Source organism: Adiantum capillus-veneris, chromosome 22 (assembly GCF_014529385.1).
Source record: "Adiantum capillus-veneris isolate H3 chromosome 22, ASM1452938v2, whole genome shotgun sequence".
Lineage (NCBI taxonomy): Eukaryota > Viridiplantae > Streptophyta > Polypodiopsida > Polypodiales > Pteridaceae > Adiantum > Adiantum capillus-veneris.
The window spans coordinates 129,245,933-129,372,039 of record NC_140952.1 but is presented as its reverse complement, the minus strand read 5'-3'; the positions used below and the strand labels follow the sequence as shown (position 1 = coordinate 129,372,039).

Here is a 126,107-nt window from a genome sequence, read left to right as displayed (position 1 = left end):
AGTAAAAAATGATGAAAAAGACATCCTACGCGTAGGATGTCTAAATGACTTTTTTGGCCCCCAGATAGTATTTTTCAACTCCAGATCTCTTTATTACCCCTTCATGAGCTCATATATCAAGTTTCAAGCCATTCCCATCACATTTGGCCCCCAACACCTCCAAGATGCATTTTTTTGAGCCCAAAAACACTACACATGCTCTTACCAACACCAATTTTTGTCCAAATCAAAATCCAAGAGCAGGGCCATGTTCCACATGCCAAGAGCTACCTACAGGACCAAATCCAAGCTATTTTGATGAAAAAGACATCCTACGCGTAGAATGTCTCCAGCATGATTTTGAACTTCTATGCAAAAAATAACTTCATGGGAGCCATTACCATGGTGCAAGAAACTCATATATCAAATTTCAACCCATTTGCACATCATTTGCCACCTGTTGTGGACATCCTACCCAATTTGTGAGTGTAAAGCTTGAATCTGCCCAAAAATGCACCTTTTGATGCCCAAACCCAATTCCAATCACATAGCCATGTTCAACAGATCAAGGACCACTAGCATACCAAGTTTCACCAAAAACTGATGAAATAGACATCCTACGCGTAGGATGTCTAAATGATAAATTTTGGCCAGAATGATATTGTGAGCACATGCAGGGTTTCCCAAGTTCCTTCTAAGTTTTATTTTCAATTTTCAAGTCATTTGGATAGTTAAAACTCATTTCTCAGCTGATATGAAAAAACACTAACTTCGGACTACTGAGTGCAACAGGATCCATGGCAGCAGCAAAATCACCGGCAAAGAAGAAGAGTATGACAATAAAAGATTACTTGGAAGAAGTAGAGCCGTTTTTCATCCCAGAAGGAACTCTGAAACCAACCAGCACGTGGATTCAGGAGGATTTGCTAGAGTCCAATGATTTGAAGATCTACCAAGGCGTGCTCAAAGATACTGAAGGAAATGCAATAGAGCTACCCATGCTACCTCTGGAGCTCAATGAGTTTGTCATACGCAAGATGGGAGAATACCTAGAGAAGATAGATCTCCATAACTACTTTGAAGCTCTCCCAGCGGGAATCGACATCAAAAGAGTGTGGGAGTTTGTAACTACTATCAAAGAAGATGGAGTGGTCAGAGTCACTGATCTGCAGGGCAAGCCAGACACTATGATTGTAATCACAGAGAGTGGTGGCAGCAGCACTAGACCTCTCCAACAAAGGGGATAGTGTAACCAAAAGAAGAGATGATGTCAAAGTGTACTCAGAAAAGAAAAACAACTACACCTTTGAAGACATTGCAAACCCTAAAGTGGCTGTCATGAGCCAGTTGTACAACCAATACTTCCACATGTGTACAAAGCGGGCACAGAATTACAGAATGCCGCCAGGAGCCATTGCTACCACCTTCGCCTAGGCAATGCAGAAAAGCAAGCCAAAGGTGATAAATTATGCTGCTTATATCCATGACAACCTGGTGAAGATGGGCAACAAGAATCCCACCTACATTGTGCCAGGTGAACTGATAACGAAAGTGGTTTATGGAGCACTGCATGCCAAAGGAAACTGGCCAGACCCTCCATCACAGAATGATTGGCTAAGGCTGAAAGAAGATAAAGAGGAAGAACAGCCCAAAGCACCCAGAGTTGCCACAAGGTTGAAGCGCCGGCTAGAGACCGTGCTAGAAGAGCCGCCGGAGCTGAAGAAAGGAAAGAAGGAAAGTGTACAAGTGCCAGTCAAAGAAACCAAATCACAAAAAGCGGCACAGCTCGAAAGATTGATGAAAAGCTTCAGAGCCGAGAGAGCACTGAAAGGAGATTTGAGCGAGTTGTGGAATCCCTCACTAGAAGCCATGTTCGGATCATCCCGAAGGGTGCACAGAGATATATTTGAAGACTACATCAAAAACTTCGAGATCCTGGATGCTACAACAGAAAATATTCCAAATGTCCCTTTCACAGAAGAAGAAGTGGATGAAGTACGATGGCAACTGCTAGAAGAGCAGGAAGGCCAAGAGAGAGAGACAGAAAGACAAAGGCGGACAGGGACTTCAAAAGAAAGCCAGCAACTCCACCGTCAAGCCCGGAGTCCAGCCCACCACCATCACCACCTCCTCTTAGCCCTCCACAAACCCAACAAAAGGAGGAGCTAGACAAATCTGATGATCAAGAAGATTCAGAGCAAGAGAAGAGCCAAGAGCAAGCGAAAAGAAGAGGCTAAGCCCAAAGATGAGCAGCCAAATCCAGAGGAAAGAAAGTTTAGCACATTTCTTGATCTACTAGCTGCGGGTTACTCAAGAGAAGAGGCCTCTACAATAGCCTTTGAGTTGGCAAGCACAAGGCCCAAAGAAGAGATGCAAAGCCTGCGGTTAGTGGAACTGAAAGAGATGGCCAATGATACAGTGGACCTACAGCCACCTACCAATGCCTGGATGTGGTGATGAACAAGCTAACTAGGCTCAGGGCTAAATCATTGGCCACGGAAAGTGAGATTGACAATCTCAAAGCCAATGAAGTTCTTATCAAATCTGAAGTCGACACACTACAAAAACGAAGCCAAGAGCATATAGAGAAAGAAGTAGAGCTGCAAGCCAATCTGGCCACGGCATTACAAAGATGCCAGGAGATGGAACGAGAAAATCAGACAGCAGATCAAAAACTTCAAAAAGCTGAAGAAGAGTACAGAAAAATCAGCAAGTCATTGACAGATGCAGAGAGGGAAAGGGACAACCTAACCCTGCAACTTGCTGAAGAATCCAAAGAAGTGGAAACACTCAGAAATTCCAAGGAAAAGACAGAGATAGAGCATGAGGCGAGCCAGGATGAGGTAATAGAGCTTAAAGATCAGATTAAAGTCAAAGATCAAACCATCCAACGGCTACGAGCATCTCCTGCCAGAGTCAAAGCTACTAGCTCGACTCACACCTCTTCAGAGACTGATTTATATGAAGACCAAATGAAAGAGCTTCAAAAGGAGTTAACATTGGAGAAGCGGCAAAGGCTGATGCTGGCTGAGGGCTCTATGGTAATGCAAAACCGACTGGAAGAAGAGCACAAGGCCATGCAAAATGAGCTAGAAGCTATCAAGAGAAAGCTCGAGGAGGCGGAAAAGATAAATGCCGATCTGAACGACCTCCTTGTGAATATGGGAGAGCAAGCAAAAGAGGAGAAGAAAACCTTTCAGAAGCAGATAGAAGAGCTGAGAGGCCAGTAAATAGAAGAGCAGCAGTTTAGCATTGGGCCAGCAACCATGGAGGGAATAGATATAGAGAATGTGGCAGATCCAGTGGACACCACCATGCAAGAGGAAATCCTTGTGGTACCCTGACAAGAGCCACAAGATCTGACACAAGAAGAAGAAGAGAAGCTGCAAAAGGCCATAGAAGTGGCAGTCAGAGACACAGCCAAAGAAGCCTTGGAATGGGAGCAGAGGGTCTTCAAATCTATGACTATTTAGAAGATAGATGCTAGCAACCTTCGACGTGAATGGCTACAGCCCTCTCTCCCATATCCTCTGTTGAAATATGAAGCTGCCACGATCAACAAGCGAATTAGAGAGGAGCCAACAGTGTGAATGTACAAAGCAGACATCTCCAAACCTGAAGGGGTCAAGCTGATAGTAGACTCTCAGCCCAGGTGGAGAAAGGCATGGCTGACAAAGTATCCACAGTATCTAATCCATCTGGTAGAGGCACCCAAAGTGATCAGAGATAACCTCATTTTTTTCCCTCTACCAAGGATGAGAACGTGGAAAGCCCATGAGCTGTTGCAGAGAAGCCAACCTACTTGGCTAAATTACCCGAAGCTGCCAAGCTCAAAGGCAGGCAAGAGAATAAGTGAGCAATGCATGGTGAAAACCCTAACGGGCGCCATCAAATTGTTCATTGGCTCGCCTGACCTATCTTGCATCATGATGAGAAAGATATGTAAAACACTTTTGGCAGTCTTCGAGACATTCAAACCAGGCCAGGCGAGAAACAGTATCTTCTTCTTTCAAGATACATACAGATGTGCATACGATCTGTCTGGTCAGCCTTCGCACGAGGTGATACATGCATTGTATCAAAGGATTATGTTTTTGCCATCTTATCACCTCCAGGCCTTTGAAGAAGCCTTCTACACCGGCTTCTTCACAATCAGCACAGATATATTCGGCCCAACGCTACTAGCTCAACATGCAAGATATGAGTCACTTCTCAAGATGAGAGAAAGCCTACGATGAAGAAGCAGCTCAACATCCATGTCGGGGACAACATGAACAGGGAAGGGGGGAGTGTTAGAAGCTGGACACACCCTACGAAAAATGACTGCTTGGCGGATTATCATCTTTTGTAATTATTCATTTATTGAGAAAACCCGACATTTCACCTTTGTAAATATTGGGGCTTACAGAAGTTTCCAGATTGTATCCCAGTTTTGACATTTAGATTGAGTAGATGGTTAAAATTGGAACATTAGGGTTTTGAGATTGTAAGATATTTTTACCACTTTTTGACATTAATGAAAAAACTTTGTCATTTTAAAAAGTTGAAGTCAGTGAGTGAGCGCACCATGTACGAGAGAGAGAGTGAGAGCTTCATCTTGACGCTACGTGCGCACTGGTGGTCGGAATCGAGCACGGAGAAGTGCAGCGTGTTGCCCTCGACGAGAGCTACGCACCAATACCTACATTGCGCGCGTACCGTCCGGTTTTGCAAGCTCGACCTACGAGCTTCATCTGGTGATTCGGTGAGCATACGTTATCCGTTTTTGCATTTCAGCATATCCACGCGTTCGCATTGAGTAGAGCTACACATTACGCACTTTAGTTTTTGGAAACGGTGACCTGCAAATTTCGGCCAAACATCCTACGTGATTTTGCACCAGGTGTTTCGGGTTGGGATTTTGGTTCATAGACCTTAGGGAGAGCGACCTATTGGTGTTAGTAGGGTCTCCTTCAAGTTCTGTGGCGTTTCGAGACTGTTTGATGGGTATTAGGCTCTTGCAAGCGTTGTAGGAAACCTCCTCTTATGCACTCCTAAAGGCTGTAGCTCAGACATTGGGTAGAGACCTCTGTAGGAATTAGTCGAGAGTCGGTCAAGTGTAGATTGACACCCTATGCTTGCTTCCACGCGCCTGCGGGTCGAGCTTCGGCCTTAGCTGACAAATCTTGTTAGGTGAGTTCTTGCTGTGCTGACGTCCATCGCGGCGTATCCGCCAACACAAAGTATTCCCACCTTTTGGCCTTTTAGCAAAAAAGATAGAATCAGAGTATATTCCATTAAGTATCACGTTTCAATAACAACCTTAAAGTTGAAACTTGAGAGCAAAGTCCAATAATACTAGAATAAGTTTGACCCTAAGGCAATAACCAAAATCAGAGTTTAAGTCACCACCACCCAAGCTAGTCGAACATGATTGCAACCAATACACCACAACTGGTAATTTAACATTTGATTGCTAAAATCCACTCCAAAAGTCCAATATGTTATGTCATTTTGTTGAAAAATAAATGATAATAGAAAGTAAAATCAAGAAAGTGCAACAAATCTGCCTGCAAAGAAGAGTCCTTTCTACCATCTTGTAATATGTGAACCCCAAAGGTTTTTAGTAAGGCATTACCTCAAAAGTTCTCAATAAGGCAACATAGTGAAAAAGTAGGTCAAGCAAACAAGAAAGAAGCACAAGGCTAAGTGAGGGATAGCAAAATCCCTCACCTTAAGTACAGACGAGGAACACTGTATGCCGGCATCCATTCCCTCTCTAAGGGCAAGAGAAATCTATAGTGGCATGCAAAACAATGTTAGACGTGGGAAGAGGGAACCTTCATTCACTCACTGTGACCGCATAGGAAAGGCCTACAAAGATAGAAGTTGCACCCAGTACTTGAAGGTGCTGCAGGAAGCGTGTGCGAGTGCAAGTGCGAGAGCAGAGAGAGAGAGAGAGAGGAGAGAGAGAGAGAGAGAGACCTGCTTTGGGTGGAGCGCACAGCAACGTTATCCTATTGTTACAACTCCTTATTCTATTGTATCAAAGAATAAGTGTATAATAGTTAAGTTAGTAGATGGGTTAGTAGTAAGTGGGATGTCCGGCCAATTGGCCTGAATCCCAACAAACCCCCACTTGAAGGCCAACGCAGTCCAAGTGACCTGGTATGGACAACCGTGAAGCAATCTAGTGGCTTCAGCCTATACCCATCAACTCACTGCAATGTGTAAACCGCTCCAAAGCTAAGCCTTTCGTCAAAGCATCTGTTGGGTTGTCGTCAGTGTGTACCTTGACCAAATCAATGAGCTTTTTGGCCAAGAAATCTCTCACGAGATGATACCTGACTTCAATGTGTTTCGATTTGGAGTGAAACACGGGATTCCTTGCCAATGCAAGAGCACTCTGACTATCACAATATATCACTGGAGTCTCATCAATGCCAAGATTTTTGACCAAGCGAGTAACCATACGGCCTCTTTACTTGCATCCGACAATGAAATGTACTCTGCTTCCATAGTGGAAGACGACGTGCCATCTTGAAGACATGACCTCCAAGATCCTACTACTCCAGCAAATATGAAAACATAGCCAGATGTTGATCTCCTATTGTCAACACAACACGCATAGTCTGCATCCGCATAACCCACGATGGATGCATCATTGTTCCCGAAGCGTAAACACTTGCCGATCGTACCTTTGAGGTACCTAAGAATGTGCTTCACTGCTTCCCAATGCTTGCTGCCAGGATTTTCCATATATCGGCTCACCACTCCCACTGCAAAAGCAATGTCTAGTCTTGTGGCCACCATAGCATACATGAGACTGCCCACTACCGAAGAATATGGTACCTTAGCCATTTCATCTCGCTCAGCATCAGATTTGGGTGCATCTTCCTTGCTGAGTTTCAAGAATGCTTGCATTGGGGTACTCAATGCTTTCCCCCCTGCATATTGAAACACTACAAAACTTTCTCAATGTATGTTTCCTGAGATAACTCAAGAATACGACGTTTGCGATCTCTTTTGATTCGCATGCCAAGAAAGTGTGTAGCATCCCCCAAATCTTTCATTGCAAAATTGTTGCTAAGTCTTTTCTTCAAGTTGGCAATCTCCGCAATGGATTTCCCAGCTATAAGCTGTCATCAACATACAAAACTAGAATGATAATCGAGCCATCATCTAGCTTTCTTGTGTATAAGCAGTGATCCTCTTCGCTCCTTTTATAGCCTTGATACCTCATACATGCATCAAATTTATGATACCACTACCTTGAACCCTGCTTTAAGCCATAAAGTGCCTTTTTGAGCTTACATACTAGCTCCTCACGAGATGCGCTCTCTTGAACAAACCCTTCAGGCTACTGCATGTAAACATCCTCATCGAGATCCGCATGAAGAAATGATGTCGTCACATCCATTTGGACAAGTTCCATGTCCTCAATCGCTACAAGACCAAGTACGGTTCTAAGCGTTGTTATCTTGACCACAGGCGAGAATATTTCATCAGAATCGACTCCCTTTTGCTATTTGAACCCTTTGGCTACAAGTCTTGCCTTGTACTTTGAATTTGGATTACCTGAGGTAAATTTCTTCTTGTAAACCCATTTGCAAGGTAAAGATTTCGTATCATTTGGCAGTTCTACCAAGCCCCAAGTGCATTAGCCAGAATCGAGTTATACTCAGATTCCATAGCCTGCTCCCACTTCACCACATCATCCGTCATCATGGCTTCTTGGTAGCAGCTTGGCTCACCACAACTGGTCAACATGATGTAATCAAGACCTGGCTCAAAACGTGCAGGTGGATGAGAGACTCTAGTACACCGTCTCACTCCTTGACCATTGCTATCCGCTCCCTCTGGAGCATTGCTAGAGGAAGGTACATCACTAGCCCGCTGAGTTGATTTCACTGTCTCTGAGGCAACATCCTCAAAAGTGACTCTCCGAATCTCTATTTCCTTAATAGGTTGTTTATGCATCTTCGACTCATTAAAGATCACATCTAAACTACGGATGACTCGACGAGATTCGGGGTGCCAGAGACGATATCCCATCTCTCCATCTGCACCATATCCAATGAAAATACATTTGTGTGACTTTGGCTCTAACTTCTGTCAAAGTTGTTTAGGCACGTGAGTATAAGCTTCACAACCAAAAACATGTAGATGGTCATAGTGGGGCTTACGTTTAGACCATAACTCTTCTGGAATCTCATAATTCAATGACGTACTAGGCGAACGATTTATAATATGCACTGCAGTCAAGGCGACTTCTGTCCAAAAGCCTTGTGTGAGATTTTCCCTAGAAAGAATGGTTGTGACTCGTACTGAATTGTACGATTCATGTGCTTAGAAACTCCATTCTGAGCTGGTGTGTATGGTGCAGTAAACTGCCTTTTAATCCCCCATTTTGCACAAAAATTGTCAAACTCCTTGGAGACATACTCTCCACCGTTTTCAGTAACCTCTTGAGTTTCTTGCCAGACTGATTCTCAATGAGTGCTAAAAAAATTTGGAACACAGGAAGAACTTGATCCTTATGTTTCAAAGGATACACCCACACCTTTCGAGTAGAGTCATCTATGAATGTCACAAAATAGCTAGCCCCCCCTAGAGATTTGGTTGACATAGGACCACAAACATCATTATGTACTAGATCTAGAGGTTCAGCTCGCTTTTGACCCAATGGTAAGTGAACGGACCTAGTCTGTTTGCCATAGATACAATGTTCACAAACAGGAAAGTCAACATAAGAAAAGACATGTAAGTAGCCAAAACGAGTGAGAGTTCTCATTCGTTTTTGTCAAATATGACCTAGCCGCGGCAATGCCACAACTCAGTAGACGGCAGCTCGGCTATAGATAAGTAATCATGACCAACATCTGACATATGCATGGAATACAAGGTATCATGCTTGTGACCTCTAAGTACAGCAAGATTACCTTTGCGTACTATCCATGAACCATTGCCAAATGTGATGTTGTAGCCCAAATCATCAAGCTGACCAACAGAAATCAAGCTTTTAGTCAACTTGGGCACATGTCTGACATTACATAAAATAAAGTGTGTGCCATTCCTTAGATGAAATTTGACGTTTCCGACACCCTCAATGTCTAGTTCATAAGCATTACCAAGTCTCACTTTGCCACAAGAGTGAATATAAGTAGAGAACCACTCTCTATGTGGTGTCACATGGAAACTCACACCAGAATCTACTATCCAATTATGTGCATACTGCACATCTTCTGTAACAAGAGCCTCGACAGGTAGATCTGCTGTGAAGACCAATACGTCAGAGGTAAGTGGCATAACAACCGCTGGAAGAGTCTCTACAATAGGAAAATTTGAAGACTCTAGCACATTGATCTCCTCTAACTTTGCTTTGCCCTTGTTTGAATCATCAGACTTAGAAGTTTCACCGAATTGTTTATCCTTCTTGATTTGCTACCATTTCCTGCAATCTTTCTTCACATGCCCTTTTTTAATGGCATTGATAGCATTCAACATTACGCATAGAACCCCGAGACTTACTGCATGAGCCCCCACGTTCCTTGCTTTTGGCACGACTTTGAGTGCGACTCCTCTGTCTATCATTAGCAACATACGCATCACCATCCTTCTTGTCTTCAAGAGATTTCCTGTGAATCTCCTTGATAAACAGAGTCCCAAGGACGTCATTGTACACTAGACCGGTACTAGGTGTTGAGGTGCTAATCTCAATACAGAACGTATCCCAAGACGAGGGTAAACTGCATAGCAAGAAGATACACTTGATTTCCTCATCGAAGACCAAACCCTGAGTGGTCAACTGAGTGAAAATGATATTGAACTCATTAATGTGAGTAGAAATAGTGCCCTCTTCCTTCATACCAAGGTCAAACAGCTTCTTCATCAAGAAAACCTTATTAGTGGCACTTTTGTTCTCATAATTGGAACACAACTATCCCATACATCTCTAGCAGTCCTTTCTCCAACTATAGTAAAGTACACAGATTCGGCCAAATGCAAACGGAGGGTAGATTTGGCCTTAGCATCAACTTTCTCCCACTCAACATCTGTATACTCACCCTCTGGGCGCTCCATGATAGGATCCAGCTGGCCTTTTTGTATAAGAACATCTTGAATCTGCTCTTTGCAGATAGCAAAATTCATCCCATCAAATTTCCGGATATTGTAAATATCCTTTTCACCACTAGATGACACGGCTGCAAGATAAAGATAATATGGCGATAAACCAGATTGAGGAGAAGGCCATTTACCGACTCATTTAGAAGGAGAATGTTGGCACTGGGACTTCTCAGAACTTAATTGATGTTAGCAACATAAATATAGCATTTAGTTAACTTGGCATGAACAATATTTTTGCAAGAGAGAGAGTTTAGAGAACATGAAAACAGTTGAGGACCGGATTTATGTGGAGCCCGGTCCCCCTCCAATAGGCATTTGTATTATAGTTTCTCCCATCAAGAGAGACTTGTTACAATGCAATCTTTGTGTTCCTTGTGACCTAGGTGATGCAATGAAGATGGAAATCTTCATGCATCACGAACATAGCATAAACTTTGTGGAAAGCATTAACTATTCCAAGCCTCAGTCCCACGGCCTCAAACACCTTTGAACGTGGAGAGAGCTATCAGGGAATGAGGGTAGGGAAGAGGAAGAAGAAACATTTCACAGGAGACAGAATTAGTACCTCACTTACCGTCACTCTTCTTGCTAGCATACATATAATAGCATAGTAATGAATATGGAGAAGATGGCAAGCTTAAGCATTGAAGCATGGCTCTTGGTTGGATTTGCACTCCATAGCAGGAGAAAGAATTAGTTCCTCACTTACCATCACTCCTCTTGCTAGCATACATATAATAGCATATTAATGAATATGGAGAAGATGGCAAGCTTAAGCATTGAAGCATGGCTCTTGGTTGGATTTGCATTCCATATCCAAGAGTGTTGGTGTAGACTCTCAACCTCTCTACTTGCTTGGAGAAGGAGATGGAGCTCTTTCACTTTGCACGTCACACAATGAGAGTGTGTGTGAGTGTGTGTGGGAGAGTATACCCCTCAAGCATGCTCCCTACTTGCTTTGATTAACCCTCTCTTCTAGCACAAGCTTGAAGCTCATTGGACCTCTGCAAGCCTCGCCAATCACATGCAAGATGTATACCAAGCAAGCATGCTAGTCTTGGGACAAGTGTTCCCCTTTCCCCTTTGAGAGATAGGACTTGATAAATGCAAAAACAATTAATTAAATCTACTTAATTATCATTGGACTCCTTGGGAGGCCAACCAATAGGCTTTGGACACTCCTTGAGGGTAACCTAGCTAGGGGCTTGACATGTGTCCTACTTACCTCTTGGGCAAGGGGTGCCCTTTGGGAGAGAGAGTGGTCAAGCAACCACCCCCCTTCTTGCATGGCTCGCCCCCTCCTTGTAGGGATATGCATTGACTTTTGTGAAACCTCAAGCCCCTCAATCTTGGGCCTAGTTCTCAGCACAAGCTCCTCCCTTAAGGCCCTCAAGCTTGGGTTGGGTTCCCACCTCAAGTACAACCCTAGCATCTCAAGCATGACAAGTACATCAATCATCTCAAGCATCTCAGTTAGCAGGCACGACAAGCACCTCAAGCTTGGGCTGCGGTTCCCACCTCAAGCACAACCCTAGCTTGCCTAAGTTCAAAGGACTTTTGGCACTAACCTTTGGAGGTCTTCAATGAAGCAACCCCTAAGGTCTTTTAAGCTCCATTGGTTAGCCTTGCTCTTTGATAGACCGTCTCTTATTTGGACCCCTTTACCATTGGCCCCGTGTTGAGATAGATTTGTAAGCACATGTCTATATTCTAACCCTTGTTCCCGTTAATTATTCTCCCACATTAAATAATCAGTTTAATATGAGAAAATATGTAGAAGTATGGACAATGTTATTGTATGCATACTCTACTAAGGGTAAATACTCTTTCCATTGATCTCTTTGATATACTTTTGTAACATAGGATTTAAGTAGATTACTAATAGTCAAATTTGCTATCTCACTTTGGCCATCCATTTGTGGGTGATAGGCCGAAGAGAAATTCAACTTAGTACCAAGATTCTCAGAGGGATCCTTCCAAAAATTGTTGGTCATTCTGGGATCTTTGCTGAATACTATAGATGTTGGTAAGCCATGACTCTTAAAGACCTGTGAGATAAAGAGGGTTTCCATATGGTCTACTTTAATAGTCTTTTTGGCTGGTATGAAATGAGCTTAAAACAACCGGTCTACTATTGTTCGAATTCCCATATTCCCTTATATAGACTTGGGTAGTTCAAAGATTAAATCCATGGATATACTTTCCCATAAGGAATCAGGTATAGGCAATGGCTAAAGCAAATCAGATTGCTTCCTCTATCATACTTTGTCTTTTGACATACAATGTATTTGGGAACGTAGTTTGGTATGTCTGCCTTCATCGTTGGCCAATATAAGTACATCTCTACTCCCTTAAGAGTACCTTGAATCCCTCTATGTCCCACATAAGATAGAACATGAGATTTGTACATAACATTTCCACCTAAAGTATGTGTAACACATAGTCTATTGCCATAGAGAAGATAACCATTTTGGACATTGTATAGTTCCTCTTTCTTCCCTAATACAATAGCTGACATTACATCTTTGAAATCTCAATGTGTAGTTTACTCATCTATCATAGAGGTTAGATCATTGTGAGTAGCTATTGATACAACATTCAACCTTGTTCTTTGTGAAAGTGCATTGGCCACTTGGTTATGCTTTCCAACTATGTGAGCAATACGGATATTAAAATGTGAAAGAGTGTTTGCCCACCTCATTTTTTTATCACTTGATTTAGTTTGTGTCAAAAAGTATTTGAGACTTTGATGATCTGTGCACAAAATAAATGGAGTGAACATAATGACCCTCCTAGAGCCACCATGTTGGAAGCTCTAAAAGATGATGACCATTGCAAAGGAGCACCGCTCTCTTATGCTTGGGGGAAAAGAAGAGAGCATGATTCTTTCATATTCTTTGACCCTGGCTCTTCCCACAACTTCATTCTATTGAGCTAGCTACCAAGTTAGGAATTCATGACTTCAAGATGGGAGATGTGGTATAGGTAGATGGAGCTTTCAAAAGGCAAGAGGCCTTAATCACTCCATTGATTGGGAAGCTAAGGCTCCGTGTGCAAAGCTATGTTGATTAAGAAGATTTCAAGCATGAAGATGTTATCCTAGGGGCACCTGCTGCGGGAGCGACTCAAAGACCCATGAAGTGCATGCAAACACTACCTAGATCAACATAATGTCAATCGAGGACACATGACACGATAGGCACACGGAGGAAATCTCTTTAGCTTGTCAGGCTGAGACCATCCTACACATACAACACTCTGGAAGGCCAACTATACCACAATCAAGAACCTCACTGCTCTCAACTACACCACCTAGCCACATACACACATACGGAAGGTAACTCACCTAATCATGTCAGATTCGTACGAAACTTAAGGAACTTCATCCCCTCACTAGGATACACCTGTCCCTAAGCTTCTACACTCAAAACCCTCACTCTAAACCCATCTGCAGAAAACGCGTAGGATGACAGAGCAGAATTTTGAAAGTGCCCGAAATTGAAATTTATGAGTACCTATGCGTAGCTTATATCGCCACGATTCTATAGACTACTAGCACGCAGAAAACAGACATCGTTTGATACACTTACGGCCACAAATAGCTCGTAGATGCGTCGGCGTGTGCGCTTCGTCTCGCGTGGAATGCTTGGCGTTGTCACATAGCTCCCCTTGAGACTACAGCAATGGTGCAGTCGGATCTCCAATGTGTTGAGCGAGCCGGGCGTAGCGAGAGGATAAAGCTCACGCTCACTCTTCTTTCTCTCTCACACACAGTAGGCGGCAGCGCTAAAGTTTAGATTATGAAAAAGTCTCCTTTACAAAATGACCTAGGTACCTTATATACTAAGGCTACCTTAGGTTTAACCAAAAATGGGGCTGAAAGGGTCAAATGGCTTTGTATTTACAATCTGGAAGTGCCATTGCACCCCGGCTTGTGAAACTAGAATAACTACTCATTACAAATGACGTTTATAGCCATAATCCGCAGCATTTCATAACTCGCAAAAGATAAGGCTTTGGTACGAAACTTGAGTTATGTTGTGTTGTTGACCCAGCGGTCAACACTCCCCCCTTCCGCGTTCATGTCGTCCCCGGCATGACTTGATTGTCGATGGCGGTGTGATCTTTGCTGTCATTTTGGCTTCATCTGTTGCACTGCTTGTAACTTTGTCAAACCACAACAAGAACTATGATCCATTAGAGCGGACATCTATCATCATAACCATTCATCTTTTGAGATTCTCTGATTACTTTTATGTCTGCTCTTCTTCATTGGGGACTTCTTTGTTCTTGTGCAATCATGTTGTTAGTGTTGTCTGCAGCTTTGTCATTGTAGGCCATTCTTCGACTCGCCATTGAGGAGAAGTATTCTATGATCTGAAATTGGTGCTCCAATTCATTTGTCAATTGATTTGAGTAGCATTTCCTTATTGTTGATGTAGAAGGAAAATGTACAAGAGGATGGTGATAGGTGTCTTTAGATTAGGGTCTAAAACCTGGATGACCAAAGGGAAAAAACCCGGTGTGAAAAAAAATTCCTTTGGTATACGCTCTTATTGGAGTTGAGCAGGTGAACGTGAAGTACATGTTCATGAAAGGTGAGTTCTTGGGTGAAACACGGAAAGAGTGCCTGATGCAAGTGCCAATTATGGGACACTCTATATGCATATGATAAATTTGTCAACAAAAGCATGCAATGTGAAAGAAGGAGATGATGGGTGTTTCGAGGAATAAATGTAGCACATGTGACATCAAAAGATGTCTCAATAGCTTCCACCTTTCCAAGAAGGGTTGTCGATGTAAAAGTTTCTCCACTCGTATCTCACTATGCTCAGTATGTGAGTGTCTTTTGGACCTTCTCCTTCACTTCACCAGACTTAAGTACTTAGACTTCGACTCTTTTGCTCACCTATACCAGCATGAGCGACACAACGTAAATATGCTCAACTCTTCCAACTTGAGCAGTACCTAGAATAGCTAAGACGCTTAGACCACAGAGAATATTACTTGAAGCTTTGGGACTAACACCTCACTCATTTTGTGGCTTAGCTACTCGACTCTGACTTTTATGACTTGTCGGTTGCATGTTGACACTGCTTTGTGACAAGTTTTTCGGCTGTTGTAGTGGCTGCTGAGATATACTTCGTGAAGTTTCATCGTTTTCCTGTACCTTCTTCTCTTTGTAGTGCTCAGGCCTCTCGTCAGTCTTTTCTTCATGTGGATTATGGATTTTTTTTATTTTTTTCTTAATAATAAACAAAGAAAATCTTAAAACAACTCAAAAAAAAGAAAATTCATTCAAATAGAAATCTAAATGCTATGTACACTATTCACATGTCCCTAGGGGCTCATATATGGATTTTGTCCCCATACTCCTCTGTAACACTACTATGAGGGCATATACTCTAAATTTCGTCAAAAAATTATCACAATAAAACGCAAAAATTCAATGCATCTCACAAAACATTGCCCTCTAATAGTCATAATGTTAGGTCCGCATTCAGAATGCCTCCCCCCTTCCTATTTGGAGTCATCCTTTACGATACGGTATCTCAAAGAGTATGGTTGTGCTTGGGCAATCAAAAGTTGTGCCTATGCAGGCCTTGTAATGTAGCCCTATTATGCATACACAGTCAATGCATGGAAAAGATTTATGTTGTGCAAGATGTGGGTATAAGGAATTTGCTTATTGGCATTTGTTGGCAAGGCTTCCTATTCTAAGCAATGTAATGGTCTTTGAAGCTCCTGTATCGTTGCTTGATTGAAGCGACTTGCTCTCTTCTAACTGTATTGTAATCGTAGGAAGAATTGTAAGAATTCAAGCGGCGATGCACTGACAGCAGTTTTGTTGTTCTTCTTTGGGACCCATCTTTGTGATTATTGGTTGTTTTGTTGCTGACGCTCATTTGGGAACCCATACTTGCCCGTGCTTCGTTTGTGTTTGAAGAGACTTCTTTGGGATCCACCTTTTTGTTGTGTGAGTCGACAATGGTCTTTGCTTCAGCCCTTGTATGCTTGGTTGGGGACGGAATTCAGGCTTTGAAAGTTGATATTGTGGTTGTTTTGGAATCCAAATGAATTTTTGACTTTTTCGTGCTTGAATCAACTTCGTTGGATCCCAAACCTGAGTTGTGAAAGCTTGCAATTTTGTGATATCCTTACCCGTTCATGCACGCTTTCCTTGTTTTTGAAGTCACTTTTGAAGTCCTCTATGAAATCCATGCTTGTGGTGGCTGCGTCTTCACAAAGGACTTTGGAATCCACTTTTGATGCACTTTATTCGTGTAGCGATGACATTGATTCCCGGGTCGTTGATCTTCTTGAAGCCGAAGTGTTCTACAGAGTCATAGAACTCGTCGTCTTCTTCATCTTTTGATTCTCCACATTTCTTTGTTTGCTCCTTATTTCGAGAGCTTATTGATGTCTGGTTCTCTTCGTTTTCCAGGATTACACTCACTGCAAAATAAGGAACGACATCATAGCCATTTTCATCCCAAAACTTTATTGTGGGAGCATCCTCCACGGCGCACACATCCAGAGTAGCCAAGATGTGTTCCCATCCAAAAGGCTCTAACTCTTCTTCAAGAAATGGTTCTGGGATATAGTCCATATCCTCTATAGCCCGCTCTAGGATACATTCCTCAAGTTTCAAGCTACCACTTTGTGAAGCTCCACACATCCACAGTTCTTTAGGCTTACCTAACCAAGCTGGAAGTTCTGATCCTGCTACTGTGGCGGAATCAAACTCCTCAACCGGTGTTCTCGTCACATCCCTATAGCTATGGTCCCTCAAGTTTATCTTTGTTATGGTTTCCATATGTCTCAGGTATATATGGTCATAACCCCAATCTTGGACCATTTTCAATTGTCGCAAGAATGGTCTTCCCAGAATGATGTCATAGTTGTTCTTCTTGCCAAAGTCAACAACAGCAAAAGTGTGTTCATATTCAATGCCACAAGAAGTAACAAGTACTTTCTCTAGCAGTCCTAGGGGCTTTTCCTTCTGTCCGTCTGCAAGCTGCAGGGTCATTCGTGTGGATATCAAGGCAGGTTTTCCCCATTTTTCTAAACCTCTTTGGTTACAATGGCCACACCAGCTCCACTATCAAGGATTGCCATGGTTTTTACATTATTGAATTCCACAGGAAGGGTGGTGTTTCCATCTTCTCCCTCGTAATACTCGCCTACCTTGTTTAATGGCACTGGCCTAGTATTTAGTTGAGGCATTTCAAGCTCTTTGATGCCTTCCTCGATTTGAGTCATTGAGGTTTTTACACCAAATTTCTCTAGACATTTACCCACATTAGCCCACATGTTTGGTCTTATTCTGAGCAACTCGACTAACATTATTGTACAGGTGAATGGGGTAGATAGAATATCTATAGCCCCTTTGAATTGATGGCCTTGTTGGGAGACAGTCTCTGTGATGGGACTGCAACCACATCTGACTTGGTCTCGTACTCTCCCATGTAGGACGGTAGTGTTCTTAGCGAATGGGGTTGACTATTCATAGATTGTACAGATCCTTTGTCATCCCAATACGATTGCACGTCTAGATTCATTTGAGATCCAATCTCAAATTCCTCTATTGGTGGTAGAAACACTCTTCTTTCATCACCGGTCTTGTCTACTTGTCTTCTTAGGTCATCGACTTCATTGACCTCTCTGACTTGTTTCCACAATTCGTCCAAACCATCTATCTCTCTATAATCCTCAGGTATAGCTTGGTGAAATCCCTCGGAAAAGTTATCCGTGGTATTCAGCACTATCCTTGGTTCTAATACTGGGTCTTTGAGGTTTGGTCTGTGCTCATGACTAGAATCTGGCTCTTTTAGTTCCTGGTTTGGTGGGATTACTTGTGTAGGCATGACACGGATCACATCCTTAGGTTTTGCAACTGGTGGTTCTAATAAAGCTTGGGCTGTTTGAATCATTTTCTGGCACATTTCAAACCTTTGCTTTTCTAGTTCCGCATAGGGATATGTCATCCACATGTGTTCTTGGGTTTGGTTGTTTTTTAGCCTCACATCATAGGCTTTCAAGAGGGCATCTAATGTCTCATTAACCTTCTCTGCCAACACAGATCCTCCTGTACTAGCACTTCTCGGTTTCTCATCCGTGGATTGTTCTTCTAGAGGTTTAACCATCTATGTAAGAGAAGGTGCCTCCTTTTCCTCATGTTGTTTTATCTTCTCCTCAGCTTTGGTAAGCTTCTCAGCTAGGGATTTTTGCTCTCGTTCCCTGCGTGCTTTCATCCTAGTCTTTCTAGCTTTCCAACCATTTCGTTTGCTCTTGGTTTTCTGACTAGGTGCCTCTGTCTTTGGTTCATCATCTGTCTTTGGACTCATATCACTTTCCGTGTTCTTTGTCTCTGGATTCTCATCAGCTTTCTTTTGAGCTTGTGCTCTCATAACCACTTGAATTGGTACGACATTTTCATTTTCTGAGCTAGTAGGTAGCTGAACAATCCCTAATACATTTGTCATGATTTTCCTGATTTGATTTGGGTTTTTCGGGCAATCGGGGATCAAGTGAGTGATGCCACACTCAAGACAATAGGCATTTGCTTCAGTGATCTCTATATGAGGACATTGTTTGACCAAGTGGTTGTCACGACTTTTGTGACAATCTGTCTCTGGTTGAGGAGATTCTTTTAGCATTTCCTCTTGGCTATAAGCAAGCTTTGACCTAGATAAGCCGCTATTTGCAATGAATCGCAATGTCCTTTCGTCCATTTCATACCTTCTTTCTTTCGACTGAAACCCAGGAGGTGGAGGTTGTACCGGCCTCACCACTCCACGTGTTTCTCTCACATTTTGTGGCTCCAAAGGATAGTACTCACTTTGGTTGCTATACCACATTGTAGCTGGTACTGGCGTTGGTTTATTTGATTCTTCCATCATTGGCATGTATCTTTTGTCTACCGGCATTCTAGCACCTAGCAGCGGAGGTTGTTGTCCTAAGACAAGCTATGGCCTTAAAACTCCTACTGGTCCTGGCACATTCCTCGTAATGTATCTAGGTGGAGTAGGTGCTTCTGGAACAGGTTGTACATACCTCTCTCTAGAATTTTCCATGCTATAATAGCACTCTTCCTCCGTATGGTTCGTCCATTTTCTCTCAATTTCACACCACTTTGGATCTCCTGAATCAGACCTTACAAGAGGAATCAACCTCTTGACCAAGTCGTCGATAAGCTTTTCTTGATCAATAGGTGCCGTTGGCTTAGCAATGGACTCACTTATCTGTGAAACACTGTGCTGAGAGGATGTGTCATCTCCTTGACTCTTTAAGTTCTTTTCTTTGTATGCCTCACAGTTATCCACTAGATAAAGAGCTTCTTTGATCAACTCGTTTAGCGTCATCCTCCTTATCATATGCAGATCCTTCTAAAGGCCCGCATGTCTCATTCCCTGGATAAAGATCAGCATCAGTCGTGCTTGCGTAGGTAATTCCGCTCCCGGACAGAGCTTAACATATCTCTTGAGCCATAATGATGCTTTGCGTACTGATTCATTCTCTTTCTGTTTGAATCTATGGATTTGCGAGACCGTGTTGTGAGCAATGCCTTTTGGCGAGAATTATTCAATAAACTCCTCAAACAGCTCATCTAGGGTCTCAAAATCCCATTTTTCCACCGAGTCGAACCATGTAGCTGCATCATCTTCTAGAGTCAATCCAAATCCCGCAAATTGTGTCGCAAAATCTGAAACCTCCTCTGCTCTAATCACTCTTCTATAAGCCGTTACGTGATCTCTCGGATCTTTATCTCCGGAGTATCTTCTGTTTATCCATTTCTGGACTTGGGATGGTCTAACTCGTCGATTGTCTACAAGTCTAACCAGAGACTCTCCCAATCCTTCTTTCGTTATCGCTCTTGAAGGGAATCCTGGTGGCTCTCTTCTTGGAATTCCTATAGGAATTCTCGTGTTTGGTGGAGGCATTTGTGGTCCTTCATTGACCAAATATCCACCTCTTTCTAGTACAGTCTGTGGATTTGTGCTTTCTACAACTCCGTATTCTCGTCCATACTTGTCGACAACTATAGATCTCCATTGACAGTCGACTCCGTATGTGTAGACATATAAGAGCTTGTAGTCCGTTATCTCTTCTAGGTATGGATCTGAGCACCGATAAAGATTGACCTCATTGTCGTTAATGTATCTATATAGTCCTTCACTCTCATGACCAATCATCCAAACTCTCTCAACAAGATGGATCTTTATCAATTGCAAGTTTGGAAGATCCATTGTGGGAGGATATTCCTCTATCGTCGGGATCTCCAAGCTTGTGTAAGCTACGTTTGAATCTAGGGTAGACATGATTTCTGGGCTTAAGAGCTTTTGGTTGGTTCAAGTAGACTTAGTCCACTATGTTCAAGTGCTTTGGTTAGGGAAAAGTCAAAGCTATGTCCAAAACCGCAACCGTTTCGTCACAATTCTCGCTAATTGTGGCTTTTAGACACCCCTAACTTGCGGATGTATTTTGAGGCTTCAAACGACGTTTTTTTTTTTTTTCGAGCACTGACCAACACTGAATGATCTTGACTATCGGAAGCTCAAGTTATGGCCAAAACTGTTTTTCCTGGTCAACCCTTTCCTGGAGACTTCATACGCGTATGATGTCTCCTGACTCAGAATTGCTCCAAACTTAAACTGTAGACTCTCCTTGATGTCCTCTACCCACTGCAGGTCTCGGTTTGTGATTCTAACACCTCTAGACAGGTCTGTCAGTCCTTTATTTACTTCGTTGTCTGCAACTTCCTAGGAAGGTTTACTAAGCCAAAAGTGATCCAAATTGAATGAAATTTGGTCTCTAGGCTTATTTTATGTTGTCAAACACTTCTATGAGCTCAGATAAAAATTTTGATCACTATCTGGGCACTTGAGACATTATACGCGTATGATGTCTTTTGTGGTAGAATGAGGTAACTTTTGTTCCAGTAATTCCTTACCAGCCAAGAAACTCTCAGCAACTTTCAAAATTCAATTTGGACATTTTTTGGGCAAGATATGGTCAATACAAATCTGAATCTGGCCAAATCTGTCTTCTGTCTTTTGCAAGCCCAAATGAGCTCCAAATGCAATCCAATTTTGTCTTGGGACTTCTATTATGCTCTAGGAGACTGAGGTATGCTCAAATGTCTGTTTTGCCCCAAATTTAGCACTTGAGACATTATACGCGTATAATGTCTTTTTGCTCAGAATTGCATGAAATTTGTCACATAGCCTTAAAACATCAGTTGCAAACCTCTTATGTGGTCAAAAGTCAAATTTGCTTCCAGAATCACCCAATAGACATTATACACGTATAAAGTTTAATTGGTCAGAATGAAGTGACTTTTGTTCCAGAGGTTCCTCTCCTCACCAGCAACTCACAGCAAGTTTCAAAATTGAATTTGGACAATTTTTTAGCAAGATATGGTCAATTCAAACATTCACTTTGCTTAGATCCGTCTATGGTCTCTGAAAGCCCAAAATTGCTTCAAACTTGATGAAATTCGGCTCATATGTTTCCTATACGCACTAGATCACAAGGATGCACTTAGTTGTCAATTTTGGCCTCAAATATGGCCTGGAGACATTCTACGCATCGTATGTTTAACTGCTCAGAATTGCCCCAAACTTGAGCCATAGACTCTCCTTGATGTCAGCAACCCAATGCTATGCTTAGATTTTAATTTGGATGTCAAAAGACCCCAAAACTAGCTATTCTAGCCTTTTTTTTTCTTAAAAAAACGCTAAAGTCTGCTTAAAACCCAATTTTCTCACCCATTCTGGCAATTGGACTTGTTGTTTAAGTCCAAATCTTGTTTTGACAAAATATTTGGGATTTCAAGGTTGACAGAATGTCTTTGGAACAATTAGTTTCTCTTTTTGAGCCCAGATCTAGCCTCAAGTCTTTATACGCGTATAAAGACTACTGTGGCAGAATTACACCAAACTTGGTCCCTTAGTTGACTTTACAATATTCAACAACCCTATGATGTCAATTCCCAAATTTGGTGTCTATCCTAGGAGATGAGTCTTTATACACGTATAAAGACTTCTGACACAGATTTGACCCAATTTTGTTTTGGATGTTCCCTACACCCTAAGGAACTCCTAGATACTCTCAGTTTCTGTTTTCACCCCTTTTGGTGTCAGTTATGAACAATTCAAGTTGTTATCTAGTCCAGGTTTGCCTTTTTTGCACTTTCTAGCCCATATGAATTTCAAAAGCAATCAAATTTTGGATGGGTACTTCTTTTCTGCCTTAGAACACTAGGGAATATTCATTTGCTCCATTTGAGCCAGATCTGTTCAGTAAGTCTTTATACGCGTATAAAGACTTTAGCTGAGTTTTTGGTCAGAATTAGAACACAAGCATCCCCAAGTCTTTAATCACTAGGTTTCAAGCACTTTTACCAATTTTTATGTAAAATTGTGCGCAGAATCTTAAGTTTCTTGTTTTCGCGTTTTTGACACTCCGTCTTTGGTCTTTTGGGTGTCAAGAGTTGGTCAAAACTCTAGTTTCAATGTATACTTAGGGTAAACCCCCCCTTCTGAACACACAGGTGCAGTCAGAATTTTCAAATTTGGTCTCCAGAACCCCCTTGAGACATTATACGCGTATAAAGTCTATGTTTACAGAATTGCAGGTTTTCTTCACAAAACCCTTGCAAATGCTCTTTTATATGCACATCATCAGTCAGTCATACAAAAATATCCACAAAAGCATTTTTACCCTCAAAAGCACACTTTTCCATGATTTCAAATGCAAACAAGCACTATAGCAAATAATTCAATGCTGAATAGCTCTAGATCAGAATCGGATCACTTACCTAAAGCTACTCCTACAAATCATATGGGGTTTTGCATCTATGAGTAGAAAAACGCTTCACTGCCACACACGGACTAGTAAACGCTTTTATCACCTCACAAATCACTCGACCACCAACAACTACTCTAATCCACAAATCCTAACTAAACCTATCTAGTCGTAGACCCTCGGCAAGACACACGCTTCCTGGCTATCCACTTGATCGCGGAATATCCTCTTCCGGATCCACTTAAGAAAAACATTTTCTTTAGCCGAAACTAAATCAAGCAACCATCACACGAGTGTTAGTAGGAAACCTACTTAGGTCCTTGTGTCCCCGGCAACGGCGCCAATGTTGCGGGAGCGACTCACACACCCATGAAGTGCATGCAAACACTACCTAGATCAACATAATGTCAATCGAGGACACAGATGACACGATAGGCAAACGGAGGAAATCTCTTTAGCTTGTCAGGCTGAGACCATCCTACACATACAACACTCTGGAAGGCCAACTATACCATAATCAAGAACCTCACTGCTCTCAACTACACCACCTAGCCACATACACACATACAGAAGGTAACTCACCTAATCATGCCAGATTCGTACGAAACTTAAGGAACTCCATCCCCTCACTAGGATACACCTGTCCCTAAGCTTCTACACTCAAAACCCTCACTCTAAACCCATCTGCAGAAAACGAGTAGGATGATAGAGTAGAATTTTGAAAGTGCCCGAAGTTGAAATTTATGAGTACCTATGTGTATCTTATGTCGCCACGATTCTATAGACTACTAGCACGCAGAAAACAGACATCATTTGATACACTTACGGCCACAAATAGCTCGTAGATGCGTCGGCGTTGTCACATAGCTCTCCTCGAGCCTACAGCAATGGTGCAGTCAGATCTCGAATGTGTTGAGCGAGCCGGGCGTAGCGAGAGGATAAAGCTCACGCTCACTCTTCTTTCTCTCTCTCACACAGTAGGCGGCAACGCTAAAGTTTAGATTATGAAAAAGTCTCCTTTACAAAATGACTTATATACTAAGGCTACCTTAGGTTTAACCAAAAATGGGGCTGAAAGGGTCAAATGGCTTTGTATTTACAATTTGGAAGTGCCATTGCACCCCGGCTTCTGAAACTAGAATAACTACTCATTACAAATGACGTTTATAGCCATAATCTGCAGCATTTCATAACTCGCAAAAGATAAGACTTTGGTACGAAACTTGAGTTATGTTGTGTTGTTGACCCAATAGTCAACAGCACCATGGTTTGATCTCATGGTTGCCACTATGAAGTTTCTTGAGAGAAAATTCCTCTTTTCCTATCAAGGCAAGGATGTTGCACTTGATGTAAATAGTAAGAACGACACTATACACCTTGTATAGACTCAAAGTTTAGACAAAGTAATGAAAAGCTCTGTTTCTTATTACATGGTTTTTGTCAAGGAGTCTAAGAAAGATGCACGTGTTCCTAATGAAGTTAAACAAAAATTAAAGAGGAATTAGAATTATCTAGTTTCCTAATTGAGTTTGAAGATGTGTTTACGAATGAAATTCCCAGGGAGCTATCTCCCAAAAGGGGACAAGATGATCATGCCATAGAACTTCTACCTGGTAGTTCACCTCCTAATAAGCCTCCTTAATTATTGAGTCACACCAACTCAATAAGAGGCGATGATGAGGCAAGTGAAGGATCTCGTGGAGAAAGGGATGGTCAGATGTATTTTATCTCCATTTTTGTTCACCCATTCTACTAGTACAAAAGAAAGATGGTACTTATGAAATGTGTTGTATTAGGAGTTTAATCGGATAACCATAAAGAATAGATTTCCTGTTCCTAAGATAGAGGACCTATTTGATAAGTTACAAGGGTCTACCTACTTTAGTAGAATAGATCTCAAAAGTGGTTATCATCAAATAATGATAGTGTCTGAAGATATTCATAAGACAGCCTTTCGTACAGCTTTTGGTGTATATGAATTCTTGGTACTCCCTTTTGGACTTACCAATGAATCCTTACAACTTTTTACCTATATGAATTCTTGGTACTCCCTTTTGGACTTACCAATGCACTGGATGCCTTTAATCAAATGATGGAAAGGATTTTAGACCTCATCAAAGCTTCATGGGAGTGTTCTTCAAAGATATTATTATCTACTCGAAGTCTATTGAGGAACATAATCAGAAGAAACGTGAGTTTTTCTTACAGTATTTAGGTCATATTATCTCTCAAGCAGGATCTGAATGAACCTTGAAAAGTTGGAGTCATAAAAGGATGGCCTATACCAACAAATCTACATGAATTAAGAAGCTTTACAGGATTGTGTGCATATTATAGATGCTTCATAGACAAACTCATACCATTCCCATTGTATGATTTGACTAAAAAGAATGTTAATTTATATGGACTACAAAAGAGAATGAAGCTTTTGAAAATTTGAAGGCAAAGCTTACCTCTCAACCCATGCTAATATTACCAGACCTTTCAAATCCTTTTAAAGTACAGTATGTAATGCATGTGGATAATGCCTTGGAGTCGTTTTGTTGCAAGAAGAGCATGCCATAGCATATGAAAGTAGAAGATTGGATGACGAAGAAAATAATCTAGGCATATATGAAAAAGAGCTGTTATCCATTTTACATGCCCTAGATGCTTGGAAGCATTATCTCCTAGGCACTCTTGGGATATGCATGAGAAATATGACCTTGCTCTCCACACTTGAAACATTTCTTTTCTTTACGATAACACTCAACCCCTTCAAGAGAAAGTTTTTTTTTACCTTTGTAACCTTTTTCCTTTGCCTTTCCTTGTTGTTGTTATTGTTAGCCTTGGGAGAATTCTACATCGCATTGTTCTTCCCCTTTGGCTCACTTGGTTCCTTGGCTTCCGTAATCTTGGAACCCTCCTTGGTCCCTTGTTGGAAATGAATCCTCAAAGTGACCATAGTATGATGTATGAACTCCGAAATAGTTTTAGGTCTTTCTGAGTTGACATATTAGACTCATCCCCTCAAATAGGCCATCACAAAATTGTTGCTTTTGCTCTACAAAGTCTATCTTTTTGTAGACAATGGCTTTGAGATGTAGCTCCCAAAACTTATCTACATACTTTGGAATAGACTCATATGGGGCCATCTTGAAGTTTCTTCATTCCGTGAGGACTTTGTCTTTGGCATCACTTGCAAAGAACTACTTTGTAATAGCAATCCTCAAAAGCTTTCCAGGTCTTTGGAGCTTCACCTTGACTACGTAGGCTTGCTTGCCATTGACGAACTGACTTTTGAAAATTCATAGGAACATTTTGGATCTTTGAAGATTTTGAGAAATCTTCATCTCCAAAAGCTAGATCAAATTGCTGGTAAGAAAGCTAATGTTCTTTCCTCCCTCTTTGAATTTCTTTAGCTTACATGACCACTTCCATGCCACATAGCTCCTCCATTTACCCCTTCTCTTCTCTCTCTTGGGTGGAAAGTCGTTGTCCTCTGTATCAAAATATGGTGACGGTGATGTAGAGGAAGAGAAGGAAGAAGGCAAAGATGGTGACCGCTTTCTTTGCTTCCTCTTGCTTGGATTTATTTCTCCCTTCTTTGGATTGACATGGGAGGGAGTACTTGATGACTTCCTCTTCTCTTTGGGAGGATGAGGTGACCATCGTGCCTACCGTCTTCTTGGGGCAGCATCACTTTCAGAGGTAGGAGGGGTGTCACTTTCATACCTTTCCCTTAAAAGTTCAAGGCGCACTTATTCTTCTTGAACAATTTTCTTGGGAGGTCCTTTCAATATCTCCTCTTCATTACCCAAAGAGATTCCGCTTTTGGAGGTCTCACTAGGAAGCCTTGTAGGAATTCTCTCTTCTTGGGCACTTGGGGGAACCTGAACTTGAAGGGATTGAATTTGGATTTGAATGTCCGCTTGCAAAATAGGGTTTCCCATTGCTTCTTGTAATTTGTCAACAAGGTATTTGACAACTCTACAATCATCATCAAATGCTATACCATGAGCCAAATGTAAGTTGTCAATATTACTCACATTCTCTTGACTATGTTCTGACATAATTGAATTTCCTTGTATGTGTATGCTAAGTCTTTCCTTGGAACTTCCAAGCTTTGGCTACTACTCCTCTTATCCCTTAAAAATTAGCACTCGAGTTACTACACTCGTGGTTTAAAATATTGTTAATTGCAAAGAGTAGTGGAGTGGGTTTAATTTTGCGAGGCTCACATGTATTCCTATTGGGAAACTAATAGCTCAAAAAATGGTTAAGCCATAGGCAAGTTCCAAAAGATTCCATTATTAAGACCATAGATCTTGATGGTGTCCCACATACCCTATAAGCAGGCACACAAACCAAGATAATAAAATCCAGTCTCACTTACCTTATTGCCCCCTTATTGCAATGAACGACTCAAGGACATTTCTTCTTAGGCAAGAAAGAGAAACCTCAACTTTGATAGCAATGTCAAAGAATCTAATACTTACTTTTAAATTCTGCTAAATCTAAAAGTAAGTATTACATTCTCTAACAAAAATGCCTTTCCCTAGAGAATTTAACAGTAGGCTATCGGCCAAATGTACCTCCCCCAGAGATTGGTAGGAAAATAGGTCGTAGGTCAAAGATAAATGGTGCTTCCTTCGACGTCGGAGGTCAAAAGGTGAATGGCTATTGCAAATCTTCGAAGTGTTTTGTTTTTGTTGGTGTTTGTAAAGTGTTGGTGTCATTGAAGTTGTTTTGATTGATGCTTCTCCTCCCCTCAAAGTGTGTCTTCAAAGTCATCAAAGTGGATGCCAATGGAGGCATGGCGCATGTGTCAAAATTTGTGCAAATATGTGCTACTGCGAGGATGGTCTTACCCAAAAGCGATCAGTGTCTGATCCTTGTACAAACATAATTTTTGTGAAGTCGATTGTGATTGTGCTTTGTATGTACGCAAATGTAAATGCAAAGGGTTTGTGCAAATGCATGGTGTTGGTCAGGTTGATGCTTTGTATGCTCCAAAGGCTTCGAAAGACCTTGCTAGCTCAATGTTGAAAACCTTTGTGGGAAGCTTCTCTAAATAGTTGTCGGGGGTTCTTTTCAAGGCTTTGCGAATATCCTCTAAGGCATGGAGATTTAAAGCTTGAAATGTCATGTGAAGACTTTCTCTGGTGTGGCTAACTGACTTGCCTTTTGAGCTTGCGGGACTTACCATTTGCAGAGCCGAATAGCTCCCAAAAAAGGTGTTGTAGCACGTGAATGCCAACCAACAACTATAAATTGCATTCAATCCAATTAAGCTATTTTTTGAGATCTACCCAAGCCTCCCACCTTAAAATGGAGTGCCTTTTCAACATACAACCTCCAACCACCCCCAATAATAGGCAATCCACCTAACCACTTAGGCCACTTTCTTTTCTTGTAAAAATACCCTCAAAATAAAGTGCTAACCTTTCCTTCTATGTTGGCCCACACAACCGTAAGGGACGATTAGGGAGCTAATTGTGCCCAATTACGGAGTTTGATAGCTATATGGAGAGCCAAAGCAAAGGATTATTCAACACACACACACACACTTGAGAAATTGAAGAGGGGTGTTTGTTTATGCAATAAATCAAGCCAAAAACACACAAATTAATATGAGAATGGCTTAGAAGTAACCCAATTGGAGTGTGAATTTTATTAGAATGCCAAATGCAATGCTAGTCATCGCTAAGAATCATCAATGAAGGGTAGTGGCCCACATTTATACGTGCCTAAGTGTGAACCATCGGCTCCGATACCACATGATAAAAAATTGGATCATGGCAAAAATGAGAGTGAGGCATACTTAGTGTTAATTACAAGAGATTAGATAGAGTTGACACTAATGAAAGTAGAAAATCATGAGTGGATTAATATGAGGGGGAGGCAAAGAGGTAGAGAGAAGAACTCCATGGGAGTGACGGCTAGAGGAGACGAGAGAGTGACGGGAATTTTTTTCTCTGGTTTGCAGCGATGACGTAACAGTATGAGGCACGAGGGCAGAGGCCGTGCAGGACTTTGGGCGTCGTTTTGCTGCATAGTGGCATAGGGAGATGGGGCGCAGTGGATGCAGAGCAGCAGGCTATGAGGGACACATCTCTCTCTCTCTCTCTCTCTCTCTCTCTCTCTCTCTCTCTCTCTCTCTCTCTCTCTCTCTCTCTCTCTCTCTCTCTCTCTCGTTTTGCTGCAAGGGAGACTTGCTGGCAGCTGCATCTCTCTCTTTCTCTCTCTCTCGTTTCCCTGCACAGCAAGCCTGCGCTGCAGTCTGGTCGTTGGATCTCTGCGCACTATGTGTGTAGGAAAGGATGTAGGAGAGCACGGGAGCATGAGAAGTCTCGACTGATCAACGTCGTGAGTGAACGAAGGGGGGGGAAAGCTTGCTGCCATGGCATGGCGGACATGTGGAGATGATTTCCATGGTGGGGTGAAGGGAAGAGGAAATGGTGCATGTAACACACACACACACACACACACACACACACACACACACAAAGAAGGGGAGATGGAGTTTCTTTGCATGAGGGTCCTTTCCCTACACTCGGAAGAGCCTGAAGATGTAGTTCAAAGGTGGGCAGGCTGGAGGTAAGTTGGGGGAAACCCTGATAGTGTGGGGATAATCGGCAGGTTGTGCACAGAGAAGGGAGGGGAGGATCACGATGCACAAGAGGATGTAGGCGGTTGTAGGTAGAGGTGATGCGCAGAGCCGAGCATGGAGCCATTTAACGTAGGAATGGTCTCCGTCCTCTTTTGCTTTAGGTTGAGAGATTCTGTTGGAATCGAATTTGCCAAACCAATAGGTTTCTTTTGAAGTGGACCCAGTAGGCCAAATAGCAAGATATGTAGAGTTTGAAAAGACGCTTTTCTTTTGAGATGTTATTGAGGGGTGTTTTGAGAATTCAAAACATTTCGAGGGCATTTTGGGAGATTTTGGACAAATATGAGGGGTTTTTTGGCCAAAACTAAAGGGCGATAGGGAGACAGTGATTACGTGTGAATAATTATAGAGGTGAAAATTAGAATTTAAAACTTGTAGTATTTTACTAGCTTATGCTTTTATGTATTATCCTTGGGAAAACTAGAGCAATTTCTTGTAAGAAGTAGCACCAGGGTATTTGGGAAACTTTTTCCTTCGTTTCTCTCTTTCAATGACGGAAAATAACACTAAATATCTCTAAATTTTATTGGAACGATAGAAAAGAAACTAATTGTGATCAAACTATACCAAAAACATAACTCCATAAAATACTATTATGATGATGTTATTATAATCTTACAAACTATTTATAAATTCATGCATTCTAGCCATTTTCTTTTCTCTCAAGCTACTTCTTCCGAGCACAAGTTTCTCACTCTTCCTTCCACACTCCCCCCCCCCCCCCCTCCCAAAACACAAACACACATACCCTTCTCTCTCTCTCTCTCTCTCTCTCTCTCTCTCTCTCTCTCTCTCACACACACACACACACACACAAACAATCCTTGCTCTCCCACACTATCTTTCAAGGTCTCATAGCATGGTGGCTCACACAACAAAGTACATCGTGTCATCATCTCAAGAAACTCACATGAATATGTATAAAAAGAGACATATCTATGAATTGTCAATATCTATGAATAGCATATTAGTTTATATGATTCATATCTCAATGGTAGGATTTAGCGTTCTACTCTTTTTTAGGCATGCAATAAGTCACAACCTATGATCCTTCATGAACATCCAGATCTTGGATTCCCACCAGCTTATCTAATTCACTCATGTTATTGCAATGCCAAGAATATTCTAAACCTTCCTCACACTATGTACATCTTGATCTCAATATAGTAGCTTTGAAAAGAAACAAACACAAACTTTATCAGCTTGCCACCATTTCTCCTTTGTGAATTAGTCTTTGCCACCATCCATTTGATGGATTGTATTTAGTCTTTATGGCTATATAGACATGCACATCCACGCTCTGCTACAATTTAGTCCATGTTGATTATAAACTAAATTACCGTAAACCTACTTTGCCATATGTTTTCCCTCTTATGCCTGCATCAAAATGCATTGGCCTCACTATTGTCTTGAATATGTCACCATGCCTCACATGGACCCCTTACATATTGTCATAACTGATAGTGACATCCTTCTTATTCTTTCACATATTGACATAGTGCCATATGAGGTATCTTTTTTGCTAGCTCCCTACCTTACCTAATCCCGTATCCCTTTTACTCAGTTCCCTTTTATACATACACGAGCTTACTATTATCTTTGAGTTATCTTCCCCTTTCTTGAGATAGTAACTACAAGCAGGCACCAAACTTGGCTTTTCACTTAAATATTGAGCTCATAGTCCTTAGTTTGTAAACAATTCCAAGTTCTTCAAAAGACACCTCATATCCCAATAGAGTCTAAACTCGCTCTTCATTACATTAGTTTTTTCTTTTAGGGCTTTCTATACCAACAGGATCTGATCTTTCTATCATGGTAACACATAGACACTGTTTATCTTGCTTCCACTTCTAAGCAAGTGTTTATTTTCTTGGAAAGGTAACATAACTGGTTTCAGTTTTCTTTGCGAACTAAATAGTTCCCACAATATTTCTATATTTCAAAACCTTGAGCTTACGCATTCCAATGGAAGATATGTTGTGAGTGTATAGGAAGGACCTCCTCCGCTTCTAACGTCCATCGCATAGCTCAGCAAGGTGCAAGAAGAGCAGCCACTGATGACACCACTTGTGTGGCAGGGAGCTGAGAAATGAAAGGTCGAAAAGCATAGTCGCAAGGCCAATCTCGTCACATGCAGAGGAGAAGCGCTGAAAGGGAACTAACACAGCTTTCGTGGGGATTGAACGCGAGTGTTCTCTCTCTCTCTCTCTCTCTCTCTCTCTCTCTCTCTCTCTCTCTCTCTCTCACACACACACACACACACACACACACACACACACACACACACACACACACACACACAAGCACACACACGCGTCCGCGCGCACGAGAGTTGTGGCCATTGAGTTGGGACCAGGAGCCCTAGACATGTGGCACTGTAGTTATAACTTCTCTTCCAAGTCAATTTTCCAACCTCATTCTCCCTAACCAGTACTGGCATGGGAATAGCGGAGATAGCCATCTCGATTGTCGATGCATGTGATGTTCTACATTCCTGAAAAAGTGGTGCTTATCCCATGTGTGCGCATGAGAGAGAGAGCACTTTTTGATGCGTGGAATTGTGCTTGAGGATTTCTCAAGCTCAATAAAAAAGTAGTATAGATATCAAAGTATTAAATTTGAGGGATGGAGTTTCTTTATGGCCTTCAAAAGGAAAAGTACAGTAATAAGTGACACATAGATGCCTTTACGTCTCTCTCTCTCTCTCTCTCTCTCTCTCTCTCTCTCTCTCTCTCTCTCTCTCTCTCTCTATATATATATATATATATATATATATATATATATATATATATATATATATATAACACATACACACACACACTAGTGCCCCATGCAAGGGTATAGCAGATTTTCAATAGGTGTGCTCGGGGTGGTGAGAGAGTGATCATAAATGTATTGAGCATTCAACTTTTCTACGTCTATCATGCTCTTCTATTTTGGGGCTATTGGAGATTCCCAATGTTTGCAATAAGGCAGGTTTAGTGTATTTTTGCCACTAAAATTGTAAATTTTTTACTAGATTTCAAGCTTGCCAATGAAGAAAATTGACAAAATTTTGCAAGTTTTAGTGTCAATACTATCAATTCTTCAAATTTCAACCTAAAATTCAAAAGCCTGATTTATTGTGCAATTTTTTATTTCAAGATTTCTTCGATTAGATAAAATATTTTTGGCAGGCCCTATTCGAGAAACCCCCCCCCCCCCCCCCCCCCCCCCCCCCTCTCTCTCTCTCTCGCTGTGCACGCTTATGCTGTCCCACATAAGGTGTAGGTAACGCCAATCGACTCCAAGACCATTTGACTATGACCCTTTATGCAAAACTACAACATGCAATGTACACATTCTCCGGGCTATAAGGAAAATTGTACATGAAGGTGTCAAGTGCAAGATTTTAGCTCAACATAATGTTTGAAAGTTCTACATTTTTTGAAGCTCAAGTATAAATTTCAAGGCTAGAAAGGAAAAGAGAGTTCTTTATTCTCCGCACAATCTAACCCGGGGGGCACATCCCAATGGGATCGACATTAGGGATCATCCGGACCGTCGAATTTGGATTGTCGAGTAAATTCAAAGTGAAAGTAAATTCGGGCCAGTAAGTAAATTTGAGTTAATCGAGATTGTCTTGCACCTTGCACGTCAAAGCCACAACCTGCCCTATTCAAGGCATGGGCTTAACCACCATGCTCACATACTTTCACTAAAAATCATGGTACTCCTATACATTACATTGTAAGTGCGGACTGATTTGTAAATTTGGTTGTAGATAGCATGGTCTACAATGCATGCGTGTCTCTTCAAAATGCGAAGTAGAACCACCCTTTACAAAATCAAAAGTAATCACCCTTCAAAATTGAAGGGTGGAGTGAAACTCCATGGCCTTGCTAAAGAGTTTAAATAATATAGATATAAATATAGTACTAAGTAATGTGACTTTTTGTAGAACTGGGAAGTCAAAATTAAATCTTTTCATTTTCTACCATCACAACACCACTTGCTAGTTACTCTTCCCTTTTACATTTCAAACCAAATGTTTCTTAAGGCTCTTGAAATGAAAGAGAGAGTGACACATGGATGGCCTCTCCTTCCTTAAAAATTTTAAGCTCAATTATATATAGTATAGAAGGAGAAATGGACCTCAAAAGATGTGCACAATAGGATTTGACTAATAGAAAAAGATTTTCCATGCAAGAGACGTCTAGAGTAATTTCAAACGTAAGAATAAAAAATCCTTAGTTTATTCTTTCAAGGTGGGAAGAAGTGTATTTGAAGAATCCCAAAGCTTGTGACCAAAGAGCTTGAGGCTAACTACCAATGCTCGAAAAAAACCTAGGTTTAGTGTAATCCGATCTACAAATTTTGAAATTTACCTCTAAATTTTATATTTGAAGGGATAAAACCTATAAAATTTTGAAACAATTAGTGTAATTCGGTGTAAAAACCTTCAAATTTTGTCAATTTACCTCTATTGTTGCTTCACATATGTGGTTTGCGAAGTTAAAAATGTTTTTTTTAGCACTAGTTACTAACTACACCTCAAAGAGGTGCAATTGCTCTCCCCCCACCCAAATAAAAAATTGCCCCTCACCTCTCGTGTAAGAGTGAAGAGTGGAGGTAAATAGCCTTGGAATTACAGATTGGCCCCCTCCATGTGGGGGGGCACCTTTTACAAGTGAAAAATGTGATCTACCCTTCAAAAAACAAAACAAATTTATAAAATCTTTGAAATTTTAAGGGCAATGGTGCCCATCAAAAATTAACCTTGAACGTGATAACCAAATAGATTCTAGATTTTGTTGATGAAAGAATCACATTTGGGATAATGAACTTAAGACTTGGAGACGTGCGCCCTTCTTATTCTGTCATTGAGAGACATAAAAGATCATGGCTCTATAAACGAGGTTATTTTCTTACTTGCATTGATCATGGCTCTTTTAAGGGAGTTCTTTCTTACTTGCATGTGTATGCAAGTAAAACATAGATGATCATTGCTCTATAAAGGAGGTTCTGATCGTACTTGCATGCATAATCGAACAAAAATTGGAATCCTAGATTCTCGATTGCCAAAAATATGGAGATTTCCTTTCGCGAAACTCTATGCTAATTATAAATGCTAGAATCTACTATGTGCTAGTTGTCAATATATCCATGATTTTGAATCAAAATGATGTCAAAAGATAATTGAAGAGAAACTTTTAGTACAAAATGTCCAGTAACAAGTGTTCAAATAATGAAAAAGATAGTCGTGGATTTATTCAATGTCTTAGTTTTGGGAGCCATCCTTTTATTGGCTCCTCTACCCCACAACCTTACAACTTTATGAAACAGCCCAATCTCTTGCAGATTACCACATCCTACAACTGCTTGACAGAGTGTCCTCTAAGGACATACGCTTACTTGTGCTACTTCTTACTGCAAACTTTTGCTCACCAATAAAAAATCATTTTTTGGCCTATATTACTTCAAAACCAGTAAGGATAAAACCGACACTTATGATTGGTTCGAATTTTGTGGACTGCTCATCTCAATGTCAAAATGCCTAAGCTTAGGTTCATGAATTCAGGTTTGAACAGTGAATAAATCAACAACATTTTGGGTTCACAATCGGCTACAACCACACACAAGCATCCCACCTTCCAAAGAGTTGTCTCAGCACAGCATTAACACTAAGGCGCAACAACTTCATAAATTTTAACACATCAACTATAAAGGACTTCCCAGGAAACAAGCCTAGAAGTACAGATACCTTTACTTGCCTGTTGGGTCCAAGGGTGATTTTCCATTCATGCAGAGAAGGAAGGCAGCTAGCACCTTACAAAGCTATTCTTACAGCCTCATATAGAAGGCAGGAAGCACCTTGTGGGCTTGGAGTTCAATATGAACTCATTTCAGCAGGTCATCCGCTCTTAAGAGGATGCGCTATCCCTCTTTATAGCCTTGTAAAGAAGGGGACTTTTTCACTCATTTGCAATTGATATCATGTTTATGTACATATAGTACAGTCACTGACAATTGAGCAACAAATAGCTCCAGCTTATGTTAGCACTAACCAAGCTTCAACACCGCCGCAAACCCCTCATCAGGCACTAAACAAAGTTGCCTAGATAAAAGACTTTAGGGTTTGACAGATTCCTTTGCGCTAAGCCTTTGAACACGTGAAGCAAAAGAGCTCGAAGTGACCACACAATCCAAAATCCCCACACACTCTGCTGGAGGCAAGAAATTGTCTTTGGCATCATCTGTATCAGCTTTCGCTTGCAAGTCGGCGGCATGCGGAGAAGACAATCGGCCAGGAGTTTGACAAGCGACCATGGTCTTGCAATGCTCCCCTTCATCCTCCCGGATGTTCACAAAAACATCATACAAATTGTCTGAAACAGCTCAACCAAAACCGACTAAGAAACAGGTAAGAAAGACTCTCTCTCTCTCTCTCTCTCTCTCTCTCTCTATATATATATATATATATATATATATATATATATATATTATAGCAGATCTGGCATTCTAATACTTGATCCCCCTGCACCTACAAAGTGGGAAGTAAAAGCTGTTACAAGAACTCCTGTAGGCAATTACAAGGACCAAAGGCCAAAATCAGAAAAAACTGACAACTATAAACAGCCAAGGGGCAAACCCCCTCCTAGTGAGGGTAAAAAGTGCCCTGGCAACTACTTGAGGGAGGAGGGAAGGAGGAGAGGGTATCCACCAAAAACTCTGAAAGATACCCAAATAAACATCTCAAGGGCAGAGCCTCAAGATAGAATGTACAAAAGCAGATTGCCACAAAGGTATGATCCCCAAAATGTCCATACACATACAATGAATGACCAAGACTATTTCTTGGCATTTAAAGAAATTCTCTCAAATCTCTTAACACATTGTTCTGTAATCCAAGAGAGGGAATATTCTGCCATATGCACAGTAAGAGGAACATACTATTTCTTGGCATTTAAAGAAATTCTCTCAAATCTCCTGACATATAATGAATGACCAAGACTATTTCTTGGCGTTTAAAGAAATTCTCTCAAATCTCCTAACATACATTGTTCCGTTATCCAAGAGGGGGGGCAAATTCTCCTCAAACTTTGCCATACGCACAGTAAGAGGAACATCATCACTATCAAAACTGCATGAGGGAACAGTAGAATACCCTAATGGGTTTAGGAGATCCAGGCGATATCTCTACCGAAGAAGATGGTAAAGTAGAATCCCAAGAACCCTAATGGATTTTGTGATGTTTAGCATGAAAAAATAAGCTCAAGAAATTTTTCCAAAAATTTAGAGATTTTTCCCAGTTCATTTGGTCTTTTTATGCTCAAAAAGAGCCTTTCTAAGGTGAAAATGGCCAAAAAAGGCCATACAATTACCAAAAATACTCCAATTCGGAAAAAATATGGCTCAAAATGGTACATCATTCAGTGTCGTTATTGTACAAAGGAGGCATGCTTTATTGTGGCTGAATATCAGCACTTTCACCCTCTTTGAGAAGGGATACATAGGTTTTCTCAATGGTACGTACACCAGTGCAATCCAGCCTTGCTTCTACCTTGTTTTTAAGGGTGTGAGGACACCAATTAGGGTTTTCTCTTCACATAAGTGTGGGCTTGCCTATGGAATTGCTAAAACTTCCATGAAATCGCCTCAACCAAGGTTTTTGTTTGACAAATCAAGCTGATTTATGATCTCCAGCCTTGATAGCCCAGAGGGGATAAGGCCTGAAGATGGTTATGGTCTAGGTGGTTTTTGGAGCATTGGACCAGGTTGCCTAGGCTGAAAGGGATTGTGCCAGTGACGTTGTTATGTAATAATGAAAGCACCTGTGTGTAGATTAGGCTACCTTAGGACGGGCGGGACACTTCTTCCATCACTAGGAGATTTATTCACTGTGCATTATATATACGCCCATCACTCTAGGGCTATCTTATTTCTATTTGCACCCTAAGCAAGATACTCTCTATTGTGCGCCCTGAGCTTCTTCATCTTCTCCAAGCTGTGTGCGCATCCTGCAACCCTAATTCCAACAATTGATATCAAAGCAAGTCACGTCCTCTTGGTAATATCGCTAGCACCCCTTCGCTCATGTTCTCACATTTCTACGAGCTTTGGCGAGCGTCAACAGGTCAACTGATACTTCGGGATAGCTCGTACAATTCGGTGTGCTCAGATTTTTCATTCACGCTCCTCCGTTTCCACTACATGCAATATTGCGCAGGCAATTTCGTCCTTTTGTGCAGAATTCCTATCAGTACAATTTTCTGTAGAACGGGTTCCTCTTCGGGTTGTGCTATAGAGCATGTGTTCGTCCTACTTTGTTTTTCCTCTTTCGAGGTTGGTTTTACACCACGTGTAGTCACTCACCATGGCTAACAACAACATAGATGTTTTCAAAATGTTTGTTGTTGAGGATAAATTGGATGGGGATAATTACCCAATGCGGAATTACATGATGACGCTTGTTCTTGTCGCAAAGGGCGTCTGGAATGTTGTGCAGGGCATTGATGTACGTCCACCTTCTGTGGTTACAAGCTTGTCGTTACAAGCTTGTGGTTACAAGCTTGTTGCGAGCTCTAGCAAATCTATTACCACTAGAGTTGTTTTGCCTACAATTGAGCAATCTCGTTGGGATGTTAGAGATGCACAAGCTCATGCATTGATTGCATTATCTATCAAATGCACTATTACTCCTCACATTCGGTCAACAAAATCAGCAAAACAAGCTTGGGATACTCTGGCAAGTCTTTATGCAAGTTGCAATGATGCAAAAATTGTATTGCTTCGTAAAGAGTTGAAGTCTAAGATCATGCAAGAGGAAGATGACATGGATGTTTTCTTGCTGATATCAAAGATGTTGATGAGCAACTCATTTCTGTAGGTGAAGTTATTTTTAACAGTTCACTTGTACAAATTATTCTAGATGCATTTCCACACTCTTACAAGACTTTTGCTAGTAGTTCCCGACTTATGACCCAAGGAAACCCCTAAGCTCTCAAGTTTCATGACAAGAGTCACTTTCAAGAAAGAACGAGGCTAAGTTGTTGCTCAAAGAGGAGGTGGTAACAGCAATGCAACCACTTCTCGTCGTTCTTCTATGAGTAGCAAATCACCTGTGTCTAGTGCTTCTATTGGAAGCAACTCATTTGGCTCTTCTGGTAAAGAAGGCAAGAAGAAGATGCGTTGCCATTATTGCAAGGCTAATGATCACTTGATAAAGCAATGTCCTAAGTTGAAGGCAAAAGAATCCAAGAAGAAAGAGGTTAGATCTTCTACCAATGGAGCTGCTACAAAATCTTCTATAAATGGAGATTGTGATGATGATGTAGATGCAGAATGGGAATTCAGTGTAGAGTGTACTTATGAATCATGATCCTTCTATCCATAATGCATGTGTGTAGCAAACTTGGACACCCCAAGTCAAGATTCTACCGCGACACAACAGAGATTCACTTCAAAATACTTCACAGATAAAAATAGAGTCGAGACGGCCCAGCGTAGTTGTGTGCCAAGAGGTACTGGCCCCAAAGACTGGAGCCCCTTTTGGTATTTCTTTTATATTAATCTTTGAGCAACGTACAACCGACCCGCAGGTGCTCGCTCTCAGACTCTACGTCCAGATGCTCTGCAGAGTGAGCCCCTTGGGTCCACTTATAAAGAGTTACAAGGGATGCTAAAAGCAAAGCCCCAAAAGCATTTAAATCAAAAGCAATGGCTCCAAAAACATTGACTTAAAAATCTGCCAACCAAAAGAAGCCAACATAAGCTACGGAAATCTGTATTGTCAGCAAACGTAAAAGCAAGAAATCCGTACGAATTGCCACGTCAACACTATCAACGCAATCTACGAAAATCTGTACAGCCACGTCAACAATCAACGCGTATCGCGGGATTCCATACAATTGTCACGCTAGCCAGTCAACGCGAATCACGGGCTTCCGTACAGCAGCCAGTCAACGTGTGTGTGTCCAAGAACTGCCACGTCATCAATTTGTGACATACCCCCCTCTTGAAAGAATTGTAATCGCCCTCGCTTATGCTTGCAAAACAAACACAGGCCATAAACTATCTTAGTAGACACTAACTATTAGTACCGACGCACTAGACACGACACATCTAGCACTCGTACAAATCAACAGGACATCACACGACAAATCACAAAAGAATTCATTCCAAATCTTAGACCGTGATTGCCGGCAACGTATTTAGTGATCGTATCTAGATCCATTCCAGACCTCGTTGATCCGCGATTAACTAATCCTTATTGCGATCATGTCTATAGAGATTTTTGAGAGTTCCTGCACTCAAACAAGTCAAATGAGAGAGTACAAATCAATCATATTCAATTTCGGGAATTCCCTGTCATAAAATCATACAGCAGAATATTAGTCAGCCCATTAGTATCCCTGAAACCCAAAGGGGACATCGATGACCTTATTCAAAAATCGGGGTAATCTGTTGACAAAGGAGCGGAGTAACTCCCCTCTTGTGCAAATCCACTGCACTAGATTCACCCTTGTTGAATTCGGGTTCTATCGGAGTAGACTATGCTAAATTGAATGCTTCAAGGTAAACTTCCAAAATCTGAGGAGTATCTACTAGGTCCTCCTCCTCCATCCACTTCGCATCCAATGCAGGATAGTTCTTGAATTTAACCAAGAACCGCTTAATCACTTTACCTTTTATCTTTATGTCCTTGTGTGCCAAAGTTGTTTTGAAACGAGTATCTCCTCGCTTTCCTCCACTTCGGGTTGCTCGTGAGGCTCCCCATCTACTGGCAGGCACATGACCTTTAAAAGGCTTCAATAGACTCACACGGAATGCATTGTGAATCTTCCAAGTATTGGGCAGCTTGAGTCGAAAGCAGACATCATTAATCTTTTCTTTTATGTGGAAAAGGCCATAATACCTCATGCTAAGCTTTGGAAAAAGCCGCTCCTTTCCCTTTCGTTTTCTTAGGCGTGCCTTCTCAAAACGTAAGAGCACCCAATCGTCTTCCTTTAATTTCAAATCTCAACAATGTCGATCTGCTGCCTTCTAATGTCGTTCTTGAGATTTCGCTAGCCTCCCGGACCTTAGCAAGAGCAGTGTCCGAGTCCCTCGTGTACTAGTCGGCTTCAAAAATCTTATCTTCAGTGCTAAGGAAGGGTGGAACCTTCGGAGCACCTTCAATTATCTCAAATGGCGCCTTCCCCGTCAAAGAATGAACCGTGTTGTTATGGGCAAATTCCACCAAAGGCAAATATTTTTCCCATTGAGGCTCCTAATCCGAGATATAAGACTTCAATAAATCCAGAACAATTGAATTTGCAATCTCAGATTGCCCATCTGTGTGCGGGTGGAATGATGATGAGAACTGCAACCGTGTGTCAATGTTCTCCCAAATAGCCCTCCAAAACAAACTCATGAATCGAGGATCTTTGTCGGAGACTATTGTCTCAGGCATGCCATGTAGTCAAAAACTCTATGCAATAAACAGTCTCGCTAAATGATCCGGCTTGACTATTTTCTTCACTAGAATAAAGTGAGTTTGCTTGCTAAATCTGTCCATGACAATCCAAATGCCATCATGCCCACTCTGTGTCTTCGAGAGATCAAAAATGAAATCCATTGCAATACTTTCCCAAGGGTGGGTTGTAGTAATCCCCGTGCCTTATGCCTGTCAAACTTGACCTTCTGACAAACTAAACAACTGCGAACAAAGTCGTCCACATCCTTCTTAGTCTCGGCCAAAAGAAATAACGCTCCACACCTTTCAAGGTGGTGTTAATGCCGCAGTGGCCCGTAAAAGGTGGACAATGACACACCTTTTCTCTCAACGGTTGTGTCACGCACAACATCGTTTTCTTCATCAATAGCCATCCCGTATGGAATATCCCGCTACTACCTCCCCATTATGTATTCAAGTGAAAACATCGGATCAATAAATCCTGTGACTCGAATACTCAAAAAGGAGTCTTTTTCTCGTGGGCAGTCACCTTTGTCGGTCCCCACAAGAAAGGGACTCCTTTCTGAGTCAATATGTGCAAAAATTAGTTTTTCTTTAAGTGTCTGAAAGGCAATCACCTCTGTCGGTCCCCACGAGAAAGAAACTCCTTTCTGAGTCAATATGGGCAGAGGGGAAGCTACCTCTGCAAACTTTCGAATGAACCGCCGGTAGTATGAACACAAGCGCAAGAAGCTTCTAATTGTCAGTTTGGTGCATTTGCAAAAAACTCATATGGTTTCTTCTTTGCTGCCTCTTGGAGCACCTTCTAAGCATGTTTGTGACCGATACAGACTCCATCCTAGATAATTACCTCTACTTCGTGGTTTTTGTTGATGATTAGTACAAGCATGCATGGGTGTATCCACTTAAAGCTAAGTCTGAAGTGTTCATGTGCTTCAAGCAATTTCTGGTTATCGCTGAAAATGTCTTTAAATGTACTATGAGGGCACTCTGTTCAGATCGAGGGGGGGAGTATATGTATCATGAGTTTAATGCATTTCTAGCTAGTCGTGTGATAAAACACCAATATATAGTGTTGTCTACATCCCAAAAAAATGGTGTTGCTAAAAGGAAAAACAAGTCGCTTACGGAGATGGCATTATGTATGATCAAGAGTCGAGCTTTACCACATTATTTTTCGCTTGAGACCGTCATGCGTCCTACTTATGTACTTAACAAGTGTCCTACCAAAGCCTTGCAACCTAAAACTCCTTATCAAGCATGACATGATAAGAAGCACATCTTTGGTTGCTTAGTTTATGCTTTAGCACCACAAAAGCAACATAGAAAAGTGGATGATAAGGCTATCAAGTGCATTATTGTTGGTTACAGATCCTGAAAGCAAGGGTTACAAGTTGTTGTAACAAACTTGGGACACCCGAAGTCGAGATTCTACCACGACACAGCAGAGATTCACTTCAAAAATACCACACAACTTCAACTCTCAGTTTAAAAGAGAGTCGACACAGCCCAGCGTAGTTTTGTGCCAAGAGGTATTGGCCTCAAAGACTGGCGCCCCCTTTCGGTATTTCTTTTTACATTAATCTCTCAGCAAAGTACAACCGACCCGCGGGTGCTCGCTCTCAAACTCTGCATCCAGAAGCTCTGAGACGTGAGCCCCCTTGGGTCACTTATAAACTTTACAAGGGATACTAAAAGCAGAGCCCCAAAAGCTTCAAACTTAAAAGAAAAGATCTCCAAAAGAAATTGGTCAAAATCTGCCAGTAAAACTGTCAGCGCTAAAAAGGCAGGTTTTTCTACAACTGCCACGTCAGCCTGTCGGCGTAAATTCAAGAAATACATACCGCATGTAAAAGAAATTTACAGGACGTGCGTACGGTACTGCCACATCAACCTATCGACGAGTTTTGCGGGTCTATACACTGCTACCACGTGTGTCCGAGGGCTTGCCACGTCATCAATTTGTGGCATACTGTCACGAGGACATCGCAACTGTTAACTATATCACGAGGACGTGGCAACTGCTAACCTTAGTTGTCGGTTTCTTTCTATTTCTTGTTTACCCATTTTTGCACTTGAGAAGGTCTAATTCTACGATGGTCTACAAATCTCATCATTGGATCTCCACGTCCTAGTCAATATACCTCCTCTGGTCTTCTGTAGTGACCGGGTTCCTCTCCCAGTGGTGCTCCTAAGCCATAATTTCTAACAGTTCTTGCCAGAGATGGTTCATCTCTCCGAACTCTTTCTATGGGTGGTCTTCCAGGCTCTGTTGACCCTTGAGTCTTTGTCTTACTCTCTCGTTGATACCGTGAATAGAGTGGTGGTTCTTGTAAATCCCTTAGCCCTCGTGCGGCTTGATAACCATCTCGGTTTCAGTCTTGTTCTAATGTTGCACTCTATCAAAGCCATGCCTGCAATGATGGCTGGGTTGGTCCCTCCCCCCCCCCCCCCCCCCCCTAATAGTATCTTTATTATTGAGGAGAAGTATATACAAGCACTTGAACCGAACGTATTACCACGTTCATTCTAGAATAAGACTTTATGGTTCCCGAAAGCCTCGGCTTCCTATTCCTAGGGCAAAACCCTATTCCAAAGAACTTCCGTCCCTTATTTCAAATCCTCGAGAACCAAGGTTCTCACCTCTTGATCTCACCTTCCAGACTCAAAGCATGGCATCCCTACAACTCTTTTCCATCTCTGTTTCCAGAGTCCTCTTCTTGTAGAACAACTCTGCTTTCCTCGAACACGGAGTCCTTACTTGGGAACCCCCACTTCCGGATCACAACTTGAGAGACTACCTCTCTTTGATCCGTGAATCTCTAGTTCCTAACAGCGCTTTCTCTTGCAGAGGCTCATACCTTCCTCTGCTCCTACTCCCTCACTAAGAGGAAGTATGAGTCTCGACGCTCAAAACGCAACTCGGTTCTCGAAAAGCAATTCCCAGGAAGAGATCTTTACATAGAAAATCCTCTCTTCCAATCCTTCACACAAAACAGCTGTGTTCTCAGGTTCCTTCTCGTAAATCAGCCCCATCTACGATGTTTATGGACTGCAAACAGAAAAAAAACAGCAACTTGTCGCGATGGAAATACGCTCCGTAGGCACTTCTTCACAAGGGAACTCGTGCACTGGGTCCTAGCGAGATCCGATACACTTCGAGCAGCCATGGGCATCACCGGCAACGTCTTCTTTGTGGCTGAAATCTGTAGCAGCATCTCCTCCTTGCGAAAACTAGTCTTCCCTTTGGAAGAGGGCCTGTGATGCTTTTATAGCTTCCTGGCCACGACAAAGATAGCAAAGCACTGCTACCCATGTAGAGATAGCGAACTTTTTTTTTTTTTTGCCCTATTCTGGCACGCGCGCGCGCACATGCACACACACACACGCACACACACACGCGCGCGCGCGCACACACACACACACACACACACACACACAAACACACACACAGAGAGCGCTGGGTGATCTGTTGTCTTATTTATTAGATGGCTATCCACTTATTAAGTGGATGGCCAACGTATTTTTAAAAATAGTTTGAATGTAATGGAAATGGCATTTGTATTATAGTTTCTCCCATCAAGAGAGACTTGTTACAATACAATCTTTGTGTTCCTTGTTACCTAGGTGATGCAATGAAGATTGAAAGCTTCATGCATCACGAGCATAACATAAACCTTGTGGAAAGTATTAAGTATCCCAAGCCTCAGTCCCAAGGCCTAAAACACCTTCGAAGTAAAAGAGAGCTAGTGGAGAATGAGGATAGGGAAGAGGAAAAATAAACATTTCATAGGAGAAAGAAATAGTTCCTCACTTCTCATCACTCTTCTTACTAGCATACATAATAGCATAGTAATGAAGATGGAGAAGATGGCAAGCTTAAGCATTGAAGCATGGCTCTTGGTTGGATTTGCATTCCATAGCCAAGAGTGTTGGTGTAGACTCTCAACTTCTCTACTAGCTTGGAGAAGAAGATGGAGCTCTTGCACTTTCCACTTCACACAATGAGAGTGTGTGTGAGTGTGTGGGAGAGTATACCCCCCAAGCATGCCCCTAGCTTCCTTGGTCGACCCCCCCTTGTAGCTCATGCTTGAAGCTCATTAGACCCCTCCATGCCTAGCCAATTACAAGCAAGAGGCATATCAAGCAAGCATGCTAGTGTCTTCCTTTCCCCTTTGAGAGAGAGGACTTGATAAATGCAAAAACAATTAATCAAATTAACTAAATTATCATTGGATCCCTTGGGAGGCCAACCAATAGGCTTTCGGCACACCATGAGGGCAATATGAGGAGAAGCTTGACAAGTGTCCTTTTGCTTTCTTTGTACCAAGCTTGCCTTGTGTGAGGGTGTGTGTGTTCTCTCTGATCCCCCTAGCTTTAGGACTTGCCCCCTCTCTTGTAGGGATGGGATTTGACTTTTTGGACACCTTACTCTTAAGCGCCTTAGTCAGCAAGCATGACAAAGCACCTCAAGCATGGGTAGTGTTCCCACAAGCATCTCAGGCTCCCTAGTCGGCAAGCACGACAAGCAACTCAAACATCTTAGTCATCAAGCACGACAAGCACCTCAAGCACCTTAGTCATTAGCACGACAAGCACCTCAAGCACCTTAGTCATCAAGCACAACAAGCACCTCAAGCTTGGGCCGGGTTCCCACCTCAAGCTCAGCCCTAGCTTACCTAAGGTCAAAGAACTTTTTAACACTAACCTTTGGAGGTCTTTAATGAAGCTAACCCTAAGGTATTTAAGCTCCATTAGCTAGCTTTGCTATTTGACAGACCATCTCTCATTTCGACCCCTTTACCATTGGCCCCGTCTTGAGATAGATCTGAGAGGACATGTCTATATTCTAACCCTTGTTCCCGTTTATTCTCCCACATTAAATGATCAGTTTAACGAGAAAAGCATTTGGATTGGTTAGATATTAGATTTTATAACATTACCTCTCTCTTGAAATCATAGTCATCCTCGACTATGAGGTAGAAGAGATAAAGCCTTAGTTTAGCAGATAGAGGATCCCTTTTTACCCTACGACATCTTTCTAAGAATACTATCCTTAAGCTGTATTCCTTGCATCCATCTAGCATCTTCAAAAGGATAATTTTTGAACTTAATAAGATACCGTCGGATAATCTTACCATGTCGTAGTACCTTGTCTTCATGCCAAAGGATAGCTTCGGGTTGTAGCACCTCTTCTTGATGTATAACTTCGGGAGGGTCTTCAATAATTGGTTCACTTGGTGGCTCTCCTTTGTAGGGCTTACGTAGGCTCACATGAAAAGCATTGTGTATGAGACAATGGTTGGGCAACTTGAGTTGATAAGCCATCTCATTGATGGTCTTCAAGATTTGGAAAGGACCATAGTATTTTTTTGCTAGCTTAGCATAATACTTTTGATGGTTCGTAGGATTTTTGCCCGTGGTTTGCCTCAATCGATCCTTGGGAAACTTAAGTAAGACCCAATCATTTTCTTTGAACGTTAAGGCCCTTCTGTGCTTGTCAGCAGCAGCAGCTTTTTACCTTTGTTGAGAGATGGATATAGCCTCCTTAATCTTTTGAGAAGATTCTTGTATGTCACGGCTATACTCATCAGCAACGAAGATTTCCCATGTACCCTTAAGTAGCAAGGGACTTTTAGGTCTTCCCTCAATGATTTCGAAAGGTGCTTTTCCCGTAGAAGTACGTACAATATTATTGTACGCATACTCTACAAGAGGTAAGTACTTTTCCCATTGTGAGCGTTGATCTACTTCGATAACATAAGTCTTTAGTAAATCGAGTATCGTAAGACTGGCTATCTCACTTTGGCCATCCCTTTGTGGGTGATGGGCCGAAGAGAGATTCAATCTTGTACCTAGATTTTCAAAGAGACCTGTCCAGATGGTCATTCTAGGATCTCTATCTGACACGATGGATGTAGGCAATCCATGGTGTTTGAAAATCTGTGATATGAAGAGAGTCGCCATTTGGTGTGCCTTAATAGTCTTTTTGACAGGAATAAAGTGTGCTTGCTTGCTAAACCTGTCGACTATTCTCCATATTCCCGTATTCCCATGGATACACTTGGGTAATCCAAAGATAAAATCCATGGATATACTCTCTCATGGTGAATTTGGGATAGGCAATGACTGGAGTAATTCAGGTTGCTTCCCTCTATCATACTTGGTCTTTTGGCATACTACACATTTTGAAACATACTCTTGGTAGGCCAATAGAAGTAGGTTTCTACTCCACGGAGAGTAGGTTGAATGCCTCTATGCCCCGCATAGGGAGGAGCATGGGATTCATACATGACTTTCTCACGAAGGGAGTGGGTAACACATAGCCTATTGCCATGGAGAAGATAACCATCCTGCAAGGTGAATGGTTCCTCTTTCTTCCCCAAAGCAAGGGCTGACATTACATCTTTAAAGTCAAGGTGAGTAGTGTACTCATCTAGGTGATGCAATGAAGATGGAAAGCTTCATGCATCACGAGCATAACATAAACCTTGTGAAAAGTATTAAGTATCCCAAGCCTCAGTCCCAAGGCCTCAAACACCTTCGTAGATGAGAGCTAGCAGGGAATGAGGGTAGGGAAGAGGAAAAAGAAACATTTCATAGGAGAAAGAATTAGTTCCTCTCTTATCATCACTCTTCTTGCTAGCATACATAATAGCATAGTAATGAAGATGGAGAAGATGGCAAGCTTAAGCATTAAAGCATGGCTCTTGGTTGGATTTGCATTCCATAGCCAAGAGTGTTGGTGTAGGCTCTCAACTTCTCTACTAGCTTGGAGAAGAAGATGGAGCTCTTGCACTTTGCACTTCACACAATCAGAGTGTGTGTGAGTGTGTGTGTGTGGGAGAGTATGCCCCCCAAGCATGCCCCTAGCTTCCTTGGTCGACCCCCCCCCTTGTAGCTCATGCTTGAAGCTCATTAGACCCCTCCAAGCCTAGCCAATCACAAGCAAGAGGCATATCAAGCAAGCATGCTAGTCTTGAGACGAGTGTCCCCCTTTTCCCTTTGAGAGAGAGGACTTGATAAATGCAAAAACAATTAGTTAAATTAACTAATTTATCATTGGACCCCTTGGGAGGCCAACCAATAGGCTTTAGGCACACCATGAGGGCAATATGAGGAGGAGCTTGACAAGTGTCCCTTTTGCTTTCTTTGAACCAACCTTGCCTTGTGTGAGGGTGTGTGTGTTCTCTCCATAGTTACCCGGAACGTGGAACGGAAACGACGACAGGCCTCCCCGCGGAACGGGGGAACGGCAAGGGGTGCGGAACAGGAACGGCGCAGAACTCGAGGCATAAAAAACACCCAAATAATGCAAGTTTTAGCGTTGTGTGTTTGAATACAAGTAGTATTAGAGTCGTTTGACTCTAATACTCACAAAAAACATGATTTGAAGACAATTCCACCTTATTATGGCTTGATTGCATCGTGTGGTGATACACGGTCATAGTACATTCACAACAGACACAGTGCATGCTTGAGATAGAAAGCATGAGAGAGGCTTCACTTCTTGAGACCAAGGGAGAGAGAGCTTGAAGCCTTGAAAGTTGAGGGCAAGCCCCTTGAGAGCTTGAGAGCTTGAGGATAGAGCTTGAGAGATACTTTCCCGAAAAGCAATCCCGCTTTCTCAGAAAGCATCCGTTTTTCCTCAAAGTTTCCTCTGAACCCATCTTCATTCAAGTGCTCGCTTTTCCTCTGTGTTGCAAGAAACGTTTCCGTCAATAGGTAGAAACGCGAGGAAACGGCAACTCCAAACCCAAGGAAACGTCGGGGGTAGAATGAGTCTCTACTATCTAGCAATGCAAATTTCTCAATGAAATGTAAATTATTGAGACTTACTGAATATGACAAATTTTACACTTTGAAGACCAGCATGGCTGAGTTTTTGAACAAATAGAAAGCAACAACTTACAACACCCAAACTTTAGAGGCTAGTGGGACAAAGTGGATAATATGATTAATCAATTAACTGATGACAAAACAGTTACAATGGGAACATATCATCATCCTCATCTTCGTCCTCAAAAGAACCATCCAATGAATCCCCATCCAATACATCCCATGCCTTGCTTGGACCTGAAGAATAAGAAGGTTGTTTCCGTGAAATGAGCCTTAGATTGCTCTGTACATAGACCAAATCATCTGACTTGCTGTGCCCTAGGCGGTTACGCTTCAAAGAATGTATGAAGCCATAAGTGGACCAATTCCTTTCACATGCTGAAGCGCTTGAAACTTGAGACAAGACATGAATTGCAAGCCTTTGCAAATTTAGAGCTCATGTGCCATAGTTCTCCCACCATGCAATAGGAGAAAGCTTTTGCATGTCACCAAAAGTTGATGTGTCTTCAAATTCTCCTTGAAGCCCGATGTAGTCTGACAATTGTGCCTTTAACGTTGTCTTCTCTGCCTCATCCCTGCCCACCCTATCCAATGTCTTTCTACACCCTTTCATGACCTCCTTATCTTTGTATGGCTTCTTTGAAAATAATAATGGGTTGCTGCTCGTCCCCTTCCTGTCGGATCTTCCATGAAGAGAGAGAGAGAGAGAGAGAGAGAGAGAGAGAGAGAGAGAGAGAGGGGGTTTGCCTTCTTCTTTGATCAAGGGAGAGAGAGAGAGAGAGAGTCCTTTCCCCTCCTCCATAGCTCCCCCCTCCCCCTGAGCTTTGATACCAGTGAAAGGGCATGGGGACTGAACATGCTAATCTCCACCCAGCCATGCCCTATATAGGCCCTTGGCCTGCTAAATATAGGGACCCCCTTGACTGCATGTCCATCCTGGCCCTTGGTCGTGACTGGTCCTACCCTTGTCCTGACAATTCTGGAGTTCCCTCCCCCATCCAATATGCTTTTGTATTATAGATTCTCCCATCAAGAGAGACGTGGTACAATAAAATTTTTGTGCTCCTTGTGAGCTAGGTGATGCAATGCAGATGGAAAGCTTCATGCATCACAATCATCACAAAGACTTTGAAAAAAGCATTAACTATCCCAAGGCCTCAAACACCTTCAAAGGTGGAGAGCTAGTGGGGAATGAGGGAAGGAAAGAGGAAGAAGCATTCATAGGAGAAAGAATTAGCTCCTCACTTATCACCACTCTTCTTGCTAGCATACATAATAGCATAGTAAAATGAAGATGGATAAGAAAGGCTGTGGCATGAAGAGGAGAATGAAGCATGTCCCAGCGCTCTTGTGCAAGCTCACGAATCTCCTCATACATGGTGGCCCCATCTGTGTATTCTTTCAAAATCTCCTTGATTTGCTCTAGCATCTGATCAATGGCCTCATACACCACACCCATGATGGGTTCATCCCTGTCAACCACACGAAGCATTGCCATGACCGGCCACAAAACCTTGACATATTTTTCTACATTAACCCAAAAGTCACCTGATAGCATCGGTTTCTCAATGGTATCAGCTTGGTCATTTTGTTTCTTCCACTGATCCCACTCCTCACTAGTGACTAGCTGCTTCAAGGCGCTCTTTACCCTCACCAATCGATGCAACATCATGAAGTTTGAAGCGAATCGAGTGTCAGCAGGCCTTACAAGCTTCAACTTAGAAAACTTACTAAACATAGCCCTGGTTGCATCGTGGTTGGAGATGAATTGCTGGACCTCCTTCCCTTGATTGATAGATTTGTCCATCCACCCTATAAGAGCCAAGTCCTTCAGCAACAGATTCAAGCAGGGAGTGGCACATGGGGTCCAAAAAATACTTCCTCCACTAGGTGTCCAGCAAGCTTGCAATTGGCAGCACTGTCAGTAATTGCCTGCACAACATTTTGCTCATCCACCTCTCCAATTATGGCCAGAAGTGCAGCAGCTATAAAGTCTCCTATCTTCGAGCTGCCTGAAGTATCAATAGACCTCTTGAAGACCACACCTCCTGCACTCGAGACCATAAAGTTTATCAAGGGCCTCTTTGCTGTGTCTGTCCACCCATCTGAGACTATGGAGCATCCAAATGTTCCCAGCTGGACTCTGTACCTGACAGTTGATGACAAATTCTCGCCTTTTCCTTGTCTAGAAGCGTGGTGCGAATCTTTTCATAGTTAGGAGCCTTGTATCCCTTACCAAATGAAGCAATTGCACTCACCATGTCTTGAAAGTAAGGAGATCTTGCAAGAACAAATGGCAAACCACTGCCTTTTATGCTCTATGTCACCCATCCTATGACGCATCAGAGATGTCCGTTCCCGGATGGTCGGATACTTCTTCCCGATGCTCCCTCTCACCCATCCAATGTGACGCATCAGAAGTACCCGTTCTTGGAGGCCTTAGAGATATTCCATTTCACAATGCTCTGTCACAAATTGGTGACGTGGCTGCTATTCAGTACGCATACACCATAGTTACAGGGGACGGGGGGACGGGCCCTAGGGCCGGGGAACGGCCGTAACCGGGCCAGGAACGCCGAGGGACGAACGAAAAACGGGCCGGACGGGCGGGTCGCAGGGGGGACGGACCGGGGACGGCCGGGGCCGGACCGGGGTCGGACGGACCGGACGGGGACGGCAGGGGTCGGCCGGGGTCGGATTCAAAAAAGTGACCGTTTTTGACTGTTTGCAACGGCTCTGTGCAGCCCCAGCTACCATATTTTTTAAGCCTTGGCCCTTGGGAGGCTATAAAAGGCTCCCTTGGGCCTCTTAATACTCATAGTCTCAATGCTCAATGCTCATTCCATTTCCCTCAAGCTCAAGGCTCAAGTTTGAACTTTGAAGCTCTCCTCTCCCTCTTCTACCCACTTTGAAGCTCTCCTTTACTCTCTCTCCACACAAGCTCTCCTCGAGTCTAGACTCTCGAGTCTAAACTCTTGAGTCTACGACTCTACCTACTACATAGCCCTTTGTACTTTTTGTTATCCTTGAGGCCTCAGGCTTGTCCTAAGTCCTTTAGGCTTTTTGACTCTTGAGCCCTTGTGGCATGCACTTCTCATTTTGTATCCATCGATCATCGATGTTTTATTAGCACATTTCAGCCTATATGACTCGTGTTCTTTGGTCTATTTAGTGTAAATTTATGGTCAAAGTGATGCTCTATGTGTGTGGCATGTGTGTAGGTCAAAAAATGCCAAAAAAACTCTCTTTTTTTTTTTGCCGTTCCGAACCCCGTCCCCGTTTCCTGACTTTTGCCGTCCCGACCCCGACCCGCCGTCCCATGTAACTATGGCATACACACTCTTTTTGGCATGGACAGTCCAGCAGGAAAACCCCAGAAACTACTGACGTGACTGCTGCCTGAAATGCTGACATGGCACTGTTCCCTGTCCGTACAGTCTGCTGACATGGCAGCCCGCGAATCGCAGCGCAGATTGCGGAGGTGACGTGGCAGCGTTGGCAGATTGGTAATGCTTTATTCCATGCAAAGCTGGCAGATTTTGGAGATGCTTTTTGGCTACGCGATCTCAGAGAGAGAGAGAGAGAGAGCTTTTGCTGCTTTATTTGCTACGCAATTGCAAGAGAGAGAAAGAGCTTTAAATGAAGCTTTAAAATTGCAAGACTAATTTTAGGGCAATTTTTTATGGGAAGCTTTTCATGGCAACTTTTGGGGCTCTGCTCTTGGCATCCCTTGTACTCTTTAAATTCGTGGGCAGTGCCTCATAACTCAGAGCATCTGGACGCAGAGTCTGAGTGTGAGCGCCTGCCCGCACTCTTGTACTTTGAACTAAGATTAATACAAAAAGAAATATTGAAAGGGACGTCAGTCTTTGGAGCCAATAACTCTAGGCCCGGAACTCCGTTGGGCCACTGCCGAAGCAATTGTGAACTGTGAACTGTTTTGAAGTGGTTATTTGTGCTGTCGCAGTAAATTCTTGACTTGGAGTGTCCAAGTCTGTTACAGTGGTATCAGAGCACGGCCGATTTCTCTTCTACGGGAAATCCGATCCCAAATTTTTTTTCCGCGGCACCTATGGCTTCAGGCAGAGATCAGTCGACTCCCTCTGCATCCAGAGATGTGGGAAGGGATCACAACGAAGATTCCGGCAAGGAGTATGGCCCGCATCGGCCTACTCAGGCGGAGCGTCGAGAGATGGAGCATCAACGATTGATAGGCGACGCAACAAAGATGATGCTTAATTTTGCCAAGGACCCGAAAATGGCAAAATATATGAGCAAGACCTCTTTGGAGAAGGTGCACGCACAGTGGCAGAAAACCACAACACCACCCCCAAAAGCCACTCTCAAGAAACCTCCTGGTCCCAACAAGTATACAGAGAAGGAATTAAAAGAGGTGGTTGATGCATGAATTGCTCAGCTTTTTGACGCGCAAAACAAAGTTGAAAAGCATTGCAAAAAGCAAAAGAAAGGCACTGACTTGTCGAGTTATTTGGGTCGTCAGTCTACTTTTGAAAAAGCAAGAAAGCAGAAGAAGCGTGTTCGATTTGAAGGAGTACCCAGTTCTTCTTCTTCTCCCGTTCTTCTAGCTCATCTGACTCGAGCAAAGAAGACCGAAAAGGCAAAAAGCGAAGCAAAAAGCAACGCTTCAGAAAGGGCAAGAAAAAGGCAAAGAAGTCTAAATCTCTCCCCGTGAGTGACAATTCTACAGAGAATTCAGACTCTGACGACAACAACATTTATGCAAAGAAGAAGAATTTTTATAAAGCCAACCAATATGATTTTCTAGAAGACAAAAGCAAGAAAATCCGAGAGTTTAAGGAAGGTGGACAGTCAATTAAATTTGACACATTTTCAGGATATAGAAATGCTTCGAAGGCTTTGTCTTTTGTACAACAGTTTGACATCGCTTTCGCGGGAGGACATTACTTAGAGCACTCTAAGATTCAAAGAGCTGCCTCTTACTTTAAGGGGAATGCTCGAACTTGGTGGTCCACGGTTCTATAAGCAAGACTGCGCCAGTTAAATGGTTGAAATTCAAGAGGCTTTTTATTTCTTCTTGGCTGACTCGAGAGTATGAACGTGATATACAAACTGCTTGAAACCATCTTCGGGTGACCAAGAAAGATACAGTGGACGCTTATTGCGAGAGATTCTGGAGCTCTTTTCTACCCGCCTCTTCATTTTAAGAAGATCTCATTCAAGGAACACATTGAGCGGTTTACCTTGGGTCTACCTACAAATATCCGAGACCACTACTTGAAACAGAAGTCAACTTTTATGCAGGAGTTAATGAGTCATGAGAAAAGGGGTTTTGCCATTCACTCTGGCAGTCTAACCTACCCCACCGATGAGATCATGACACAAAGAGCCGAACAGACTTCGGCGAATGAAAGTAGAGAGAGGAAGAGCAACCCAGAAAAGAAAGATGCACGACCCAAGCTTACTCCTCAGGAGAGAGCTCGCTTCATCAGGGAAGGGAAGTGCTTTGGATGCGGGGAAACTGGACATATCTCCGCGAAGTGCCTAAGAAGGCACAGAAAGAACAGAACGACAAGGACGACGAGGCCTGGCAGTTCGACAGCAGCTGAGGAACGTGGAAGAAAAGGCAAGATGAAAACAGGACTGGTTGCAAACTGCATGGGACAGATCCGAGCACGATGGACGAGAGTACAGAACTTTCCCGAGCTTGGGGCAAAGTGAGATCAAGAAGCCCTCTGATCTTCTTTAATGGAGGAGCCAAGGCCAACTTCATTTCACCGGAATTGGCGGCACGGCTCGAGATCACTCCCGATCGGATGAGACCACTTGCGGAGGCAGTTCTACCGGCACCCGGAAGGGACGTAGCCATTACACCTGTCATTGGCAAACTTCGGTTGCATTGTCAAGGATATTTGGGGCATCAGGACTTTTACATAATGCCTTTGGAAGGTTGTGATGTCCTCTTGGGAATTCCCTGGTACCACAAGAACAACGCCGTGTTCGACTATCGGGCGAGGAAAGCGACATTGACTATAGAGAAGGGCAGAACCATTGTACTTGATATTAAACTTAAGGGCGAGTCTGTCCCTATTGTATAGGCTTCGGCCATTTCAAAGTTAATGAAATCCGGTCTGTTTGTTTACTCGATCTTTATGAAAGAGTTGAGTGATGAGGATAGAACAAATATGTCTGAACTTAATAAAGAACGCCAAGATTTTCTCCAGTCTCATGACGATTGCTTCTCAGAGGGCCTGCCAGGCGAGTTACCACCCGCTCGTCCTGAAAATCATACTATTGATCTGATACCTGGAAGCACACCACCGAACCGGCTACCTTACCGTGTGAGCCGAGCACAAAATGAAGAGATTATGAACCAAGTGAAAGACCTCTTGGAAAAGGGTCTTGTCCAGCCTAGTACGTCACCGTATTGCTCTCCACTGTTGTTGGTTTTGAAGAAAGACGGATCTTGGAGAATCTGCATCGACTATAGAGCTCTCAACAAAATCACCATCAAGAACAGATTTCCTATTCCTAGGATCAATGATATACTCGACAGATTACAGGGATCCTCGTGCTTTAGCAGGATTGATTTGAAGAGTGGATATCATCAAATCCGAATCGCATCGGGAGACGTCTACAAGACAGCCTTTCGGACGACTTTTGGGTTATTTGAGTTTTTGGTGATGCCTTTTGGCTTAGCCAATGCTCCTGCGACATTTAGCTGGATGATGGACAGGATTTTTCGAGAGTACAGACTATTTGTTGGCACTTTCTTTGACGATATCATTGTTTTCTCCAAGAATGAGGCAGAACATAAAGATGATCAAAAGCCAACACTTGTCCAGTAGTCACACATTGCTCACTGCTGCTTGCGCTCACCCCCTCGCCATCGCATCCTCTCCCCCCCCTTAAGCTCGCGAGGCCCTGCTCCAACCCCCCGTGCGTTGCCCACTGCCCCTGTTCCTGCTCCCACACACTCGTGCTGCCCCAGCCCGCCCACACCCCCCCTGCTCGCGCTCGCTGCCCCAGCCCGCCCCCTCCCCCCCCCCCTTCATTTGCCTGCCCTCGCGCCCCTTTCGCCATCGCTGCACCTGCCCGCCCCTTGGCCTCAGCCCTCCGACTCACCCCCCCGGCTCCTGTTCTCTTTTCGCCTTCCGCATGCTTGTAGGCTGTTTTTTCAGCTTGCTGGTATATGCCTCGACACCAACGCCCCTATCTTTTCAGCAGCAGACACAGAATGGCGGCCTCTGCTCCACCTCAGAGGGACTCCACAGAAGCCCCCTCACCCGACACTGCGGAGCCGGCCCTTCGACTTGCTCTTTTGCCAGAAGAGCAAGCGAGCTTGATGGCCAAAGTGGAGCGCTTGCAAGCCACTTCAGTTATGTGTAAGATCATTGGCACTCGGCCCGGTCGGGGCGAGGTTCGGGATTTACTACAGGCCCGTCTTCTCTCCGATGTGGGCAAGATCACCGATGTCCAGCTCCTCGGGAGAGGGTACTACCAGGTCGAGTTTGAGTCTGCAGATATGACGACCAAGGTGATTTCGATGAGCCCACTCGGCATCAGAGCAGCTCGAGCTTACTTCCAGCGTTGGCATCACGGTTTTGACCCTACTAGAGATGTGCTCGAGGAGGAGGCAGACTTGCCGATGTCGGTCTGTTTCCCAGGCCTGAGGCGAGAGTACCATCCCCTCCTACCCAGGATTGGTTCCATGTTCAAGACAGTTCTAGAGTCTTCACGCACGGCAGCTTCAATTGTGGCCAAGGCCGCAAGTCTACCTACTGTGCAAGGGGGAAAGGTACGTAGTGTACGGTACGGTTTAGGTACGTACGGAACGTACTTCCGTACTGAACCAACCTTTAGGTACGTGATAGGTACGTACCATTTGTAAAAAAAGAAAATTACACTAAATTTAAGTTCACAGACCTTTCAAAAGAGAGTTTTTTGTAATCCTGGTCGATTAAAAAAGCCTAAGGCTCTCTCCCTTTCACCCTATTATCCCAATTTGAAAGCGCCTCTAGCGCGAGTGGTCCGTGGAGAAAATGGCCCCAAAAAAAAAAAAAACTTGTCGTACTGTACCGTACGGTACGTACTGTACCGTACGGAATCGTAAGGTACGTACGTATGGATTCCACCTTGCTACTGTGTGGGTTCTCGTTCGTGACACACTCCCTGCCCAAGGTGGTACTGCTGCCTAGCGTGAGTGGGGGATGGATCAGACAAAGTGTGGAGTGTTCGGGTCTCCCGAACCAGTGTTTCATTTGCAAACAGATGGGTCATTTGGCAAAGGCCTGTCCTCGCAAGAGACCTCGACCCACAACGCATGTGCAACCTCCCAAGGCTGAGCATGCCAAGCAGCCAAGTACACAGGATGCACAGGCTGGTACTTTGACAGAGACCGGTGATCTGACCAGCCAGCTGATGGTTGGCAGCAGGTGCCTGGCCGCCGCCGTCGGGGGAGAGCTCACCCCACTGCTCCTCTTGGTGGCCGACCTGTTGCAACTCAGCAGCACTGGGTTCCAACTGGGAACCGTTTTGACCCTCTTTAGCAGGACCTGCCTGAGGAGGCCCTGTTCACTTCTGCTCCTCCACCACCGCCTTCTCCTCCCTCAGTCGCTGCCGCCCCGCCTCCTCCCCCTCCCCCACCTCCACCTTCGCCCCCCGCCCCTCCTCTCTCCCCGATGGGGCCCAAAGCCTCGTCTCCCGACCCTTCCACCACCACTCCTCACACGCAAGGTACTGGCCACGCTTCTGCCGCGAGGCGTTCTCTTGGTAGTGCGTTCGCTACGAGCCTTGTGGCTCGTGAGGGACAGCCCCACCTGAGGCTGTCTTTTTGGGTGCTCACTTCTCCCTTTGCAGCGGTCCCCCAAGGTCTGACCAGCTTCGACATTCGCAGACGCAGGGATTTCTTCGACTACAGCTTCACTCGATTTCTGGGTGATTCCTCTCCCAACTTGGAGAAGGCCAGCTTTCGAGTCCACGTCCTCTTTCTTGCAGCTAGAGGCACTGAGGCCCTAGACACAGCGGTGGGTTTCTCCTTTCCGTTGTGTGGTAGGGATATCACAGAGTGGACCCAGCACACAGTCCTAAACTGGCTCCAGACCCAGGCTACTGAGTTCTCACACTACACAAGGGACTTAGCAATGACAGATCTGGTACAGACACTTTGGCCTCTAGCCAAGTTCAGCGTGACACCTCCAGATGCAGCGCGTTGTAGGCACATTGTGGTGCACTTGTTTGCTAACACTCAGCCGCCGTGTTATGTTTTTGTGCATGAGGATCTTGGATAGAGGATGTAGCCCTTCGGGCTGCACGCTTGGCTTGGGCCTGGGTGGGACAGTCACTTCTTGCGCGCTTGTCTAGAGGTCGTTCGGATGCGGATTACTCCCCATCCAAACCGGCCTCAAAGATAGCGAGGTTGGCTGTTGTTGCAGCATTTGTTTTCTCTCACTGACTCCATCAGGATCATCTCATGGAATGTGCAGGGATTAGGAGGGCCCCAATTTCAGCGTCAAAGGGGTCGACTTCGTCAGGAGCTGTAGAGATGCCTTGTAGGCGGCGAGATTGACATTCTTATGCTGCACGAGCATCATCTTTGTGAGAGCCGCATTCGGTGTTGTGGTCAGATTTTGCGTGGTCGCTATGAGACTTTTTGGTCAGCTGCTTTTGGACCTGGAGGCATCCAAGGTGGGGTATGTATGACCATTGCGGACTCTTTGCAGCAAGCCATTGTGGGCAGGGGGGATTATTGTGCCACGCAGGGCTCAGTGGATTACTATGCAGGTTCAGGGTTGCCTGATGGGCTTCCTGAACATTTACGTGCCCAATGTGGCGAGCGCACGTGCAGAGTTTTGGGCTCACATTGCAGAGTCTCTGCCGCAGGCAGAGCAATGGTGCATTGGGAGACTTCAACATGTTGGAGGACCCAGCTGACAGGGTTATGTAGCCATACTACTATGCATGGAGATGAGTTGGCAGCTTGGGAGAGGTTATGTATGACTCTGCGGTTTTAGATGTGTGGCAGCATTCTAGCTTTGTGAGGCCACCTGACAGCCTGGCCTTGTCTCGTTCGGACCGTCGAGTGGGAGGAGTGAATCTATCTCGGATAGATCGCTTCTACACTAGTGATCACTTTTGTGACTTGGGAGGGACGGTTGGCATTTTGGCTGGGACTTCCTTTTTGGACCATGCACCAGTGATCCTCGCAGTGACTGATAGGCAGAGGAGGGGGAGCACGATGCTACGCATCCCAGAGAGGATCTTGCTGGACTCTACGCTCAGACAACGATTGGAGACTCTCTAGACAGAGAGGTTAGACGTACAAAACTCTCTTGCCGACAGAGTGGCCTCAGGACTTGCTCAGCATAGTCGGCTCTTTCTTCAGGAATCTTCGGCTCACCTGGCTACAGCGAGAGAGGAGCAGCAGCGCCTTCGACGGGGCATTGCTTCCTTGCAGAGGATGCACAAACAGCACCCAGATAGTCCTTGGTTGGAGGAGCAATTACAGCAAGCTCGCCAGGAGCTCGTCAGCACAGAGAAGAGACGCCATGAGTTTGCTTTCTATCGTCAGACATCTCAGTGGACCCAGGTGGGTGACAGAGTGACAGTCGCTTTCTTTGAGGCAGTGGGACCTCGGCATATGCATGCCAAGGTCAGTCAGTTGAGGAGACCCGACGAGTCAGTTGCTTCAGAGCCAGAGGACATGCGTGCAGTTGCTACTGACTTTTACCGTGATTTACTGTCTACAGAGCCCCAGTCAGTGCGTCAGGATGCACGCAAAGAGCAAGCGTGGGCACAGACGCCTTGTCTTGTGACTGAGGAGATGCGTTAGAGGCTTGAGCTGCCTCTTCAGCTAGAGGAGCTGCACACGGCTCTTATTGCACTCCCCCATGGTAGCTGTCCAGGTGAGGATGGCTTGACCCCGACTTTTTCTTGGAGTACTCGGACTTGCTTGGCTCAGATCTTTCTAGTGCTTTTCAGTACATTTTGCACACATGTGAGAAGCTTGACCCTGAGGGCCTGATTTACCTCATCCCCAAGGAGGGTGGCTCCTTGGATGAGATTCGACAGTGGCGCCCCATCACCATCCTCAACTCAGCTTACAAAATTCTTGCCAAGGATCTGAGTTTGAGGATTCAGCCACTTCTAGAGAGCCTTATACATGGTGCTCACACAGGTTTTGTCAAGGAGTGTAGTATCCTTGACAACATCTTTACTTTTTGGGATGCTTCTGCCCTCGCGCGGCTCCGTGGTGAGGATTTGGTGATTTTGCTTCTCGATTTTGAGAAGGCCTACCACAGAGTTGACTAGGATTTTTTGGAGGCCACTCTACGTAGGATGGGCTTCTCAGATGGTTGGATCAGAGGGGTGTCGGCTTTGTACAGATGGGCACACAGTCAGGTGCTTTTAGCAGGGGGTAGAGGTGATCATTTCATGCTCACACGGTCGGTCAGACAGGGCTGCCCTCTTGCCCCCTTCCTCTACCTGTTCTATGTTGAGGCGATGAGCAAGTTTTTGGTTTCACAGCAAGTTGGTTTATGTTGCTTAGCGCTCCCTATTCAGAGAGATGAGCTACTGGACGCTGAGTTTGCAGACGACTCAGCCTTGTACTTGGATGGCCAGGAGGCCAACCTACTCAGGTGTGAGCAGGCTCTTGAGAGTTTCTGTTGCGCATCTGGCGCAGTGATCAACTGGAGAAAGATTGTGGCTTTCTTGGTTGGTAGTGCTACTACGCCAGATTGGATGCCAGGTGAGGGTTTCAGGTGGATTCCCCCAGGGACTGCAGTTCGATACTTGGGCTGCCAGGTTGGTTTGGACTTGTCTCCCGAGCAACAGAGAGTGCTCCCCTCCTCTTGTCTATCAGGAGGAAGTTGTTACATTGGAGCTCCGCACGACTTTCTTTGGCAAGCAGAGTTGTAGTGGCCAACCAGGCATTGTTGGCATCACTTCTTGTTGGATTTTCTCAAGTTCTTGTATTAGCCAGGTAGAGTGGCTGATCAAGAACTTCCTTTGGTTAGGGGATGACACTCAAATAGACCGGGCCGAAGTGGCATGGCAGGTCATCACTCTTCCTAGTTCTCATGGAGGGTTGGGGATCATAGACCTAGCATAGCAGAGCAGAGCCCTTCTTGGGAAGTTCATCGTCAGAGGACTTCTTCCAGGTGAGGAGGCTTGGAAGGAGTTCTTGCTTCAACAGCTTAGGGCTAGGGTGCCTAAAGCTGGAGGCCCATGACGACCCTCGACTCGATGGATTTTCACAGAGATGCGTAGAGTTGGCTTGAGCAGGAGACTAGAGGACCGCTTCGTTGTGAGTTTGCTCCAATCCTGGGAGCAACTGCGGCGAGGCCTGGAGCAGCGTCAGCCTACTTGCACGGAAGAGCGCCTGAGACATCCCCTTGTTTGGAACCCCATGGTTAGCACTCAGAGAGGCCACCTGGTTGGTAGTCTGCCTCATGTTTCCTGGGGTCCCATGGCAGAGGGTCCAACACGCTCTCTAGGTGACTGGTTACAGTTTTCAGGCTTATCAGAGGAGCTTCAGGGCATTCAACTACAGGGCATGAGAGGGGTGCAGAGCATGTGTCAGGACATCTCAGAGGCAGTACCAGCTCAGTGGCTCACACCTCTGGAGTCAGCAGCGCCCAGATCAATGGGAGCCTTCACCCGACTGAAGGTTCTCATCTCAATTCAGGCTTGCTCAGAGACTACACCCTCCATGTTTTTCGAGCTACAGGGTGAGGGACGCTTACACCGAGTTGCAGTAGAGGCCCCCCAGGTGGCAGAGTGCTGTTTTCAGAGGATTCGTGTGGTGAGCATCTGTGGGAGGATGTGTGTCATAGATCCCAACCCAGCAGCTCTTGAGATTGGCCACTGGAGACTATGGGCTTGGGAGAGTTGTCCATTGGCACGAGTACAGTGGGATCCTGGAAAGTGGTTGTGGAGGGACCCTTTCTCCTCTACAGACCATCCAGGTGTCCCTTTCTTTTAGTACACTGTTCGACTAAGACGTCACATACTGGCAACACAGAGAGAGGTTTGTCCTGTTGCAGCACCTCATTGGCAGGAGGAGGGTCTCACAGCTGAGTTCTTGGCAGCTTTTTGGGAGAGGTTGTGGGACTCCAGACAGCCAAGACGAGTCACTTTGTTCCATTGGCTGGTTGCACACAAAGCTAAAGCAGTTGGAAACTAGCTTGTACATAGTGTTCTCTCGGCCACATGTGCAGCTTGTGACCATCTTGTGGAGAGTCAGTGTCACTGTCTTTGGGACTGTCCTTTGGCACAGCAGGTGTGGCTTCGTGTCCTTCGGCTGATGCCAGCTCTTTCCACTGCTCGGCAGTACACTTGGGGGGCAGCTGCTTGGTCCACTCTCACGGGCCCGTCACTTAAGTTTGAGCTATCTTCCACCAGCACGATGATAGTGATGCAAGGGGTCGCCTTACACTCCAGCCTGCTACAGAGCTTACTCCACAGGAGTGGTGCAGTGAGAGAGAGGAGTGTTGGGAGCTCATAAGTGGCCCGACACTCTGGTTCATATGGCAGGCCCGTTGCTTCCGCATCTTCGAGGCTTGCCCTATACCACCAACAGAGACTGTTCGGGATCTTTGGCGTGAGCTGATCCATACTCTCAGAGGACAATTTGAGAGACTCCAGGGCAGTTCCGCCCGCATGCGGGAGCGCAGAGAGGCTTTCCTTCGACTCTGGCGTCCTAGGCCTTTTTTCACCATGGTCCAGGGTGTGCTCAGATGGCACTACCGTCCACCTGTGTGGCTTTTCCCTCCTCCCATCTCTTGATCTAGCCTCATTGTACATATGTTGTTTTTTCATTGGGAGAGTCTCCCCATCGTGATTGTTGTAGCCCTCTCTTGTAGAGGAGGTTGTAGCCCTATGGGCAGTTTCATTAACTAATAGAAGGATCTTTTTCTCGGGGGGGGAAAAAAACATAGAGATCATCTGCTTCAGGTCTTTCGGACATTACGAGATCACAAGTTAGTGATTAATGCAAAGAAGTGTGAATTTTTTCTACCAAAGATACACGTTTTGAGACACATTGTGTCAGCAGCAAGAGTGCAAATGGATCCGGCCAAGATAGAGACTATCCGTGATTAGCCCAATTTGAAGAATGTCCATGAAGTTAGAAGCTTCTTGGGATTGTGTTCGTGCTACAAGCGGTTCATTAGAAAGTTTGCAGAGGTTGCTTCCCCTTTGCATGTTTTGACACAGAAAGGAGTCCCTTTCTCGTGGGGACCCACAAAGGTGACTTCCTTTCAGACTTTGAAAGAGAAATTGACTAAGGGACCAGTTTTGACTTTGCCGGACTTGCAAAATTCATTTGAAACATATTGTGATGCTTGTGATCGTAGTCTCGGTGCGGTCTTAATGCAAGGTCATGTCATTGCTTTTGAGAGCTGATTGTTCTCAAGGCCGGAATTGACAGCACAGATTTATGAGAAAGAGCTTTTGGCGGTTATCCAAGCTCTTACTCAATGGCGGTACTACCTACTCGGAGCGGATTTTACTGTCTTTACAAACCATCACAGTTTACGCTACTTCTTGTCACACAAGCAACTATCGGAAAAGCAGATGCGGTGGGCGAACATCTTGTCACAGTTTCACTTCCAGATTGTCCATGTTCAAGGACAGAAGAATTTGGTGGCAGATGCTTTGTCTCGGAAGCCGTTGGTTCTGGCTATTTCCGCAATACATCATAGGAGCTTCGAGGATATGGTCGACCAATATGCCACAGATCCAGATTTTGCAGACTTTTTCACACGGATACGGGATGGGGAGACAGTAGCGGGATATTCCATTCGGGATGGCTACTTGATGAGGAAAACCATGTTGTGCATTACACAGCCGTTGAGGGAAAAGGTTATGACCAAATGCCACTGTCCGCCTTTCATGGGTCACCACGGCATTGCTACCACCATGAAAGGGGTAGAGAGATACTTCTTTGGCCGAGACTCAAAAAGGATGTGGACGAGTTTGTGCGCAGTTGCTTGGTATGCCAGAAGGTCAAGTTTGACAAGCATAAAGCACAGGGATTGTTACAGCCTTTGCCCATACCCACCCGCCCCTCGGAAAGTATTGCAATGGATTTCATTTTTGATCTCCTGAGAACACAGAGTGGTCACGATGGTATTTGGACTGTTATTAACAAATTTAGCAAACAGGCTCATTTCATTCAAGTGAAGAAAACAGTCAAGCCGGATCACTTAGCGAGATTGTTTGTGGCCCAGATTTTCACATTTCATGGCATGCCTAAGACGATTGTCTCCAACAGGGACCCCAAATTTACGAGTTTATTTTGGAAGGCAATTTGGGAGAACATTGGCACGCGGTTGCAATTTTCGTCACCTTTCCATCCGCAGACTGACGGGCAATCTGAGATTGCCAATTCAGTGGTTTTAGATTTATTGAAGTCTTATATCTCAGATCAGAAGACTCAATGGGAAAAGTATCTACCTTTGGTGGAATTTGCCTACAATAACACGGTACACTCTTCGACGGGGAAGGCGCCATTTGAGATTGTTGAAGGTGCTACGAAGGTTCCACCCTTCCTAAGCACGAAAGATAAGATTTTTGAAGCGGATGAATACACGTGCGACTTAGATACGGCTTTTGCCAGAGTCTACGAGGCTTTGCAGAAATCTCAAGAACGACAGAAAAAGGCAGTAGATTGCCATCAACGCGATTTGAAATTGAAGGAGGATGATTGGGTGCTCTTACGTTTTGAGAAGCCGCGCCTGAGAAAGAAAAAGGAAAAGGAGAGGCTTTTTCCAAAGCTTAGTATGCGATACTACGGACCTTTCCAGATCTCTGAAAAGATCAATGACGTCTCCTTCCGACTGAAACTGCCTGACACTTGAAGGATTCACAATGCATTTCATGTGAGTCTCTTGAAACCTTTTAAGGGTGATGTGCCTGATGATGCGGAGCCTGATGAGCAACCCGAAGTAGAGGAAAACGAGGAGATCCTTGTCCCTGAACAGATTTTGGCACATAAGAACACAAAGAATAAGGGTAAAGTAAGAAGGTGGTTCTTGGTTAAATTCAAGAACTATCCTGCATTGGATGCGAAGTGGATGGAGGAGGAGGACCTAGCTGATACTCCTCATATTGTGAACCTTTACCTTGAAGCTTTTGGTTTAGCATAGTCTATTCCAAATGGAACCCAGAATTCAGCTTGGCCACAAATCTGGTGCAATGGGATGCACAAGAGGGGAGTTACTCCGCTCCTTTGTCAACAGATGCCTTGATTTTAGAATACTAGAGTCACTGATGTCTCTTTAAGCTTCAGGGATACTGAGAGCTGACAGTATTCTGTTGTATGATTTTATGAAATGGAACTCCTAAATATAAAATTGATTTGTTCTTGACTTGTTTGTAAGTGCAGGAACTGATAGACGAAATGACTGCAGCATTTTGGTCTAAATGATCTCGAATAGACATGGTTGCAATAGGGGTTAGTCAATCGGGCATCTATGAGGTCCCGACTGGATCTAGATGCGATTGCTAACTGTATTGCCGATAAATTATGGTCTAAGATACGAATGAATATTGAATGTCATGTGATGTCGTGTGATGTGACTGTCGATTGGTACATGTGTAGATGTGTGTTCCTAGTGCGTAGGTACTAACAGTCAGTGTCTGATAAGGTAGTTTATGGCTTCTGTATGTTTTGCAGGCGTAATCGAGGGCGATTACAATGCCTCTAAGAGGGGGGTATGTCACAAATTGGTGACGTGACTGCTATTCAGTACACGCACACAGTCTTTTTGGCATCGGCGAACCAACAGGAAAACCCCGAAAACTGCTGACGTGACTGTTGCCTGAAATGCTGACGTGGCATCGTCCACCGTCCGTACAGTCTGCTGAGGTCGCAGCCCGCGAATCGCAATGCAGATTGCGGAGGTGACGTGGCAACACTGGCAAATTTTGGTGATGCTTTATTCCACGCAAAGCTGGCAGATTTTGGCGATGCTTTTTGGCTACGCTATCTCAGATAGAGAGAGAGCTTTTGCTGCTTTATTTGCTACGCAATTGCAAGAGAGAGAAAGAGCTTTAAATTTTGAAGAAGCTTTAAAATTGCAAGTCTATTTTTAGGGCAATTTTTTATGGGAAGCTTTTTATGGCAGCTTTTGGGGCTCTGCTTTTGGCATCCCTTGTACTCTTTAAATTCGTGGACAGGAGCTCATAACTCAAAGCATCTGGACGCAGAGTCTAAGTGTGAGCACCTACCCGCACTCTTGTACTTTGAACTCAGATTAATACAAAAAGAAATACCAAAAGGGGGCCAGTCTTTGGGGCCAATAACTCTAGGCACGAAACTCCACCGGGCCAGTGTCAAATCAATTGTGAACTGTGAACTGTTTTGAAGCGGTTATTTGTGTTGTCACTGAAGATTCTTGACTTGGAGTGTGCAAGTCTGTTACACTGCTCTCGTCATTACTCAGAATGACGCACTAGGAACTCTGTACTCGGATGTCTCCAGTGAGAAAAACCCTCTCACTTAAAATTCCAATAATTGATTTAAATTTATTTTTCCTTGGTGTTTCAAGCGAGAAAACCCTCTCACTTATAAATCCAACAATTCAATTAGAATTATTTTTCTGTCAGATAAAGCTAATTTAGCAACATCCCTCACACTTATAAACAGTTGTCCTCAATTGTAGAGATCCAACTGAACTCCCGAGGACAAACCGGAAAAATTCAAAATCTTGCTCAATGGTGAGTTGAGCTGGTCCTTTGTCAAAAGAGAACTTAAAAATTAAATTAAACAGAAATTCAATAATTCAATACTTACCTTACCGGTTCATGTCCTTCCTCTAGTACCTTGAGGATATCCTTCACCAATCATCAAACTTACGAGCCATGTAAGAACTCATTCGCGTCTTTCCAACAGATAAGTTTCCTCATCCGAGAATCTATTAACTCACTTTCGCCTTCTCAACCTCGAGAAGAATAATACTCCTAGAAATCAATCTAGGTATCTGCCCTTGCGCATAATCTTGCGTTGTTAGTCCAGAGGGTATTAAACTTCTTGTGTCCTCCCACATAGGGAATGCCCAAGTCATAGAGAATTAATCTCAATTCTATCTTTCAAAAATAGAGTCTGCGATCACCTTAAAGAAGGTTCTTGTTCGGGGCCCTTGCTTTGGGTAGGCCAATTATTCTGATCCGAAGATCCCTTGTGCACCGCGGCACTCCTTTCCAATCTTTTTCTCTTGAGAGTTATTAGCACCAGCAATGTTTTCCCTACGCCCATTAGCGTCTCTTCCTTGCAAAATCATCAAAAATGTTCACCTTGCAAGCATCAATGACGACTTGCAAAATCTCAGGCAGATAGGATTCTAGCCATAGCATTTTATGAACATACGTTCAAAGCCGGTTCACAATAGAGCGAACCCTCTTTGATTCTCAGAAATGTTCTCCCATATGTAATTTTTACCATTTTGAAACGGTTGGCGAATTATATTCTTAGGAACATAATAGTTCGAATTTATTTCAACAGCTTGTAAATGCTACTGGACATGCTCATGGAGAAACATATACCAAAAGTTGCTACTGTAATGGTAAAAGCACATAGCATACTCAATGACCAACGACCATCAGAAAACCTCTTCTCCGTAGAAAAACTCAAATTCCTTCTGCCGAACACATCTCAAATAGAGAGTCTGGTGTCGGAATATCCTTGCACGCAAAAAAGTGCTCAAGATAGTATAACAAACTCCCATCTAGTTCCTGAAAAAAGTTGATTCATCTAATTCCGCTCAGCTGAAAAAAATTCGACTAGTAGATGACCCACCTTGGTATAGGTCTGCATCTCCGTGTGTTATCTATGTATACAAAGGTGTACATAATTCTTAAGATGAGTTTTGGTGAACTTGGGAAATTACCTTCCCTTCATAAGATCCTTAGAGCGAAGACGCTCAACCTGACGATCCCTTGGCTCGGTCTTAGTGCAAAACCTACTCATCAAATAAACTAGGATTTCAATCCTTGGATTTCTCGAGCACACGCCGTAGCTGGCTCTTGCTCCTTCCCTCCTAAAGAGAGTGTTCATTCACTTGTGCAAAAAGCACTACCATATCTTCCCTTAGCGGGTAAGCGGTGTAGGCTCATAGGGTACTCAAACTTGATAAAAGCTTTTCTTTTCTTGAAAACTCGGAATGGTTCCTTCCTAATGTCCTACCCGCAATAGCAGGTAATCTGTTAGGAATCTATCGGATGCTAGATTAATCAGTAACCTTCCGGATGGTTGAGCAAACCGATTCATCGCATAAAGCAATGTTTCAACTCAATTCTACTCTCATAAACAGTCGAGAGTGAGATCCAGGAACCTCGGACAAAGTTATGGCTCTTTGATACTTTAGTAGCCTTGGCTATGTTGTATGCGGTGCAGATATGGGGACCTGCAGGCCATGATGGTTAGAGACGTATGGAGAGGCCCTTGGTATCTACAATCTCTCGCTTGATCAGAGCCAAGGCTTCCGTACCCTACGCTATCATTCAAGCAGAGCTAGCTGCCCCTCCTATGGAGATTGAGGCGCTTACCAAATCAGTCTCCTTTGTACACACCTTGTGGGATACTACTAGAGACAGATATGCTAGACTGGCCATTGAGTCTTCCACACAATTAGCTCTTGAGGAGGGCAATTCATGCTGGTATGCATAGATGACATCATGGTTTCAGATGCATGGCTTCACCATGGACAAGCTGCCCCCTTCCAGTACTCTCTTCAGACACCCTCGATGTCTCTTGCACGGGTGAAGATTACTAGACTCATTCATCAGGACCTGATCTCAACTGGATCCCAGGAGGACATGGATAGAGCCGCCACAGGAGTTGGGCATGAAGATGGCTTTCTATAGAGAGCATCTTCTCCACCTCATAGGAGATGGGTTTGTGATTCGACCCAGCTACACGAATACACATGTCTCATGGTTTGCGGTGTACCATTGGTCAAATACGCACATCCTTACATCAGCTGGAGATTAAGACTGGTAGATTTAGATGGATACTAGCAGACAACTGGATATGCCGCTTACACCAGCTAGAGCCAAAGACATAGCTACATTACATATGTCATTGCACAGTGTACTATCATCTATGAGATTCCGGGCCGTTTCCACTGCTTATTCAGAGAGGGTTTTGGCCCTTTCTCCAGGGTCATGAGTCATGAGGATCAGAGATATCTTGGGCTATATCTACTTGAGTTACAAAGATATAGAGACGCTTTACTGGCGAGAGCTAGAGAGAGACAATCCCAAAGACAGATTACAGATTTCTTTTCACTAGATATGGGACAGCGAGAGGAGCAGCCATCCCTGTAGAGCTCGGCCCACACTCATTCGACCACTACCGGCACTCTCATCAACCGAGCACTAGAGATCTAGGCAGCCACCATTGAGGAGATGGGCTACACAGCATCGACGGAGACTACAGCAAAGGATTCGAGCCATACTCTCTCGACATCCAAAGTGCATATGAGGATGGATTCTATTAGTAGTAGTAAGTTTTGTTCTAGTCTTTTTGTACCCAAACATGGTATCAGATTCACAATTTTGTAACAGTTTGGTCTCATAGGTCATTTTGGCCTTTTGAAGACGTTAATATAACGTTTCATTTCATCTCTCTCTCTCTCTCTCTCTCTCTCTCTCTCTCTCTCTCTCTCTCTCTCTATATATATATATATATATATCTTTTATATATATATATATATATATATATATATATATATATATATATATATATATATATATATATATATATGTATATATATATATATATATATGTATATATATATATATATATATATATATATATGTATATATATATATATATATATATATCTTTGGAGGAGCGACGCATTCGAGCTTTTGCAAATCCAGCGGCCATCTTACGCGGATTGTTCACACCCTATCCGCCCATGCATTATGTATGACACCCTGACTATGGGACTGGCTGGAGCTAGAGATAGGATAGCATCTTCATGATTGTATTTACCCCAGCATATAGTATTGCATCTTTCCCCAGTTTTGGAGCTCCCCCCCCCCAACCCTTGTATCACTTACCTCCTACCCCAGTCATTACACAGGATAGCTTACTTTTACTTTTGTACCTTTTATCCATTATGGATACACAGAGGACACCCACCTCATGTACTTTGATTTGTCTCATAGGTCGACTTCGGCCTTTTTATAAACGTTAAAAAATCTCTCTCTCTCTCTCTCTCTCTCTCTCTCTCTCTCTCTCTCTCTCTCTCTCTCTCTCTCTCTCTCTCTCTCTCTCTCCTGGACACATGTAGTAAGAAGTACTCCAAATGCCATTCCGCAGACACATGAGACGTATGCAAATGTAGATGACACAGAGTATAATGAGCGAGAGAAACGCAGTATGAATATTGTGATCCGAGGCATACCCGAATCTGACAATGAGAAAGTACACATGTTGAATGCGGAGGTCACGGACCTCCTTGCAAACACATTTGGCATGCATGATGTAGTGGTGTATGGGGCACACCGTGTGGGTAAGCAGAGACCTGAGAACAATCGCGCAATTGTATGCACAATGTTGGATGCACGTAAAAGAGCCATCATACTCGAAAATGTTTGCATTTATCTAAGGGACAGCCCAATTTACATCGGTGAAGACAGGACACCCGCGAAACAAAAGGAAAGAAGACAGGCATATAAAGAACGAATGAAAAAGAACACCGCCCCCACAGGGGCAACACCACCAAAAGCATGACAGGGGGAAACCCATGGGACCACGAACATACACGTCACAAGTTGGAATTGCCGAGGTTTCCCTTGGCACAAAGGGGAAGGATTGACAGAGGTTCTACCACAAGCAGACATACTTTTTCTACTTGAAACGTGGGAACGGGACACATGTAGACTGCCAAGTAGTCCAGGATATATTACACACTCGGTTTGGTGGCCTGGTACTAAGATGCGCGGGCAAGGGGTGTTGCTATAATGTACAAGGAGGAAATGCAAAATCAGGTTAAGATATGCAAGATAGATGAACACAAACGATACATATGGGCTGAGATTTGTACATATGGGAGATCGATGTTCATTGCGGGATGCTACATCCCACATTGGGAATCCTCGTTCTATGATTTGCATAATCTCTCCAAGAATGACCCTTTTGCCGACCTATATACAGATATTGCAACCTACACACCACAGGGGGCAATGATGATACTCGGGGATCTTAATGCTCGCATAGCCAACATACAGGTTCAATCGGTTGACTACTCAACCCATCCCGCCGACAAAGATGGCGATCTTGTATTAGATGCAATATGGGATAGATGCTCATGCGATCACCTCATGAATGAACAAGGTTCGGCTTTGATATCCATGATGAATTCTATGCAACTTGTAGTCATGAATGGCACCAAGAAATTTGCAAGCTCCGGAACATACACATGCTATACATCAAACCATGGAAGAAGCACTAATGACTATGCGTTAGTTAACCACAATGCATTGGATTTAATTGGACACTTTAAAATTGGGGCTCGGTCACCGAACTCGGACCATACTCCAATTCATGTATGTCTAGACCTCCCACACATGCCTACACAACGCATCCAAAAGGCGACAAGTTGGGTATATCGAATGCAAGCCACAAAGAAATTCGATTATGGCACTTTTCTGGACAGCCTATTGAGTAGCCAATGCATGTCCCAAAACATTTCAGAAAATTGGGCTACCTTTCGTCAAGCAATAGAAGAGGCTGCAGAGGTCACTATGGGGCGATCTAAAAGAAATCACCAACAAGTGAAAGGTCTCCCTCATAACCCATGGTTTGATGCAGAATATAAAGCAGCCAAACGCAAGTTAAAGTGCTTCAATAAGTCCACGAAGGAGTGGGAAAGTGCAGCCAAGGAATACAGGATGCTGAAAAGGAAAAAGAGAAGGATGCATGAACTTTTGAAGGAGGAGCAAGAGGTGATCAAATTTAAGAAAGAGCCCAAGAAAGCATGGCGCAACATGAAAGGAAAAAAGGAGGATATAATGGGAAATTTCAGCATGGACGAAATGTATGTATATGCACAAACACTCTATGCTCCCACCGATGCTCAAATAATGATGAATGCTGAAATTCAGGTTGACACTAAGGAACCTATAACTTTTGCAGCGGCTTTGAGAGGTTTGAAAAAACTAGCCACTGGGAAAGCCTCTGACATTTTGCACTTCAACTCCGAAATGCTGAAATGGTCGGGCAATGAAGCCAAGAAATGGATACACTGCATGATGAATCAAGCTATCCACCAAGGCATGCCTGAAGATTGGCAAGAGAATTGGGTCAAAGCTTTGTTTAAAGGCGGAGACCGTAACCTACTCACGAATTACCGCACCATCAGGGTGGGCTCTTGCATGGCAAAACTTTTTGGGAGCCTGATAGAAAAGGATATTAGCACATGGGCTGAAAATAGTGGAAAGAGGGCTCTCGGTCAAGCAGGTTTTAGAGCAAAACATAGTACCATAGATCACTTGATTACAATCCGGATTATGATGGAAGAGGCGCGACTCAAAAGGGAAACTATGTACTGCTGTTTTGTGGACTTTAAGAAAGCGTTTGATATGGTACCTCGTCATGGGTTATGGTCCCGCATGGAGACCATTGGGGTTCCCATACACTTGAGGGTTGTGGTGGCACGCCTATACCATGCGGTTCGATGTAAACTGAAAATGCAAACAGGCTTCTCCAAAGAGTTCTTTAGCACAATAGGGGTCAAACAAGGATGTCCTCTATCCCCAACATTATTTGGGCTATGCATAGATGAGCTTGAGGACTTTATCTGCCAAACGATGCAAGATAATGGAGATGCACCAAACATAGGTCTCATTACTTTGCTACTCCTCATTTATGCTGATGATATGGTTCTTTTAGCGCATAGCATGTCTCTCTTGCAAAAACTTTTGGATGCGGTACATACTTTCTGTGAAGCCACAGGACTTTCAGTGAATGTCACGAAAACAAAATGTATGGCGATTTGTACACACAAATCAAAGGATCAGCCCGCCCTTATGTATGATGGGCAAGAGATTCAAGCAGTGGACAGCTTTAAATACTTGGGCATCATTATACCCTCGAATCATAGATGGGGGCAATGTGCAAAAACAAGAATTGAAGCAGGACAAGCAAGGTATTACGAGTTTGAAAACATGTGCAAACAAAGCGTCACTAGAAGGTGGGAAATAAAGTCCATGGCTTTCAATGCACGCATGGTCCAAACGCTATTGTATGGGGTAGAGGTATGGGGACCAAGTATTCCAGCCAGCACATGCAATGACATTGAGAAAATTCAGAAAAAGTTCTTATGTAGACATATGGGGATAAAAACCACAACACCATACTCAGTGATGCTATTGGAGACTAAACAAAGACCATTGGAAATGCTTGCCTTGCAAAGAATGCATAGATATCTCTTGAAGGTGAAGCTGATGCCTCATAACCGTTTGCCTCACATAGCATGGGAGGTAGGATGTAAGCCGCAAAAGAACCACAAAAGCAAGTTTCTCACATGTAGCCTTGTTGAGGACGTCAGGAAATGGTTCTCTAAATGGAATGTGGGAGCACATGTGGACATGCATGTAGAGGCAGGTACCGAGCATGAGCACGAGCTGAATTTTGAACTACAATTACTTGAGGCCCTCCACAGCAAATGGAAGAATGCAATGCACAGGTCCAAGTTTGAATACTATTGCAAGCACATAAACACGAGATACTGGGAAGAGTACAAGACCGGGAAAACCCAAATACATATCAGGACACCCATGTCTTACCGTGCGAGACGGGCCATCACCTTGATGCCAACAAGATCACACATGCTCAAAAGTGAAAAGGGAGGATGGCTGAATATTGATGCAAACATGAGGAGATGCACTCAATGCAACTTGAACTCATTGGAAAATGAGGCACATGTAACCCTTGAATGTCCAGCATATGCACACATTCGGGTTGACTTTCCCCAACTTATTCAAGGATGTACTACATTTGAGGAGCTTCTCTCAAGAACACATCCCTCTCCAGTAGCACTAGGCATCTATCTTGCCAAAGTGCTAGAACATCACACCACACTCACAAACAAAATCACCACACAATCATGACACGTCCCCTCCTTCACATGGGAAGGGGGGAGTCTCATATATGAGATTTTGGGTCCCATGGGTCATTTTGGCCCCCCGAGGACGTAAATACATCATCATCATCATCCTCTCTCTCTCTCTCTCTCTCTCTCTCTCTCTCTCTCTCTCTATATATATATATATATATATATATATATATATATATATATATATATATATATATATATATATATATATATATATATATGAATGAAAGTGGGGCTTGACCCTTTGCATTACTTAGATTCAACCATCGGGAAAAATCCCATAACAAACCACAGGAAACATCTCTCTCTCTCTCTCTCTCTCTCTCTCTCTCTCTCTCTCTCTCTCTCTCTCTCTCTCTCTCTCTCTCTCTCTACCTACCAACTTTGGGTCTCCGTGAATTGGGAGCACGGTTGGTTTGAAACTCATCTGCCAACAAATACAATGAGAGTTAAAAGATGGTTTTCAAAGTAACATTAATGATAAGAACTCACCAAACATGTATAGATCCCCTTCTGTATAATATTTAACAGCAACCTCCGGGGCAGGAAGTTTCTTCAACTCCTCTGTAAAAGCATCAAAAAGTAAGAAAAAGAGAGGATTTGCTGTTGTATACAGACACTAAATCAAATAGTGAATGCTCATTGCTCACCTCCATGCTGCTTGATGAACTTATCGTAAGTCGAGTAAGCATGTCTTTCCACACATTCTGAAAAATTGTCTGCACAACAGCAGCCAAACCATTTAAGCAAGAGTCTGCTGCAGCCTACTAGCTTTCTGTTTATACAATGAGTTCTCACAAGCTATGTATAGATATACGAAGATGCACCAAAAAAAACTCCAAATTGGCCTATACAGGAAAGAGCAAGCTATATGCATAATATTCATCAATTAATACATTATCCCACCTTCGTTCCAGCACTCGATTGTGATATAACATGGTTTCTCATTGCTTAGATCTTAGTACAAAACCACCTTTTATAGGAGCATTATGATCAAATGGTAGCCTTTTCAGGTAAACTTTTAAGCTCTCTTTTCACAGCGATATCCAGAAAACTTAGGTGCCGTTCAGGCACAAAAAGCAATGAATTGACTAAAACATTGTGCACAACAGAGTTTACCATGAAAGATTGCATTATCTAGGGACTGGGTCTCCCTACTTTTTGTCGATATATATACCACCAATTTTTGTCTTATGAATGGAAGAAACTTACAGGCCATGCGTGGACTGATCGTGTACATCAATGCAGTCAAAAAGTAGTAACCAACAGCAATATGTTGAGCTAAAAAGCGGTCAACCCATTTCTCGTCACCTCCCAAAGCCTACAATGTTATTTTAAAAAAGACCAGAATGAGTACAATTAAACTCTTCAGCTTTTCTAGTTATAGTATTTTTGACAAACCTCCATAACAAGGAGATGGTGGAGCTCATTCCAACTCTCTGCAAAATGTATTTTCAAGTAATCTGCTCGCCGCCACCATCCGAAGCTTTCATACATGTGAAGTACAGAAACAAAAGCTGCCAAAATACAGTACAAATTATTATCACGCATGCAATCTTAAAACTGTTGACAAGCATATCTGCAGAACTTACCAAAGTATGGGACTCTTGCAATGGTCTCTAAAACATAAAACCTGGCATAATGTCGATCAGCGTAAAGACCATCCAGAAGAAAAATTACTGAATCCTGCAGAAATCTCTCTCTCTCTCTCTCTCTCTCTCTCTCTCTCTCTCTCTCTCTCTCTCTCTCTCTCTCTCATGATGATGATGATGATGATTTTAGTCTTTCACTTCACTTCATTTTTATTTTGTACCCAGACACTGGATTAGATCCACCCAGATTGTATCAGTTTGGTCTCATAGGTCATTTTGGCCTTTTGAAGACGTTTAATATAACATTTCATCTCTCTCTCTCTCTCTCTCTCTCTCTCTCTCTCTCTCTCTCTCTCTCTCTCTCTCTCTCTCTCTCTCTCTCTCTCTCTCTCTCTCTCTCTCGTACACCCACTCATGACCCTCGAAGAGGAACAAAGGAGGAGGATGCACGTTCTACATGTGAGGGTAACCGGCCTTAAGGACACAAACAATGTGGAAAAAGAGGTCACAATCCTCACATCCATGATGGGGGTGGACAAGCCTTCACACACAAAGGCATGGAGAATGGGCAAGAAGAGTGATGGCCCGGCAAAATCTTCAAAAGAGGAGCTCTCATACTACGCTTCCCTTCCTTGGAAGAGAAGAAGGCATTCTTGAAAAAGAGGCCTACTTTCAAGAAGTCGGGTATTTTCCTCGGTGATGATCTCACTCTCTCACAGCTTGCGCATATGAGAGAGGTAATGCAAGAGATTACGGCGGCAAGGGAGAAGGGAAAGTCGGCCTTTTACAGAGATGGTCGGTTGGTGATTGTAGAGCAGCGCTCTACATGACTGTGTGAGACCTATGGGACCACACTGAAGATGGCTACTTGGAATTGTAATGGATCTATGAGGTTGGACGTTGGTGCCTTTGAGGACAGTTTTAGAGACAGGGACATTGTTTTCTTCTCAGAGAATCATCAAGCCCCTGGACAGCTTATGCCACATGTGGTGGGATACAGATGGGAGACAGCCCACAGGACAGTTGCGAGATCTGAGCATGGGAGTAGAGGTTCAAGAGGAGGAGCAGGGCTATTTAAGGAGGAGTTACAGCCATACTACATATTGTACAGAGAGATGATCATGCTAGATACATGTGGGTGAGGCTGAGAGCTAACAGAGGCCGATTTCTATACATTGCCATATGTTACTTCCCCCCGGTACCTCACTATAGGCGGCATCCAGAGGACAGTCGCCTTTCTCTATACTAGATGATGATATATGGGAGTTTTCTAGGGATGGTGATATCATCCTCCTAGGGGACTTCAATGCCCGAACGGGCAACTCTTAGACGGTCTTCTACGACACGTCATATGAGATGCTTAGAGAGCTGGATGTAGGTGTGTTGGGGCTTGACAAATGCTCACATGACAGAGAGCAGACGGAGTATGGGAGATACCTCACAGAGATGACGACTACACATGGGTTACCCAGACTTAATGGCTTAGAGCGATTTCCTGGAGCAGTCGGGTTCACATGCTCTCCACACAGACACGGGACCAATACAGTGGACTATGTTATGGCACAGCCGAGCTTTATTCCTTGTATTCAGGATTTCACAGTGGGAGCCAGACCAGTGGGCGTAGCAGTGGATAATGCACTTTTGACATTGTCTGTTTCATTTCAATATAGTACAGCCCAGACATCAGGAGGCAAGTCACATACCCATTATACATTTACACCAAAGACTGACTCCGTTTATACAAAGGAGATCTATAGCCGTCTATGCACAGCCTCTCAGTGGAGGAGTGCACCACTTTATTGATTAAGACATTGCATGGTGCAGCATCAGAGGCATACCCACACACTCAACCGTGTCGAAGGCGATATTTTGGGAGCATGCCCCAAAAATGTTGGTATGATGAGGAGTGCAAAGAGATGAGAACCCAGCTTCACAGGAATCTTCTATTAGGAGTCATCACTTACAGACAATCTCGGATTGCTTCCCGATGCCTTGTGCAACGGAAGAAACGAGCTTACTTGCCCCAGATGGAGCGAGACTTGTATCAATTGTTCTTGAGTAGAGACTCAGGAGAGGCATGGCGATTCTTTCATGAGCACTCCCCTCCCCCGGTGATTACTTGTCCTGATGTGTGGGGCCAGTATGCCTCATCGTTATATACGGTTCCTAGACAAGACCCCCTTCCAGATACTACAAAGCCATGCCCACCTACCAGCAACTTCTTTACCACTGAGATGGTAAAGAGAGCCATTGACAAGATAAGGACCAGCATGACATATGATCATGATGGTATAGTAGCAGAGCACTTTATACATGCTAGAGATATGCTAGTAGAGGTTCTTGCAATGTTGTTCAATGGTGCGATGTGTGAGGGGTTACCTGAGACTTGGAGGTTGTCTATTATTGTGCCTATCTTCAAAGCAGGTGATCCTACAGAGCCTAGGAATTACCACACAATTACGGTTGGGCACATATTGGGACGGTTGTATGCATCCATTCTTGAGCAGCAGGTGAGTAATTGGGAAGAGGGTGAGGGTGTACGAGCATAGGGCCAAGCCGGTTTCAGGAGGGGTTTCTCCACTCCTGATCATATTCTGACACTCTCAGCCATCATTGAGGAGGGCAGGTCACATGGGAGACGGATTTATTGTAGCTTTGCGGATTTCCGCAAAGCATTTGACATAGAACAGACAGCTCGATTGATGCGCAGACTGCGGGAGTGGGGGTGCCCATAGTGTTGATTTGGGGGATTATGACTCTATACAGATCAGTGATGGGACATGTACGCACTCCGGAGGGGATATCTGATTTAGTTCACTCCACCATTGGCGTGAAATAGGGTTGCCCATTGTCTCCTACTCTATTTGGTATGTATGTTGATGAGGTGTTTGATTACATTGACAGAGAGGGTGATAAGAGGTGCCCAACTGGCAGGGACGTGGATCCCATTGTTGTTATATGCTGATGATATTGTGTTGATCTCTGACTCACCAGAGGGTATGCAGCGACAATTGGATGCATTACACAGTTTTGCAGAGGATAGTGAATTGTCTATAAACCTTGGTAAAACCAAGGTTATGGTGTTTAACACCACACCACAGTGGATCAAGAGATCAGACTCTCACATATGGTCAGGAGATTGTAGAGTATACAGATGCATACACTTACCTTGGGGTTGTCTTCACTGGACCGAGGTTTTCTTTGGGGAGCGCAGTAGAGACAAGACTGACTAGAGCTTATGCGGCCTTGGGAGGATTGGAGAGGATGTGTTAGCAGGTTCAGCTCCAGGAACCTCGGACAAAGTTATGGCTCTTTGATACTTTAGTAGCCTCGGCTATGTTGTATGCGGTGCAGATATGAGGACCTTCTAATATCTATAGGCCATGATGGTTGGAGACGTATGGAGAGGCCCTTGGTATCTATGATCTCTCACTTGATCAGAGCCAAGGCCTCCATACCCCACGCTATCATTCGAGCAGAGCTAGCTCCCCCTCCTATGGAGATTGAGGCGCTTACCAGACCACTCTCTTTTGTGCACACCTTGTGGGATACTACTAGAGACACAAATGCTAGACTTGCCCTTGAGTCTTCCACACAGTTAGCTCTTGAGGAGGGCACTTCATGCTGGTATGCACAGATGATATCATGGTTTGAGACGCATGGCTTCACCATGGATAGGCTGCCCCCTTTCCCGTACTCTCTTCAAGCACCCTCGATGTCTCTTACACAGGTGGAGATTACTAGACTCATTCGTCAAGACCTGATCCAGCTGGATACCAGGAGGACATGGATAGAGCCGCCACAGGAGTTGGGCTCGAAGATGGCTTTCTATGGAGAGCATCTTCTCCACCTCACAAGAGATGGGTTTGTGATTCAACCCAGCTACATGGACACACATATGTCTCATGGTTTGTGGTGTGGCATTGGTCATATTTGTGGTGTGGCATTGGTCAGATTTGCACATCCGAGATTGAGACTGGTAGATTCAAAGGATACCAACAGACAGCAGGATAGGAAGCTTATGCCAGCTAGAGCCAGAGACAGAGCTACATTACATATGTCATTGCACAGTGTACTATGAGATACGGGGCCGTTTCCACTATTTATTCAGAGAGGGTTTTGGTCCTTTCTCTAAGGTCATGAATTATGAGGATCAGAGATGTCTTGGGCTATATCTACTTGAGTTACACAGATATAAAGACACTTTCCTGGGGAGAGATAGAGAGAGACAGTCCCAGAGACAAATTATAGATTTCTTTTCACTAGATATGGGACAGCCAGAGGAGCAGCCATCACTGCAAAGCTCGGCCCACACTCATTCGACCACTACCCACACTCTAATCAACCGAGCACTAGAGCTACAGAGATCCAGACGGCCACAATTGAGGAGAGGGGCTACACAACATCGACGAAGACTACAGCAAAGGATTCGAGCCATACTCTCTCGACATCAAGAGTGCATATGAGGATGGATTCTAGTAGTAGTATCTTTGTTCTAGTTCTTTTGTACCCAGACATGGTATTAACTTCACCATTTTGTAACAGATTGGTCTCATAGGTCATTTTGGCCTTTTGAAGACGTTACTATAACATTTCATTTCATATCTCTCTCTCTCTCTCTCTCTCTCTCTCTCTCTCTCTCTCTCTCTCTCTCTCTCTCTCTCTCTCTCTCTCTCTCTCTCTCTCTCTCTCTCTCTCTCTCTCTCTCAAGATTTGATTCAGCTCGATACCAAGAGCACATGGATACAGCCAAGGAGTTGGACACGAGGATGGCTTTCTATAGAGAGCATCTTCTACAACTAACAGAAGATGAATACGAGGATGGCTTTCTATAGAGAGCATCTTCTCCAACTAACAGAAGATGGATATGTGATCAAACATTTATCCTATGGGATACGATGTGCGATTGGTCAAAAGCGCACATCATCGCGCCAGCTAGAGATTGAGACGGACAGATTTAGGAGAGTACCAGCAGAGGCCAGGATATGCCAGTTGTGTCATATAGAACCAGAGACAGAGTTACATCACATTTGTCATTGTCCGGTATACTATGAGATACGAGGCCACTTTCATTGTCTATTCAAAGTGGGCTTTGGACCATTCGCCAAAGTCATGAGATATCAGGATCAGAGATGCCTCGGTTGTTTTTGCTAGAGCTACGCAGACACAAGGAGAGTCTCTTGAGGAGATCAGACAATGGGAGACATTCACAGAGGTAAATTACTGACTTCTTTAGAGCAAGGGCTCAGCAACCAGATGAGCATGCTCCACAGTGGACTTCAGAGCCCACTTATACCAGAGGTTTAGTAGTTGACAGAGCCATTGATCTTGGGAGAGCTAGACGCCCACGTCTACGAGGGCGACCATGACATTGACGGAAGCTCCATCAGAGGATCAAGACTATTCTAGAACGACATGTGAGATGCCCAGTACGACTATTTAGAGAGGTGAACATTGATGAAGCTCTTCAACAACCGATGCAGTACTTTATCGGACAATGCCCGGTGTCGGGCATCCTCGGGCACTGATGATGATGATAATGACGATGTTTTTAGCCTTTCACTCTCCTTCACTTTATTTTATTTTTGTACCCAGACATTCCACTAAGACTGTATCAGTTTGGTCTCATAGGTCATTTTGGCCCCTTGAAGACGTTTAATATAACGTTTCATTTCATCTCTCTCTCTCTCTCTCTCTCTCTCTCTCTCTCTCTCTCTCTCTCTCTCTCTCTCTCTCTCTCAAGACGCCAGCTTGTACCCTTGGTATTACATATAACCAAATGGCATTACAAAACACGGCAATAGCCAAATATCCCCCTCAAGATCTTCAAGGATAACATGGCCGAGGGGATATAACCTAGGGATCGATATGAATAAAATTACATGTAAATGGAGTAAAGGAGGAAGCCGAGAGACGAAGACTCGCGGAAGAAACTCGGAAGAACCAAGACGGCTCCCATCTACAACTTGAAGAGCAACGAATACTGAAGATCATGAAAGATGTCACAAACTGCTGACGTGTCAAAGCCCTGAGGAATGGAACCAACTTACACATGCCGGCCGAGGGGCCTAAACCCTAAGAAGAACAAGTAGCAGAAGAAGAAGTAGTCCTACCAACTTATGGGGACCCCGTTCAATGAGACCCCAGTGACATAAAGGGATTAAAATAAAGCAGGACACACGCGCAAAACTGATGACGTGGTAGCTGTACAGACGCTCTGCGTTTTGCGCTGACTGATGACGTGGTAGTTGTACGGAATTCCGCAAATTGCGCTGGCAACTTTTTTGCATTGCTTTTGGACCATAAGCTTTTAAGTTTTGAAGGCTTTTCATGTAAACTGCTTTTGGGGCCTAGGGCCTTTAAATATGTGCTAAGGGTGTCACAAACTGCTGACGTGTCAAAGCCCTGAAGAATAAAGCCAACTTGCAAATGCCGGTCAAGGGGCCTAAACCCTAAGAAGAACAAGTAGCAGAAGAAGAAGTCCTACCAACTTATGGGGACTCCGTTCGAGGGGGCCCCGAATGACATAAAGGATTAAAATAAAGCAAGACCCACACACACACACTGAAAGAATTGCGTGGAATTGATGACGTGGCAGATTTTCGAAAATTATGCTGACTGATGACGTGGTAGGCTATACAGACGCTCCGCGTTTTGCGATGGCTGATGACGTGACAGCTGTATGGATTTCCGTAAATTACGCTGACAGCTTTTTGGCATGGTTTTTGGACCAGATGCTTTTGAGTTTGAAGGCTTTTCACTGTAAACTGCTTTTGGGGCCTAGGGCCTTTAAATATGTGCTAAGGGTTCATTCTCTAGCATGCTTTATGGAGAAGGTGCAGAGTCTAGAGTACCGGCTTGTATTGTGTTGATGTAATATATAGAAATACCGAAAGGGGCGCCAAGGTTTCGGGCCAATACTCTCTGGGGTGGAATTCCGCCACTCCGTGTCACGTGTCGTCTCTCTTTCAGTTCAGTTGTTATTCAAGTGCTAAAAGTCTATTCAGTCTGTTCTTTTCTATTGACACGTGGTGCCCGTCTTGTGACAAAGGGCTCATTCTCTAGCATGCTTTTGGGAGAAGGTGCAAAGTCTGGAGTACCGGCTTGTACAGTGTTGATGCAATATTAAGAAATACCGAAGGGGCGCCAAGGTTTGGGGCCAATACTCTCCCGGGTGGTTGATTTTGTTGTTCAGACAGATCATCAGACCTTGCCATACTTCTTGACGCAGTCAAAGTTATCCATAAAGCAAATATGCGATGGGCAAACATTCTCTCTATGTTCCACTTTTAGATTCTCCATGTGGAAGGCCAGAAAAATGTTGTGTGTTGATGCGTTATCAAGAAAGCCACAAATTTCAGCTGTGTCAATTCCTTATCCATGAGCTTGATGACATGAAGAAACAGTATGCTATTGATAAAGATTTTGCAAGGATCTTTGAACAATTGCAAGATGGGCAATGCCATGAGCACCACCTCCTCAAGGAAGGTTATATGATAAAGCATGGCAGATTATGTGTCACTAGGCCATTGCGACATAAAGTTATGGTAGAAAGCCATGTCCCACTATGTGCAGGGCATCGTGGTATAGATGCAACAATGAAAGCAATCGAGACATTCTTTTACTGGCCTACTTTGAGGAGCGATGTGGATACATTTGTGAGAGCATGCCTGATTTGCCAAAAGGTCAAGTTTGACAGGCAAAAGGCACCAGGGTTCTTACAGCCACCACTGCCTATTCCAGATAAGCCATAAGAAAGTACTGCTATGGATCTTTCCTTTGATCTTTCAAGAACGCTGACAGGGAATGATGGTATATGGACCATTATTTGTAGGTTCAACAAGAAGGTCCACTTTATTCCTGTCAGAAAGAAGATAAAATCTGACCAAATGGCACGGTTGTTTATGTACAATGTGTTCAAGTACCATGGTATGCCACACTCTATTGTCAATGATCGTGATCCTCATATGACCAACCTATTTTGGAGAGGCTTGTTTGAAAACATGGGCACTACGCTCAAGTTTTCCTCCTCATTTCATCCACAAATTGATGGACAGTCAGAAGAGGCTAATTCACTGTCTTGGATCTGCTGAAGTGTTATGTGTCAGATCTTAAGGGCAAGTGGGAATAGTATCTACCCATGCTTGAGTATGCGTACAACAATACGGTCGGTGCATTCGACAACAGGCAAGGCACCTTTTGAGATTGTTGAGGGTGGCAAAAAGGTTCCTCCCATTTTGCACACAAGAAACAAAATTCTTGAGGCAGATAGATATGTAGAGAACATGGATGAAATTTATAAGAAGATCAAGCTTGCCTTAGAGAAAACTCAAGCAAAGCAAAAAAGGGTTGTTGATCGTCACCGTCGTGAATTGTTGTTTTCACCCGGTGACTCGATACTTTTACGATTTGAAAAGGCAAGGTTAAAGAACATGAAGGGCAAGGAAAAGTTGTTTCCGAAGCTCAGCATGCATTACTATGGGCCTTTTTCAAGTACTTGAGAAGATTAATGATGTTGCTTATAGGCTGAAATTACCTGATATTTGAAAGATACATAATGCGTTTCACATGAGTCTTCTAAGACCCTTCGTGGGAGATGTGCCAGAAGATAATCAATCAAAAGTTGAGAAACTTGATGAGATCTTGGTACCAAAGCAAGTTTTGGCACATAAGGAAAGAAAAGTTCAGGGAAAAGTTGCACGACGATATTTGGTGAAGTTCAAGAACTATCCACCTATGAATGCAAAGTGGATGGAAGAGTGTGAACGAGTCACCGAATGTATTGCAACTTTACCTTGAGGCCTTTGGGTTACAACCTACGTATACCCCAACCCACCATGTTCGAAAGAGGGGTAATGATGGAGCTAGCACATCAAATGTACATACAGATTCAGTGCAATAGAAGTGGACATTGCTCTACAAATGCTAAAGGTATTATGCTCACTTCTATCGTAGATGAAATGACAAAAGTATGAAGGTTTCATTAAGTCACTTGTATCTATGTTACATGACCTTTTTACATGCGATGATAAAAGGGTGCTAACCACACTAAATCATCTATGGCATGTATAGTTCGCATGCAATCAAGGACGTTTGCGATTTCAAGAGAGGGGTATGTCACGAGGTTGTGAAAACCACTAACCTTAGTTGTTGGTTTCTTTCCCTTGATTTTTATTTAATTTTTGGGACCCTCTTTTTGAAGTCACAAATGGCAGGGTATTGTGTGGCCAGTGTGAAACGGCCGACGGCCGAGACTTTCACCCACAGTCAAGGATAATGATGTAAATGTGATGTGATTGTTTAGTGAATGGTGTCTTCGTGCAAGTACTATGTGTGTAGTATGGTGCATGGGTACATAGAGCGTCAAGTGCGCACTTGCGCTACGTGGACAAGCGAGCTGCAAGGAAAGAAATCTTTAATTGTACCACATTTGATACTTGGATATACTCCCTTTTCTTATTTTTCACCTCTTTTCCAGAAAATAGCAGACACTGCTAAGGTCTCAGTCTTTATCTCCTAAATTCTGTCTTCAAGTTTAGTTGCAAAAAGAAAATAGCTTCTTCTCTGTAGGAACATAAATCGTGTTTTTGGATGATTTTGAAGTTGATAATGGCCCATGGATCTATGCTTTTACATTTACATCTATTGGCCTGATTGAAACTTGGAAACTATCGCATACGGGTACTGCGCATATATCTTTACATTTTGTCAATGGTTAATTATTGCATTGAATGAAAGTATTAAGGTTTGCCTCTGATGATAAAAACGAGATGATTTTGAGATCTTTGAAAAGGCTGGCTCTTGGCTTTAACTAGCAGTAGACGAAAACAGGAAAGCCAGCGGATGCTTACCGTGAGCAGTACATTGAATGCTCTTTCAGCCTGGATGACCCATTTTTCCCAACCAGCAGGGGGCTTAACGGAGCCTTCTGATTGCTGTTCAGTTTCTTCCATGTCTCCAGCCAGAGCAGACCTAACTGCAATTGGCTTTCTGAAATTCCGATGACAGAATGCATTGATAACAAAATGTGAAACCCAATGGCTGCGTAACGACTGATCCTGCCTACCTTTGAAGATGGGGCCTTTCTAAGCTGGGCAAACGCGAGCTTATACGTATGCGAAATGTTGAAAGGCTATTTTTCCCAGTGAAGGCTACTCTTCTGTCTACAGAGCTGATCGTTAGCTTCGGCACAGAAGCTGTGTTGAAGATATGAGACGCCATCGCCAGCTCAGATATTTTCTCTCCTTTTCGTGTTTCCTTCCGAACTGCGAACTTCAAACTTTGAATGAGGCCAAAAATGGCGATACCGATTTGATTCAAGGGCCGATACCTTTGTTCCATCTCACACGGGGTCACCCAAGAGGTATGTAGGGTCCAAATTTGGCGGAGCAGCTTTGATCTCGATAGAACTCGCGCGATGAACTAGGGGTGAACTCGGGCAAAAATGGCGCCCCTAGATCACCCACCTTGCTGGGTGTGGGTAGAACCAAAGACCTCCCGGTTGCCATACAGATGCCCTACCATCACGCTAGAGTGTTGTTGTCCATGTTGGCATGACACATGATCACACCCTAGTTTACCTGCCCCTAGTTCACCTTTAGTTCACCCCTAGTTCACTGATCCGATGGCTGAGAGAAAAACCGCCTCACCTCCACAAATTTGGGCCCTAGATCCCCTCTGAGCCATATGGCCGTGCTATATAGTGACGAGGGGGGTCCACCACTAGGTCATATTTGTAAACTACATGTACATTGTGTGTGTTCCAAGTGTTGTCAACAATATTGTCTCTCTGTAAACATAGTTGTGTGAACTACCCCAAGCACGTGATGTATAGGCTGATGTGTGAACTCGCAAATCACTATGTGAGATGTGGCGTCCAAGCCTTGGTAATGCTTAGATATCAAAAAACGCTAGCACGATAGTAAGATGTTTCTCTTGGAACCTCAAGGTTGTGCGCTCAAGCCACACCAACCTCATTAACACTCCAAGCCATATGTGACTCCACAAATGTCCAGCTAATTGATTTTATCCCAATAGTTCAATTATTTTCATCTGCAAAAATTAAAAAACTTGATGTTAGGCCCTCTCACTAATAGGTGCACCCAATAGTGAAATGTTCAATTTTGTGGAATTCTTGAGGACTTTAAGTTGTCCTGATAAAAATACACCATCCCCTTGAGTTTCATTGGGTTTGAGTTTGTAGGTTGAGTTTTAACAATTTTTCATATTTCAGAAGGTCTTTGACTATTTTGGCAATTTTCCTCTATAAGTAGCTCCAAATTCTTCCAAAATTGGATAGTACCTGCAAAAATGTTGTAAGAGATGTCAACGGCTATTAGGCATACCTAATAGTGATATCATCAAAAATCTAAATTTATGCCAGTTTGAGATTACCCAAAGCTTATACACAATATTTAAGCCTCATCCTACCTAGCCTAAGGCTACTCAAGTCCCTGGCAAGTTTCCCCAGTCCCAAGTATCGTATACAGTCAGTACAAGTTGGGGTAAGCCCAACTTGTGCACTCATGTGCGGCAACAGTGTTGGGATGTGTGACCTCTTAGGAAGGATGCCCCCTGGGACCATCAAAAGTTGCTTTTCAATTATGCATGTAGTCACTTGGGTCCATGGAGTCAAGGACAAATGTATTTTTTAATAGCATGTCCAAGCCTCACCATATATGAATGGTAGCCGAGCGAAAACCACGGATATTAATATGTCAATGATGGGTTGTATCTGACCCGACTAGTCCTGAAGGCTACAAGAGGTTGCTATCCTCTCGGAGAACCCCAATCTACCTTTTCAACCTAGAGTTCAAATCTCAAGTGTGTCTTAGCTATTGAAAGCTAGTCTACTCTACCATAAACATCAATTAATAATTTGAGGTACCTACAAGACTTTGAAGGCATTTAAGCTTACTACTACACGAAGAGATTATGACATATTAGATGTCTATAAGATGTCATATCTCAATTTTGAAACTTGGGCAAAATCATGCCTCATCGTAGAGCCTATTTTTAGTAGGTTGGTTTGGAGGTTAGAGACACTCGATAGCTTCCTCTAAGCATCCTCTGTCCACTTCTATACTCAAAAATCAACTTGTGCATGTGTTTTTGCAATAGAAGCATAAACAATTTGTAAAGAGACACATTTAAAACCACAAAGTTATCATGAGAATCTTACGTTAATCAAAAGAGCTTACACCAATGAACATGTATCAAGTCTTTGAACAAAAATGCCATTGAGAGCGATACGAGCAATAGAAGCAAGAGAGAAGACTTTGTAGATAGAACAATCGTATGCTCACTTTCATTATCCAAAAACTTAGGTCTCTTTCTATGAAATTGGCTTTTATACCTTAGCAAGGTTTAGAAATAAAGGTTTTTGACTCAAACTTTGGGTAAATTAGGGCTAATAACTGCATTCCATCAAAATGTAACTACAAGTTGGAAGCTCTTGGCCCCCTTTACCTATTTTACACATCCAAATGAATTACTTTGGTTTAAAAATATTGGACTTGAGAGGATTTTCATTTAATAAATGAAGGGTATTCCAAGAGGTTTGGTTAATGTGAGAAAATGATGTCCTAGTTAGCTAAGCAGCTAACACAATACAAGGAAGTCATTTGATATTTGATATTTTCTCTATTGTCTTCATGTGCCCATCATCCAGGGATGTAGCCTCAAATACAAATAACTATGCTTGTTTCCATACCTACTCATAACTAGGTGGTTGAGTTTTTCAAGCACAATCAACATAGCTCTAGAAACAAGAATCTATGATGAGACTTGCCTTTGTAATGGTGTATTGAGAGATGCATGTTTTCAGATCATTCCAAGTGATGATGTTATATCTAATGGGAAGTTCTCCTAGAAGACTTTGTCGTTAAGGAAGAGCACCAAAATTGGCAGACATATTGATGAGATCCTCATACACAACATACGGTGCTCGACAATCCCTACCTAGAAATTTCATCCTAGCTTAGCATTCCCTTATTGATGAATCCAAACATAGCATAGTCTTTGTTGATGATACAAGCATGGATCTCTTCAAATTTCTGCCTCGTGCCGTATCTTATTTAAAATAGTTATGAGATTGATGGCCTTGTAAAATTTGATGTGGCTCGACTTTTTGTTGAAAGTTTGCATAAGTACAATGGTAGGAACATGAGATGTGCGTAGAATCCATATATGATTTCATATGTTGAATGGCTAGATAGATCATAATAGAGGCCCTTGTTATCCTCTAAAAAGGACGATTACGTTGCATCTATCTGCTTTGCTCTATGGAATGTCTCAATGCAAGTGAACATCATCCTAGAAATATTTATGAACATGATACATGCTAGATTATGTATCTTGTGGAGCATCTTACTGGCCTCAGTGAGTGTTTGGAACTTATACTCTTTAGTGGGCATTCCATTTTTAGGCGATGAAAGCCTAGTGTAGTTGAGCCATGACGGATGCTTTTGCTATAGAAGAAGATGTCTAGGCCAACTTTCTACTTGGGGCATACGGCACTGTGTAATTGTAAAGGGAATTTGGTCATTTTGAAGGGCCAAAAGTCTGGGTCATTGTCTTTGTATGTCTATAGTGTGAAAGAGAATTCTATTTATGTTGTTGAGATGCCTTCTATTGAGTTGTGGCATAGCCAGCCTAGTCATATGAGTCAGAAAGGAATGAAACAACTTCAACATTTGGGTTACTTACTTGTCTTAAAAGTATTCTAATTTTAGCTTATGTGAGCATTGCGTTTATGGCAAGTAGACTAGGATAACCTCTTTGCCATTGAATATAGACTTAGAAAATCCCCTAAACTTAGTACACAGTGATCTTTGTGGGCCTATGGAGCATACATCTCTAGGGGGTCATTATATTTTCTAACATTCAAAGGTGACACTACTTGGAAAATGTGGGTCTACCACTTGAAGAAGAAAGTCAATTGTTTTTATTACATTTTAAAAAGTTCTTGCAATGGTAGAAAACAAGTCAAGCAAGAATCTGAATGCATTGCACACCAACAATGGGGGAGTACTTCTCCACTGAGTTCAAGAATTTCTAAAGAAAAAGAGGCATTCATAGTACACACTTGACATTGTTGAGTGTATGAATAGGACAATCCAAGAGAAAGTCACAATCATGTTATCTATGGCAAACTTACCTCAAAAGTTTTAGGGAGAGGTTGTTTTATGACAGTAGTTTACGTCATCACCTAGTACGCCATTGAACTATAAGATTATGCACGAGATGTGGATTTACAAGAAGCCAAACTACAACAAATTATGTGTATTTTGGTGTGAGGCATTCTCACATGTACCTATAGAGCTACACAAGAAGCTAGATCCCAAATCACACAAACGCATCTTCATTGGATATGGTGCAAATGGAGAGATGTTCTATTGTCTCTGGCACCCAAAACCTAGAAAAATCATTCACACGCAAGGTCAAATTTGAGGGTGTGGCCTCAAGTGAGATCAAACAAACAGCTCAGTCTACTAGTGACGTTCATATCACTAGTGGTGCTCCAGAGAGAGCAGAGTCTAGCAGCCATGTAGTGAGGATATCTTCGCATCTCTTCTGCCCTTGAGTGTTTTCAACCAGGGTTAGACTATTTGTTGGTCACCAATTGCAGAGGACCTACTTGTTACCAAGAGGCTATTCAGATGGAAGGATAGCATGAAGTGGGACCAGGAAATCTTATGTACACCATGGTAGCCACCAGACCAAACATTGCATTTGCAGTGTGAGTGGTTAGCAATTTATGGCAAATCCTAGCAGAAAGCACTAGGAAGTAGTAAAACACATTCTGAGATGCCTTAAGGATATAACAAGCAAGTGCTTACGCTTTGGAAACACTGATGCATCCATAGTGGGTTACATGGATGTGGACTATGTGGGTTGTGTGCATAGTCCAAGATCCATGTCTAGCTATGTATTTCCATTTGTTGGAGCAGCCGTGTCATAGAGATCATGTCTCTAGGATTACACTTTGTCTTCCACCATAGAGGGAGAGTATGTTGCAATTTCTGGTGCTAGCAAGGGAGTTGTATGGGTAGATTACCTAGTGGGAGACCTTGGCATTTGTAGTCTCCAGTGCTACATTGTGATAGTCAAAGTGCTATTGCGTTAGCAAAGAACTTCGTGTTTCACTCCAAGTCAAAACACGTAGAGGTCAGGTATCATGTGATACGAGACATATGGCTAGCAAGTGCATTGAGATAGTCAAGGTCCATACGGGATGATAGCCCCGCATATGCTCTCATGAAAAGCCTAGCCTAGCCTCAAAGCAATTGTCTCATTCCTTTGAGATAATAGGTGTAGTGTGAAGCCATTCAAATGCTTCATGGTTATACAAGTTGTACATACATAGGCCACTTGGACCACGCTGGGCTTCAAGTGGAAGATTGTTGCGGTTCATGCCAATTGGCTAGACACTTGTGTTACTAACCCATCATTAAATTTTTCTTTACATATACAAAAAGAATAAGAAGCATGAGGGATTATCCTCACACTATGCTCCACCCACTCTACGCACCCTGCTCTTTGTCCTCACAGCATCGCATGCATGCACGCATGCATCCGCGCACGTGCATTCACACCAAATTTATTTTTCAACTAAAATCTTGCCAAAGCTTCTAAGCATTTTTCATCATCCTCGCATCCATCCATTTTGCCTACCCATTGATTTATTTTCACCATCTTCCTACCCATTGGGCGATTTTCACCATTTTTTCAACCCATTCACCCATTTCAACAAGAATTTCCCAAGGGCATGCCTATTATCTCCTCCATATCTTCTCTAGTCCTTGCTGATTTTTGTAGAGCCTATACCAAATTGTCATGACTTGCATGGATAAGCAATTGTCATTTTTCTCAAATTTTTTGGCATGGTCTTGTCCTTGTGCAAAATATGAAGGAATAGAGGGCTATTCGATAATGCTCTATTTATGTTAGGTGTCACCCTTACACAAACTATGCTTGAATGGAGGGCATTCAGATGACTCTCTTGTTAGGTATGGAGCAAACCATCCATTCAAGACAATTTTTGTTCATGGTGTCCTCTCTGCCCAAATTATGCTTGCACAAGCTGCCTTCCAATGACTATTTTGGCAAAGGATAAAACCATCCATCAAAGCTAATGTTTTTGCATGGTTTTTTCCATGTGAAAAATAAGCTTGCACGAAAGGCTATTTGCCTACTCTATTTTTGCATATGACAAAATCCATGCCCCGAGTTGAACATTAAAATAAGGTATTCTTTTACATGTGATCCTTTTCTATGGTTTAGCTACTCACTTATGTTTTGATTTTGCTTGATATTGCAAGAGGTAAAATTTAAATAGGTGGCTCTTCTTGACATTAGTCAAGAAGAGCCACCTAATGAGGACAAAGAAAACAAAGCATTTTGAACTCTATTGATGGAGCCCATGGAATTTCAAGGTTGTTAGGGTCCTTTGCTCCTATTTTAATCGAGATAATCCTTGGCTTGATATGCTTTAATTTTTTTATAAATAGTGTTGCCTCAAGGCTTTGCACAAACAATTGAGCATTATCCACCTATTTCAAAGCTCATGGACTCAATAGAGTTCCTAAAGGTACAATTTTGTGATGTTTTGGAGTGAATGGTTTGCAGAAATGTTTCTTCATTTTTCACCTATTTGTATAGCCCCCCCTCGCGGCATGAATCCTTCTCTTTGCACATGGAGAGTTCTAGGTAATGCTAAAATCAATAATTGAATACATCTACTACAACCCAAACAAGGAGATCAAGGTAACTTAAAGGGCTAGTTGAAAGCAAATGTATATATGTATATACTTTCTGTAAGCTAACACAATACTAGTTATATTCTTGACTAGATTAATAAGGATTGCTACCTTGAAAACTATGTTTGGTAGGTTAGGGCAAAGATTATCAGGTATATGCTTAGTATACAAAAGCCACTAGAGGCAAGAATATCAAAGCCAAAATTTGAAAAAAGAACCCCAAAGAAAAATCTAGTCAAGAATGAGGGCACCAAGTTAAACCCTCCAAAACAGGCAAAGTCAAGGCAAGCACCAAAGGGAGAGGCAAAAGAGAAAATCAAGGCAAGGAACAAGGAGGAGCCAATGGCCCCAATAAAGAGTCCAAGAACACAAAAATAGGCTAAAAAGAAAGAGAAGGCTAGGGAGACAAGAGGGGCAAGAAGAAGAAGAAGAAGAAGCAATCCACCCCAAGGCAGCGTCCAAGGAGGTCACACGCAACACACAATTACCAAGGGAGACCCTAGGAATCCTGGTAAAACTTAGGTAGATATACCAAGGAAAATCCTTAAATATTTTGTAAAGAATTCTCTTTTGTAAAAAAGCATATTATATAGCTATACCTGTTTTAAAGTTAGATACTTTTATTTTACAAACGAAGAAAATAGGAGTACAAATTAATTAAGAGAGGGCTTCCACTACAATATTAGTACAAGTGTTATAATTTTCATTTACTCCAACTTCCATATAATATTGTCTTTTAGTTTCATAAACAACTTTGTGTGTTTTGTTCAATTGTGTTAAAAGAAACATATCAATCCCTAAAGCAGAATTCATGCCATCTTCTAACCATATACCTAAAAGGTTTAAATATTTTGCCAACTATGGTGGGAGATGCTTTATGTGAGATGAATTTATAAAAACTAGCTTTAACTCTAGCTCTTTATTGTTTTCCCCCTCCTCTTCTCTAGTCTTCTCCTAACGACTTTGCCTTCTTTTTTCTTCTACCTCTTGCTCCCGAAACATGAGGAAGAGGAGCCATCCTCTTTGGCCGTATATCTATCTCTATTGCTCATCCTCACGTTTGAGTGAGTACTATGTCGAGCTGATTAAAGTTTCATATAGCAACAAAATTTTTTTTTAGCAGTACAAAAATCAAGCACATAAACTGCTCTTCAAATATTCTTGTGGTGAACAATATGATCTAATGTGATTGACGTGTGCTAACAAATAAGTAGATGCAAGTCGAGAATTCATTCATTTCATACAGTCTCTACTTCTACAGAAACCCATTTTAAACCATGCAAACTTTATTTTAAATATAGCTTACTTTTTACTCAAGGTGAAATGTACCTCCTCTTTTGAGCTTGTTGTTCAAATTAGCTAATAAAAGTAAATACGTGCACAAGAGAGAAGCTTACTCGTACCATAGGGGCTGATTAGACCCAATATGTGCGCATCATCTTTTTGTCACCGAGCTTTGTTCGTGTGCTCTGTGCTTTACTATTTTGTGTATGTATATCACCGGGTACAACAAGAGCAGACACCAACGACCACTTCTAATTGTGAGACTAAGTACAAAGAAACTTTCACAACTTTAGTTGGGTGCATGTGGCTTAAACGCCTTGTGACTAACTCGGGTATTGAACAAAAGTCCACCATATCATTATATCATTATGTAGAGACTATCCACAAGAGAGGCTAGCTTGGCTTATGTGTCTATACAAGACACAAGACAACTCTCCAAGCCTTTTCACAAAGGCTATGCCTTGTGAGAAGTTCGAAGCTTTGCACCCTAATTCCCTTTGTAGATGGATCACATTAATATATGCTTCATGATACATAAGTACTAGCTCATGTTCATCACATCACTCTAGGAGAGATTTGTTACCTTATTAAAATAGTGATGTGCATATTAGGGCACTTTCTTTCTCGCTACGAGGTTTTTTTCACCAGTTACACCTATGCACAAATCATGCACAATGGGAATACGTTGATGAACATGGGACAGGTAGATTGTTGAATGTTGGGACATACTTGGGTGTCATGGGAGCCTTTTTTCACTACAGGCTTCAAAGCCATAGCAAGCGGGCCTCTAGAGCAAAATTTGGGACAATATATAAGCACTTTCTTGATTGTTCGCAAAAGTATTTTATGACTGATTTCTTCGATGGATCTGACCCTACAACTGGCTTTTCTTATCATTTTCAAATATTTGACTCTCACGATACCTCTTTGTGGAATTAAACCACTAGCATTCCAAACTTTTAACATCCCAATGTGTTGTTCAAAACATATTTATGCAAGTACACCTCCCGATAGCCACCTAATAGACATTGATCTGGCAATCTCCCAAAAGAACCAAGCAACACACACACATATGTGCATTGGATTCCTCTCAACACACATGAACTTTCAAAAAGCTACATCAACAAAAGAATTAAGATATGAGAAACATGCCCCCCCCTCCCCCCCCTCTCTGTGCACAAGGTGCACGTCATACCATAACCTACTCACATCTACTGGCAGCCTTTGCTTAAGAGTCAATGTGCTTGAATCTTAAGCATGCAAGAAGTGACCAGTCAGTCCTAAATGAATACTTCGTCGACGCATTCCTAAATGAAGCCGAGCACATGATACTTAGTCAAAACCCCAGACTTTCGCATCATATTCTGTCTTTATGGTGTCCCTCAGATTTATTCACCCTTACATCCTGATCAATAGAGCATATGCATTGCGTTCTTTAAACATCTATGCATTGACCCCATCAAGGCTTTCAGTGGGAGTAAAATTTGTCTTCTCTAGTTGTTCTTGCTGTAAGTCTCGTAGCCTCCTGTTGGCTCTTTCACCCAAATACCCATCTGGAGGAGGGGACAAACATCCATCTCTGTAATTATGCCACCGTTGATACTGTTGAGGACTGCTGAAGAAGGGCCTCTTGCGAGGCGCAACGGTGCACAATTTTGAACAGCAGCCCATCACTTCTTGAACACATCGGTCACAGCATCTGTAATGAAGGAAACAAGCACTCATTGTCTGGTTTCTTCAAATCTCTTCAACAACCAAAAGAACTTTATCATTGCATTTGAAGAGAATTACAAGAATAACCGATTGCAGTCCAAGTTTGCACAATTGCGATGCCTCATCTGTGACAAAGACCCCTGACACAAGTTGCATCTGCAGAACTCTAGCTGCTCTGGCAATTCTGCCTCCGCTAAATTAGTCATGCTCTGCATTCCATCCTCCAGTATGTCCAAGCTCTGCTTGTAAGCAGCAGGTGGTACTGACAGGCGAGAGTCGAAAACGAACAGATTTCCCAGCCAATTCTCACCACTCTCTTCAATCAGATACCGAGCAACCCCACCTTGAAGGCTGTAAAGGTTCTTGAAGCCTTTCTGTCTGAAGGTTGAAAGGCATTACACAAAACTTTCTGACAACAACAATTGATGCTAAAAGCGTCTAAGCAACAGAAATCAACTGAAAGCAGCTTCTAACTTTTGTGTACCTTAATATGGCAGAATAGATATCACAGCGTATGCCACCAGTACAGTACATCAAAACATCAGTGTTCTCCTTATCAACATTGGCCAGAGGATCACTTTCCTTGTCCTGAAAAGCAGCATACAAAACTAATTGCAGTGGTTTTCTGAAAGGGCCTATTTTTTTGCCCACATGTGGGCAACCATACTCCAGTAGTACTCTAACCTTAAACATAATGCATCCGACATACACTACCTACCATGGGAGATCCAGAAATCCCCCCCAAAACACCAGTTGTGTGTTGTCATTGTACAAATCACTATTAGCAAAAAGTAACTGACCAACACTAGTCCTTGCCCATTTTATTGTTAAAATCAAACTTTATTCATCAACAAAAAAGCTCAATAAGAAACAGTGAAATTTATGTAACCCTTTGAATAAACTCATGCCAAACTAATCTGGTAGACTGCATACAATCTCAAGGAAGCTTACTTAAAATGTGAGGTTTGCTTTTTGAATCAGTTTGTAGGCTCAACCTCAGTGTATTGTAGTCCAAACTCAGTACTTTTGAAACAATCTACTGGAGGCCGCTGTGCACCCTTGAAATGTCCAATATCCCATTCATAACCTTAAACAAAGAAAATATACTCATAAGAATGATACACTGCAGCGAAGTTGCTCTTGGGAAAATAAATTTTGACAATGAAATCATCAATCAAAGTAACCACCACTAATATACCATTTCTGACATCTAAAACCAGGACTGTCCTCTTCATTGTCTGACAAGCAGAATCAGCGGAGTCCTCCACACAAATTGCATTTTGTGTAATTTTGTCTTTCCATTGCCCAGGAGACAAAGGAATGGCTCTTGAACAGGGATCTGTGATGGGAAGGCTTGCAGTGCCACCTTCTACCTTCAAGACAAAAGACCACTCACATTCAGAAACATTCTCTGACCTTGTAGACATCAGACCAGCAACTCCAATCCCTGACCTGTACAAGAGAAGGCTTGTATCTAAGCTTTAGCCGTGGAAACGCATGCCCATCAAAAGATGGTGAAACTTGCACATATAAAGATGCATATCTGGGATCTTCTCGGACCCAGTTAGCATATGCTATCACATCTTCACGAGGCCCACTGTACTGCAAATATATCCCAAATTGCACCATGCTAAGAATTTTCAAGGCTAAAAAGAGTGATACTTTGCTGAGGGAGAACTATTCTGCTGAAAGAACTCAATTGAGACATAAATAGAAACCTGAGCATTAATGCCTTGAGAGCTGATCAGAATGCGCCCCTGTATATCTTTGTTCTGAAAGATAAATGCCACCCATTATAACAAGGTGAAAAATCCCCTATGGCCTACATAAGGCTATTGAAAAGAATTTCATAATAAGAGACTTCTTTGTGAGAGATAAAATAGAAAGTGACACTAGTATTTTAAAACATGTGGCATCACAATAAAGTATTCTGTTTTTTGAAAAAAGTGTAACAATGAACTATTTAGATTACAATATATTCCAAAAGCATACAAAATAATGATTGAAAAAACACTTGGAAGCATTGTAAGAAATTGAAAAAAAAACAAAGTGAGAGAGGATGAAAAAAGTTGTGTTTGACACAAAACTCAATGCCCCTCTTTAAAGAGAGAGGTACACAAATGTCAACACCCTCTCACAAGGGCCGAAAAGAAATAATAAAAAAAGGTTTATTATCATTAGCTTGCCATGTGGCACTAATCCGCAAGCATTATCCAATGGTCCAAAGATGCACCCAAAATCCAACCCTTTACTAAGGACGACTATGTAGTCCAAAAGCTAACCGCATATCCAATTAACCAATTCAAATATATTTGCAAGCCCAACTAGTTGCTTGACAGTACAGAAGCTGCAAGTAGTCCCCCTTCCCTACTAATTTCCTTCATCTAGGCTTTCAGTTGGTGGTACATAGAGGATAATATCAATTGTAGGGATCAAGCTGACTCAAAGGAAAAAGACACAGCACTCCTTGCCCAGGGCCCCTCTCCATTGTGATACCACCTATAATGATTGAAAGTGTTCACTGAATTCCTTTCAGTTGATATAAGAAAAGAGAGGATTAATAACTGCACAAATTGAAGGAACAATTCTCAGCGACCTAGCCTTTTGAATTTATGGTGTCTTGCTCATTTTCTTTTCATATGACCTTGTTTTTCTCTTGCACACTGAGCTCTGTCTGCCACAAGGGCATGCTACACCTACTTCCAAAGCCAAACAGTGTCTATAGGGCCTGGAGATTTTGGAAAGGCATAAGTGTGAATCTTTTTTACTATTCCGAGCCCATTAGATTACATTTTGTCATTCTGGAACCTCTTTTCCTAAATGTTTTACGAAGTGTTCGGCAATTCGTGCCAATAATCGAGCGAGCCATTCGGAGATATTCACTGATTGCACACTTGGTACTCACGGTGGGGAGATTAAAGAACTCAAGGTTGGGGGCTGATCTTGTTGTCCTATATAAAAAGCCCCTTGGCATCTGCATTTTCAGTGCATTGTTATCGCGTCGTCGTCGTCACCGTCCTTGCCGACATAGAGTCAGAATTCAGTAGATTGAAGATTTGCAGATTTCAACCCCTAGCGTTTTCAGATTTCAGCCCGTCTCGTCGACGTCCTCATCGTCGTCGGCAAGTCCATTGAATTTGACAACATTTTGGTGTCGTATTCTCTTCTCTATCTCTCAGTCTCAGCACTTTCATTCACAGTATCATTCACAGTATCCTTTAGTGAGAGAGTGTAAATGATCACAAACAAAGTGAATGATACTGTGAATGAAAGTGCTGAGACTGAGAGATAGAGAACAGAATACGACACCGTAAGTAAAAGGAAACCCTTGAGCACAGTTCAGAGCACTCATCTTGAGCAAAGTTCAACATTCAATTCCGCTACACCTTACATTGGTATCAGAGCTTTGGCAAGTGTTTCTGTATCACTCAAGGAAAGAACCACATATTTTTTTTGCTTGTTGCGGTCGCGCGTAACCCAAGTCCACTTGGGCGTGTCGATTCCTAATCGTGGTTTTGAAGAGTGACAGGAAACCCAAGAAAGAAGGTTCCTCTTTTCACTCATTGGGAGCAAACGTGCACTTAGCGGCCGGCCAATCAACGTGAGGTGTGAAAAAGCAACCTTGGTGTGAGCCCAAGGCCACGAAGGGGTGCGCCCGCAGGAAAGAGTAGAGCTCGAGTAAGAGAAGATGCTTCTCTAACACACATTGCAAGCTAAAGAAGAACCTCAAGAACCTCAAGAACTCAGGGACTCAAGAACCCAAGACCCTCACGAACCCAAGTTCCTCGTGAACTTAAGAACCCAAGATCTCAGTGTATGGTCATCACCCGAAGCGGAATGGACACTTCGCATGGAGGTGACGAGCATGGAAGTGGCAAGAAGAATTTTCCCCACCAGTAGGTTTTTCCGACCCTCCCCCTTCCCCATCTACGCCAAGGATTGCACCAAATCCTATGAAGGCTTTGGTCAAGACGACGATGGACATGATGTTACAACAAGAAGCGCAATGCGCCACCTTGGAGCGTGAGCGCGAAGAAAGAAAGGCAGAATTAGATTGCAAGCGCAAAGAAAGAAAGGTAGAATTGGAACACGAGCGCGAAGAAAGACGGTTAGCCTTGGAGCGTGAGCACGAGCAAGCGCGCTTGGCAGCCGGAGACAGAAGGGTAGCCTTGGAGCGTGAGCAAGCCCGCTTGGCGGTCGAAGATAGACGAGCGGCCTTGGAGTTAGAGCATGAGGCGCAGAGAGACCAACGCATGCAAGAGTTGGTCATACAGATACTCACCTCGAAACCCGAGCCAATCAAAGATGTTGGTGGTTCATCAAGTGGCGCAAGCCAAGATTTGGACTCCAACAACCCCGTCACAGAGAAGTTGACAATCAATAAGGATGACGGTAAGATGGATGCTAATGCTATTCATTCTTGGTTGGATCAATTTAATGCTTATTTTGCGACAACTAAGAAGACAGGGAATAGCAAAGTTTTGACAGCAACCATGTATCTTGCCGGTGATGCCATTAACTGGTATCAAGCGTGGCAAGAGGAGCAATTGGCCGCGCACCTAGAGGAAGCCGAGGAAGACGTGCCCCTTTCTTTCAGTTGGGCCGACTTCCAAGACAATATACCTAGATGAATCCAGGATAAGCCCAGATTCACCCTTAAAGGAAAGTGCAAGGTATAGACTCATGGTAGTCATCCAGAAGACAATATGACCATCAACTCCATCATGCAAGACAAGCTCAAGACGCGGTTCTTGCCACATTAGTACCTAGCACGGTTAAAAGAAGATTGGTGCAATCTCAAGCAAAATGGTTCCCCAGTCATGTCGTTTTCTAACCGTGTTTTGCAGCACCCAACTACGCAAATCAGAAGCGAAGCGCAAAGAGGCTTTTATTTTCGGGTTGGACGACTATATCAGATTTGATGTCGGAGTCCTTGACCCCGTAGGTCTCAACAAGGCGGTAGTGATCGCTCTCGCACAAGAGATCAAGCACAATAAGGGAAAAGGAGAACAAGACTTCTAAAAGTACCTCTCAGATTTCTCAGAACCATCAGAACGATAAGACCGGTAAGAATGGTAGAATGGTAACTCTTCTAACCAATCTTCCTCTAGTCTCTCAGAAAAGAACTCACACAATGAATCTAAGGGTAAAGCTAACACAATTGCTAAACCTAAGCTCGCTCCAGATGAAAAAGCAGCACAAGGAATTTTAGGAGGATACATCACAAGTCATTTATTCTAAGGAAGGTCGATGTTATCATTGTCACATCAAGGGTCATATAAAACATGTCCTAAGATTGAATCTAACGAATCTAAAGACCCACAGAACCCACATCCTCTGTCAATGCCATAAATGAGCACACTAGTGTGTCCCAAGTTTCTCATGATCCTCCATTGATGAGTCTCTCGTTAAGTGTTATGGTCAAGTGAAGGGTCAGCGTTTTGTCATATTTAGTTTGATCCAGGCAGTATGCATGATGTGATTAGTGCATTCCATGTGAGTCTCTTTAAGGGTGATGTGCCTGATGATAGGGAGCCTGATGAGCAACCCGAAATGGACGAAAACGAGGAGATCCTTGTTCCTGAACAGATTTTGGCACATAAGGGTACAAAGAATAAAGGTAAAGTCCGAAGGCGGTTCTTGGTTAAGTTCAAGAACTATCCTGCATTGGATGCGAAGTGGATGGAGGAGGAGGACCTAACAGATACTCCTCAGCTTGTGAAACTTTATCTCGATGCTTTTGGTTTAGCATAGTCTACTCCAAACGGAACCCAGAATTCAGCTTGGCCGGAGATCCGGTGCAATGGGATGCACAAGAGGTGAGTCACTCTGCTCCTTTGTCAACAGATGCCTTGATTTAGATACTAGAGTCACTGATGTCTCTTTGAGCTTCGGGGATACTGAAAGCTGACAATATTCTGCTGTATGACTTATGAAATGGAATTCCTGATTATGATACTGATTTGTTCTTGACTTCTTTTAAGTGCACGAACTCATAGACGAAATGACTGCATCATTTTGGTTTGATTGATCTCGAATAGACATGGTTGCAATAGGGGTTAGTCAATCGGACATCGATGAGGTCCTGATTAGACCTAGATGCGATTGCTAGCTACATTGCCGCTAAATCATGGTCTAAGATCCGAATGATTGTTGAATGTCATGTGGTGTCCTGTGGTGTCTAGTGATGTCCTGTGATGTCATGTGGTGTGACTGTTGATTGGTACATGTGCTAGATGTGTGTTCCTAGTACATAGGTACTAACAGTCAGTGTCTGCTAAGACGGTTTATGGCCTCTGTCTGTTTTGCAAGCGTAATTGAGGGCGATTACAATGCTTTCAAGAGGGGGTATGTCACAAAGTGATGACGTGGCTACCAAGAGCAGAAACCCTAAAACCTACAAACCCTAATTTTTGCCAAAAACCCTAATCTGCAAAAACCCTAATTTTTGGAAACCCTAACCCTAACTGCTGGCTGAAACCCTAAAATCGGCGGCAAAAATGCCACGTGGCAACAATACGGATTTTCGGATTTTCCGGCGTGATTCACGGTGCTTTTTGGACTGCGGAAATTACGCCAGGCAGCTTTTTGGGCATTGCTTTTCTTCATGCAAATTGCCAAGGAGAGGGAGAGAAGATGATTTGCTTTATTTGACTCTCTTGACTCTCTTTAAAAATCTACTGCCCGTTCCGCCCTTTCCTGCAGGTTGTTCCCCTGTCACGTTCCGCTTCCGGAACATTCCGCCATTCCCGTCCCCGTTTCAATAAATCAAACCGGCTAGAACTCCGTTTCGATACAACAAGGGGCCATTCCGCCTGTTCCCTGTTACTATGACGCTAGGACACTCTAAGTGAGAAATGAATAGCAACACATGTGCGAAACTGTAACAATAGAACTTGAAATAGAGAGAAAGAAGACGAGATTTGTAATCTGCAGCAGAAGTGATTGATGGTAAATGCTTGGGATGTGAGAGCTCAGTCCATGCTCAAGGTTCCTTTTGATTGAATGAGTTTTACTTCATGAGAGATGTGCAAAGACTAGAAAGAGAAGAGAGAATGATATTATGAGTGAAAGTTTTGTGTGAGAGAGAGAGAGAGGGGGGGGGGAGAGAAGGGAGACACGAGATGGCGTCCCAAACCCCCTCCAAGGGCCCCCCTCTCTATCGCTAGAGAGATATTTGCTTCCATATGGGATGGCTACTTGATGCGGAATGTTGTTCGTTACACGGCCTTTGAGGAAAAAGTTTTTGACAGAGTGCCATTGTCCACTTTTTACATGTCACCACGGCATTGACCTTGAAGGATGTGGAGCATTACTTCTATTGGCCGAGGCTCAAAAAGGATGTGGATGACTTTGTTCGCAGTTGTTTAGCATGCCAAAAGGTCAAGTTTGACACGCATAAGCCACAGGGACTTCTACAGCCTTTACCCATTCCCACCCGTCCCTGGGAAAGCATTGTTATAGATTTCATCTTTGATCTCCCCAACACTCAAAAGTGGGCACAATGGCATTGAGACAATCATTAACAGATTTAGCAAGCAAGCTCGCTTTATCTCAGTCAAGAAAACAGTCAAGCCTGAACATTTAGCGAGATTGTTCATTGCTCAAATTTTTCGGTTACATGGCATGCCCGAGACCATAGTCATGGACAGAGATCCTTGATTCACGAGTTTGTTTTGGAGGGCAATTTGGGAGAACATTGGCACACGGTTGCAGTTCTCATCATCATTCCACCCGCCGGCAGATGGGCAATCTAAGAGAGCCAATTCAGTGGTTTTGGATTTATTGAAGTCTTACATCTCCGATCAGAAGACTCAATGGTAAAAAATATTTGCCTTTGGTGGAATTTGCCTACAATAACACGGTTTACTCTTTGACAGGGAAGGCGTCATTTGAGGTAATGGAAGGTGCTTAGAAGGTCCCTCCATTTCTAAGCACCAAGGACAAGATTTTTGAAGCAGATCAGTACACGAGGGATTTGGACACTGCTTTTGCCAAGGTTCGCGAGGCTCTAGAGAAGTCTCAAGCACGGCACAAGAAAGCACCAAATAGACAAAGACGCGACTTGAAGATGAAGGAAGATGATTGGGTGCTCTTACGTTTTGAGAAGACACGCCTAAGGAAACGAAAGGGAAACCCTTTCCAGATTCAAGAAAAGATAAATGATGTATCCTTCAGACTCAAGTTGCCAGACACTTGGAAGATTCACAATGCTTTTCATGTGAGTCTTGAAACCCTTTAAGGGTGAGGTGCTAGTTGAGGAGATACTCGTTCCCCAAAAGGAAAGTGAAAGGTAAACAATTCGGCGGTTCTTAGTGAAATTTAAGAACTATCCAGCATTGGATGCGAAGTGGATCAAAGTGGTTCCAAACGTACTGTAAGTGGTGGATTTGTACGTACTACATGTTGTTCCGTAACAAAAATATTTTTATGTGCGTAAACATACGTACTCTTGTAAAAAAAACCTCAATTTACTAAACTTTCTAGGACATTTCCAATTAAAAACAAGATTACACGCATTAGCTTTTAGACATTTAAAGACATCTCTATTTGTGTGCCCAAAAGTGCGCAAAATGGCTTGGAGAACCTCGCGAAATCACTTGATGGCCTTTACTCCCAAAAAAAAAAAAAAACTTGTACGGATCGATCTATACGGTACGGATCGTACAATACGGCCGTGCGGTATGGAACGGATCCATACGTGCGTACGGAAACAACCTTGACTTAGTGGATGAAGGAGGAGGACCATGAAGATACTCCTCACATTTTGGAACTTTACCTTGAGGCTTTCGGATTAGCTGCGTCAATTCCGAAAGATCCCGCAGATCAGCAAGGTCGAATCTTAGTGCAGACGGGACTACACAAGAGGGGAGTCACTCCGCTTCTGGATGACAAATTACCTGGATGAAATATAGTCACTGATTTCCCTTGGATTTCAGGGATACTGTTGTGCTGACAGTATTCTGCTGTATGACTTTATGAATAAGGAATCTGAAAATGGGAATTCCCGAACTTGAATCCGATTGATGTGTACCCTCTCATGTGATTTTGTTTGAGTGCAATATTGAAAGATGAAATGACTACAGCATCTTGGTCTTGAGAATCTATAGACATGATTGCACTAAGAATTAGCTAATCCGACATCAGTGAGGTCCGAGATGAATCTGGTGATACCAATGTCAGGTGCAACACACAAAACTCTAATACCAATGTAAGGTGCAACGGAAGTGAATGTTGAAAGTGATCAGGATGAGTGTTTTTTCTACTTACGAAAGGGAGAGCCTTCTGTTCTTCTTAGAGAGAGTGCAAGTGCAATGGCCACAAACAAAGTGAATGCTACAATGAATGAAAGTGTTGAGAATGAGGAGAGAGAGAGAGAGAGAGAGAGAGAGAGAGAGAGAGAGAGAAAAGAATACAACACCCAACCCCCCTCTCTATTGCTAGAGAGGTATTTGCTTTAGATTGCACAAATTTAAAACAATTATCTAGATGCAATGGACTTGCCGACAATGTCGACGACGATGATGGCGTTTACAAGGACGGGCTGAAAAATGAAAACGCTAGGGCTGAACTGCTGAAATCTGAAAACGCTGATCTAGTGCTGAATCCTGACACCGTGTTGAAGCAGACGGCAGTGGCGATGACTTGACGACTATGCGTTGAAAACACTAATGCTGAAAACTGAAAACTGCAGGCTGAATCTGAAAACGCTAGCTGATCTGACAGATACGGAGAGGATCTGCTACGGGATGTGAGATCTGCGAGGCTAAGTGGTTAAGCTGCAAAGGGCTAAGGCTGAAGACTGAAAATGCTAACCTGATGGGTGGATCTGACTTGCCAAAAACTGGAAACGCCAGGCTGAACTGAAAATGTTGACTGATTCTGGAAAATGCTGGCTAATCTGGGTGATGCCAAACGCTAGGAGATCTGCTGAGAGAGAGACTCTGCAAGTTGGAGAACTTCTGTTGCTGCCTCTTCTGCTGGAAAAGGGTGCCCCCTCTTCTCCCTTTATAGGAGTCCCAAGCTAGGTCGAGCAGGCTTCCCTACAGCCCCACGACCTTGAAAAATGCCATTTATTATATATATATATATATTTTTTTTTTTAAATTTATTTATTTATTTATTTATTTATTTATTTTATTTTATTTTATTTTAAATGCCATAAGTTCGTTGACTTGGAAAATGCAAATGCTGGATACTAATGGTTGTGCAATCGGAGGGTATGCAACTACTCTAAGTGCATGAACATGCACGGCCTGCGCACAAGCTCACAAAGGTGCCAGAACACTTCCTAAGTTGTCCTAAACCCTAGAATTGGTGTAGCATGTCGACATGCACATAGGGTTAGATGTGTACGTGACACTATAAGCTGTCCCAACTTATGGGCACCTATCGACGGGGACAACTAGGAAAATTAAAAAGAACTGGCGGACTAGCTGGCTGTACAGAAATTCGCAGATCACGCGCTGGCTGTGCTGACGTGGCAGATCGTGTGGAAATCCATAATTTTCGCAGGCAGTGTTGACACTGGCAGCTAAAAAACATGGAAAATGGTGTGCATTGACCGTGAGTTAGGCATCCGCAAATTCATGAACACATTTTTTTACCTTTTTCATGACTAAAAATGGCCTATGCTTCCTAAAAAATGTGGATAAAATGCAGATGAAAAATGTGACGAAGTGTCAAACTTTTCAACAAGTGCTTGTGAAAAAAGTAATCTAAACTTGACCTTTCTACCTAAAACTATCGACTGTGGCAAACCACAAAGGAAATAGTAAATACCAATGCTTGATGGAAAATCGTTGGTTTCAATCAATCTCTCTCTCTCTCTCTCTCTCTCTCTCTCTCTCTCTCTCTCTCTCTCTCTCTCTCTCTCTCTCTCTCTCTCTCTCTCTCTCGTATTCTCCCCATTGCTCTACGCTTCCGTATCGTCAAATTTGACAAATGTTGCATCAGAAACTAAACAGGCGTCTTGGAGCCGTTGTTATAACTGTGGAACGTCATTTGTCTCTAAAGACAAAGGCAAGAACTCACAACAAAACAAAGGCATAGGCAACCTTGATAAGGACAGCAATGACAATGATTCTACCAAGGGCTCAATCGAATCTGCAAGTGTGGTGCAAACTACACTGGCAATAGCTCCAATTTTCTAGTTCATTGGTAAATACCGCGATATACTTCAGCCAGTGAGAGGCATGTGAGCAATAGAGAGGGGCAAGCGCAGCTCCCCATATTTGATTGGACCCGCGTGTTGGAGTTCAAATCATCACAGTTTAGACCCTTGTGTCAGAGTTCAAAGCACATAAGGGACCAACATGACGTATACAAGTATCAAAACACTGTGGATGTTGTGCACACAATCCATCGTTGTTGGCAAGATTATAGACAAGGTGTGTTCCAAAGTTCATTGTCTTTGAGAATTTTGGACGTGATGTGTTCACACGTCAAAAATGGGAATTCTAGGATGTAGTGTGGTCTACAATTCAATTTTCTACGAGGCAATTGGTGCTCAAGGTGAAATTTTAGGGTGGCAAGTTGTTGGTCAAGTGTCTCGAATAGAAGGTCGTGCCACAAACTGCTGACGCATCAAGCCACTGAAGACCCAGAGAGTTAGGACTCCCTGAGCCTAACCCTAGCCAATCCATGACTCACGGCCGAGGGGCCTAAACCCTAACAGAAGCAGAAGAAGCAAAAAGACTTACCAACTTCCAAAGTCTTGCCAATAAGACCCAAAAATAACAAGAGGGTTAGGATTTAATCCTAACTTATGGGCATTGGGACCCTATCCGATGGGGCCCAAATAAATAAGATAAAGCAAAACTCACTCACACACAGAAAATCGCATAAAGTCTGATAGCATGGTTGTTGTACGGACCTTCTGCAAATAACACCGTGTTTCACGCAGCTGTTGATGTGGACAACCATGGGGTGCTAGCTTTTGGAGATCAAATGCTTTTAGACTAAAAGCTCTTCATGTAACTGCTTTTGATGGCCAAGGGGCCTTTATATATGTGCCCAAGGCTCACTCTCTCACATGCTTCTGCGTAAAGATGCAGTGGTGCTACCGGCATTGTATTGAGTTGAAGCGATATAAAGAAATATCGAAAGGGGTGCCACAGTTTGGGGCCAATGCTTTTTTGGGGTGGAACTCTGCAACTCCGTGTCTCCTATGACGTGTATCTCTTTCACTTGGTTTGAAGCATCTAAAGTCTATTCAGTCTGTTCTCTTCTGTGGGCACGTTGTACCCTCCCGTTAGAGTGGTATTAGAGCTTCAGTCGTGTGCTTTTCTGAAAGCATACCGGTCCTTCCAAGAGGAGACAGAGCAAGCTTGAATATCTGTAACAACTCCTCTTTCTTGCCAACACCTCCCCCAACACAACACCAACACAACTGCAAAATCGTGCACAGCAAACAGGTGCGCTTGCGCACACACACGCACACAACCCAAGCAAAAACCCCACGCTCGGTTGTTGAATTTGAAATTACAGCTGCGCTTTCATGCACTTTAGCCATGGATCAACAATTAGGAAATCGGCAACTAGCTTGTATAGTGCAGTTTCGAGATTCAAATTTCAGAAAGTCAAAAATGTCAAAACTACCTGCATAAAAGCTAAATGTCGAGCCACTTCCCCCTGAGGATCATCGATGTTTACAAGAACATAAAAATTGACCACCAGGTAGTTTTCCCATTTCTTCTCCTGCAAAGATGAAAAATCTTCTTCATCAGACTCTGTGTCAGCATCTTCAGCGAGCAGGTTCAGTTCTTCTACTCCATCAAGATTTGTAAACAAAGAAGCTCTGGAGTCTGTGCTTTCAGCTGCAATGTAGCGCCCCTCTGAAGACGATGAAGTATAAAACGGCCGTGCCCATGAGGAGGGTGCCCACACCTCTGGTGAGCCCCTTCGACGAAACGAACTTGATGATTTATCGTTTAACAATATTGCAGAGAAGACACGCCATGTTCGTTTATGGAGAGCGCTGCACAGTCTGTCGCTAAGAAAGCAGGAGTCGCCTGCTGAGCTTCTCAGCAAAACTCTACAGCAACTCATCTCTCATCTCATATTTCGTCAAGAGCGCTCTCATGAAAGCCTCATATTTTGTCCCTTTCATCTACGTGTATATTTTTTTTCAACTAATTTTCAAGAGAGCTCTACTTTTGGCATGCATGTCGAGCAAAGCATAGTCAAGAATGAGATCTTTCTCCAACAGCCCCTTAGCTAGCAATTTCATCAAGAATTCTCTCACCCATGTCAATGTCTTGCATGAGGGCCTTCCCTTCGCATCTGGTGACATAGATGAACAACATCGTCCAGCTTCCTTGCCACAACCATGTTAGGCATATCCTACAATCAACGCGTTCCAGGAGCCGACACTTTTGGACACAATGCTCAACAGAAAGTTATGGTGCTTTCATAAGGGCACCACATATGGCATACATATCGATTGAAGCATTGCCAACACGACATCTTTCTCCAATAGCAATGTGAATTCTTTCAGCCATGTCAACATCTTAGGAAAGGTGAGGCTTTCAAGGTGCTTGCATGTATAGAGAGATCTTTGCTTCACATCTGGCTAAAAGAACCCAGAGCTTCGTTGCCACAGCCATGTTGGGCATATCCCACAATCAATGTGCTCCACTAGACATTAACTTATGTGCTTCACATCTGGCTAAAATAGCTTAAAGCTTCCTTGTCATAGCCATGTTGGGCATAACTTGCAATCAACGCATTCCCAGTGATGACATTTCAAGGAGGATACCCATCAAGAACTTTTTGTCCTTTTACGACAGCACCACATTTGGCAACATATTGACCAAAGCACTGTAATGAGTTTTTTTTTTTACTAGTAGACCCACTACAACTGGTGGAGAGAGGCAAACACTTTCGATATGGTGAGCATAGCACTTTGCTTCCTTGCCACAACCATATCCTACAAATGACAACATCTGGGAAAGGAAGTGCATCTTGAGCTTCCTTGCAACACAATCATGTCACACATATTTTGCAGTCAACTTGTTCTTGCATATGAAGGCATCCAACAGAGGATGCCCATCAAGTAATTCTCATGCTTTTGAGACGGCACCCCACATTTGGCATACATATTAACCAAAGCGTTGCAACGCACGACGTTTTTCACCAACAGTCCCACTACGACTGGTGGAGAGAGGTGAGCATAGCACTTTGCTTCCTTCCCTTAGACATGTTGGGCATATGCTACAAATGAAAACATCTGAGAAAGGTAGCGCATCCAGAGCTTCCTTGCTACACAATTAGGTCAAACATATTTTTCAATCAGCTCGTTCTTGCATGTGATGGCATTTCGGAGAGGATGCCCATTAAGTAGTGTTGATGCTTTCGAGACCGCACCACACATTTGGCATACATATCAACCAAAGCACCACCAAGCACGACATCTTGCTCCAATAGCCCCTGTCCAACAACCACCCATGGCAATGGCTTGTGTAAGGCCAAAGGCCTTCAAGGTGCAAGCATAGGTGGTTGCAAGATCCCTTCCCTTAGCATTCAATGATAACAATAGAGGGTTGCCTTCCAATTGAAGAGCTACGTGGAGATGCGTGTTAATTTTTTTTACCTGAGAGTGTGTTTGGGATACCAATCGTCGTGTTTCGTACCTCACAAAGAACCACAAGAAGGGTTACAGTTTTGTCAAGCTCAATGTTCGTAATCATACAAGACATCAATATATATTAATTATTTGTTGTTCCATTTTTATGTTTCAAAAAAAAAAAACATGCAAGTTTCCTTGCATGGGAGAGTTGCACAGTCCTCCCCAAATTATCATAATACGTAGAAACATGCCATCCCCACGCAACCATGAAATTTTCAATGCGTTCATTAATTGTGTTCTCAGTGTCAAAAATCAAAAAATGATAATGCTCACTGCGTGATTGAATGTCTGTCGTCGATGCACACAAGTTGCATTCAACCTTCCGTATGGCTCCCCTGCTCGAAATAAACATGATAGTGGAGGTGGAGTGGACATTGCAAAGGCTGAAGCTACATTACCAAGCTTTGGTATGGAAGAGTTGAGAGGGATCTTTACAGTGGCTGCTTTTGAGCATCATTCTTAATCCTCATGCATTCAAATTTTTGTGCCTTCTTTGACATGCCATTAGTTGCATAAGAATCACTCATTAACACATGCATGGATGACTTTGTCAACATTAACAAAAGATAGACCTTACCAACTAGATGTTCACTCTAATGTCATTTTGAGTGATCACATGAATATTAAATCCCGGACTACACTTAACCCGTTGCAAGAGACGACGTCTCAGAGAGGATGCCCATCAAAAAGTTTTGATGCTTCGTGTGAAGACACCCTATTTGGCATACATATTGATCAAACCATCGCCAAGAATGACATCATATTCCCATTAGCCCGTGACTAGCAATCACATCGTGATACCCATGTGAAAGTCTTCCATAAGGCCACAGGCCTTCAAAGTGCAAGGATAGGTGAATGCATTTGGATAAACGTTCTGTTAAAACAATTAAGAGCTTTCTTGTGAGACAGGCATATTGGGCACATCTTGCAACCAACACGTTGCAAGTGATGACATTCCGTTAAGAATGTCCATCAAGAACTTTACATGCTTTCGTGGCAGTGCCACATTTAGCATACATACCTTGTGAAGCCCTTGGTGGGACCGCCTTGGAATGAACCTCCCAACCTCCCTTTATATATCCCCTTGGGCCTCATTCCCTATCCACATTAGCAGTCGGCCCCTTGGGCCTGGTCCTTGACCACCGGAGTTTATTCCCTTGGCATGACATTACTCCCTCCTTGGAGAAGCGTTTTCATCCTTGAAAACAAGAGTGGTGATACGCTAATGTGTTCCACAGTGGCATCCTTCATGGATCCAACTGTTCATTTGATTGGAATATGGTTCTACAGGAGGTTCAACAAAAACATGGATAACATCCTTATTTTTCACATTGTTGTCCCTTTGCAACCGTCTTGGTGTAGCCAGCTCATATACAACATAGTGTGTAGAGTCCATTTAGAACTCACTTGAGTATACTAAACGAGTTATCACAACTAAGATGTACCAAAAGAGTACCTCTTTTCACTTTCCATGAAAGTAACTTGCTGACATAACTCATCAGCCAAGTTTAAGTCCTTGACTTGTTATCTTCTCGTATCAATACACAACCCCACCATAACCAGTGTTCAAGGTTGAGAACCTGAATTATACATGAAGCTCCACCTAGAGCAATAAATGCTTACTAACTGGATTGCTTGGTGCTAACGTACACACTTTGCATATCCTTTAGCACAAAATTACACTTTATAATCTGCCTAATATGTCTATCCCCTTGGACACCAACAATACTGAGGTGTATTTCCCCACCATTTACAGATAGTTCCAAAATGACTGGTAAATAGGGACCATCGTTCCTTACAACATTGTTGAGAACTTGAAAGATCCACAAGCATCCAAACCAAGCTATGACCTCTATTGGTGGCTAGTATATCCAAAAGGAATCTCGTAGAGATACTGCACATAGAGTGAAAAATGCTTTATAAGCAACTAACGTGATGAATATGCATGCCGCTCCAAATCAACCTTTGCTAAACACTAGGGCCCATAACACCTAGTGTGCGTACATTTAGCAAAAACAAATTTAAACCTGCATATCCATTATCATACTTGCCAAAACTTATGGTGAATGTGATGCTCCTAGCACACATTAAAGAGTAGTGTAAATAGTTCTGAAAAGAAACTAAATACTTTTTGCTACAATCATTTGCAAGCCTTGCTGAAACATTTGAACCATAATAGAAGGTGAAACATTAATCACTTCTAGGTACAAACAATGAAACCTTTTCATTAACAACTCATAGCCTTGCTATATGTATAAACAATCATCCGTTAATGTTGTTTAGCCGCACTTTAAACCTTAATAAGTCATTTTGCGTATCCGATAATTTTTGTCACTGAAATTGTTCCTGATATGACGTGCTAAAAATGGTCTAGAAAACGGATTTGACCAGCACACCTAGGGACATCGTCGCGACACATTATTGAAGTAGCGGTGCCAGTGTCGGTCCTAGAGATGCATCTTCTCCACATGTGGAATATGTCTTAGGTAAGGATGTTTGGAAAAAGAACATCCTTCAAGTACGAGATGCACTTGGGTGTGGAGGTAACTATAAACATGCATGCGACGTGCGTGAGAGGGACCCTCATTATCCATGCTCCACACTGACCAAACCGAACTCCTTGAGTTCCTAAACCATGTTGTGTCCCATGTGACAACATGTGCCAAATCAAAACCTACAAGTGGGTCCATAACTACGTAATGCAGAAATTTATTTTGGACACTACATCACAAATTTCTTGGCTCTTATATGACCTTGTCATCTCGCCGAAGAGCAACAATGGATGAAAACATAGAAGTTTATGCATCCTACTTGGAAAATGAAACAAAAACATAGAAAGAAAACCAAATCAGATGCGTACCTAGAGGTTGAACATAGTATTCACTTACCTGCACCTACCCAAATTTCCCGCCTGTAAAGGCCTAGGAACACTAATTGAAAATCAATGAAATTCAAGTAGTATGGCACATATAACCCTGGGTGTTGCCTTTGCAATCCAAACCCCTTGGTTAAAATGGACATTGTCAAACCCCTTGGTTAAACTTTGTAGGGAAAATTGCTCAACTAACAGCCGACCCTTGGCCTGTGTCCGTGACCCTCCTTGAGTTTGTCGTTATGACTTTGGAAGCTTAAATGTGTCCATTACGCAATTGGAGGACTTCTTTCCTTGAAAGAGCAAGTGTGAACGTTCCAAGAATTGACCATCAACACTTAATAAGTGATTGAATAATCACGAGTTGGGTCTTACCCCAAAACTGCACTCATATAGACACTCTAAGTGCTATAGATAAAATATGATATCCACTCAAGTTGGAATTGTATTCACAACTGGATCTTCTCTAGACCCAAAAATCCATAATCTTGGGTTTTTGTGAATAGCCATGCTATCTAAAATGCTTGCTTCATCTATACACCTTGGTAGAGATAAGCATTTATGAGTTTGATACTTTCAAAAACTCAACTTGATCTTCACACTCAAAGTGTGTAGTGCTAAAATAATGCCAAAAAAAAATCGCCAATGAAAAGACTCTTGCTTGTCCATTAGAATCGATGGGTACTCAACTGAATAGAATTGTTCGAGCTTGAAAGCAATCACTGATGGATTACAAGCAGATGGCTCTTAGCCATTCCAAAATAGGTGGTAATAGATGGCTCTTAACCCTTCCTATTATCGTATTGACATAGAAAGATTTTAGTAACATCATGCCTAGTTTCACCTTCCCACAAAGAATTTGGGGGAGAGAGAGAGAGAGAGAGAGAGAGAGAGAGAGAGAGAGAGAGAGAGAGAGAGAGAGAATGATGGGCTTAGGAAAACCCCTTATTCTAATGTGTTGTATGTCCCTTGCATATGCTCCAGTGCAGACCATGTCTGTGTCATAGCTTATCCTATAAGCATACAATAGTGTGCTTGTATAACGCTCTTGTAGAGAGAGGTACCATAATCATCTGGACCCACCTAGCGTATATGTGGTCATGACTGTACTAGAGTGGCTTAAGTATGACACTTTGCCTGTGAATAAACATAAGAAAATTTGTTTACATCCATAATTGAGCTCGTCCTTGACAGAGTAGCTAGTGCTATGACGGAAGCGTAAATAGTAATGAGATGGAATTATGTCAATCTCATTGGCATACCATGCATGCAGAGGTGTAATCCCTTGGTGACATTGACGTCCCTAAAAATTGAGCCAATACCAGAAGTGCCTTGCACAATCGGGCATGGGTACATCACAATTTGTCGCTGTCTTACATAAATGCGAGCTTAGGTGGCAATATGGATCTTAGCCCTTCCTGTTAGCGTATTGACATAGAAAGATTTTAGTAAAATCATGCCTAGTTTCACCTTTCCCACAAAGAATTTGGAGAGAGAGAGAGAGAGAGAGAGAGAGAGAGAGAGAGAGAGAGAGAATATTGGGTTGATGAAAACCCCTTATTCTAATCTGTTGTATGTCCCTTGCATATGCTCCAGCAACAGTGTGATTGTACAACGCTCTTGTAGAGAGAGGTACCATGATTCACATCTGGACCCACCTAGCGTATATGTGGTCATGATTGTACTAGAGTGACTTAAGTATGGAACTTTGCCTGTGAATAAACATAAGAAAATTTGTTTTAAAACATCCATAATTGAGCTCGTCCTTGATAGAGTAGCTAGTGCTATGACGGAAGCATAAATAGTAATGAGATGGAATTATGTCAATCTCATTGGCATACCATGCACGCAGAGGTTGTAAGCCCTTGGCGACATTGATGGCCCTATAAATTCAGCATTTGTCGTTGTCTTACGTAAAATGTGAGCTTATATCTACAGGTTGCCGAATGCCTAGAACTGTGTTCCAATGTCGTTGAAGTCAATGGCATGATCTTGGCACGGGTTAGAAGCCTTTCTTTTCATAAATGTTGTCAAAGCACTTTGCTTTGTACAATAGGCAATCTTTGCCAATTTAAAATGTAGAAAAACAAGTATACTTGAAATTGTCTAACTTGGTTTCCCTGCTGTGGTGAGTTGTCTTGAGTTTTCAAAATAAAAACTCGCTTAAATCTGACTCATAGCCATATTTGCTGCTCAAGTGAGGTAGCGTATGTATCATATATGCTCTCGTGTGATTTAAAAACCTACAGACATCTTGGCAAGTTTCCCTAAGTTTGTATGCTATTAGCATACTCCAAACTTTGGAAACCACTATGCCAAATGTCGAAAGGTAAGCCTTGCTTCACATAAGTACCCATGGAGTGCTGGTGCTCATAGCTACAAATGCTTCCGTTGATACACATGTGTCCAAGTAGAGAAGAATTGACCTTGTCGAAATTTCATAAAGAATCAAAGCATCACTGAAACATGTATGATATCTTGACTGAATATGCTATAATGAGCAATCTATTGTATCTTATACAAATAACTGAAAGGGTTATCTGAAAGGGTAGATAACCACTAGAGAGCATGCAAAAAAATGATTGACTACTTAGTATCAAAATCCATAAAAAGCCCTATGAATCCAATACCTAGGGACAATGTTTTTGCTGATGTTGTCCCATGCAATTGAAGCATAACTTTTGGAATTTGGCTTTCTTAAAGTCTACTGTTGAAAGTCTCCTCTTTGCCACATTGGCCGAGACTGGTTCGACGACTGCCAGGTGTAGATATTGTAGCCTGGATGAACGAGATGATCAACTTCGTAAGTTGATCCACCTGTGTAGCGAGCAATTGGAAGCAAATTATCAATTTTTTAAACCGTTCTTTAAACTTTTTTAAGTCACGTCTTGTGACATTTTCCTTTTTGTCAATTCAATTGCTAGTATCCTCCAAAATTTCAAGCACACTCTTAGGAGGAGGAGTAAATTCTCTTGAAATAAGTTCAAAGTCAAAAAAATGATTCTCGGGCAATTCCTCATCCAATGAGGAATCCATGACGGTTTTGTGTGGTGCTAGTAAAATAAAGGAAAATACTTGGTTGGTTACAGAAAGAACTGATGCAACCCTGTCGTAATCGAAAATCATCGCTAAATAGCCGTGCTAATTACATAATTTTTAGGTAAGTTTGTCCCTTCACGTTCATTGCGGAAGGTGTCTGCTCAACTGTCGACTCTTGAACTGTTGTCCAAAGATCGAGCTTTGAAACCTTTGCAATTAGTCGAGATGACTTAAGAGTGACGACCGTCTTTATTCCAAAACTGAAATTTTATTGTATCTCTGTGAGCTTGTGACTTTGTCAAGAGGTGTATATGGCCTTGAAAACGATTCTCAAGCAATTGAGGAAGGGGGGGGGGGGGGGGGGGGGCACCCAATTACGGGTACTCACCCTTAATATTTTTTAAAACCCTAAGGCCCTTGGCTTTGGGATGAACGACCTGCAATGGCGACTGAATGGCGCAGCGAGAGAGAGATAGAGGGGGGCCACTCCTTGCGATGCTTCTCGGACTTCGGCCCCGTGTCAAAACTTGCTACGTAGGTTAGAGTGCCGTTGAAGAGCCCAAATTCTCCCCATTTGATGGAGGTCAAACCCTTGCTCCCTCCCCGACTTAGCGGCCTTGCACACTGTCCTTAAGCACGTCGCCTTTCTCTGCTAAGCGGCCATGCCTGCCTCCAAGGTCTCTTTTGCCCTCCTTGTTTGCATAAGCATGCAGAAATCAAGTGGCTGGCTCCACACCCTTGACCGCAAAAACTAGAAGCTCTGATACTAGTGTGAAGCCCCTAGTGGGACTGCCTTAGAATGAACCTCCCAACCTCCCTTTATATAGCCCCCCAAGGCCTCATTCCCTATCCACACTAGCAGCTAGCCCCTTGGGCCTGGTCCTTGACCACCGGGGTTTATGTCCTTGCCATGACATATCTCATACATATCAACCAAATCACTGCCAAGGATGGCATCCTTCACCAACAACATCGGACGAGGTATCTTCTCGTTAATTCTCTCAGCCATGTCAATGGCTTGCCTAAGGCCACTAGCCATCAAGGTGCAAGCATAGGTGAATGTAGCCTTCCATTTGCATCTGGTTACAACTTCCAAAGCTACCTTGGCACAACGAAGTTGGCCATATCCACCAATCAATGTGTTCAAGGTGATGACATTTCAAAGAGAAACCCCATCAACAAGAACTTTTTTTTGCTTTTGTGGGAGCATCATCACATTTGACATATGGATAGACCCTCACTTTGAATTTGTTTAAAGCAGCCCAAAGTTTCCAAAAACAACAAAGCCGTGCTATAAGAGGACTCCAAGAGACTTTTTCTGGTGATAATCCCTCTAGTAAAAGTAGCCTAGATCATTCTTGCCACGTCCATGTTGCACATATCTTGCAGTCAATGCACTCCAAAGGCACCACATTTGTCATACATATCAACCAAATAATTTCCAAGAAGAACATGTTTCTTCCAAGAGCCGCTGAGTAGCAATCCATGCATTCAACACACTAAGAAAAGTGATTGCAGGTGGGGAGTCACCCTCGTGTTGCATCCCAAAAAAAACAATTCAGAGCTTCCTCAACATGCCCTTGTTGGGCATATCATACTATAAGAGACCTCCAAGAAACTTCGTATAGCACGAAACCTCACTTTGCATCAGGTTAAGACAGGCTGAGCTTCCTTGGATCAACCATGTTGGGCATCTCCCACACTTACACACTGCAAGAGATGACGTATCAGAGAGGATGCCCTTCAAGAACCTTTAATGCTATCTTGAGGCTACCACATTTGGCATGCTCTTTAAATATATGTGTTCCTGAAGTAGCATGTATATTTAGGGAGAGGAAGCCCATCTAGAGTTTTCTTGCAACACAACCATGTTGCACAATGTTTTGCAATCAACTCATTTTTGCATGTGATGGCATCCCAAAGAGGATGCCCATCAAGTATTTCTTTTGCTTTTGAGACGACACCACACATTTGGCATACATATTAGCCAAAGCACTACAACGCATGACAATTTCCACCAATAGCGCCACTGCAACTGGTGGAGAAAGGCCAACCCTTTTGATATGGTGAGCATAGACACAACCATGTTGGGCATATCCAACAATCAATGTGCTCCAAGGGACATCCCAAAAAGGATGCCCATAAGAAGTTACGTGCTTTTTGTGAGGGCACCACATTGTGCATACATATCAAGCAGCCCTTGACTAGCAATCGCATCATGAATACTCTCACACATGTTGAAACACCTTCAAGGAGAGGCCATCCCTTTGCATCTGGGGCATGTTAGCCGAGAGCTTCCTTACCACATCCATGAGGGGCATATCTTGCAATTTAACACGCTCCAAGAGGGAACATCCCAGAGAGATGCCCATCAAGACCCACCCAAGAAGAACTTTAAGCGCTTCCCCACATTTGAAATACATATCAACCAAAGCATTGCGAAGCACATGTTTCTCCAATAGCCCCTCCATAGCAATCTCATTTTGTAAATTTTCTTCCCCATGTCAAGATCTTGTAGAAGGCCAAAGGCTTTAAAGGTGCAAGCATATTAGATTTTATTTAGAGAGAGGCCTTCCCTACCAAGAATGAAATCTTTTTGAACAGCCCTTGACTAGCACTGTCATCATGAATTCTCTCACCCATGTCAACATCTTAGGAAGTGTGAGGCTTTCAAAGTGCTTGCATGTATAGAGAGGTCTCTGTTGTGCATCTAGTGAAAAGAACCCAAAGCTTCCTTTCCACAATCTGTAACATTTAATGGCCTAATAACTTATGTGTAGCGGAAATTAGCATGAACATAGTGGGCATTTCATTAGAATGGATTCCTAATGAGAATTACAAGAGTGCTTGGGTGGAGAGAGCAACAAAAAGAATAACACCTAGTTAGATAGCATCAACAATACTTTCAAAAGAGAGAGAAATTAAGCTATTGACAACAGTTGAGGACCGGATTTTCATGGAGCCGATCCCCCCTCCAAAAGGCTTTGTATTATGGTTTCTCCCATCAAGAGAGACATTGTACAATACAATTCTTTGTGTTCCTTCAAGATTAGCTAGTGCAATGAAGATGAAAGCTTCATGCACTAAGCAAAACACTTAGCAAACACAACATCAATTATCCCCGTTCTCAGACCCAAGACCTCACACACCTTCGAAGATGGTGAGAGCTAGCGGGGTATGAGAGTAGATTGAGAGGAAGGAGTATCTTACAAGAAAATGTACATCTCCTCACATAATCACTCATATTAGCATAGCTTAGCTTAGTAATTAGCTTGGTAGAGGAGATGAGCATGCATTGTAGCTTGTCTCTTGGTTGGATTTGCATCCACATGCCGAGAGTGTGTCGATGTAGGCTTCTATCTCACAAGCTTGGAGTAGGTGATGAGCTCTCCATTAAAGATTGGGAAGAGATAGTCTTCTTTGCTTCACACATAGACTGTGTGTGAGTGTGTGTGTGATAATTCCTTGCAAAAATCAGCCCCCTCTCTCTCTTGGGCGAGCCCTCTTGCTATTTGCTCTTGCAGGCTCCCCATTGGACCTCCCCAGGGCTAGCCTATCAAGGATCCCTACTGTGGCCAGTCTGCTACCTTAACCAATATTCTAGCTTTTTCTCCCGTGGCACTTCCCTATATTAAATGATCAGTTTAACATGAGAAAATCATTTAGGAGAATTAGATATTGATTATTATGACATTACCTCTCTCTTGAAATCATATACCCTACGACATCATTCCACAATGGATGACTAGTCCATTTGGCGCTTGAGAGCCTAAGGCTGCCGCAAGCATGTCTCCGCATTTGTCCTATCAGTCTTCCATAGTAGAGTGACAAGCTCTACTTGGTGTTTGGGAGACGTTGTCTCCGCAAACTTGATCTAAGCATGCATACTACTTCATTGTTGTGCACAATAAAGAAAAAGAGAGTCTAATAAGACAAAAACTTTGTTCATTTTTAACATTTTTAACATTTGCTTACTCTTGGGAAGCATTGACAAGGTTTAGGTTATCCTTTAATTGTATGCCTTGCATCCATCTAGCATCTTCAAAAGGATAATTCTTAAACTTAATAAGATATTGTCGGATAGTCTTACCGCCTCTTAGTACCTTGTCTTCATGTCGGAGAATGGATTGGGGCTGCAGCACCTCCTCTTGGTCCTCGATCTCCGGTGGGTCTTCAATAGTTGGTTCTTGAGGTGGCTCTCCTTTGTAAGGCTTTAACAGGCTCACATGGAAAGCATTGTGTATGAGCCAATGATTGGGCAACTTGAGTTGATAGGCCATCTCATTGATTGGCCTAAGAATCTGGAAGGGACCATAGTACCTTTTTGCTAGTTTAGCATAGTACTTTTGGTGGCCCGTAGGATTCTTGCCCGTCGTGTGCCTTAATCGAGCCTTGGGAAACTTTCATAAGACCCAATCATTTTCTTTAAAGGTTTGGGCTCTTCTGTGCTTGTCAGCAGCAGCCTTTTGCCTTTGCTGTGAGATAGAGATAGCATTCTTAATCTTTTGAAAAGATTCTTGTAGGTCTCGGCTATACTCATCTGCAGCGAAGATCTTCCCATGTACCTTAAGTAGCAAGGGACTTTTTGATCTCCCCTCAATTACCTCGAAAGGTGCTTTTCCCGTGGAAGTATGTACAGTGTTATTGTAAGCCATACTCCACTCAGGGTAAGTACTTCTCCCATTGGGATCTTTGATCTACTTCCGTTACATAGTCTTTTAGTAGATCGAGAATTGTTAGGTTAGCTATTTCACTTTGGCCATCCGTTTGTGGATGATAGGCCAAAGAGAAGTTTAGCCTTGTACCTAAATTCTCAAAGAGACCCTTCCAGAAATTACTGGTCATTCTAGGATCTCTATCCGACACTATGGACATTGGCAAGCCATGGTACTTGAAAATTTGTGAAATGAAGAGGGTTGCCATTTGATGGGCTTTGATAGTCTTTTTGACAGGTATAAAATGAGCTTGTTTACTAAACCTGTCTACTATCGTCCATATTCCCGTATTCCCATGGATAGACTTAGGCAATCCAAAGATAAAATCCATGGATATGCTCTCCCATGGATAAGATCAATACAAATGAGAGGAAGGGGCTAATGCCCTACTGTGCACAGCTTGTGGCCCCCTTGGTGGGTCACTTGTAGCGTAAACAACCCTCATAGGGTGCTGATGGGACCATCCCACAAAGGGGCAACTTATACCTCGGTGCACATACCTACAATGTCGAGACCTACATTTCCTGCTCATTCATGACCTTTTTCTACGTTGGAACCCACAGGTTTCTTTATACCCTTCTCTCTATCTCTAAAGGTTGCCACTAGGCTAGTTGCATTGACTACAAATTCATCCTCACATTCATCTTTCAGATCCACTAATGCTTGTTGCATCAATGAGGGCAAGAGACTCATTTCTTTCTCCAATATCATCATTGCTAAAGATGCATGCCCTGGCTTTGTTGTATTCCTCCATTTGTTTTGATCGGTGTCATCCTTCTCGAAGCAATAGAGTCATTGCTACCAGTGGAACCTCCCTTGTTCTTTGCCTAATCACAAGCTTCCCAGGTGGCGATGATGCGGGGTTTGAATCAAATCTGGAATCGATAGGTATATCTACCAAACACTTGGAAATCTGCTTTCTAGAGTTTTCACCAAAAATAATTTGTGATGCGGATGGTGGAATGCTATTGTCTAGTACCATAGATTGCACATGGTAGTGTTGGGAAACACGATTAGCTGCAAGCATGTCATATGAAGAGGACGTTGGATTCAAAATCAGTTGTTGTTGCTTCGAATTCCTCACAAACCTCTAAACCTCTAGCTCTAGCCTTAACCCTTTGATTCAATTCCTTGAATTCAAGTGTTGTGAAAGAAGCTATCAAGGTGCTCCAAGGGGTCTACCACAACCAAAAGATCTTTAGAAGAAGATGTAGTTGACAAAGCCTCGTGGAAGAAGAAGAAAACGCTAGCGGAAGTGTGTTGAGGCTTCTGAGCAAACCCCAAAACAACAATGTAACTGGAGTAGAGATGGAGGCCGACAAACTTTTAGTGCTAGTAGCTATGGAGTAGTAATGTGAATGGAGTAGTGATGATGAGGAAAGGTGACATATGGACAAGGTTTAGGGAGGCTACGGTAGCCACATGCAAACAGAGCCTACACCAAATGATGATGGTGTAGCATTGTCAAAAAGCGTATGGGCTATATTAAACAACAAACAATTGATCATGCCATTTGAAAAACGCTGGTTAATGAGAAGCCATAATTTTGAATAGTGATGTTATACTAACGAACAAAAAAAAGAGTTAAAAGATACCCTCAATAAAACTCCGCATCATGTTGCAAACAGAACCAAAAGAAATCCATCGCACCATCCTCGGATGTATTGCAACAGATACGGAAGGTTATAGTGAAGCATGACACCTTTGTGACCTACCCTATTGCATTCCCAAACCCCTCACCACGGCTTGCACTTATTCTATCTCTTGTCTCCTACTCGCTCGGCTCCTTGTCTATGCCACACCCTATTGCTTAGCTCTGAAGCAATCTCCTTGTGAATTTTCTCACCCATGAATTCAAGGTGAAAGAATACATGATTGCATGTAGAAAAAGGCCTTCCCTTCACATGTGCACAGAAGAACACCCTACTTATGTCTCCATGCACGCATACACACACTGACACACACAATCATGACTCATTATGTAGCCACTCATCAGATTGGAAAAGAGGGACCTATGAGGATGCATCACTTTTTGCAAAAGGATGTGATAAATGCCAACGTTACAAGATCACACAACGAAAGGATAAGATGCCCTTACATCCTAATAAATGACTCAACCATTTGAAAAGTGGGGTTTAAACTTTGTAGGCCCAATTAGTCCGGCAGCTTGTAACACTCAATCTCGATATATTATTGTTGCCACTGACTATGTGACAAAGTGGATGGAAGCCAGGGCGACACGCAAGGCTGATGCAAGGTCAACTGCCAAGTTTCTTTTTGAGAACATTATTACAAGATTTGGTTGTCCCTTTGAAATTGTGAGTGACAATGGCACTCATTTTATAAATAAAGTGATAAAGAAACTCACAACAAACTTCATGATAGCTATAAGTCTACGCCGTATTACCCACAAGAAAATGGCCAAGCTAAGAGCACTAACAAGACCTTAATTTCTATCTTGACCAAAACAGTGGAAGCTCATCACACAAATTGGGATTTGAAGTTGACATCAGCTTTATGGGCTTATCCTACTTCTTACAAAGTGGCTATTAATTGTACACCATTCAAAACGGTATATGGCCAAGAAGTAGTTATGCCATGGGAATTTGTAATTTCTAGTCTACGAGTAGCTTCACAAGAAGGTTGGGATGGTAACCCTTTAGTCGAGCGCTTATATATCCTTGATAGGTTAGATGAAGAAAGACAATTGGCTATGCAAAATGCACTTGTGGAGAAAGATAGGAGAAACAAATGGTTTGACTGTCATCTAAAGAACAAAGATATCAATGTTGGTGATAAAGTCCTTATGTATGGAGTGCGAAACGAGAAGAAAAAGTTGAAATATGCGAGAAAAGGACCATACAGAGTATGTGAAATCACCCCACAAGGTACCATTTGTGTGGAGACTCTTGATGGAGTTGAAACCATTGGATTCCTCAATGGGAGCAAATTTAAAAGATATTATGATCCTTTAAGCCAAGAGGAGCTATGTGCCATCCATTAAAAAGTGGCAGCCAAGGCACAAACAGAATTGATGAAGATACAAGCTCAAGCTGAGGCTAAGGAGCAAGAACAATGCATAAGACGCCAACGAGAGGCCAACCTTGGAGTTACACATGCATTTCACGTTGAAATAGAGGATGATTGGTTGGACTTTGACACACCTCTACGATACCCTATTGAACTAAATAGCGCCTATGGGAAAGTGCTATATAACACCTTGTTAGACACGGGTGCTAAATATAATTTGTTATCATATGGAGTGTGCTGTCAGTTGGGAAAGCCATCTCTATATGAGAGTACTATCCAAATCAAGGGTGTCAACAAGAAAGAAACTACGATTTTTGGAATATGACACACTTCTATCAGTTATGAGGGGTTGTGGCTCAAGACTTTTTGGTCATGTTGCCTGCTGGAATGGTAATTAAATGGATATTGCAGAATTGCTTTATCCAATTAGGGCCAGACTATTATAGACAAAAAATGGGAATACCTATGGGGTTCTCTTGCTCACCGATAATGTGTAATCTATACTTATTGTATTTTGAATACAAATGGGTATGCTCTAAAATGAAACATTATGAGGAGGCAAGACAACTGTTAGCCTTCAATAACACGTTTAGATTCATGGATGATTTATTGAGTATAAACAATCAAACTTTCAAAAACCAAATAGCAAAAATTTACCCACCTTGCCTCATGATAGAGCCTACCTCATTGAAAGAATTTGTGATAGATGGTAAGACTATAGTTAAGAGAACCTGTTTTTTAAGTATGGAGATATTGCTTCACTCCCCTTACATTGGCCTTTACACTACACGCTTCTTTTGGAAGCGAGATAATCTGTCAATAGTCCTACTAAATTCGTTAAAAAGAAAAGTAACAGACCAATTAAGAATGCGAGTAACACGTGCTTAGGTATTATTTCACTTACAATGTACTCTTCGTCAGATAACTTTTCTGCATTTTAAGAAATAAACATGATGATTGGAAAATTCTGTAATAATGGGTTTTTACATAAGGAATTGGTTGCTAGTATTATTAAAGCAGTCTGCTTGAATAATTGACCTGGTGCCAGAATAGATGTTGGGTTTCTTTGCAATCTACTAAGGAAGTAGGCCCATACCTAATGGGTCTACGACCTTATTAGGTATGTGCCCGGGTATGGGTGCACGCGCGCACTCACACACACACACACACACACACACACAAAACTACTTGTGTCTTTTCTCTTACTTCGCCACTTTAATTAGAATGGAAAAGCTTGATTTTCAGAAAGAAAACCCCCTTCTTTTTTTCCTCCCCTACATATCGAGTAAACCATCCATTACATGATCGCACAAATAACTATCACAGTAATAGCAGGTGTTTGGACTCTCAGCCAAAGATAAGATACGGGTTGCCAAGACCACACCATACTCCTTAGTGTGGGGAGTGCAATTAAAATACCCTCGTAGTGGCTGCCCATAACCACGATACAAAAAAATCTTTTGTAGTGGAAGAAACTGCGCTAGCAGATATAACTATTCGGAAAAACCTCGCTTCATTGAATTTTCTACATAATAGTATTGTGCCCCTAGGCCCATTGCTTCTGCCACCATTGCCAGACGAATATTAATCTTAAAATGCTCTTGACCCCAAAGAGTCATCTGCGTCACTCTATCCTTATATGTCCACCACTTAGTCTGAGTAACTGATGTTCCTAACTGCAGAAATAAATGACGTTCATAACGGAGGAGTGTGGCTCTCTTAGTAGACTCATTCGATTGCTGAAGATGTGCAATGGATATAGCTAAAACCTGATCATCACTAGAAGTCATAGCATATGGTGGATGTAAAAACTCTCAGAAAGCTCTCAAGGCAGATTCTGTGCACTCACCCTTTCAAAAAGAATGCCCGTCTTTTATAGACCTACATTGATACCTATACTCAATGTATATTGCTTCGAAATTCCCAAAATTATTTACTCCCTCACATTATCTCACTTGGTAGTGATTGGCAAATTGTATACTCTCTTAATGTGTCTAATTTAAATGGCTTTCTAATTATAGTTGCATGAGAAATATCGGTAGGTACAGATGGTGTTTTCACCCATTGCTGTGAACAGTAGTGTGTTTGGTAAATATGTCTACCAAGTTTTCGACCGATCAAAAGCTGGCAAGAATACTTGGCTATCTTCCAAATTGTTTTTAAAAAAAGCATATTTGGCTCATTATAAATGGTGTGTATGCCTTTTAACTTATTTGGGTTTTTTATCCTCAGTTACTTTAGGGTAATTTGTCCTTTGATGCTTAATACTTTGTGACGTTTGTAAAAATCGGTGCAGAAGCCTTCTCTGTAGGTTACTGCCGCACGGATTCTTCTGCATAGTAAGAGAGTGGTAGTGTGCATATACTATGTGAAGTGATCCTGCACTGACTGCTTGCATCCGGATCCTATGCTGGGTATAATCCCTAGATAGGGGGTTTTCAATGCCGACCTCATTGGCTGTAGTACCTGGCTTGATTCAGGCCCCTTCTGTTATGGAGTAGCTTCATCACCTATAAATACCTTGGAAGGTGAGTCTT

The 126,107-nt window shown here is 42.9% G+C and overlaps 3 protein-coding genes and 1 pseudogene across 3 annotated transcripts; all 4 read right to left on the bottom strand.

Moving 5' to 3' along the window:
* Positions 1-35,304: 35,304 nt before the first annotated feature.
* IM (Alternative oxidase family protein) lies at positions 35,305-85,884 on the bottom strand. The gene is made up of 9 exons (XM_086494705.1): positions 85,595-85,884; positions 85,380-85,518; positions 75,529-75,622; positions 75,338-75,453; positions 75,149-75,257; positions 74,587-74,655; positions 74,429-74,500; positions 74,316-74,363; positions 35,305-35,916 (listed from the first exon to the last, which is right to left on the bottom strand). The coding sequence occupies exons 1-9, from the start codon at positions 85,867-85,869 to the stop codon at positions 35,660-35,662; spliced, it is 1,179 nt and encodes a 392-aa protein (XP_086350831.1). The 5' UTR covers positions 85,870-85,884; the 3' UTR covers positions 35,305-35,659.
* Positions 49,823-51,294, bottom strand: LOC147430213 (uncharacterized). The gene has a single exon (XM_086494706.1). The coding sequence runs from the start codon at positions 50,629-50,631 to the stop codon at positions 49,969-49,971; it is 663 nt and encodes a 220-aa protein (XP_086350832.1). The 5' UTR covers positions 50,632-51,294; the 3' UTR covers positions 49,823-49,968.
* An 8,996-nt stretch (positions 85,885-94,880) lies between the features above and the next one.
* LOC147430211 (Rhodanese/Cell cycle control phosphatase superfamily protein) lies at positions 94,881-108,371 on the bottom strand. The gene is made up of 8 exons (XM_086494704.1): positions 107,886-108,371; positions 97,004-97,057; positions 96,738-96,887; positions 96,484-96,658; positions 96,281-96,372; positions 95,770-95,873; positions 95,364-95,663; positions 94,881-95,271 (listed from the first exon to the last, which is right to left on the bottom strand). Exons 1-8 carry the CDS (start codon positions 108,333-108,335, stop codon positions 95,016-95,018), a joined length of 1,581 nt encoding a protein of 526 aa, XP_086350830.1. The 5' UTR covers positions 108,336-108,371; the 3' UTR covers positions 94,881-95,015.
* A 12,697-nt stretch (positions 108,372-121,068) lies between these two features.
* Positions 121,069-125,360, bottom strand: LOC147430210 (uncharacterized; annotated as a pseudogene).
* Positions 125,361-126,107: the final 747 nt, after the last annotated feature.

Coding starts and splice junctions, on each gene's coding strand:
- LOC147430213 (XM_086494706.1), bottom strand. CDS start 50,631: ATGGACAAATCTATCAATCAAGGGAAGGAGGTCCAGCAATTCATCTCC.
- IM (XM_086494705.1), bottom strand. CDS start 85,869: ATGGAACAAAGGTATCGGCCCTTGAATCAAATCGGTATCGCCATTTTT. Junction 75,623..85,379: donor CATTCAATGTACTGCTCACG/GTAAGCATCCGC, acceptor AGATTTCTGCAG/GATTCAGTAATTTTTCTTCT. Junction 35,917..74,315: donor TTCACGGAGACCCAAAGTTG/GTAGGTAGAGAG, acceptor GAGCTGTTTCAG/ACAATTTGTATGATGTTTTT.
- LOC147430211 (XM_086494704.1), bottom strand. CDS start 108,335: ATGAGTTGCTGTAGAGTTTTGCTGAGAAGCTCAGCAGGCGACTCCTGC. Junction 97,058..107,885: donor GACATTTAGCTTTTATGCAG/GTAGTTTTGACA, acceptor TTTATCTTTCAG/AACAAAGATATACAGGGGCG. Junction 96,373..96,483: donor GGTTTTAGATGTCAGAAATG/GTATATTAGTGG, acceptor TCTTTGTTTAAG/GTTATGAATGGGATATTGGA.